At 47.0% G+C, this 143,370-nt stretch overlaps 2 protein-coding genes across 3 annotated transcripts; both read right to left on the minus strand.

The window, feature by feature from the left end:
- Nucleotides 1-11,054: 11,054 nt before the first annotated feature.
- GNAT1 (G protein subunit alpha transducin 1) lies at nt 11,055-23,447 on the minus strand. Its single transcript, XM_003762257.2, has 9 exons — nt 23,245-23,447; nt 19,133-19,175; nt 18,759-18,900; nt 17,996-18,153; nt 16,615-16,743; nt 15,670-15,799; nt 15,004-15,157; nt 13,783-13,977; nt 11,055-13,363 (listed from the first exon to the last, which is right to left on the minus strand). The coding sequence occupies exons 1-8, from the start codon at nt 23,348-23,350 to the stop codon at nt 13,787-13,789; spliced, it is 1,053 nt and encodes a 350-aa protein (XP_003762305.1). The 5' UTR covers nt 23,351-23,447; the 3' UTR covers nt 11,055-13,363; nt 13,783-13,786.
- Nucleotides 23,448-32,655: 9,208 nt separating this feature from the next.
- Nucleotides 32,656-96,790, minus strand: SEMA3F (semaphorin 3F). 2 transcript variants are annotated; one of them, XM_012543519.3, is made up of 19 exons: nt 96,690-96,790; nt 89,518-89,678; nt 47,996-48,156; nt 47,473-47,535; nt 46,715-46,834; nt 45,603-45,698; nt 43,146-43,239; nt 41,137-41,256; nt 40,885-41,024; nt 40,588-40,702; nt 40,414-40,483; nt 40,169-40,313; nt 39,584-39,806; nt 37,865-37,953; nt 37,447-37,488; nt 36,349-36,506; nt 36,045-36,112; nt 35,144-35,277; nt 32,656-34,676 (listed from the first exon to the last, which is right to left on the minus strand). In XM_012543519.3, the coding sequence occupies exons 2-19, from the start codon at nt 89,627-89,629 to the stop codon at nt 34,242-34,244; spliced, it is 2,385 nt and encodes a 794-aa protein (XP_012398973.2). In that variant the 5' UTR covers nt 89,630-89,678; nt 96,690-96,790; the 3' UTR covers nt 32,656-34,241. The 2 variants fall into 2 exon arrangements, with proteins under 2 accessions (XP_012398973.2, XP_003762304.2); XM_003762256.4 differs by lacking the exon at nt 45,603-45,698 and having other exon boundaries at nt 96,690-96,769.
- Between the last annotated feature and the right edge of the window lie 46,580 nt (nt 96,791-143,370).

The following is a 143,370-nucleotide window of genomic DNA, read 5'->3' on the forward strand; positions in this document are numbered from 1 at the left end:
GCAGCGTGAAATAATAAGGAACTGGGAAGGGAGAAGGGGGGTAATCTAGGAGGTCAGGAAGAACTGGATTCAAATATTGCTTAGACTTACTGGTTATATAACCCAGAGCAAGACACTATCTACTCTGTGTCTCCATTGCTTGGTTTATAAAATAAAGGGGTTGAACTCATTTGCCTCAAAGTCAAAATAGTTTTTTAATCTCAAGCCCCCTTCACATTCTTAAAAATCAAATGGATTCTATCTACTGACATTTATCAATTAACATTTTATTAAAAATTATTTAATTCATTTAAAACAACAAAAATAAATTCATTACATGTTAACATAAATAACATAACATTGAAAATATGCATATTTTGAAAAAACTGCAAGAAAAGTGGCATTGTTTTACAATTTTTTTTCAAATATCTTTAAAGTCTAGCTTAATAGAGGACAACCGTATTCTCATATCTGCTTCTGTATTCAATCTGTTAGGTCTGGTTATTTTAAAGGGGAAAATTCTCTGACTTTTCTACAGAATTTTAACCCATGATTATTTTGAAGTGTGTAAAAAAAAAATCTACCTTCACACAAAGATGTAGTTAGAAAAGGGAATTTTATAGCAAGCAAATAGTCTTAATATTCTATGAAAATAGTCCTTGGACTCTATTTTTATAATAAATACAATAATAAATAAAAAAGTGAAAGAATAAATAATAGGGGTCCTCAAACCATGCTTTGAAAACCACCAGTAGAGTAGATGGAAGAAAGGACAAGGACCAGAAAATGAATATAAAAGGCATGCAAGAAGACTGTCAGTAGTGTTAAAGTTCAGAATGAGCTGGGGGTGATTAGCAAGAAAAATTAAGGACAAGCTAACCACTGAAGAAAAAGATGAGGGCCAAAGAAAGGAGAAGACCTCACCTCAGAGCAGATGGGATGATGATAACTGGTGACCAAAAGAAGGTAGAAGAGATCAATTTTTATTGACTTCTATTTTGCTTAAGGAGAATGACCTTGGACTAGAAAGGATAGAACAGAAGGAGTTCAGAGGGATTTAAAGCCTGATATAAAAGAGGAGATGGTAATAGAGCCCTTAGCTACTCTGAATAAATTCAAATCATCTGGCCCACATGACCTACACTCTTTTTTTTTCTTTTCTTTATTTCTTATTATAGTTTTTTATTTACAAGATATATGCATGGGTAATTTTTCAGCATTGACAATTGAAAACCTTTTGTTCCAACTTTTCCCCTCCTTCCTCCAACCCTCTTTCCCAGATGGCAGGTTGACCAATACATGTTAAATACAACATATGTATATATGTCCATACAATTATTTTGCTGCACAAGAAGAATCGGACTTTGAAATAATGTACAATTAGCCTGTAAAAGAAATAAAAAATGCAAGTGGACAAAAACAGAGGGATTGGAAATTCTATGTAGTGGTTCACACTCATTTCCCAGAATTCTTTCACTGGGTGTATCTAGTTCTATTCATTACTGCTCTATTGGAACAGATTTGGTTCATCTCATTGGTGAAGAGGCCACGTCCATCAGAACTGATCATCATATAGTATTGTTGTTGAAGTGTATAATGATCTCCTGGTCCTGCTCATTTCACTCAGCATGAGTTCACGTATGTCTCTCCAGGCCTTTCTGAAATCATCCTGCTGGTCATTTCTTACAGAACAATATTTCATAACATTCATATACCACAATTTATTCAGCCATTCTCCAATTGATGGGCATCCATTCATTTTCCAATTTCCAGGCAATGCGAAAAGGGCTGCCACTATTTGTTTTTTTTTTTAATTTTAAAAACATTCCTATCAAAATACACAGTAAGCACAATTGTGAAAAAACATTTGTAAGTTATTGTGATGAAGGTCTTGTTTCTCACATATGTAGAGGATTGAGTACATTTATAAAATGCATAGAAATAAGAGCCATTCCTCAATTGATAGTCAAAGGATATGAATAAGCAGTTTTCAGGTGAAATAATCAAAACTATAGTTATATGAGAAAATTCTCTAAATAGCTAGTATTTAGAGAAATATAAATTAAAACAACTCAGATACCACCTACATCTAACAGTTTGGCTAACATGAGAGAAAAGGAAAATGGCAAATGTTGGAGGGGAAGTGGGAAAATTGAAACATTAATACCTTGCCAGTGGAATTGTGACCTGATTTAATCATTCTATAGAGCAATTTGAAGCTATGCCCCAAAGGCTAGAAAATCCCCTCATACCCTATGACCCAGCAACAATATTCTACCAAGTTTGTATCTAGAACTACATGTTCACAAATATTTATAACCACTGTATTTGTGGTGGCAAAGAAAGGGAAATTGAGGGGATGCCCATCAATTGGCAAATGGCTGAACAAGTTATAGTATATGATTGTGATGGAACACTATTATACTAAAAGAAATGATGAATAGAAAAAACCAAGAAGCACATGAACTGATGCAAAATGAAATGAGTAGAACCAGAAGAACATAGTACACAGTAAAAATAATACTTTACAATGGTCAACTGTGAATGACTTAGCTATTCTCAGCAATATAATAATCTAATATAATACAATTCCAAAGGACTTATGATGAAAGATGCTATTCACATGCAAAGAAAAAATGGATAGAATCATACTTTTAAAAAAACTTTATTTTTCTTGTTTGTATTTTTTGGCTAGTGTTTTTTTCATAACATGAATAATTTGGAGTTTTTCAAGACTCTACATATATAACCTATATCAAATTACTTGCCTTCTCAATGAGAGAAATGAGGGGGAATGTGGAAGTAAAATTTTTTTCAAAAGAATGTTAAAATTGTTTTTACATGTAATTGGGAAAAATTAAATATTAAGTGAATAAAATTTTAAAATAAATAAAACATCCCTATTTTTTTTCTAGGTTGGTAGTGTAGGAAGGGACCAATCACCAGTTCAGACCTATTCTGATTAGTTTTGACCTGCTCTGTTTCTAACCTGGGCCAATTTACCCCCAGTCAACTCTCCCAGGGGTTCACCATATTAATACCAAATTTTGCTTATAGTACAGTTTGTAATTTCCAAACTCAAGAAATCCACCAGCTTCAACTTCCCTGACAGCATGAATCAGGGCATAAATTGGCCTCCTGATTCTGCTCACTCCACTCTGAATCAGTTCATACAAGTCTTCTTAGGTTTCTCTGAACCCATTCCTTTCATCATTTCTTTTAGCATAGCAGTATTCCATTACATTGCTATGGCATAATTTGTGAGTACTCTCTTAGTTTCTAGTTCCTTGCTATGATACAAAGAGCTGCTCCAAAAGATTTTCATCTTATATATATCCTATAATATATATAGGATCTTTTCTTTTTCTTTGATCTTTTTGGGGTATAATCCTAGGAGTGAGTTAAAGGTTTTGCACAGCAACTTTTGGGGGATAGTTCCAAGTTGCTTTCCAGAATGGCTGGACCAGTTCACAGCTTCACCAACAGTATATCAAGTATTCATTTTTGTGACGCTTTTTCAAGATACATCAGGTTCCTTTTTTGTCAACTTTGCTAATCTGAAGGGTATGAAGTAGAACTTCAGTCTTGTTTCAATTATTAGTGATTTAAAGCATTTTTTTCATATGGTTATAAATAGCTTAGATTCCCCCCTTAAAATGCCTATTAATATCCTTTGACCATTTTACCAATTGGGGGATGATACTTATAAATTGAACTAGTTTCTTATATATCTTGGAGATGAGACCTTTATCAGAAAAACTTGTGGCAAAGATTTTTTTCCAATTAAATATTTTCCTTCTAATCTTAGCTGCCCTGGATTTGTCTGGGCAATTTGTTTTGATTTTTATGTAATCAAAATTTTATCTTCTGGGATCCTCTATATCTCTTGATTGGTCATGACCTCTCCTTAGATCTGAAAGATAATTTTTTCTTCACTCCTTTTATTTGGTTATGATGTGACCTTTTATATCTAGGTCATATATCTATTTGGAGCTATTCTTGCTATTGGGCCTGTTTCGATGAGTTTGGAAGCCTATGAAGCACAGGAGCAGTTCTACAGTACTGGAGAAAAGAGAATGCCCTGATTTTTTAAAAATAGGAAGATAGACTCTCCAGTGACCTTGGCTGTGATCCCTGGGAGAATTCTAGAAGGGATTATTGAAGAGATGAAAGGGAGCAACAAACCAGGAGGGCTTCAGCAGAAAAAGTCCTACCTATCAGATGAACCCCATTTTCTCTGTTATCACCAGTACTAGATTGATAGATCAGGTGAATTTATAGATGAAATTTAGCAAGATATTAGCCAAGTGTTTGATAAACATTTGAAGATGGGAAGATGAGAACTAGATGATGGTATAATTAGACATTATAGAATAGATATAGAATAGAATAGCTTAATAGCTTAATGTCTATTCCATAACAACTTGAAAGAAGGTCTTCAGTAGAGTACACAAGGAATCAGTCTTTATCTTGGGCTATTATCATTTCTTTTCAGTTGTTTATATGAAGATATAAATGTTATACGTTAAAATTTTTCACATGATAGGAGTCTAATGAGGTTTAAACAACATAGTAGATTATCATCTTGTGTCTTCTCCTCGTTCTCTTCCTCCTTCACCATCGCCTTTCTTCTCCTCCTCCCTCCTACTCCTCATCCTCCAACTCTCTTCTCCTTCTTATTTCTTTTCTTTCTTTCCTTCCTTCCCTCCTTCCTTCCTTCCCTCCTCCCTCCTTCCCTCCTCCCTCCTTCCCTCCCTCTCCTCCTCCTCCTCCTCCTCCTCCTCCTCCTTCTTCTTCTTCTTCTGTCATTGAGCTTCCTTGATTCTCTGAGCCTTCTACTGCACTCCTGATGAACTCAAGCAAAGTTTATAGCTTGGATGACTAGGAAGATGGTGGTACTCTTAATGGTGCTAGGCAAGTTAAGAAAAGGGGAAGGTTTGTATGGAGCAGGGAGACAATAAGTTCAGTTTTGGACAAATTGAATTTAAGAGGCAAATGGACACCCATTTCAAGATGTCTGGTAATCAGCTGGAGATGTGAGACTGGACATTAAAATTGTAGGTAGAATCATAAGCATAAAGATGATCATCAGTCTATAGGAATTAATGAGATATACAAATCATAGTAGTGTAGAAGGAGAAGAAAGGAAGAAGTAGCCAGAACCCTGAGGGATACAATTCATAGTTACAGTCTAGATGAAGATCCATCAAAAGAGATTGAGAAACAGCAATTGACAGGTAACAGAAAAGAAAAGAAAAGGGCAGTGTCATGAAAAAAGGACTACAGTAATATTTCCCCAAAAAGCATTCTTTATGTTCTAATTAGATTAATATGAAGAATGCAAGGATGATTCAACATAGGGAAAACTATTAATATAATTAATCATATTAAAACAAAAGATTGTATTATTAAAGACAGAAAAAGACTTTGAAAAAGCACAATACATATTATGCTACCAAAAAAGCCCTCCATGTTGCAAGGCAAAAAAACCCACCTTTTTAAATATTAAAAATTATATAGAAAACCAAAAGCTAGATTTTATATCAGGGAGCAACACTAAAAGATCTTAATAAGTACAGGAGCAAAGCAAGGGCTCCCTTTTCCCTGTCATTTGTCTTAGTTCTAGAAGTGCTAGTGATGGTAGTAAGTGAAAAGTGAAAACTTAAAGGCATAAAACTAGTCAGAGTTTGGGTTAATTGCCTAAAGTCACACAGCTAGGACATAACTAACCCAGAATTCAAACTCAGCTTTTCCCGACTCCCACTCTAGCAGTCCATCCACTTTGCCACTTAGATATTCAATGTTTTTTCTAGGGAAAAGAAGACTTGCTTTATAGTTGTCCTATATACTCAAGCGATCATGAGGAGGGGTGGGATACTCAGCCCATGGTGCCGGATCTGGCTTCCTGGAGACTTACAACTGGCTGGCCCCTCTGGGCTTATCTTCTTGCTTTAAAAGTAATTTAGTTTAACAGCACCCCCTCGATTTATAGGAAACAGCCTGAGAGAGTAGAAGGCATATGAGTAAGTCGCACAGCTACTGGAGACAGAACAGAAATTAGAATCCAGGGGTGCTTTCTATACAAAGCCACTTAAACAAGTTGTTTGGGGGCTTTTGTGAGGAGGAAAGAAGAATAGCTCTTTCTTGCCTGGAAAAAGGCTTTCCTCAATGTCCCTGACTTGCAATTATTCAGATTCATGAGAGCCTCGATGGAAGGAGCAGCAGGAGGGTTCAAAACACTTTTGCCATTCTTTCCTCCTCCTCCCCCCTGTTTTAGCATTAATTCCAGCATTAATGATGGTAAATACTATTAATGGTAATGACTTTTGGCTTAAGTAGGTCAGAAAGCCCAGCTTGGATCTAGGGTCAGATGGAATCAGAGAGGCTGCCACTGCTTGCTTCCTAGAGTCACAGTAGAGAGGTGAGGGAGGAAGAGGCCTAACCTTGACCTCAACCCCACCTTCCCCCCTCTTCTATCTTTTCTGACCATTCTTCACTTCTTAACTCAGTTCCCAGAAGTCCCTGTTCCTCACCTCCCAGAACACAGTCAGACACTCCTCCCCAGCCTGGTCCCCACTGAGCTCCTTCCTTCTCAGAGCATTAGAATTCCTGACATTCTCCCACCCCACCTCCCCTAAAAAAATGTAAAAGAACTTTCCATGTTTTTCTTCCTTCCTCCCTCTCCCTCTTCCTCTCCCTTTCTCTGTCTCTCTTTCTGCCTCTTTATCTCTCTGTTTCTGTCTCTGTGTCTCTGTCTCTGTCTCCCTCTCCCTGTTTCTCTCTGCATCTCTCCCTCTCTCTCTTTTTCCCTCTCCCTCTCCTTCTTTTTCCATCTCCTTGTCTGTCTGTCTTCGTCTCTTTCTCTGTCTCCTTCTTTCTCTCTATCTGTCTCTCTGCTTGCCTGCCTTCCTGTCTGTCTATCTGTCAATATCTCTGTCTCTCTGTCTCTGTTTCCCTCTCTTTCCATCTGTCTGTCTTTCCCTCTCTTTCTCTCTTCTGCTCTTTCTCCCTCTCTCTTTCTTCCTCTCCCTGTCTTTCACCCTGTCTGTCTTTGTCTCTCTCTGTCTCCCTCTTTCTCTCTGTCTATCTCTCTCCCTGCCTGTTTCTCTGTCTGTTTCTCTATCTCTGTCTCTGTCTGTCTGTCTATCTATCTCTGTCTCTGTCTCCCTCTCCCTCTCTGTCTGTCTGTCTCTTCCTCTTTTCCTTCTGCCCCCACTTTTTTTCTCTCTGTTTATCTGTCTTTCTCTCCTCAATGAGCCCTGAGCCTGTAGCTCACAAGAAGCAAAGCTGATCTGTCACATGGGGAAGGAACCAATGGTGCCCTTTTCTCTCTTTTCTCTCTCCCCTCCCTTCACCAGAGGCCATAGCTGGGAGGGAGGGCCCTTCATTGGGAGTTAGCAAGGTCAGGGCCTTGCCAAGGTTCTGCTTAATCTCTCTCATCAGCCTAGAGGCTCCTGGGCCCCTGGGGCTTCCGCTGGCAGGCTCCGGAGCCACCTGGAGTGTGGGAGTGTGTGTACATCTATGAGGGTGACCTTGAGGTCTGGCCTGGAGGAGCAGAGGGGGTCCTGCTCCAAGGGGCCAAGCCGGGCTAGGAGGGGATTGATACACTCAGGCCCCTGGGAGGACAGTCTTCTCAACATCTAGGGGCTCAAAATCTAACTTCTCCATGTCCTCCTCCTCCCTTCCATCACCCACTAAGGAGCCTCACTTGACCCTCTGATGCACCCCCTTTGATCCCAAAGACCAGAGCCCACAGGCTCCCCGGCTGTGAATCTGAAGTTACTATTAGTAACTTCATTAGTGCTTAATTACATGGTGAGGACGCGGGAAGAGATGAGTGGGAAGCTGCTTTGTGTTTGTGACTCAGGCTGGTCTTGGAGATCAGGGTTCCAGGCCCTATCCCCCAACCCTAGGGAAATCATTTACCACATCCATAACAGCATTTAACCTGCAGGATCCAACCGAACCTCTGTTTGGATGGAAAGCTCTTCCCGTTCTCCCCAGCCCAGGAGCACATTACTCCCTTTACCTCTGGACCAGCCACATTGGCCCATGTGCTGGGTTCCCCAGGGTTCCATCTTCAGACTCCTTCTTTTGAACTGATGGTCCCCCATGCTTGGCAAATTCTCCCTCTTGACCTTAAATTCTCTTCTGTGGCTCCCTTCAAGATTCAGCACAAGGCCTCCAGGCTCAGGGCTTGCTGATGGCCTCTCCTCTGGGACTACTTCTCATTTGAGTGTAAAGACTTTCTATGAATCCAGTTATTGACATGTTGTCTTTACCATTATAATGTAAGCTCCTTGAGGGCAGGAACTGTTTTTTTCCCTTTGTATCCCCATTGCTTAGCTCAGAGCCAGGAATGTGGGAAATACTCGATGATATTTTTTGATTGTTTGTATGTACTGATTTTTGTATATTGACTCCTCATTCGGTTAGAATGTGTGCTCCTTGAAAGCAAGAATTATTCTTATTTTTCTTTATATTTCTGAACTCAGAACAATTCCTGGCATGTGATATGTGCTTAATAAACCCTCTTGATTGATTTCTTTTATCATGAGTGATTTGGAACAATATCCCATAGTCTTAATAGTGGATGATTTTCCTTTGGGGAATTGTTTTGTTCAAGGGGAAGCTTTGGAGTCAGGAGAACCTTAGTTCAAATCTAGCTTCAGATACTTGGCACTAACTCTGTGTTACAGATACTGTGGCACTAACCTGGACAAGTCATTTAACCCTGGTTACCTTAAAGGAAAAAAATGAAAGAGAACTGTTTGTTTATACCTTTGAGCCATGATAGCATGACTTTTGGCTTTGTACATTTGTGTTTTGGTGGGACTTTTGAGGGATTATGATTTTATCTATGTAGGGAATTCCTGGTAAGGAAAATCCCTCCTCCTCCTCTGCAGTTTAGCAAGTATCCTGAAACTAAGATACTTTTAGTCATGTGGGGCACTGAGAAATTAAATGACCCATCCAGAGTCACACTTAGTGATGTGACAAGAGTGGGAGTGGATATCAGGTCTTCCAGACTGGGAGAGTAGCTCTCTGTCCTTTGTTTATTCCACATCTGCCTCTTGGTGGCTTGGATATCAGACTCTTAGGCCTGATATTTTGTGCAAAGAATCTCTGCTCCCTTTATTCTAGTTGAATTGATTTTTGTTCTTACAAAGTCATTTTAATTTCATGTAATTTTGAAATGATCTATTTGTCTTTTATGATTATTTCTATTTCTACTGGAAACTGAATAGAAGCCCAACAATTAGAGAATGGCTGAATAAGTTATGGTGTATGAATGTTATGGAATATTATTGTTCTGTATGATTATTTCTATTCCTCCTTTGATTAAAAGCTCTTCCTTTCTCCATAGTTGAAAAAATTATCTCTGTTGGTTCTCCCTTTTTTTAACCACATCTGTAGAATAGAAATGCTACTTATATGACCTACTTCACAGGATTGTGAGGAGAGCATCTTATAAGGCATAAAGGGCTATGGAACTACAATGATTTAATATCATTAATGATGCTAATTAACAGGAAAGGGGAGACCTTGAATGACCTAGGCAGCTGGCCCATTGATGGACTTTATAAGAGATGGATGTGACCTGCTCCTCAAAGAACCCCACATCCCATCAGCCCAAACCAAGCTTCTTTCTCCAGACTTCCTTATCTCCTTTGAGGGTACCACCATCTTTTCAATCACCTAGGTTTGAAGTCTTAGAGGCTTTCTCCCTTCTTCCTCTTCTCATTTTCACCTCACCCCATGTCTCATCAGTTGCCAAATCTCGTCCATTATACCCTTGGAATCAGCTCTCACATTCTTTCCCTTCTCTCCATTCACAAGCCTCTCACCTACATTTTTTTTCCAGGAACTCTCCTCAGACCCCCTCTCCTCATCTTCAATTATCCTCTGCACCACTGGCCTCAAGCTCAAATAGAAACAGAGGCCACTTATTCACATCTACGGATTCCTATGGGATGTATTAGTTTTCAAATGTGACATTATCTATATTTTTATTTATTTTGTTAAATGTTTATTGTTGTTCAGTCATTTCAGTCATGTCCAAGACCCCATTTGGGGTTTTCCTGATAAAGATACTGGAGTGGTTTGCCATTTTTTTCTCCAGCTCATTTTATAGATGGGGAAACTGAGGCAAACCATGACTTGCCCACAAAGCTAATAAGTGTATTTCATAATTACATTTTAATCCAACTCCTTGCCCTCTGGAATGTTGCAGGAGAGCTGCTTGTTTGCCTCTGCTCTATGAGGTTGCCAGAATAATCTTCCTATAGCACCAGTCTCGCCATGGCACCTCTACCTTCATCTACCTCCACCTACCCCTCATGGCTCAATACCTCCTCGTTGCCTCTAGAATAAAATAGAGACCCCAGGGTAAGGCCCTTCATAGCCTCCTGCCTATCTCTCTACTTTTCTTCTCCCTCCTCGCTCCCCTCCATATTCCAGCCAAATTGGCAAATTGGTCACTCCCCAGCCTTGCCTTCGAAAGACCAGTGGGCCATTCTTCCTGACCTCCACCTTTTGGAATTCCTAAGCTGCCTTTATGTTTAGACTAGCTGCCACTAGCAGTCGTTCCTAATTCACTGAATCATTAGGATTCCCCTTCCCTTTCTTTCTTTACCCTCCCCATTATTGATATTTCATCATGCTTCTCAAAATTCTCTGGTATTTATCTTTTTACACTGTTGTATCAGCCCATAGGATGCAAGATCCTTGAGTATAGCATACTTTCCCCCTTCCTTCTTGAGTCCCGGTGCTAAGCAAAGTGCTTGTGGATAGTAGGCACTTAATAAAATGACTTTTGGATTAGATTGAAATCTCAGAGCCGACTTGAGGGGGTCACCGAATCCAACCATCACATAACGTAGGACCTCGCCCCCTCTTACAGGTCCCCAACAACCTCTGCCAGTGATACTCATGACTTCCCATGTCACTCATTCTGTCTTTGGGCAGCTGGGGTTCACAACAGGTAATTGTGTCTGGCCTCCTCTGGCCCCAGTCTCTTCCTTACCCAGTCAGGAACCCACCCTTTTTCAGAGAGCAAGCCAGGTGCCAGATAGACTATTTATTGTTGATTGCTGAGAAGGAATGGTTTAGTCTCTGCTTCCATCTTATTTGGGTTTCTAACTGTAGATTCCTCTACCTGTTTCCCCACCCTACAAGAGGTGCTCTGTGTAGGGAGCTCCCCTCGACATCTCCTGTTTCTTAGGTCTGCTGAGCTGGGCTCAATACAAACCTGGGGATGGACTGACAGGGGACTGAAGGGACAGTAGAGGAGCTGGGGTTCCAGTCTTGCAGCACTAGATTTGGGTTTTCCAGGATAAAGATTAGTCTAGAAGGAGAGGGGACAGCTGTGAGACTGGGAGATTAGTTACTTAGGCTCTATTGGAGTAGGGAACTCACTTCCCTCCTTTCTCTACTCTAGTAGCAGAACGTCCTAACACTTAATGTGTGTGGAACTCGAGGCTCTTGTTCCCAGATCTGAATGGATCGATGGAAAGCCAGTACTCTGCCCCAGCCCGCCCCTCAGGGCCCAGCGGCCATTGGCCAGGCCTTCTATCACAGGGCTTTGGTCCCAGGGATTGTCAACACTAACCCATCCTCCTACTCCTTTTCTGGTCCTTCACCCCTGCACTGGCGCCTATCTGATGTCCCCATGATAGCTCTACTGGAACAAGCTGAACTCCTGAGGGGGCCTTGAAGTGAGGGCTTTGAGGGGGTAGAGGCCAGTTGGGAAGAACAGGGGGGTCCTAAAAAGGAAAGTAGCTCCGACTCAGTAGCTGCACCTATCCCTCTTGGGAACTCTCTTGACCACTTTAACTGAACCCTAAAGAGTGGTCCAGAAAGGAGGGATCCCCTTAAACTTCTTATTTCTGACTCCCATGCCCCTGAAGTAGAGACAGAAAGCGGGGTTTAGTTTGAACTAGAGAGTCCCAAAGATCTCATGCCTCCTCCCCCAGGATGCCCTTCTTTCAGGAGCTGGGGGATGAAGCCTTTCTAAGTTAGTTTGTGTTTGGGTTACCGGAAATTCCCTGGTGAGTGAAGGCTTTGGAGCTGGTCAATGCCCCCTGCCAGGCCTGGGCATACCAGGTGCTAGTTCTCTCACATGGAGGTGACAGAGTGGGGTGGGAAAGGGGTGGGGCAGCTTATGTTCCTTTGGGAGGCTGGGGAGAGGAAGCTGAGTGCCCTCCCCTTCAGAGTTGGCCCTAGGTGGAGGCCAGATTTGAAGGGCTATTGGTCCTAAGGGGAGGGTGGCACAGTCATGGCCTTGGGGATCCTGGAGGGAAAGAACCAGTTTTCCTCACCCTCTCCCTTCCCCCAGCACAAGGGTCTTTCTCTTAACCTGTAGGGTAGAGGCTGTGGACAAAGTTGAGTCACTCTGCTTCATTCCAACCAGCAGCCTGGCTAGGGCCGGCCTATGTGGGGCTCAGGGGACTGTGAGAGCAGAGCCGTGAAGGGCAGGGCTGGGGGGGAGGGAAACCAGCATATCCTCCCCCCAATCTTGTCCCTGGGCTGGCTGGCTTGAGGGAGACTCAGCTGGGAGCCTGAGTTATGCTGTGTGACTGGGAGAAAGGAAAGGTGGGGCTTGGGTCTGAGGAGGCAGTTAGAGGTAGTTCCCTAGAGCTGGGAGTTTGGGGGGGGGGGAGAAGGGCCTTGATGGGCCTTTTCTGGGGTCTAAAGCCCTTGGACAGTGGCTATAGGAACTTGTCTGCCTTAATGGACCAGTTGACTGCAGGAGGGGCTCCCCAGTCCCTCAATCCCATTTCAGCTCTTATTTCTCACTATTCTTTGAATGACACTATCCGCCTCCTGAAAGGCTGTCCTTAGGGAGACCTAGCTCCAGAATAATCTAGAAGCCTGGTACCTGGTCGAACTGGAGAAGACTTGGGGACTGAAAGATGGAGCCCCTGGGGTTCCCAATCCTTGGGGAATAAATGAGAGGGATGGAAAAGAAAATGGGAGGAAAATAAGACATCAAGTCAGAGGGTTACCTATGGGGCAGAGCAGACTTGGGGTCAGGAGAACTGGAATTGAATCCTGCCTCATATGTACTAGCTGGGTGACTCCTGCAAGTCTCTTGAATTCGGTTTCTTCGAATGTAAAATGCAGATGATCATAAATTCGCTACCTACTCCCACCTACCCCCAGAGCTGGTGTGAGCAAAGTGCTTTATGCAACTCAGACTGAAATCTTAGAGCTATGGACATGGGAAGTGCGGATTCCTAGACAGCCTAGCTGAGACCACAATTCTGGCTTATCTATAGCTCCCCTAGCACAGTGCTCTGCACACAGTAGGCTCTCTGTGCACAATCCTGATGGAATGAATGGATGAAGGAGCGCTGCAGGACACTTCCAAAGGCGAGGCAGTCTGGGGAGGGAAAAAGGGAGAGTCAGGAGTGAGTGTGTGTGTGTATGTATGTGTGTGTGTGTGTGTGTGTGTGTGTGTGTGTGCACCCGCCTATTGGGGGAAATCTCCTGGCCCTGGGGTCCCATGATGGGGCTGGCCCTGGAAAGGGAGACACATGGGACCCAGGGAGCTGAGGGACGGAGTGGTCTGAGAGGGAGAATGAGGTCGAAGTCTGCGCCCTAGTCCGAGGTCAGTATCCAGGGCAGGATCACGATGCAGGGGTGTGATCGAAGTCTGGATGGGGAAGGTGGGCGGGGGCGGGGCTTGTTGGGGAGGAGGAAGGGCAGATTGGGTCCAAGGTGGCCCCTGTGAAGAGCTGGGGGGGAGGGGGCTCAGGCAGGGGAGGGACATGAGGCCCCGGACGGGGCCAGCGTCCTCACCGGCTCAGAAGAGACCGCAGTCCTTCAGGTTCTCCTTGATGATGATGTCAGTGACGGCATCGAAGACAAATTTGACGTTCTGGGTATCTGTGGCGCACGTCATGTGCGAGTAGATCTCCTTCACATCCCGCCGCATGTTCAGCTCCAGGAACTGTATCTTAATGTAGTTCCCTGCATCGTCGTAGGTGTTGGGGCCTGCGGGGATCCAGAAAGGGAAAGGGCCGGGCCTGCGGACTCTGACCGGGCTCAGCTTCTGGGCCCTCTCCTCGGGCCCCCTAGCACCCTGCCCCTGCCGGGCCTACCCGACTGGGCTTTAGTCCCAAAAAAGTTGGGGCGGGGGAGGGAGTGCGAGGAAGGTGCCCGGCATGAGGAGGCAGAGTCGGGATGGAGGATGCGCAAGGGCAATGCAATATCGGGGGTGGGGGAGTAGGGGTCGGAGGCAGTAGCCAGGATAGGATAGGGATAAAGAGTTCGTAATGGAGGATAGTGTATGTGTGAGTGTGTGTGTCTGTGTGTCTGTGTGTGTGTGTGTCTGTGTGTGTGAGTGTGTCTGTGAGTGTGTCTGTGTGTGTGGGTGTGTCTGTGTGAGAGTGTGTGTGTATCTGTGTGTGTGTCTGTGTGTGTGTGAGTGTCTGTGTGTGTGTGTGTATCTGTGTGTGTGTGTGTGTCTGTGAGTGTGAGTGTCTGTGTGTGTGTGTGTGTGTTGAAGGGGTCAAAGACTGGCCCCGGAGAGGAGTAGGACTTGAAATGGTGCATGAATGCTGTGGAGTGAGGGAAAGGGTCAGAAACAGAGAGTAAGGGAAAAAACTTGTGTCTGGGATGGAGGTGAGAGTGTTTGGGTGAGGGATGGTTAAAGTCTGGGAGAAGGATGGGTTCAAGGCGGAGGTTAAGAACTGGGAAGGAGGATCTCCGTTCAAAAACGGAAATGGGAAGTCCCAGGGCAGGTTCAGGAATCTGTAGGAGGCTTCCCCAAAGAGCCCCATTGCCCCTAGAGAACACCTAGAGAGATGACTACAACCTGGTGGGATTTTGGTGGGGACGGGCTGCCACCCAGTGGTCATTGTCGGGACACAAGCTCCTGGAAGGGAGGAGGGAGGAGAGAGGGATCCCGGCAGATTGCGTAAGTTAGGAGCTCTGCCATGTCCCGGCTGCCCCGGCAGGGATAACGAGGCTAAGGGTTTGGCAACTGGGCAGGGCCAATGCAGGCTAGCCCGCTCTCACCGTCATAGTCAGGAAAGCAGATGTTGAGGGGGGCCTTCTTAATCTTCTCTGTGAAAACGTCCTTTTTGTTAAGGAACAAGACAATGGAGGTCGTGGCAAAGTAACGGTGGTTACAGATGCTGTTGAACAGGTGGAGACTCTCGTGCATCCGGTTCTGGGGGCGGGAGCGGAGAGAAAGCAGAGCCATAACTAGGAATTTTGGAGCCGACAGGAAGAGGGAAAACCCTAAATCCTTGTGAAGGAAGAGAGCTGGGAACCCTGGCCATTGTGGGTGGGTGGGGATGCAGCTTTCCTTTTTCTAAGCAGGAGAAATGTCAAGATGTGCCCCATGAAAGCCATGCCGTGGGTTTCCAGGACAATTGTGCTGGGAGATAGGGGGGTCCATGCTCCAGAGTCTGGGCTACCCCCTAAGCTTGCCTGATGCACAATCTCTGATTATCAGAGAGAGGGCATCAGAGGAAGTGGCCATTAGGAGAATAGTTGTAGGTCCTGGAAGGACTTCGTGGCAAAGGGCCAAAGGTGAGGGACGATGAAAGACCACAAGGTGCAGGGATAGAACAACAGGGAAGAACACCCGGATACTAACCATTGACTGGACCCCCAAATCTTCCCCAAGGTTCCCCCCCTTAGGCTAGGGGCTTCTTTAAGATCAGAACTTATACCCACCACTTCATCATCTTCCACCAACACCATGTCATAGGCGCTGAGAGCCGCAATGAAGATGATGCAGGTGACACCTTCGAAGCAGTGGATCCATTTTTTCCTCTCTGAGCGTTGGCCACCCACATCAAACATTCTGCCAGAGAATAGAGCACCTCCTGGGACACCACCCCAAATCTCCTGACCCTAGACCCCCTCCATCCTCATCAGAGAAGGAAGGGATCTGACCCACCCCCTTTGGGGAAAAAAAAACAAACTAAATATTTAGTGAACTCCAATTTTGTTTAAGAAATCTCAGCCTGGGACAGCTAGGTGATGCAGTGGATAGAGCATTGCAAAGGGCTGAAACTCTGAATAGGTACACTGGAATCAGACAACTGAGCACTTAAGGTTAATTACTGATTGGACAATACTCTACTGCTTGGGAAATGGCCCTTCTCACTATTCTGTGCTGGCTCTATCTTTTGCTGTTTACAGATAATTGTAGGAGGGATTAGGGGGTGGAGTAAGACAAACCAGGGTCACTTTGGAGGAGAATGAAGAGAAGGGAGGTTGGTGATGAGCCTGGTGGAGGTTTGTCTGTCTCCTTTACTTCCCTCCCTAAAGACCAAGGACTTTTGCTAATCCTGACTCTGGCTGATCCTGAGGTCAACAGGGAGCTTCACAGAGCACCAGCCCTAAAGTCAGGAGGGCCTGAGTTCAAACCTGACTTCAGATACTTAACACTTCCTAGCTGTGTGAATTGTCTCAACAAAAAAAAAATAAATAAATAAAATAAAATTAAAAAATTAAAGAAAGGAGAATGAAGGATTAGAGAGTGGGATGATCTTAGAGAGGGTTGGAGAACTCAGGAAGGGAGGTGGTGGAAGTTCAATGAAGAGAGGAAGGGCTCAGGAAAGGAACAGGGCCTCAGGAAGGGGGATGGAGGCTCAGTGAGTTTGGCCTCCTTACCTGAAGTGGAGGTCCTTGAAGGAGAACTGGGTCTCAATGATACCTGTTGTCTTGACTCGGGACCTCAGCACGTCCTGCTCTGTGGGCACGTAACCAGGGGTCACCAGCCGCTCCAGGTCTGAGAGGTAGCTGACCAAAGGGTACAACCAGATGGGGTTGTGAGGGAATCTTAGAAACAAGTCTGGGAAATATTCTTGACTCTGCTGGAGACTCAGAGGAAACTTCAGGGAAACAGCTGGGTAGAGGGATAGGGAGTAGGAACTGGGCCTGTGATTTTACTGGTATTTGGAACTCCCTGGTGAGCAATGTATGGGTGGTATATGGGTAAACATATACCCTCTGAACAAGGAAGACCCGAGTTCATATCCCTGAGGAAGTGCCTCCACATACAGGGAGGGAGGAAAGATGGTCAGGGTGATGTTCCTTCCTGGGGCCCTTTCCCAGCAGGTATTGAAATGGCCCTCTCCCCCACCTACTCACCTAGATCCCTTCCCCTATTTTCTCAAGTCTCCCCTCCCTACAGCTCTGACCCAGTCAGTCTTCTGCTTGGAAGCTTCAGGTGGTTTCCCATTTGCCATTTTTCCATTTGCTCAGTGTGGCTCACACTCACCCTGCTCTTTATTTCCAGCACCTTTTCTGGTGCCTTTCCCTCTGCTTCCCTTTGCCTCCCCTACCTTCTTTCAAGACCCATTCTCAGGTGTCATTTCCCCCTGAAATCTTTTCTAACCACCCCCCTAAAAGTGAAAGGGATTTCCCACTAGCTTGCTCTACCCAGCTCTCTCTTTTTCTGCTTTCTCTCTTAGCTATTTACATACACCTTGTATTCCTTTGTTTGACTGTCTCTGTCTCCCTGTCTGTCTGTCTGTCTCCCTGTCTCTCTGTCTCCATGTATGTGTCTGTGTGTCTGTTTCTTCATCTGTCTCTCTGTTACTCTCCAACTGTCTGTCTCTCTTCTCTCTCTCTGTCTCTTTCATCGTCTCTATCTGTCTGTCTGCCTGTCACCTGTCTGTCTTTCTATGTCTTTTTCTCTCCATTTGTCTCTTTTTCTGTCTCTCTCTCCACCTGTCTGCCTTTTTCTGTCTCTATCTCTTTATGCTTCTTTGTTTCTGTCTCTGTTTCTGTCTCTCTCTCTCTCTGTCTCTGTCTCTGTTTCTGTCTGTCTCTCTCTCTGTCTCTGTCTCTCTCCCTGTCTATCTCCAAGATATAACTGGGTCAGTGAAATGTAATCTTAGAGGGCCGGCACTAGCAGTGGACATTGAATTGATTTGAGGCAGCAGCTAGACCTTGAGGCCTTGGGTTCCAGACCTGTGACAGCCTTCTGTCTGGGGGAGCCCTAGCTTCTGTGCCTCTCATCTGATCCCTGGGGTGCCTGGGAACTCACTATCCCGCAGAGTCATTTAGCTGGTATTCAGAGGCTCGGTCAAAGCAGGCTTGGATGCCCGAGTCCTTCCACAGTCGTTGAATGATGTCGGACATCTCCTTGGGCATTGTGCCCTCCTCGATAGTGTCTGCCATATGCATTAGCTTCCTTGCATCATCCTGGGGGGTAATTAAAGTCATGGTCAGTACACTCTGGGGTGGAGGTGGGGGAAGACAGGAAAGGAGAGAATGAAAATCAAAGTATAGGGATGATAGAGCCAGGGGCAAGGATTAGAGGTGGGACAGGGAGTTTATAATAGAAACCCACTCCCTGACATATAGACTTCACTTGCTTATCTGATTTATGGTCCTATCAATACTCTTCCAAAACTCCTGATCCATCTGGGTGACCAGATCAGAGGTCTCTGCATCTTCACAAGAGATTTAACACCCATCCTGCCATAATCATCCCCAATGATCCAGATCCTACTTATCTGACCAAGTTTCTTTGCTGGACATCTTTTTGAGTACTCAGGGCTCAGGATTCCCCCCATATTGGTAAAGTAAAAAGAATACTAAACTTGGGTGTGGAACTGGATGTATCCGCTCTCTCTAGACCTCAGTTTCCCCTCTGGAAAATGGAGGGCTGGTCTCAATGACCCCTATGGTCCCTTCTAAACCCGAAATTATGATTCTACTAGTTAAATTCAAGACTTCCAGTCTGTGAACCTCCACTAATAACTCTATCTTGCCCATACCCTATGCCTGCTAATCCTGAGCCTTACTTGTCTGGCTGAGTCTCCGTACTGGATGTTGAGGGTTGTCATGGCTCGGACAATGGCCAGAATGGACTGTAGGGTGTTGCCATAAATGATGGCAATAAACTCTAGGCACTCCTCCAGGGAGTAACCATCTTGATGGATAATTCTGGGGACAGCCAAGAAAGAGTAAGATCAGCAACAGGTTGGAGTCATCCTTGGTATGGAGGTGGGGAGGGACAGGACATCGGGACGGGGTTCTGGTTGTTGCTGGAGGTAGTTGTGGGAATGGGATGGGGTATATGTGTCTGTGCAGACAGAACTGGAACACGTGGAGTCTTCCATTGTACCATCCAGGAGGGTAGGGAGGAGAAGGAAAGTATATAAAAAGAAACACTCACTTCATCTGCTTAACGATGGTGCTTTTTCCAGATTCACCAGCCCCTAGAGACAGAAATACAAATGTACTGTGAACCTGAGGGCATGCCCTCTCTGAGGACTGTGCTACCTGTATTGGATTCAAAGCCCCTCGAGCTAAGTCTCCGACTTAAAAGGACCACACTGGGAACCCCTCTTTGCAGAGGTTCCAAACATGGTAGCCATGTGAGGACCCTCTGTCCACTGGACCCTCTGTCCAGTGCCCTCCTTATCTCTACCTTCACCTATCCCCTACTTCTAAACTCAATAATAAACCTCTTTTATCAATCTAAAAATAAATAAATAAATAAAAAATACCTGTATTGGGTAATATCCCCAGTGCCCACACTCGGTGCTACTTGAGTGAATAAAGGCCTATGAATAAACTAATGGGCTGAATGGAGTTAAAAACACAATTAGAAAAAGAATGGTAAATGCTAGACCTTGAGACAAGAGCTGTTCCTTAAGCCAGTTGAGCCATCTCCAAGAGACCCATGGTAGGGCTGAGGAACTCAAGGAGTATTCCTTCTCCAAGGGAAGGCTATCCAGGGCACCATCCATCCTTCTAGCCTCCCTCTAAGGAATAATAGGACCTGGTGCTCCCCAATTCACCCCAATGGGTCAGGGCACGTAAGGTGGGATGTCTGAGCAAGGATCACCCTGAGAGGCTAAGAAGGAATTAACTTCTTTCTGGGTTGGGCCTTGGGATCCATGTAGATTGAATAAAGGGGGGCAGGAAGAGGAGGAAAGCAGGAATTAGAGAAAGAAAAAAAGAAAGAGACAGAAAGAGAGAGAGAAAGAGGGAGGGAGAGAGGAAAGGAAGGAAGGAAGAAAGAAAGATGGAAGGAAGAAGAAAAAGAAAGGAAGAAAACAGCAAAGAAAGAAAAGAGGAAACAAGGAAAAAAGAAATATAACTAGATAGAGCATTTATTAAACTCTTGGTATATGTCAGATAGGATACTAACCCTAGAGGATAGAAATACAAGCAAAAAATGTAGTCTCTATCTTTACTTTAAAATTTTTTAAATCTTTATTTTTAGAGGCAATCATGGTTAAGTGACTTGCCCAGGATCACACAACTAGTATATAACTGAAGCTGAATTTGAACTCAAGTCCTCTCCAACTTCAATGCTGATACTCTATTCACTGTGACCCCTAGCTGCCCCTGCCCTTATATTTTAATGGAATATTTTTTGGAAGGGCCTGGGATGGGAGAGGGGAATTGGGAAAAAGTTAATGGGATCAGGGATCAGGGATCAGGGATCTATCCCTGAATTTCCCCTTTGCCCCACAGAGTATTTTCTGCTATGGCCCTAGGGAAACACTGAGATTCCCCATTATTCACCTAGAGAGAGGCAGGTGAGTAATTCAGTAGCTAACCCGTTGGACTTGGAATCAGGAAGAACTAAGTTACAATCTTAACTCATACTCATACTAGCTTTGTGACCCTGAGCAAATCACCTAACCTCTGCTTTAATATTCTCATCTGTCAAATGGGGATAAGAAAAGCACCCACCTCCCAGTGTTGCTGTGAGGATAAATGAGATTATAATTGTAAAACACTTACCTGAGTTTCTGGCACATAGTAAGTGCTACATAAATTCTAGCTGTGATGATGATTAAAATCACTTTGCAAATCTTAATAATATTGTTGTTATTGTTATTAATCCAAAATTCTATTGTACTAGACAGGAAAATTTTGGACAACCTCATTCAATTCCCATCTGTGGGTATTCCATCCAGCAGAGTGATGTCCTTGTGGTGTTGAGAGGACCTTGGGTTCTCAGGGGAAGGAAAGCTCTAGCACTTTCTACCAGAGTGGAAGGGACCACTAGGTGACAGACAGAGCTTGCTATACCAGACAAACCCTGCTAAGAAGGGAGAGGCTGATATGAGCAGGCTGGCCACTAAGTGATGAATTCTCTGGCCCTGGTGACCCATGAAACAATATAATAAACATGCTCTGGGAATGTGTGTGTGTGTGAGCCAACCCTTTGTAACTTAATACCCACCGAGTTTTAAATGTCCTTGGGGAGTTGGGCTAGTTGGAGAGTCCTCAAGGGACCACAGTGAAACGAAGATCTGAGACTCCTAGGAGCTTAGGGCTGGAAGCGACCCTAAAGGTCTCCTTATGTTACTGAATTTGAGTGAAGGGAAGTGACTGCCTCAAGGTCACATGAAGATCAGGGAAGGGATCCCAAATCCAATTCTCTTCCCAATCCAGTAAGTCAATTCTTCTCTAAGATCTTGGCTACTTCTAGTGTGAACTAGATTTATTGTTTATTTTTTCAGTCATCCAACTATCTCATTTGGAGTTTTCTTGGCAAAGATACCGGAATGATTTGCCATTTTCTTCTCCAGATCATTTTCCAGATGAGGAAACTGAGGCAAACAGGGTTAAGTGACTTGCCCAGGACCACACAGCCAGTCTGAAGCCAGAGTTGAACTTGGGAAGATGAGAAAGAACTGAGATGAAGCCCAGCACTCTCTATCCACTGTACCACCTACCTGTCCTGGATTACATAGATGGGATTTGCATAGAGTGAACTGATTTTTATTCTTATTACAAAAGTATTCTTCACTCTACAAAAGGATTCTCCCAGAGCTCCTTCTTTTACAGTGATATCCCAATATCACTTAGTTACTTATTAATAAGTATTTAGTTACTTATTTATAAATGCATTTAGTTACTTATTTATAAACATAGAAGACCAGAGAACTGTCAGATTTTAAGACTTAGCTTTGTTACTCACTGTGTGACCTCTTGTAGTTCAGTTAATCTCTCTGTGCCTCTCTAGCTGCTTATGTAAAATTAAGAAGTTCGACTGGAAGGCCTTTAAAATGTCTTTTGGCTCTGCTATGCTATGATTTTTGGGATTTCCTCACCTGTAAAATGGAGATAATAATCCCTGCCCTGAGTCCCACCTTGGGTAGAAATGAGCCCCAATGGAACAGCCATCTGAACATGCTTTGTAAACTGAAATGTCCCATACAGGCATGGTAGCTTGGTATTGCTGAATGATAAGCCTGATTTATATTGAGGTCCGAAGCTAGAAAGCACCTTAGTATTGTAGTATTTTTCCTATATGTTGTCTCTAAATCCTGGGCTTTTTTTTTTCTGGCTTGGGAACCTAGGAGATGTGATTTATCTCTAAATTATTTGAGTGGTTGACTGACTTTCCCATGGTCACATAGCTGGGAAATATGAGAGGTGAAATCTGAATCCCATTATTCCCATCGCCAACCAAGTCTAGCACATTCACCACAAACTCCTGTCCCCTTCCATTTTCCATATGCTAAAGACTTAATCCATGTTTGTTGATTTAAATTAAGTTGAACAAAAATGGGAGTCTTAAAACACAGAAGGGCTCTTAGAGGTGATCTAGGCTGACCCTTCTCACTGTGCTATGAGGTCAAAGAGAGAAAGGGAGACCATTCCAGTCTGTTAGTGATGGAATTAGCACTTGAACCCAGGTCTCCTTAAATTATATACATTTTCAGGAGCTTGGAGACAGCCTCAAGAAGCCCCTGGACCTTTCAGCAACCCCAGAGAAAACATCCAATTTTTGGGAGAAGAGCCAAGAATGATAGGGGCCATCAGATTAAAGGGGTATCTCTGCTTTCTCCATCTAGTCATTTGTTGATTTAGTCAGTGAACATTTGGGGTTGCCTGTTCCATCCATAATTTTAAGGCTGAATTAGTCTACATTCACCAGATAGTATAAAGAGTAATTATTTTCTTTGCAAAATGCCCTCAGGCTGGAGGGAATGTAATTATCTGCTTTAGAAAAGCTTTTCTGCTTAGGGGCTATTATTCATTTTCCAAAAGGTTTTTTCACTTTCCAGAAAGAGTCTTCAGAACTCCCATGTACAATATTGTACCTAAGATTCAGTGGTCACCATGCTGTGTGGGTGTTCACCAATCATATAAAAGGAAGGGACCTCTGTAACTCCTGCCCAGTCTGTCAAGAAGGGGACAGCATCCCTTGGCCCAGATTTCCTTTCTTTGCAATGGAATTGACTCATTTCTTCTCTATCAATTCCTGCCCATTCCCACCTCACCAGGTCTGTGGAAGATCCCTGCCCCTTCATTTACCCAGCAGAAGCAGCTTCACTGTCCGAGCATCTTTCTCAGCATCTTCCTTCAGTTTCTTTTCCAATTCCCTTGAATGTTTCTCCTCAGCACTGGCTCCAGCCCCCATCTTCCTGGCAGGGCTGGAGGGTGAGTGAAGGGTGGAAGGTGTGGACCAAACTCTTCAAGAGATGGGGACCTACAAACCTCGGGCTTGGCCCGAGGCCCCTGGCCCTCTTCCCTGAAACCCTCTCAGTCTTCAGAAGTTTGAGGACAGAGTGTTGGGGCCCTTCTACACCGCCTTCCTGCTGGGGACTGCTTAGCAGGATTTAGGGGCAAAGGGGCTGCCTGGGAACCAATCAGGGCCAAGGACAGGTGAATCCGGCTCAGGAGAGCCCTTGTTCCCCTCCTCCCCCAGACATAATCAGGCAATGCCCCTGTCCCCAATCCCTTACAAGCTGACTCTGTGCTTTCCCCCTTCCCTCCAATCTGGGGCATCTTCCTTCTCAATCCTGGAGAGAGAAGAAGCTTTCCCCACTGACAGAGGGATTGTCTTTTCCCATGCATATCCTGAGCCTTTAGCATACTGCTTTATACATAGTAGCGCTTAATAAGTGCTTTCCCTCCTTCATTTGTTAGGAGAAGCCAGAAATATTCTTGATCCTGGAGATTAGCTCCAGTTCCCTTTTTGGACCTCCCTGGAACCTTGTGGACAAAGGAACAAGGAAAAGCAATGCTTGAACTATGGTCCCTCCCCCCATCAACAACAGAACTCAAACTCAGAGACATCGAGGTTATGAGAAGGCCCTGGGAGGAGTCTGTACCCCCTACCCTACATCTTCTCTTCCCTGTAGTGTTGGCAGACAGAGCCTTCCCCATTGCTCCAAGATGATGGACTTGGACCCCTTGCTCTTGGTCTCATTCCTGGGAATGAAGAGAAATGATTGGGGTTTGAGCCCCAGGACAACAGATCCTGGGATGCCTTGGGTATAGGGGTAGGAGAGGAACACCTATGACAGAATGGCCACAATTGAGAATGCAGTGATTATTTATTGGCCTAGGAATATGTGATTGGGTATGAGAGCTGTGGGGGCATCTATAATGTCATTGTATATATGGCTAGATTTTGGCGTGTGCACATGTATTTGAATCTTCAGATATGCATGTCTCTGTGTGTGTATTTATATGATTCACTAGTTCTAGAGTTTGTTAGGGTTGGGTAGGAAGGAGAGAACAGGTATTTGGAAAGAACCTACTGTGTGTCAGGCAGTGTTAATGCTTTATAAATATCATCTCATGAGGTAGCTAGTTGGTGTAGTAGATAGAGCCCCAGCCCTGAAATCAGGAGCACCTGAGCTCAAATCTGACCTCAGACACATAACACTTCCTAGCTGTGTGGCCCTGGGCAAGTCACTGAACCCTAGTTGCCTCAGCAATACATACATACATACATATATACACATATATATCATCTCATTTGATCCTCATAGCAACATGGGAGATAGGTGCTACAAATATCCATTTTTCAAATTGAGAATACAGTAACTTGTCCAGGTCACATGGCTACTAAGTATCTCATTTGAACTCATATCTTCTTTTTATATAGAATAGTTGTTTTTCCCCAAATACCTGCAAAGATAGTTTTCAGCATTCACTCTTGCAAAACCTTGTGTTCCAAATTTTTCTCCCTCCCTCCCCTAGACTGCAAGTAATCCAATATAGGTTAAATATCTGCAATTCTTCTAAACATATTTTCACATTTATCATGATGCTCAAGAAAAATCAGATCAAAAAGGAAACAAATTAGAGGAGAGAAAAAGCAAGCAAATAACCACCAACACAAAAAGGTGAAAATACTATGTTATGATCCACATTCAGTCCCCACAGTTGTCTCTGGTTGCCTGAATCACTTTATTGTTGCAAAGAGCCAAGTCCATCACAGTTGATCATCCCATAATCTTCTTGTTGCCATGTACAATGTTCTCTTGGTCCTACTCACTTCATTCAGCATCAATTCACGAAAGTCTCTCCAGGCTTTTTTGAAATTATCCTGCTGATCATTTCTTATAGAACAATAATATTTAATAACATTCATAAACCATATCTTATTCAGCCATTCTCCAACTGATGGGCATCCATTCAGTTTCCAGTTTCTGACCATTACACAAAGGGCTGCCACAAACAGTTTTGCACATGTGGGTCTTTCCCCCTTTTTTATGATCTCTTTGGGATACAGACCTAGTAGGAATCTTCTTGACTCCAGGATCCACTGCACCACCTAGCTGACCCTCAGGTCAGCTATTCCAACCTGATTATTTTACAGAGCAGTAAACTGAGTCCCAGGGAGAGGAAATGCAGAACCACTAATGGACTCCTAACCTAGCGCTCTTTTTACTGTACCAAGGAAAAATTCAACAAACATTTTCTGAGCATCTTCTCTATAGGTTCCCTGGTCTAGGCATTGTAGGGGAATACAAAATGGATAAGATTCCAGATCTGCCTTCAGGAAATTGGAGTAAGTGGGAGGTGGCTGAGCATCGTTAGACCTGAGTCCTGCCCTTTGGGAGCCCACACACAACCTGGAGAATAGAACCTGGAAAGAATAGTCCAAATGCCATCTTCAGGAAGTTCCAATCTTGGGGGGAGAAAAATGTTACACAGAGAGAAATATTTCCATTGGTAGTTTCATGATCCTCAGGGATGGGCAGACTTTTAGCTAATCCAAACTGAGGCCCCCCTGGGCCTTCTTATTCTGGGAAATTTCCATCTATGTTGTCCCCAGAATATCAAGGATCCACACAGTAAGTAGGAGGCTTCCTCTGGTTCTTTTAATATCTTGAGGGCTCAGCAGTTGGGCAGTCCATCTGGAGTCTCTCAATCTTGATACATGGCTTTTTCCCAGAACACAAGTCTTCGGTATTTTCTTCAACCAACACTTCTCTAATTCAATTTTTCCCAACACAGCAAACATTTGACACATGTCTGCTTCGTGCAGAACACCATGTTAGGTGCGGGGGAGATCTGGAATTGAGCTCAGATATGATCCCTACTCTCAGCGAGCCTACAGTTTAATAGCAGGATATGATAAGTACACAAATGTAATACTTTGATGGACACTGATGAATGTGACCTCCTCACTGTGAATATTCCCACCAATGGGGCAGACTGAAACATTCTTACCCTCTCATCCTGGGGACTCTTGTCTACGTCCTCCCATTGAGGAAGGAGCAGAACCCTTCTCCAGTTCTTTTGATGTTGTGTGAACACCAATGGAATTGGCCATTGGTTCACAACCAGACCCTCTTCTTTCCTGGTCACGTCTCTCTAGGGACATTATGCTTGGCAATAAACAAATCTCTGACATTATAGTGTGGCCAGCCACTCTGTCTAAAGGCGGCATGGCCCTTCCCTTTGCCTTTTGATGTGTTGGATTCCCCCCCAGATGAAGACATCCTAAGATTTTTGGAAGCCATAAAACACGATCATTTTGGCAGTAGTAACCAGGGGGTCATTGAAGGTCCCAGCATTTTCCTAAATGGGATCTCGCCCCATCTCCTGCAGCTCAAGATAAGATTATAGGCTCACGTGCTTTAGAGCTAATGTCCAATTCCCTAGTTTTAAGGACAGAAGGGAAGTGACTGGTGTAAGGTCACGTTGGAAATAATTGGCAAGGCTGGGACTCCAATGTGGATCCTCTGACTATATAAATCCATGTCCTGTTGTCATGACAGCAGGCTGACTTTCTTCCAATCCTTTTTCTGTCACCGACATTGCCATGAAGCGTGACCTTGAGCGAGATCCTTCTGCTCTCCCAGACTCAGTTTCACCATCTGTAAAATGAGAAGTTTGTGCTCATTCTTTAAGAGATGATGTTAGGCTAATTTCCCATCATCACCTACATGGACTTGCAATCTTGCCACTAGAGGGCACCAAGTGCTCAGAGACAAAGTGTTCTAGGAGGCCCCAGTTCAGGTGGAGAGTCACTACTACCCTAACAAAGTCGGCCATAAACGGAAATTTTGGAAAATTGAATCTTGCCTTTTTTCTGATACTCATTGGTGAGATGCCCTTGTTTTCTTATTCTTCTCCCTTTCCCGTCATGCTTCCAGAGGGCTTTTCCCCCCATGTCTCGTTGGCTCATCCCAATAGCCAGGCATTTATAATTAAGAAATCTGAGACTCTGAAGGGTTTATCATCTACAGCTAGAAAAGACAGAAGACATCTAGCCTAACCTTCTCATTTTACAAATAAGGAAACTTAAGTCTCAGAGAAAAGTTATTTATCCAAGGTCACAAGTACCAAATAGAAGGATTGGGATTGGGCCTTTTGACTTTAAATTCTGGGTTCTTTCCGTCGTTCTCTGCAAGCTAGAGTTTCTAGGGTGGCAGAGAGGGCTTCCTGATTCTGTCCTTCCATCATCACTTCCAGCCCCTGCCCCACCCTCGCTCAGGTACATTGGGGATAAGTTTAGCTGGTACCACTCAGGAAAGTAATGTTAAGCTGGCTCTGACTAGAGCTTCATCATGGGTGGGGGACTGGAGCTTGGATGACAGCCTGGCAATGCCCATGAGCTCCCCCCCCCCCAGCACAATCCAAGGGAGGAAGAACACCAAGGCTCACTCTAAAACCTTTCCCCTTCAGTCACTCTCAGTAAATACTGTCTCTTCCCACCATGGCTTCCAAATATGTGCTCGGACTCTTCCTTGGGCTAGATCACTCTGTGTGCCTCAGTTTTCCTATCTGTAAAATGAGTAAGTTGGACTAGATGGTATTTAAAGAGCCAAGAACCAGGGTTCAAATCCCACCCTTAATGTCTGCTGCCTGAGCAAATCCCTCAATACTCCCTAACCTCAGTTTCCTTATCTTTAAAGTAAAGGAGTTAGAGTAGGTAGAGTAAGTTCCAATTCTCCAGTCCAGGCAGAGGTTCGGGCTGAGTCCCTTCTGTCTATATCAATGATCGGGATTCTAGTCTGACTTGACTACCAAAAAGAACTGGACACTAAAAAGAAGTTTTGAGTCTTCTTCCAAACTTCTTTAGGGAAGAAAGTTACCTTACATCGAGGCACGGTCTGAGAGCATCTTTGTCTGCTGAAAGTCTGTCCAGCCTCCAGAGAGCGGTTTCACGGCCTTCCATGCAGGGCCTTCCCTGATCTCCCTCCCGCTCACTGCCTTTCCCGTCAGACCTCACATAGCACTGGAGGCAAAAGCTTTAAACGCTCCTCCCCTTTTTATTTTTGGACCAGACTAGTGATTCAATGTAGGGGGCTCCTGGTGATAAACTTCTTGGCAATTTGGAGTCTCGGAGAGCTGCCTATGGCCCCTGTCTAGGGCAACCACAATCAGTGGGAACAAAGGGAAGACCTGAACCCAGCTTTTCCTTAGCCCAAAGACAGCTCTCTATCCACTATGCAAAGGAGTGTCCCTTCACTCCCTTTATTCCGTACGCTTGGATGTTGTCAGGATCTGGGTATAGCACTCATTATTTGTGTGGAAGGAAAGCTGGATTCACGTTCCAATATTGTCTCTGGGGACGTCATTTTCCACATCTGGGCTTCAGTTTCCATTTTGAAATAAGATTGGACTAAATCCAACTTAAGATTTCAAATCCCATGATATCTCCACCCCCTTTCCTAGATTACAAACTCTACCAGGTCAGAGATTATTCTACATTTCTCTGAAATTTGTTACTCTCTGTGCTTAGCACAGGACAGCATACAGTAGGGACTTAATAGAGGTTCACTTAATTAAAGTCTGGACTAATTTACACACACACATACACACACACACACACACACACACACACACACACACACACTCACACACCACCACCACCACCGCTGCCCTGATGCTGACTTCTTTCCTATGACCTGGTCATCCAAAACATTGCCTGGGAAGTGTCCTCAGCACCGGCTTCTCCTTGCCTCAGTATCCAAAGAGTTCCTCCTGCCACTTCCATGGCATCAGTGATGGCCCTCTGCCTGAGGTGTCCCACTTCTCTGCTAGACTGACACTGAAATATTTAGCTTCTCTGCCCCTCTTCGGGCCAGGGGTGGGGGTGGGAGCAAGTTAATGACTTACTGTAATGCATCAGTGTACCAGGGTGGGGTGGGTGGGTGGGTGAGAGATGGGGGGGGGGGGGGGGGGGGGGGGGGGGGGGGGGGGGGGGGGGGGGGGCAAAGAGAGACAGAGACAGAGAGTCAGAGAAAGAGAGAAAAGGAAGGAAGAAGGGAGGGAGAGATAGAGAGATAATAACGCACAGAGAGACAGAGATACATAGAAACAGAGAGGACAGAGAAAGACACAGAGAGAAACAGAGACAGAGAAAGTCACAGAAACAGAAAGAGACACAGGCAGACAGAGAGATAAAGACAGAGAGACAAACATAGAGACAGAACAGAGAAGCAGAGAAACCTAAAGACAGACACAGAAACAGAGAGAGACAGAGACAGAAAGAAACAGACAGGCAGAAAGAGGGACAGAGATAAAGACACACAGAGAGACAAAGAGACAGACACAGAACAGAGTAACAGAGGCAGAAAACCATGCAAAGAGACAGAGATGGACAGAAACAGAGACAGAAAGAGACAGGCACAGGCAGACAGACAGATAAAGACACAAAGAGACAGAGAGACACAGAGAGCCAGAGAGAACAGAGACAAAGATAGACACAGGCAGAGACAGAGAGAGAGAGACAGAGAGAGAGAGAGAGAGAGAGACAGAGAGAACATGCTGTCTTATGAAGGAGCCCCATAGGGACTTCTCCCAAGAACCAAAGCCAGGGAGAGTGAAAGTTCAGAATAAGGAGCTCAGAACCTGGTGTCAGCACACCTCGATTTTGCATGTTGGCTCTGAACATCCCAAGTGTGACGCGGGTATTTTGCTTCTTCCCTAAACTTTCCCTCTTCTGCTCATCTGATAAAGCTGATGAAAACAATTGCCCTACCCAGCCCCAGAGGGATCTGCCAGGTGAAACATTTTGTGAAGCTGAATCTGCCAAGCAGGAAAGCAGCCAGGTTAGGGGAGGGAGACCGGAGTTCAAATTCTCCTGCCCCTTCTGGCTGTGATCCCAGGAGAATCAGGTCACTTAAACCTCTCGGTGCTTTAGATATCTCTCTTAAGATGACTGATCAGATCTTCCTTCACGACATGACCCATGTGGAAGTATGTTTAATATGATTATACATGTACCAATCTATATCAGATTGCTTGCTATCTTGGGGAGGTGGGAAGGGAGAAAATTAGGGAGAAAAATTTTGGAACTCAAAATCTTATAAAAGTGAATGTGTGTGTGTGTGGGGGGGGGGGGGCAGCTAGTTAGTGTAATGATTAGAGCGCCAGCCCTGAAGTCAGAGGGACCTGAGTTCAAATGTGATCTCAGACATTTAACACTTCCTGATTGTATGACCCTGGGCAAGTCACTTCACCCCAATTACCTCAGCAAAAAAATAAAAAGTGAAATGTTGAAAACGCTTTATATGTAATTGGAAAAAATATTATTAAGTGTATATGGGAGGAAGAAATATACACATCTATAAGATCACTAAAAAAAAAAAAAAAATGATCAGAGGAGTAAGGACTGACCAGCATTGGTAGGAGGTCCCTACCACAATAAAACCAGAGGCCCAGCCCTTAATCCTCTGCATTGTCCCCTATTGCATCTGCCATGTGAGGGTGCCATTTGTGTGGCTAAATAGACTGCTGTCCCAGTCTAAACCGACATGGGCAATGGCAAGTGGGATAAAGGATTTTTTTTAACCCAGGTCCTTCTGGGCCTGACTTATCTGGGAAAGATACTGGGAAACAGTAGGTGCAGAGTAAAAACATCAGGAAGCAAGTTTCATGATACAGTGGAAATAGTATTGAATTAAGGGTCAGAGAACCCGGGTTCAAGTGCCAGCATTGCCACATACCAGTTGTTCAATTTTGGGCAAAATAGGAGCACTGCTTTCTAGGTTCAGAGGCAAAATTGTGCTGGACAAGGATCCTTTCTGCAGCCTTCATTTTGGTTTGATCATTTGTTCAGAATGCCGGGTGCTGGAAGCAGAAAGGAAAACAAGCAGCGCCTACCCTCAAGGAGCTTACACTTTGGGACGAATGAGCATCCAGGTTTGATTCGGAAGATTTCTAAGGAAGCAACCCATTGCACCATGGGACAGATCTAACCACTAGGAAATTTTTTTTTTTTTTTTAACTGAAATCTACATTTGCCACTTGAACCCAGCTCCAGATTCTGTTCTCTGGGGCTGAGCAGAATAACTCTAATTCTTTTTCATATAAGGCAATCTTGCCACACAGCTAACCTGACCCCTTTAAATCTTATTTTCTTCAGGCTAAAGTATTCCCTTAACTTAAGGGTGGTCGGTCTCCCTGGGTCTCGGTGCCCTCAACTATAAAAGTGGAGTTCCTGCCAGCTTTGAATTCTACTTTCCTAAATGTGAGTTTTAAAATCCTGAGGGAGATGGAGGAGCAAGTTACTTGAGTGGGAGGCCTGACCCTGGATTCCCTTCTAAAGGCCCACAGAAGACCCTTTCACCCCAAGGTTGAGGCCTGATTGCTGGAGAAATGCCACCAGGGAGTCCCAGGGACTGGGTGGAGGAGGCTGAAAATATCACTTTGGACTTAGAATGGACAAGTCCTTCCTCAGACAATTTAACCCAATTCCATATAAGGAAAAAAGAGCTATGAGTTTCATCGCAGTGGGATGGGCGCCCTTGAATTCTACAGCACTGGAGGTCCTTAAGTGGACACTGGATGACCACTCATCGGGGTGGGGGCTGCAGAGGGAGATAGCGGACAGTCTGAGGATTGAACTCTGGAAGGCTCCTCAAGAGTCCTGTAGAAACATTTATTAATCATAAAGCAGGTTCAGGGGACTGGGATAAGCACTGGAATATCAAGACAAACATGAAGCCAAATTGCAGGCCAGATCTTCATTTGACAGATGGAGAAAGGGAGGCCCAGAGATTTTATCCACTTGCTCAGTCACACAGGTTCTAAGGAGCAGAATAGAGTTCTATTTGTCCAATTCTCAAATGTAGCCATCACCTACATCCCGCCTCCTAACCCTACTACTTTGGTACAGGTAAAATTGGGGCAGCTAGGGAGCACAGACTGCTGGGTCTCCAAGCAGGAAGATCCCTCTTCCCAAATTTAGATCTGGCACCAGATATGGCAAGTATCTTTGCCAAGAAATCCCCCAAAATGGGGTTAGGAAGTCTCCGACATGATTGAAAAATGACCAAAGTCACAAGTTAAATAAGAATTTCTAGGCCTGAGCCAATGAAGGAACATTTTATAACAAGGAAAGTAGAACTCAGAGAGTAAGGGGCTTGTGCCGCAGGGTGGGAGCTCACCCACAGGGATATATTCATACATGTATGATCAGAGAAATGTGTAGCCATTACCCCTGTTCCCGCCAAGGAACACTACAGAGTCTAGAATCAGAACCAGTGTTTATTAGCGCGATCCCATCCACAGGAACTTCCCTTGACCCCGTGGCTCAGGCCCCTTGTCTCCCATCTCCCTCCCTCCCCACAGTCTCCCTGTACAACTATTTACAGCCCCAGGGTGGCCCCCACGGGAGGGGAGAAGGGGTTCTGATCTTCCATCCCATTCGTCTGGAGCTGCCCCCCCCCCACCATGGCCACCCCCTTTGGGGCTGGGCTTCCCAGGAGAGAAGTATTCTTGTAGGGCAGGGAGATGGGGAAAGGCTGTGGCTGACAAATGCTGGCCCCAGCTAGTAACTGGATTCTCCAAGGCCCCCGATGGAAGGAGTCCAGGGGAGATGGTGGGCACCTGGGAGAGGGCCTGGCATGGACTGCCCCTCCTTTCTCCTTCCCCCAATAAATAGAGAATAAATATCCTAAAATGCCCACTCTGCACCTTCCCACCAGCCCCTCTGCAAGATCCAGTCCTGGGCTCACTGGGGCCGGCCCTCTGGCTCCCAAGTGTAAGAAGGGGCTCTTCCCAGCATGGCCCAGGACCTCAGCCAGAGTGGGAGGCACAAGGGCAAGCAGACTCTGAAAACGCTCCCAGCTGCTCTCCTCTGCTCACTGCTCCCACGTCCCTTCTCTGCATACAGTCCAGTCCTATGGCTTCCTCCTTTACCTCACCCTGGTCCCCTGCTTTCCTCTCCTGCCTAGAGGTGCTCCTCCAGTTTCCTCTCAGACCATGGGTCCCTTGTCCCTGCTTAGCCCAGACCCTGGACTCCCCATTCCAGCCCCAGCCCACAATGCCCACGCCGTATTGGCCAACCATCAGAGACCAGCCCCCTACCCTGACCCAGTCCATCCCTCCCTGTCCGTCCAGTCCTCCACCAGTCCCCAAAGTGGTTTGGCCCCTGCCTACCTGCCCAAGCCTGCTCTGCCCTGCCCTGCACGTGCTTATTCTGTGCCTGCTCCCATGAAACCTGTGCCCCAACCTGAGCTGGGGGAAGAGAGACGGACTCTCCATCCTCAGAAGTTTGGTCTCCCCAGTCCCACCACCCCTGTCCCGAGACGCGCGGCGGGCATCCGTCGGCCAGGGGCAGCTCTGGTCCTGGCCGTGGCTGGACCTTCCCCAAGCTTTTGGATCTTCTCATAGCAGACCGGCCCAGGGGATGTTCGTCGGCTGGGGAGTCCACCACCTTGGGTCCTAGCCCAGGCTTGCTCCCTTCTTTCAGACCAGGGCACCCAGTCCTTGTCCGAGGTCCTGACCCCACTGCCACAAGGAAGGACCAGGAAGGGGATGGTCCTGGGTTTCGGATCCCAAGGGTCTATGTAGGACTTACCAATAAATACTGATAAAAGGGATGTGGTGTGTGTGTGTGTGTGTGTGTATGTGTGTGTGTGTGTGTGTGTTGTGTGTGTGTCTCTTTGTATATATATATAATATATATAGATATTTATATATATATCTTTTTATATTAAAATGGGAGAGGGGGTAATGGCCTGGGGATGGGGGATGGTGGGAAAATAGAGATGTGATGAGATAGTTTATGGCCCCCCAAGGTTTCAGGGGACGGGGCAGCAGCAATGGTGGTTTCATGTGTCCGGCTGGTGATTACGACGGTTTCGAGGCTTTTTCTGGTCCGGGAGCTCAGGGGTCTTGAGCCCCCCAGGGGCCTCTTTGTGGCTTGGGGGCGCATGGCGCCAGTATCCCTGACAGTACTGGTTGATGAGTCCCATTTCGGGCTGGGCCAGGAGCTGAGCCAGCTCCTGGTAGGGGGGTGTAGGGGACCTGAGGCCGGCTGTGGCAGGGTCAGCCCCAGGGGGCTGCAGGGCAGCCACAGCAGCGCCCGCCGGGAAGAGCACAGCATGAACAGCTTCTCGGCTGAGGACGTGCAGCTGGACACGAGTGACCACGTGCTTGAAGTTGTTCTCAGTGGCGGTACAAGTGTAGAGGCCGGCATCGCTCAGCTGAAGGGCCCGCAGCAGCAGGCCGGGCTCGGTCCGCAGCATGCGCTCCTCTGCTCGAAGCTGGAGAAACCCAGAGCAAGATCCTCAGGGAAACGGCCAGTGCTGCGTCCTCCTTCCCGGGGGTCCCACCCTGACCTCGCCTTCCTTCTCTTTCCCCTTTTCTGAGGATTCTCACCTGCCCCTGGCCCTACAGTCCACCCTAGCTCAGGATCAGCTTTCCCTAAAAGGCTACAGAACAGCTTTGAGGGGAGATCTTAAAAGCCAGAGCCTTAACTTTAAGGAAGATTCCTCATCTCCATCTTACATATTCAGAAAAATTGCCCGGGAATCCTTGGCTGGTCAACGCCAAGTTGAAACCCAGCTCGCTGGTTCAGAGTTGGGCAGCGCCTTAGAGAACAGCTGCTCTAAACTCTTCTTGATACTGGGGCAGGAGGGAGGGGCCCCAGCTGGGATTCCAAGACCAGGCTCTTTCCAGAGCCCCCTCTGGCTTCTGGGAGCACTTCTGGGGAGGGAACCCCCTGGCTTACCTCCTTTCTCCGGTCATTGGCATCTCTTTGGAAAAGCCACTTGATGGTGGCCTGCGGGGATCGGGGCTGACACTCCAGGAAGGCAGCACTGCCCTCAACCCCGTACTGCACTGATTCCACGGTGTTCTTATTGACTAGGGGGAAGAGCAGCCAGGTCATTTCAGAATGCAGACTTACTTAAGACTCCACCCTATGCAAGCTTTCCATGTGTTTCTGCATCACTTTCTCCTGTCATTGAGAGCTTCCACAGGATATACCAAAAGAGGTGACCCTTTTTTCTGATATCAGGGCCCTCTATAATCCCATACCCCTTCTAGTCAGTCTCGTCACAGGAAGCCCTCTTCTTCCTTCTGCTCCCGTCACACCAGACTGTTCTCTTCCATCCAAAACCCGTTCTTCTGTCTCAGTACCTTTGCTCAAGCTGCTTCCTATTCCCGTAATGACTTCTTGTCCACTTCCTCACCTGCTGAATTCCTAACCACCCTTTAGAAGCTGATTCAAACACCATTTTCTCCGGAAGCCTGCCTTGACTCCTGGCCCCTTCCCTGACTGTGGAATATTGTGCAAGGATGTGACATATTCAAAGGAAGTTAGAGCAGAAAGGACATTATAACTCGTTTTGGCCAAGTGTCTTATTTTATAGAAGATGCTGAGGTTCAAGTCTTTGTGACTTTGCGACTGGCTTGCTCCAAGTTAGTTTTTATTTCTTTAAATCAATAAAGCTCATAGGAATTATACAGAAAGGAGTCAGTATCAAATAATAATAGCCTGCTATGACTTCCCAAAGACTTAAAATCATTATACTTGATAGTACATAGAAGTTGGTTGACTAGAATTAAGGTTTTTTTTGTGTGTGTATACAAATACAAAAACTTTACATATATATATATGCCATACTTACCATTGGAATTGAAACCTCTGCACTGACGAATGGGGTTGCCATGGCGGATGTCTTGGCGGCGGCTCCGTCTAAGAGAAGAAAGGAAAGACTGACTGAAAAGAGTCACCTCCACTCCACCCTTCCCCATCCTTCCTAGCGTCCCTCTGACCCAGGTTGTTTAAGGGCTCCCCTCAACTCAGGGCCTCTGTTTCTTTTATAGACCAACCCAGGGGCTCCCTAAGGACAAGGGTGTGGGCAGCGGGGGTTCCTACTCAGACTAGGCTGGTGTCTCCCCATCCCTTCCCCTTCCCCTTCTGCCTCTTACCTTTTGGAGGAAGCCGAATACCGGGAGCAGAATTTGCCATCCCAGGCGCAGTAGGGGTCCCTGGCAAGGCAGCAGTCGGCACAGGCGGCCCCGTAGGTGTGGCAACGATGCAGGCCCAGGTGGGTTACGCCCACGGCAGAAGCCACATACAGTTGTTGCTGGGAAGGCACCAAGGGCTGGGTCAGAGTTCTGATCCCACCTATGTCCCTCAGCAGGTTAAGGACCTCTATCTGTGGACGGACCCCTGATCTCTTGGAGTTGGGAAAACCTGAGTTCAAAGTCTCAAACGCTTCCTAGCTGGGAAAGTCACTTAAACCAGTTTGTCTCATTTCCTCAACTGCAAAATGGGAATAATAACCTCCCAAGGTTGTTGTGAGTGAAAATGTCAGCTCTTTCTCCTCCTAAATGCTATTATTTGGCCAGGACTATGGAAGAACCCTTCCTATGTTCAGTTTTCCTTTAATAATCCCATCTGCATACTACAAAAAGTCATAGGACTTTTTATAGACAGGGAAATCGAGGTCAAGGTAGAAGTGGAGCATCTGTGTGACCTTGAACAACTCAAAGACCTGTTTCCTCACTTGTTGCAGTCCACAGTTTTTAAGGTTCAGACCTCAGTACCCATCCGGTCTCAAACTCTGCTGCCTCAAGTTTCCTCCATTGTTAATGAACGGGTGGAAGGATGCAAAGTCCCCCAAGGTCCCTGGCTCTAAGCCCATGATCCTATTATTCTTTTCCAGACCTAATTCCTAGGAGCTCATGACTTGCCAAAAAGCCCCCAGAGAGTACACTCACTAAGGAGTATTTCCCCAACTCAAACTCCCATCCTCCTATACTCAGGGGTAGTGTCTTTTAAAAGCTTTGGAGAAAAGAGTCTTGGGAAATTCCAAAAAGATGAGTCTTTGAAAGGAGGGAAGGGGGATGAAGATGGCAAGAGAGGAACTTCCCCTCTTGGAGGAAACTCTTGAGACCTCTGCGCTTTACAGAGGACAGGTTCAGGGGGACGGACTCCTGGCTCTGGGATTCTTCCCTGCTCTATCCTGCCTAGTGCTGGAGTGGGGACGAGAGGTAAACCCAGAGAGCTGAGCAGGGACTCACCCGCTTGGAGGAGATGGTCATTGTTTTAATCGGAGCTGGAACCTGGAAAGAAAGGTCAAGGGAGGTGGGTAAGAGGAATGGGGACTTCTCTGAATCTCTGAAAACTATTCCCAGTCCCCCAATCTCTTCCCTCTCTCCCTCAGTAATGGTCCCCTTTTCCCGTCACTGTACGGGAGTACAAGCGACTCCCTTGTACACGTCACCGGGATGTTGGGTAGGGCCACCGCTGAGCAGACTCAGGGGTCCATGCTAGGATTCTTTGGTTAGGGTTAGATTTAGGGGTCAGGGCTTGGGAATGGATAGTTTAGGATGACTGGGTTGAGATCATGAATCCCTAAGTCAGGGCAGGCAAAGAAATGAGGTCCCTGGTTTAGGGAAGGGGCTGGTAGGGGAGGTCTTGGAGCAGGGGGGTTTCCACCTTGAAAACTTCAACCTCCTCCAGCATCAGCTCCTCTGTCTCCATGTCATCCTTGGGCAGCACGATAACTTTCTGCACAGTGCCTCGGTCTGGAATGAGGCGAAGGGCCCTTTAGCAGTGAGGGATGGAGTGGGGGAGGGGCGGGGGGGGCCTAAGGAGGGGAAGGGGTCCCTGACCTCTATTCCACATTCTAGTCTGGGGGGTCTGATCATGCACCAGCCTGGGAAGTGAGAACTCAGGGTTTGGGAAACAGAAAGGCAGAGGGAGCCTTCCACCCTGTGGTCCCCGGGCACTGGAGGGGGAAACCAAGGAGGCAGTGGAGCTGCTGGACTCGTTCCCAGCTTTGGACCAAAGGTAGCCCCCAAAGGCAGCAGAACCCAGATCCAGAATGAAGTCACGCCACCAGCCTGCTCCTAGAAGCCACATACATCGCCCGTCACCCAATGCAAGACGTGCATGTGTACCCACAGATATATGCGCACACACACACACCATACATACATTTACATACATATATAAATGTACACACATATTTTTATATATGCACATATATACATGCACACACTCACACATATACACACACATATATACATGTTTATATACATACATATATTTATACACACACTTATCTTTATATACACATGCATATATATATATATTCACATATACACATATATTTATATATGCACATACATACTTTATTTTCACACATATACACACTTATTTTATATATACATACACACCTATTATATAGACACACACACACATTTATATACACGCCTATACACACAACACACACACACACTTGCACATATTTATATCCACACACACACATATATGGGAAGAGATGCACTGGACAGAGTCCTAGACCTGCAATTAGGAAGACCTGAATTCAAATCTAATCAGACCCGGGTCAGCCATTTCACTCTGCCTGCCTCAGTTTCCCCAGCTTTAAAACGGGCACTCAGCTCCCACGTTGTTGGGGTGGTTATGGGGGCCCAGCCCGGCGCCTGGCCCTGTGCACTCTTCCATAAATGATGATTCCCTTCTCTTCCCCTACTCCTGAGCATGAGCTGAGTGCACGACTGGGCATTAGCTGGGGGACTTTGGTCGATGACCCAGGGGCATCACAATCTCCGCGTTTATGATCACGTGCCCTCTGAGTCTCAGTTCCCTCACCTGTATAATGGGGGTGACGACCTTCCAGAGCGTTACTGAGAGCTCTGCAAACTCTCCAGGACTGGGGGACCCCCCCGCAGGGGCTCTCACTGATGTGTAGGATTCGGGGGCATGTGAGTGTGTGGGTTTGTGGGTGTTTGTGGCCCCGCCCACCACTGGCTGGCGCCGGGCCCCTTTGCCAAGCAGACACACAGCTGCTCCACAGGGGAGTCTGCCAGAACTGGGGGTGCCCACTCCCTGTCCCAGCTGCTGGGGGGAAGGGCGCTCCAGAGCCTGGTTCAGGAATCACTGGGGGGGGGGGACTTTCCCCTTCTGCTTCAAACACTTGTGGGAAGACAAAAGAGAGCTGTCCCTCCCCCATGGGTGCCCCCATCCCCTGTGGACTCCTATTTCCCACCTCAAAAGTTGAGAAGGGAACGCAGCGGCAGCAGGCCCCTCCTCGGGGGGCAGAGCTCGGAGGAGAGATTCCCCCCATCCCCCCACCCCTTCCCCAGGCGGCCCAGTGTGTCGGAGGGTGCTGGTGGGTGTGGCGGTGGGTACCTGTGCCCAGGAAAAGCACCTCATAGCGCCCGTCGGCCGCATCCACCTGGTCCACGGCGATGGTGGTGAAGCGGTAGCGGGCGTTGGTCCTGACCACCAGAGGCCGCCGCTGCAGGGGGTACACCGCGTTGAACATCAGCGGGTGGGTGCGCATGAAGTTAATGACCTCGTCCGGGTAGTCCTTGGTTGATTTCATGGATGGCGTGAAGGTGCCCCCTGGACACTGGAGTAGCCAGACACAGGGCCAGTTAAGAGGGCAGGGCGTCCTGGGCCCTGCCCCCCCCCCAGCCCTGTAACCCCCCCGGGGGTCCCCAAGGGTATCAGCAAAGAGATTCCTCCCTGGGATCTGCACAATCCTTGGGCCCGCTATCAAGGTTCTGGACAATCCTCGGGCTGCTATCAGGGTTCTGGACAATCCTCAGGCCCACTATCAGGGTTCTGGACGTGGGGCCAGATTCCCAAGCAGGGGATCCGGGAGTGGGATCCAAGACAGGAACCCCCCCACTTGTGGGAGTGGGCACGGGGGTGAGGAGGTGCCCAGTTCTGAGCTAGCAAGGGCCCACGTGCACCACACACACAACTCACAGTGCCAGGGCGAGGATAGGGCATCTTGCCCGTAAAAGGCATCCACTGGTAGTTGGGCCCCTCCTTGTGGGCAAAGGGTCCGTTGAAGACCATGCGGATATCGGCCATGGAGTACACGCAGACTGCAGAGCCTCTGAACACGGAGCTGGAGGAGGGAGAGGTGGGGCTGGTGGGGGGCTCCTCCCCGGATCACCTCACCCCAGAGAACCCCCCGAGCCCCGAGCCCCGGCTGCTGCATCCCTCACCCTGATGATGTGAAGACGGCATAGATGACGGGGTTTTTCACGTCCTGGGTTTGCTGCACAAACACATCCTCTGTGCAGGAAAAAACAAGGGTCAGGGAGGTGACTCCCAGGGCCCCCTTGGAGCGGGCCAGGCCATTGGGGAGCCCCCTTCCCACCCCCTGCACGGGCACTCACGAAGCTCGTCAAAGTGGGTCTCGATGCCATCGGGGCCAGGGACAGAGCAGATGAGCCGCGCCTTCAGGAAGGTGCTCCATTTATTTACCAAGCAGCAGTGACCCCCATCATCGTTCTGCGGGCACAAACCGCCCCCTGCTGTGAGACTCCCCTCCCAGAGTCAGTCCCGACTTCCTGGCGGCGACCCCCCCCAGCCTCCAAACCCCCCGGAGTTAGCCCAGAGAGATGGGGGGTCTGCACCCCCGAAGAGCCCACCCACGACGTAAAGGGGCTTCGAGGCTCCCTGCGGTGCCCTACCAGGCAGATGCGGCCGATGCGGGCATAGACAGCCGGGCTCTGGGGGGCCTCCGTGGACTTTTCTCGGAAGAAGAAGTAGAGCTTGTCGTCATTCCGCTCGGCGCTGTCCGGGATGAGCTGCGCGTGCACGAACGAAGGATCTGAGACAGTGAGAGGGGCCGGTCAATCTGAGGCAGCCAGGCAGGATCCTGCGCTCGCCCACGGACCGCAGCCCCCACCCCTCGTCCTCCTGGGCCCCCGGGGCCTTCTCACCATTGAGCCAGCGAGAGTTATACTGGTCTGTCCTCATGGCCGTCTGTTTGCCCAGGGTCCGGAAGATGGCTGCGTCTGTGCCCATGAAATCTATGTACACGCCGGCATATAATTCTTCATCTGCAGAGAAAGGGGCCTTTGTAGGGTACTCGTGTCCAGGCCCCCTGGAGAGCCAGTCGGGGAGCCCTTTGCTCCCGACACCCTGAGCTTTAGTCTGCCAGGCTTCTTCCTGCCCCTGTCTGCAAGTCCCAAACTGCTCCGACACCCAGTGCCTCCTCAGGGCTTGTGGGCTCGGGGCGCTGAGCTCCCAGAGAAGGCACAGGACCATGGGACTCTCCTCCTCCCTTGTCCCAATCACAAGGACACTTATTTGAGGCATTTATTTCATCCAGGGCCGCTGAGGCTCCCAGAGAAGACCCAGGACCTTGGGACTCCACGTGAAGGGACTTCAGAAATCTGTTTGAGGTCCAGGGAGGCAGGGACCCCAGCCTCCTTCCTCGTCCCAATCACAAGGACACTTATTTGGAGCATTTATTTCATCCGGGGCCAGCTCCAGCCATGCTGATCTATATCTGGCCACTGGACCCAGATGGCTCTGGAGGGGAAGGTGAGGAGTCCTCCCTCCCTTCAGCCTGATTCGTTTGCACATCACGGGCCACCCTCCCTGATGTCCAAGAACGAAGGCCGGACAACATCATCTGTGACCATGCTGTGCACCCCTCCCTAGGAGAAGGCAAACCCTTTGAGGACAGGGACCCCTTTGCTTTCGCCTGTGTGCTCTGCCTGCTTAACTTGGCTCCCCGTAGACATTTAATAAATGCTTGCTGAATGAACAAATCGGCCGATTAGTTCCTGGTACTGCCTGGCAGGGGACACCTCCCAGGCTGCCCAGGGGGAGGCTCCGGGAAGGGGGCAGCTGCCCTCGCCCTGGGCTTTCTCAGGCTTCTCCTATGGGCACTGGGCCTAACAGCTGTTCCCAAATGAATAAAGCCTGGCAGGATATAGCCTGGGAGCCGATGCCAACCTGAGAGGGGGTGGTCATGGCAGGCTGGACTGGATGGGGGTGCTCAGACAGACAACACCGTGAGGGAGGTCATTTAGCAGTCGCTCAGGGAGCTTACTGACGTAAAGCACCTACTTTGCTGGTATATGAAGCATCTACTATGTGCTAGATACTTTGCTGAGTGCTAGAGATTCAAAGAAGGGCAACTCACACTTTAATAAGAGAGAACTTGCAAACAATCACGTACTAAGGAAACAGAGGCAGGAGAAACTACAGACAAAGATCAGAGAGAAGTCGCTAGGCTTTAAGGGGGATCAGGAGAGGCTTCCCGGACATAGTGGGGTTCTAGCCTGGAAACTATTCCCCATTCCAAGCATCTCAAACCATAGGAAATCGTGGAATTTAGAGCCAGAAGGGGTCTCACGGGTCATGTGAGCCAGTCCTCTTATTTTACAGATAAATTCCATTTCAGAGGGGAACTGACTTGCTCAAAATCAGAGAGCCAGTACGAAACAGGATCTGAACCTCGGGCACAGGAGCCCAGACGGAGAGCATGAAAGGAACTTTGGAGTCATAGGGTCAAAGAATTGGGGCTAGAAGGGATTTCAGAAGTCACCTTATGGATTAAAAAAACCCCAAAATAAACCTGAAGTGAGGTTAAGTAGTCACTTAACCTCTGTCTATGACTTGAACTCAGGACCTCAGACTCCTGATCCAGAACTCCTTCCACTGTACTGACTGGAGAGGATGCTACACAGCAGCTGCCCCCCACGCTGCCTACCTCAATCATCAGACATCAGACTGTCGTTCGAAGCTCCTTCCAACGGAACTTTTGCATACAGCTCCTCTGCTTCTCCCTCAGCCTCTCCTGCTTTAGAACCCAGCTCAGGGTTCCTTTGAAACCCTCCCCAACTTTCTGATTTCAGAGGAAAACAGCATAGGCTAGGGGGGATCTGGGAACTCGCTGGGACCTGGGCCCCTTTCCTTGGGAGGAGAGGACACTCACTGATCAGGGCAGAGACGCTGTCCACTTTGGGATCATAAGGACATTTGCCTTTTCCCGATTCCAGTTTCTCCGGCTCTAAGTAGAATATATAATCCTGCCAGGGAGAGATGGGGATTCAGGCGGTTAAGAGAATGGGAAGATATTCCACACACACACACACCCACTGCCCCTCCATCAAATGCCTCATTAGAAGATGGAACCATAAGAAAGGATGGTAATTCCTGACAAAGCTCTGAAAGTATTATTATCCCCATTTTACAGATGAGGAAAACTGAGGCCCAGAGAAAAGTGTCTTGCCCAAGATGATCTAGTGCCATAGCCTGGGCATGAATCAGGTCCTCAGGCTACAAGTTCACAGCTCTCTTCGATGCCCATGGGAGAGATGCCTGACTAGAGCCAACAGCCAGTCCTCAAGCCAGAATGGATCTTACCCTCTGTGCCCACCGCCCACCGCCCCCAGTACTGAAAGGCTGGCTGTCAAGGGAAGGTCCATAGTAAGGACGAGGTGGAAATTGGCCCAGCCAGGGTGAGAGCGACTTTGGGAAGTGGATCCCTGGGTTCCAGGCCCAGAGAAAGGCGTTGAGAGGCAACTTTTGGGGGGACCCTACTGGTGAGGTTCAGGAAAGTCCCAGCAGGACAAAGGCAGAACCTGGGAGAACGGGGGTGAGGAGGGGACCCAGGTCTATTCCCAGGCCTCCTCCTCAGCCCCCTCTTTCCACAAACCCTCGGGGGCCCAGAAAAGGCAGACAAAGAACAGCATCACTGAGACCAGACAGTGAGGAGGGCAGACCTGCCCCAGAAAGATTCGCTAGAGAAGAAGCGGCGTCGGGGTTTTCCCGTTCCGGCTGGTCCCGAGCTTCCCTGCGGGCTGGCCTGAGCTTTCCCTAGTGAGCCCCGGTCTCAGGGCCCCCAAATGGCCAAACCCCCAAAGGCCCACGTGGTGGGAGGGCAGCCCTACCCATCGGTTCTCGTCTGTCCAAGGCCGGGGGCGGGAGGCCCTAGCTAGGCTGTCTCTGAGAAACTCCAGCCTGGCTGATCCCTGCCTGTGAGGAAGGCTCTAGGCCGGAGGGCTCCCGGCCCCTCATCTCCCCTCCTTCCAGCCCTTCCACGCCATCTGCGCTGGCTCACGTTAGTCACAGACCAGCCACAGACTGGCCACAGACCGGCGCAGGCCGGGAGGAGAAGCCCAAAGGCCGGCCCCGAGCCGCAGCCCAGCCCTGGTCGCTACAGCCTCAGAACCCTGGGATTGCCCCAGGACGGGGGTGGGGGTGGGAGCCCCGGTAAGACCAGGCAGACCAGGGGGGAAGTGCCACAGAACCAGCCTGGCAGGGGCGGGAGTGGGGTGCACATGGTGGGCAGGGGAGGAAGGGGGAGGGGGAGGCTGCGGCAACAGAGGAGCGGAGGTGCAGGAGCGGAGAGCAGCGCCATGGATGGTGATGGGAAAACACACGAGTGGCCCGCCCAGACCCCCGCACGCACGTACAACAGCCGGGCCCGGCCCTCCACACATCGCACACCACGCCGTCGGCACGCCCACACAGGCCCACACCGCACACGGACCACCACGCTCTCACCTGCGCCCGGCACACCCAGGGCTCTCAGCAACCCGAGCCGCTCTGGGGGGCCTGGGGCGCGCGTCCCGGTCACCCTGAGGTAGAGAGTGTGTGGGTGTGTATGTGTGTGAGTGAGTGTGAGTGTGTCTGTGTGTGTATCTGTGTGTGAGTGTGTGTCTGTGTGAGTGTGTCTGTGTGAGTGTGGATGAGTGTGTGTGTGTGTCTGTGTGAGTGTGTGTGAATGAGTGTGAGTGTGTGTGGGTGTGAGTGTATGAGTATGTGTCTATGTCTGTGTGAGTGTGTATGAGAGTGTGAATGAGTGTGAGTGTGTCTGTGTGTGAATGTGAGTGTGAATGAGTGTGAGTGTGTCTGTGTGTGAGTATGAGTGTGTATGTGAGTGTTTGTGTGTGTGCATGAGTGAGTGAGGGTGAGTGTGTCTGTGTGTGCGTGAGTGTGTGAGTGTGAGTGTGTGTCTGGCTGCCTTCATGTTGTGAGGCACGAGCTTTGGGGAAGGTATGCTGTGGGTGCAGCCTGCAGTGAGCTCCATGGGGGCTCCCAGTTGATGTAGGAGTGAGCCTGTTCGCCTCTGCTCAGGCCTTGGCAGAATAGGGGGTCTCCACGGGTTCTTGCCCCCCAGGTGGAGCCTTGGAGGGGCCCTGGGACAGGCGGGTCAGGAAGGCCGGGGATGAGGTCGGCTGGGACTCCCGTGCTCCAGGTAGGACGGCCTGGCTAAGGGGTGAGAGGGCCCCACTGTGTGTGGAGGGAGAGGGAAGATGGGAGAAAGGGACAGGAGGAAGACGTCCAGGGTCCCCTCCACTGCTGAGCACTCCAGCGGGGCTCTCCACAGCCCTGGGGGAAGGGAGTCAGGAGGCTGGGGCCGGGGAGGCTGAGGCCTGGGTCCCACCTGGTGCTGGGCGGCCACAGTTGGGCTGACAGCGGCGGCATCCGTGGCTCTGCTGCCCCGGCCTCTGGCCTGAAGGGTGTGTGTCAGCTCCACGGCCTGAGGAGAAGGACAGAGTCGGGTTAGCCCCGGGGGCCACCCACGGGGCAGGGAGGGAGCAGCAGGAGCCCGGACACAAGCTCTCTCCCAAACACACTGGCCCAAGCTCGCTCCTCCGCACTCAGCGGCTTGGCGCACGCGCACTCCACGCAGCCCCCGAGCCTTCTCCACGCGCGCTGGTCCAGCATCCATCCACCAGCCTCACACGGTCCCACACAGGGGCCCCCCTGAGAGCACACGTCTGCCCCAGGAGACCCCACGGGGGGCACACACATGTCGCCGCGGGCCCACCCAAAGCCCAGATGGAGATGAGAGAAAGCAGAAGCAGGAGGGGAGGAGAGACAAAATGGCAGGTGATGGGAGAAGGGAGGAGGCATCCCAGGGTTCCCTCCCCCCAAAACCCCCCTCATATACTGACATGAGAACTGATGAGCTCATCTGCATCCAAAGTAAGTGCTTGTTTTAGAGAAATGTCTTTATCCATCCCCCCAACACGGGGGGTGAGGTAGCTCACACAGGGAAACTGAGGCACGGCCAGTCGGATCCCCTCCTTCCAGCCAGCTGGAGGCAGTGGCAAAGGAGAAAACCCAGAACCTACCATTCACTGCCCACGGCTCCTGACCCCTTTTTTACTGTTGATCTGTCTGTCTCAGGGGCTACTGAGCCCCTCTCTTCCAAGGTCTGAGGCGAAGCCACCTGGCCCCTGGGCTGGCCCAGAACCGGCTTGTAACAGTCCCTAGAATCTGGCCCCCCAAAGAGCTCCCTGACAGTCACGGAGGAGGAGGAGGTGCTGCCCACCCCTCACCCAGGTCAGGAGCACCCAGAGACAAACCCAAGATGGATCACAAGGGCAGAGCTAGGCTAGGATTCACGAGGTCCACTTGGGAGAGTGGGAGTGGGGAGAAAGGATCAAGGAAAAGAGATTCAGGGGGTCTAAGTTTTTTGGGTCAGTATTCAAAAGGTCAAGGGCCAAGAATCAGGAGTCAGAGGCTGGGGGTTCAGACCCTGGGCTGTACCTGTGCTTTGCGCCCTCGATTGACATAAGTACACACGGGGTTGTAGGCACCTGTCCCACACACATACAGATGTGTCCGATTCCAGGGCTGGATGAGCCGAATGAAGTTCCCACATTCCCCCTGATCAAAGAGAGAAGAGCGAGAGAAACCTGTAAATCCCCCCCTCCCTGCTCCTCTTTCCTAGCTCCTCCCTGCTTACTCCTAGAACGTTAGGGCTGGAACTGCTCTCAGAAATCTAGTCTATATTCTCATTTTACAGAAGGGGAAACTGAGTCCCAGAGAGGCGAAAGGGACTACTCAAAGAGTAGTGAAGAACAAACAGTAGTGGAGCCAGGACTCCTAGCTGGATCCACTGGCTTTGGGGCCGTTTGATGAACTGGGGCCAAAAGGAGGTAGAGAAGTGGGTCCTGGGAGGGGGAGGGAAGAAGGGAGCCCCAGAGGGTCATAGCTGCCTCCTGCCCCTGGGTCTATGGGGGGAGCGTCAGTTCTGAAGGCTCTGGCTCAGAAGCAGTTCTTGAGGGTTCCTTGCTTTCAAAACTAGCTTCAGGTATCAGATATTAAATGAATGACTAGTTGGGGGATTTGGAAGATGGAGCAAGATGGAGCCTTGGGCTCTGTCTTGGGCTGTGTTGTTGGGGATGGAAGGATATGAAGTTAGGAGGCTGGGAGTTTGGAGGCTGAGATTCAGGGGCTTCCCGTCTCAGGGTGATGATTGGGGACCCATGCCCCCTGCCCCCCCCCATCACCTTGATACTTACATTGCTGTTCTTCCCCGAGAGCACACACTCCTCGATCCTCTGAGGGGAGGCCGCCCAGTGGATCTGCCGGTGAGAGGGGAGAGCAAACATCAGAGCAGGATTCTAAAACTCTCATCCACCCCAGCCCCAATTCAGAGACCCCCGACTGACCCTTCAAGTGTTAACACTTGTAAGGTAGCAGGAGTCTGGGGACAGGGGTTGGATCAGGAATATAGGAAATCTCCCTCTCTGCCTCACACACACATACTCACTCACACACACTCAGGTTGATGGCGTTATGTTGGTATCAATCCCAGCTATACACTATATATATTTATATACACACAGCTATACATTACCCAGTTGTCTGTCTGTCCTGCACATGGCACCTGTAACTCTCTCAGGCTAAAAGTACTTGAGGGCAGAGGGATGTGGGGGGGCCGGTGTGTGCTTTCCAGGTATTATTTGGGGGTAGAAGGCTTGTCCCGGGTAGTCCAGAGGCTGTCTCCCCCTCTCCTGTCCCCGCCCCCGACCCTGCTCTTACGATGAGGGGCTCTCTGTTGATGTCATGGAGATCCAAGGACAGGATGTAATCCTTGCTGCCCACATACATCCGGTCGTGGTCTTCATCCTTTAGCAGGATCCGATAATCTGTTGTGTTCAGCAGGAAGTTGAAGAAATGAGCAGTGCCCGTAGCCTTCAGTTCTGTAAGATACAGGACAGGGAAGGGGCCAGTCTTTAGGAGAGGGGCAAAAAAATGGAGATGGAAGCACAGGACTGTCCAACCCTGCCTCTCCAAGCCCCAAGCTGGGCTATTCCTGCCCCTAAACCCACCAAGAACCAAATCCCCTCTCTCTTTCCACCTGATTCCTGGCGAGATTGGCAAGAGCAGGGGGCTGGGAGGCTCTATGCCCCATCCTCCCCATGGACATCCTCCACGCAGGGACGCCAAGGGGCCTTCGAGCCCCAAGGACACAGAAGGCATTTCATCAATGTGTAGTTGAATTCACAGTTGTAATTAGAAATCTTAGGTTGTGGCTGTTAGTGAATCATATCAATCACGTCCAACTCTCCCCGACCCTTTTGGGGTTTTTTTTTTTTTTTTTTTTTTTTTTTTTTTTTTTAATAGCCTTTAATTTACAGGATATATACATGGGTAACTTTACAGCATTAACAATTGCCAAACCTCTTGTTCCAATTTTTCACCTCTTACCCCCCCCCACCCTAAATGGCAGGATGACCAGTAGATGTTAAATATATTAAAATATAACTTAGATACACAATAAGTATACATGACCAAAACATTATTTTGCTGTACAAAAAGAATCAGACTCTGAATTATTGTACAATTAGCTTGTGAAGGAAATCAAAGATGCAGGTGTGCATAAATATAGGGACTGGGAATTCAATGTAATGGTTTTTAGTCATCTCCCAGAGTTCTTTTTCTGGGCATAGCTGGTTCAGTTCATTACTGCTCCATTAGAAATGATTTGGTTGATCTTGTTGCTGAGGATGGCCTGATCCATCAGGACTAGTCATCATCTAGTATTGTTGTTGAAGTATATAATGATCTCCTGGTCCTGCTCATTTCACTCAGCATCAGTTCGTGTAAGTCTCTCCAGGCCTTTCTGAAATCATCCTGTTGGTCATTTCTTACAGAACAGTAATATTCCATAATTTTCATATACCACAATTTATTCAGCCATTCTCCAACTGATGGACATCCATTCAGTTTCCAGTTTCTAGCCACTACAAAAGGGCTGCCACAAACATTCGTGCACATACAGGTCCCTTTCCTTCTTTATAATCTCTTTGGGATATAATCCCAGTAGTAACACTGCTGGATCAAAGGGTATGCACAGTTTGATAACTTTTTGAGCATAGTTCCAAACTACTCTCTCCAAAATGGTTGGATTCGTTCACAACTCCACCAACAATGAATCAATGTCCCAGTTTTCCCACATCCCCTCAACAATCATCATTATTTTTCCTGTCATCTTAGCCAATCTGACAGGTGTGTAGTGGTATCTTAGAGTTGTCTTAATTTGCATTTCTCTGATTAATAATGACTTGGAGCATCTTTTCATATGACTAGAAATAGTTTCAATTTCTTCATCTGAGAATTGTCTGTTCATATCCTTTGACCATTTTTCAATTGGAGAATGGCTTGATTTTTTATAAATTAGAGTTAATTCTCTATATATTTTGGAAATGAGGCCTTTATCAGAACCTTTGACTGTAAAAATATTTTCCCAGTTTATTGCTTCCCTTCTAATCTTGTCTGCATTAGTTTTGTTTGTACAAAAACTTTTCAGTTTGGTATAATCGAAATTTTCTATTTTGTGATCAGTAATGATCTCTAGTTCTGCTTTGGTCATAAAAACCTTCCCCTTCCACAGGTCTGAGAGGTAAACTATCCTATGTTCCTCTAATTTATTAATAATTTCATTCTTTATGCCTAGGTCATGAACCCATTTTGACCTTATCTTGGTATACGGCGTTAAGTATGGATCAATGCCTAGTTTCTGCCATATTAGTTTCCAATTTTCCCAGCAATTTTTATCAAACAGTAAGTTCTTATCCCTTTTGGGGTTTTCTTGACAAAGATACTACAGTGATTGCTGTTTCCCTCTCCAGCTCATTTTTACAAATGAGGAAATTGAGACTGAGGAGTGAGTGACTTGACCAAAGTCACACAGAGAGCAAATGTCTGAGGCTGGATTTAAACTCATGAAAAGGAATCTCCCTGATTCCAAGCCTAGTCAGTACTCTAACCACTGCCCCCATCTAGCTTCCCCAGGAATCTTGGGACAAATTTGTTTGGGTGGTGACAGAGGGAACAATTCCCCAAAGAGTCCAGCCCGTGCTTCTTCAAGAGTTGGAGAATGCAAGCAGGCCTTGAGGAAGACATCATCACCATCACCATCATCACCATCATCCTCATCAATCAGAATGGGGATCATAGTTGTCATTAGATAACATTTCATGTTATCTCATTCAATCCTTGCAACAATTATTATCATTAAAAACGATTATTTTCCCAACTTTATAGATGAGAAAATTGAGGCTGACAAAGAATTATGGTCACTTGCCCACAGTTAGTAAATGTTTGAGAAAGGATTCAAACTCAGTGCTTTCTGATTCCAAGTCTATCACTATCCACTAAGCTACCTAGCTGCCAGTTAAACCATGGATACATTCATGGGTAGGAAAGGGGTGGGTGGCTGGTCCCATGTTCCTCCTCCCCTAGCTTCTACTGACATGGACTCTGTTCTCTTGACCTCCTTTGTCTTCAGAGAAGAATGCCTTTCCCTTCCATTCCTCTCTTATAGGGGATTGGACCAAGAGGCTCTAGGTGAGGGGCTTGGAGTCTCCAGACCAGCTGGGATGAAGGGCATCCCTCCCCTTAGATGTCAGTACATGGGACCAAAGCCTCAATTGTCCCATTCTAGTTACACTTTTGGTTCCTCTGAGAAAACTAGAGTCTAAGGTCCAGGGTACCAGAGTCCTCTCCAGTCTTAGGGCCCAAGGAAACCCATGACCCTTATAACAGGATTCAGACATCAGTGCTTTTGGTGATAGGGAGAGAACAATTTGACCTTTCCTCCATTTTTGAGGTCCAGCCATCCCCAGGAGCTCCCCAAGATCACTCTCAAGAAGCCCCTTCTTCCTATTCTTTCTCAGGATAGGGATTCAGGGCTCCCAGGGCCCAATCAACCCCCCCTCTTTCTTGCCCATCATCCTCAGCTGGGAGGAGCCCAGGCTCAGAAACTGCAGCCTCCCCTAGGACATAGGCGTAAGGGAGGCTGTGGCGCCGGGGCTGGCGGGAGAGAAGGAAGTTGGACTGGGCAGGGCCACACCTCCCAGCCAAATCCTTGATTCATCAACCTTCTCACTGAGCCAGCACCCCAACAACCAGCTCCTGGAAATTCAGGATAAAAGGGCTGAGGGTCCCCACCCTGGCCTCACAGCTGCATCAAAGGTCTTTATGGGCATTCAGGGGTTAAAGATCAGGTAGCCCCACGCCTACTGCCCCATCTCACATGTACTACAAGTCAGAGAACCTCAAGATTTAGAACTGAAAAGGATCTTGGAGATCATTTAGTCCAGTCTCCTCTTTTTACAGATGAAAAAAACTAAGGCTCAGGGAGATGAAATAAATCGCGTGCCCAGGGCTACATACACCTACCCACATACAGTATAAGGAGAGGGTAAGATGGACCTGGGAGGGGATCGCAGCTGAGGAAAAATCCGGGAATCCTGACCCATCTGTCTACTTTTACATGAGATCTCTCTGGATCCAGAACAGCCTTCGATAGCCCCAGAGGCCATCAGGAATTGGGGAAAAGCACAAATAATGCCTGAGAGTGGAGAGAGCTTTCTGCAGAGAAAACAGCTGGGGAAAGAGCACTGGACCTCTGCTTGGGGCTCTCGCCTCCAGGGTCTGCCCATCTGCTCCGCCAGGGCTATGGGCATCAATCAGGATTGTGAAGTAACCAAAAGTTGAACCCAGCAGAGTCAGGGTATAGTGGAAAAGAAGCATCTTCCTGCCCCTTTAGGAACTGGTACACTCACCAGCTGCCCCACGCTGGCCAAGGAGCCTAGCAAGATCTAAGGCTCCCACATACTTAGTTTACCCCACTCTCAATTAGTCACTCCATAAGCAATTATTAAGCACTTACTATATACTAAGACAAAACTTCTTAAACTATGGGTCAGGACTCCATCCGGCATCAGTAACTGAAAATGGGGGTAATGAAAAATTTGGCAACAGTAAAAGCGAATCAAATACACCTCCAAGATTTAATTCTTTATGCAAAAATAAGCTCAGTCATCTCATTAGTATGCAAATTTGCTCTAGTCCTTAATTTAATGTATAAATTTATACATACCAAAGAAATGTCTTTAAATAAATTTTCTTTATGCTTTATTATCAGTAAATGTTTGCCCTGTATACCTATTTTATATATCTACATACAGGAGGTCATGTAAAAATTTTTCAGGTGAAAAGAGTGAGTGGAAAAAGTGGAAGAAGTCTTATGTTATGGCACTGTGAAAAACATGGCACATACAAAAAGAGGCAAAATGTCACAATCCTGACACTGATGCCTTACAATCTAATGGAAACGATAACGAGCAAATAAATATGTACAAATAAGCCCTGAGCAGCTTGTTCTTTCCAGGTGTCCTTGGATGGCACGGAGTGCCAACAGGTCTCTCTCCTTCCCTCCTCTCCCTGAGTCTCTGCCACACCTAGAATAGCTGGCACCCCACGGCCGCTTTTACCGGCTGGCTCGCTTCAGTCCTCCCCCCCCCATGCTGCCAGACCTGTTTCAACAACTGGGGAGCTGACGGCACCCCAAGGACCACCTCCCCCCCCCATCCCGGAGTCTGGTCTAACAACTCCAACCAGTTCTTCTCCCAGACAGATGCCCAAGTGCAAGGCCCCCAAGGCAGGGGAACTACCCTTTTCTCAGCCTGCCCCCCGAGCTGGGGCTTGTTCCCAAGTCCTTCTCCTTACCCAGGGCTGAGCACTAAGGAAGAACTCTGGCCCAGGTTGGCCAAGAAGAAAGGGCGGAGGCCTCAGCTCAGTTCTGGAATCGGCATCACCTCCAAGCTGGGAGCTGAGAAGGCTTGAAGCTCTGTGAGAGCTCTGTGGGCATGACCTCATTTAAGACTCACCTAATCCTGTGAGACAGGCACTGAGGACATTGTTAAGTGTTGTTATCCCCCTTTTACAGGAAACTGAGGCTCGGAGCTTAAGTGACTAGTCTGGGCTCCTGCAACTGCTAAAGAGCCAAAGTCAGCGCTCTACCTAGCTTTGCCTTCTGCTCGCTACAACCCTCCCCCCCCTCCAGTGCCCTCCTGATGCAGTGGAAGTCAGAAGTTCTGACTCTGAATTCCCATGATGCTCCTTACCACCAGGCATTTAAGGCTCCCCAAAATATTTTTAGAGGCAGCTAGAGTCCTATATATCTAGAGTGAGGAAGCCCTGAGATCCATTTCTACCTTAGACACGAAGCAAATCACTCAGCCTCAGTTTTCCCCATCTGCAAAATAAGACAACAGGACCCAGCTCATAGGGCTGTTGCTAAGATCAAACGGCATTTATCGGCAAACCTTAAAGCGTGCTACAAATGTCAGCTCCACTTTTAGTCTAACTTCACTCACCTCTCCCGATCTGATCATTCATATTTCAGGCAAGACAGATGGGTTCCCTGCGACTTTATCCTCTCCCCTCCTGCTGCAACAAACTCCCTCTACTTCTTTTCAAGGGTGGCCTGGCTCAGATGTCACTTGTCCCTTCTCTGATGCTTCCAGTCAACATAGTGCCTTCTCCCACCTCGCATTCTGCATCTCCCATATTCCCATCATTCCCTACCTTGTGTCACTCACCAGAAGCGATGTCACCCCCACCCTCCAAAAGCAGCCAGTTCCATAAGGATGGGGGACTGGGTATCCACACTGTTAGGCAAAGGACTTTGTCAGCAGATTAATTAACTCTGTGACCTAAAGCAAGTTACATCTTTGGCTCTCAGTTTCCCTGTCTGTAAAAAAAAGTTCTCTAGAGGTCCCTCCAACTGCTGTTCTTATGATTTTGTGACGATACCAGGAAAGGGCAATGCTTAACGCCCAGAAAATCCAGGCGCTAGCGAGGCATGTCCAGGACAATGGAACAGAAACTAACTGGCATTTGTTAAAATGACTACTCTGCACCAGGCAGTGCAGAAACACAAAGAAAAAAATGAAATAAATCCCTGCAATCCTGCATTTGACTCTTGCTGGATGTGTGACTCTGGGCAAACCATTTTACTTGCTCAATTTTAATTTCCTCATCTGTAACATGGGAGTAACAGGAACACCTGCCTATGTGGAGTGCTTTCCAAACTTTAAAACTAAAAAGAACCACTGTGTGTGAGAGAGACACACAGAGAAAGAGAGAGAGAGAGAGAGAGAGAGAGAGAGAGAGAGAGAGAGAAACAGAGACAGAAACAGAGAAAGGGAGAGACAGAGACTGAGAGAAACAAAGAAACAGAGAAAGAGACAGAGAGAGACAGAGACAGAGACAGAGACTGAGAGAAAGAGAGAAACAGAGAGAGACTGAGAGAGACAGAGAGAAAGAGAGAAACAGAGAGAGGCTGAGAGAGACAGAGACAGAGAGACAGAGACTGAGACAGAGACAGAGAGAGACAGAAAGAGACAGAGAGACAGAGACTGAGAGAGAGAGAGGTGTGTGTGTATGTGTAAGTGAATAATATTCCAAACATCTTGGTGGAATTTTAAGCTTTTGATGGCTTGAATTCCACTAAGATTTTTTTTTTTACTATTTCACATATATATGCATATATAATACATATACTCATGTGTAAGTATATTATATATAATTATCTGTCATAATTACCCATTAGTAATTTCATAATACAATATAGTATTATAATTATTATAGTATAATACAATATAGTATATTCATAAATACATATATACATACAGGAAAAAACAAAATGGATAGCAAATAATTTAGGGCAAGTAGTCAGGAGTATTAGCAGCCTGCGGGGATCAGAAAAGGCTTCTCGGCAGAAAGAGTAATCATGGGCACCCTTCTGAGCATGGATAAGTGTCCCAAGTAAAGCCTTGTTTGACCGAGACCACTGGCATAGATGTAGCAGAAACAAAGACGGCCTGAGTCAAGAGCATTGTGTTCTCAATCTAGCTCTGCTCTGGACACATTGTGTGATTCTAGAAAAGTCGATCTCTATCACTGCATCTCAGCTTCCTTTTCTGGAAAATAAGAACAATAATACTTGCTCTAATTGCTGACTCATAAAGTGAGTTCTTTGGAAACTACATCTTGTTCCAGAGAACTCCACAGCCCAGGAAAGACAGGAGGATGGAGAAGGAAGTAAGGGAAGGCCCCCAAAGGGGTCTACATGGACTGTCAAGGACCTATTCTTGCTCTTTGTCCCATGGCAACCCTCTCCAAGTAGACTACTAAGACTTCCCCCTTGGTGTTGGTTCCCCGAGGCCTCAGGGGTTCCACTTTGGGGAAGGGGACAACATCATTCAATCCTTCCCCATCCCCTGACCCGTTCCCCCTCAGAGACCTTAGAAAGAAAAGCACAATGAAGGTCATAAATATTCGAGGGCTAAATGAGGTCAAAGCCAGATGGGAGCCAGGAATCCTACAGATGTCCAGTTGGGAACACAGCACACATGTAACCATAGTGACATGTGCATGCACACAGGTATGTCTCTTGGTCAAGGGAGATCCAAACCTGAGGGATGTGACCCTGGCCTTCCTCTCTGGCCAACGTGCCAGGTTGGGGTTTCAGAGGGTGAGCTCATTGATACTTGTTGATCCAGGAGCTATAAGCACTTATCTGTGGTGGAAAGAGTGATGGATTCAGATTCGAGTTTGAATCTAGATTCTGTGTGACCCTGGCCAAGCCCAGGAATCTCCTGAGGCTCAGTTTCCGTCCCTGTTTGTATTAGATGGCTCGTGACATTCCCAAATACTCGAAATGCCACAGAACCTGAGACAACGGTGTCTACCCTAATCCTTTGGCAGCCACCTCACTTTGTAGATGGGGATCTAGACCAAGTCCATGAAGGTAATCCTGGACAGCGAGGCCCAAAGGCCCCAAAACTTCTTCTTAAGCCCATGGGTCAGTGGCCCATCTCAGCTGCGTGGGGCAGGATTCTGGTGGGCTCAGAAACCTGGCTAAACAAGGCAGATTCGACCCTGGCTACCAACTTCAGCCTCTGGGGTTGGGCTTTGGAGTATTTGTTTAAAGGAATGAGGAGCCCCTGAGCTCCCGGAGCAGAGTAGGTCCTGTCTTTTCTCTCTTCATATCCCATGCCATCATTCCCCACTGCCCAAGGTCACCCTTCCTTGCCAGGCAGCTGTCCCTTGGGCTGGCCAGTATCCTGCCCAAGCCTTCTCCACCCCCATTCTCTCTGCTGATATCAAGGGGATCCTGAGGATAAGGACCCTGGGAGGTGGGCAGACTCTTCCTGGGAGCCAGCTCAGAAGAACCAGTTTTCAAGGTCATTTACCCAAACTATTACGGAACCTGTTCCCCCTGGCATCCAGAAGTCCCAGAGATAAAGATGAGTGGGGAAGAAGAGTTGACTCAGTTTCCCTCACCCTTGGAGTCTATATCTCTCTTTGAAAAGGCCAGCAGCCAAAAGCTACAAGGTCATGGAGGGTAGGCTAAGGCAGGGGAATGGACAAAATGACCTGGATCTGGGAAAGGGATCAAAGATAGTCTTCCCCAATTGAGGCCCTCTCCCCTGCCCAGCCAGTCGGTGCCTCTGAAGTCCCAGCCAGTCACCTGTTGGTCAGCTGGACCAAGCTTCTCCCGGGACCAAGCTCTTACCCACTCCCACCCTCCCTCATGACCCCTCCCTAGTCAAGTTTGTGGTGACAAGAAACTAAATAGCCAGAAATGGGGAAGCGGCCAGAGGAAGCCAGACTTGCCAGCTGGAGGTCACCCAGGAGGCGGGAAAGCCAGCCCAGGCTAGACTATTTATAGATGGGATGGGAGAAGGTCTCCCTCCCACCCCCCCCATGATACCTCCCTGCCCAAGCCTGCAGAGCTTGGAGCTGTTGCTGGGATTGGGGTTTGCTGGGAGATTGGGCTAGTAAGGGACATGTCATAGATGGGAACTTGCATCTGAGAACACAAACAGGATGGACAGACAGGTGGAGGGATACAGAGACACATGGATGGATAAACAGGTGGGAGATACAGGACAGACGGGTGGACAGACAAATGGAAGAATGCAGAGACAGACGGATGGACGTACAGGTGGATAGGATGACAGATGGAAGGATACAGAGACAGACAGAAAGACAGATGGAATGATATAGAAACAGACTGATAAACAGACAGATGGAAGGATACCAAGACAGACAGACAGATGGAGAGATAGATGGACAGACAGAAGGAGAGATACAGAGATAGATGAGGGAGAGATAAATGGAAGGATATAGACAGATGAAAGGATAAATGGACAGGCAGGAAGCTGGAGGGATAGATAGGTGGAAGGCTAGACAGATAGATGGAAGAAAGAATAAAAATTCAGATGGACAGACGAAAGGATAGAGAGACAGATGAACAGACAGACAGATGGTAGTAATACAGAGACGGATGGATAGATGGATACAGAGACAGATAGATAAATACAAAAACAGATGGACAGACAGGCAGATGGAGGAATAGACAGATGGATGGCTAGACAGACAAATGAAGGGATACAGAAACAGATGGAAGTATAGGTGGACAGACAGACACACAGACAGATGGAGGAATATAGAGACACAGATAGATGGACAGACAAGACAGAGCCACAATAGCAGTCAGAAAGAATCTCAGAACTCATCTAGTCCAATGCAAATGAGGGAACTGAGGTCCTGGGGCTTAAGTGATTTGGATAATCACATAACAAATGTCAGCAGTAAGACTTGAATCCAGGTTCCCTGATTCCACAGTAGTATTCTTCTCAGGGCTCTGTGTTACTTCCTTCCTGATTCAAATCTTCAACTTCCCTCAAATGAGTTTAACAGCTTCCTAATTGGCCACCCTGGCTCATGTCTCACCCCTCTCTAATCCATCCTTTATACAGTCATCAAAATGATATCAAAGTACAAATCTGATTATGTTGCTCTCTCACTCAAGAAGGCTCAGTAGCTCCCTATTGCCTCTGGGATAAAATGTAAACCCTTCTGTTTGCCATTTAAGACAAATCTATTTTTATAGACTGATTTCATATGACTCCCTATTGTGCACTTTATGTCCTGGCCAAACCAGTCCACTTGCTATCCCTTGTCTATAACTTAGCACTTTGACTCTGAACCTCTGACAGAAGCCCAAAATCTCCCTCCTCATCTCCATTTCTCAAAATTCTTGGCATTCTGTAAGGCTTAAACACTACCTCCTGTACAAGGCTTTTCCTGTAAGTCTTTCCACCTCCAAAGCTACTTTATCTTTGCTATTCCCCCCAACGGAATATAATTTCCTTTTTTTAAAGCTGTTTATTTTCAAAACGTATGCATGGATAATTTTTCAACATTGATCTTTGCAAAACCCTGTATTCCAAATTTCCCTCCTTCCCCTGACCCATTCCCCTAGATGGCAAGTATCCAATATATGCTAAAAATATATGTTAAATCCAATATATGTATACATATTTATACAATTATCTTGTTGCAGAAGAAAAATTTTAAAAAACAAAAACAAAAAATCAAAAAAAAATGCAAAAGAAAACAAAATTCAAGCAAACAACAAAAAGAGTGAGAATGCTATTGTGATCCACACTCAGTTCCCATACTCTTCTCTCTGGGTGTAGATGGTTCTCCCTATCACAAACAAGACCAACACCAAACAAGAACTGGCCTGAATCATCTCATTGCAGAGGATGGCCAGGTCCATCAGAATTGATCATCATATAGTATTGTTGTTGAAGTATATAATGATCCTCCTCATTTCCCTCAGCATCAGTTCATATAAGTCTCTCCAGGCCTTTCTGAAATCATCCTGCTGGTCGTTTCTTACAGAACAATAATATTTCATATACCATAATTTATTCAGCCATTCTCCAATTGATGGACATCCATTCATTTTCCAGCTTCTAGCCACTACAAAGAGACCTGCCACAAACATTCTTGCACATTTGGGTCCCTTTCCCTTCTTTAAAATCTTTTTGGGGTATAAGCCCAGGAGTAACATTGCTGGATCAAAGGGTATGCACAGTTTTATAACCCTTTGGGCATGGTTCCCAATTGCTCTCCAGAATGGTTGGATCAGCTCACAATCCCACCAACAGTGTATTAGTGTCCTAGTTTTCCCACATCCCCTCCAACAAAGAATATAAGTTTCTTGAGGACAGGGATGACTGTTTTTTCACTTAAGAAATGTTTGTTGAATTGAACTGAATTAATAGAGTCACAGCCAAGACAGGTGAAATCATAGGTAAATCACACACATTTTCTCCTTTCTCTGTCTCTCTGTATCTTTCTCTGTATGTCTCTGTCTCTCTTCCCCAACCCTATCCCTTCCTCCTCTCCTTTCCTCCCTCCCTTATCTGTCTGTCTATCTTCCTCTTTCCCTCCTCTCCCCTTTCCTCATTATTTTCATCCTAAGGCCAATAGCTGGAATCCAGGTGACTCCTGACCCCCTCAGGTCTTTGGAATATAGGACCCTGTAGGCATCTGGAGTCATGAGACCACATCCAATGAGAGCCATCCTACCTACTGTACTCACGGGGATCCCACCAGGCCCTTTACACTCACTGGTGTCTTCTCCTGCTCCTGTTGCTCAGACAGAAAAATTGAGGCCCAGGAAGAGCAAAGCTGACCACGAGCCCCCCAGGAAGCCCAGATGAATAACATAGGCATCCACTCTCATGCCTGCCCTCTCTCTTCCAACTGCTCCCTCACCCCAAGTGGCCATGTGTCTGCCCAACTAAGCCAGCATCAGTTCCCATCTGCTATTCGGTGAAGCTGAAGCCAGCCTCTCCTCTCCCTCTGTACCCGCACCCTAGGCCTCAGGGCCCTATATTATTAGAATTTTCGACATTTCACTGGACTGGGGTACAACGGGTCCTGCCATTAACTGCCTGATTGTTTTTAAAATCGAGCCACCTGGGAATTGTGAACTTATGGAATCTTTTTGGAGAGAATCTATCAGCACACAGTAAAAGTTACAAAAATAACCATGCTCCTTGACCTAGTAACGCTATTGTTGGGACTATTCCCTGCAAGAGTATTTGGAAACCAAAAGAGCCCCCCTTTTCAGACCAGCATCACATGTAAATGCAAAAATAAAAATAAAAACAAATGGGAAATGAGCAGCCTGAGCATCTCAAAATAGAGAAATGGCTCAGTAAGCAATGGCCCAGGAGTGGAGTGTAACACCATATCTAACCAGGACTAAGACTACATAGGCATCTGGAAAGAGCTTTATGAAATAATGCAAGGGGGGGGCAGGAAGAAAGGAGTTCACCCCAACTGGGCCCTAGGACAGGAAGAGTGAATAGGAACAAACGGGACAAAGAATCCAGAGGGAGACGGGAAGTAGCGTTATGATAATTGATATGTTTAAATGAGCTGAAATGTAAATAGTTACTGAGCAAGTCTGGTGGTTGGTATCGATGTCCAACTGTTAAAGTATCAAAGAAAACTTTAAACAGCCTATTAAATAGAAGCCCAACCAACTGTTTGGGTCTCTGGCTGGCAGCTGGGAGGGGTCCCAGCTTCTCGGGGGCACTTCCTGCCCATTCCTGGGGGCCTCCCTGCATCGTCCTCTTAGGAGTCAGAGGGGTCCCTGCGGGCAAATGGGGCCGGCTAGGGGTTCCCAGGGAAAGCCAGGGAGAAATGGAGAAATCCAAAGCCTTTCTCCAGAAGCGGTTGTGAAGCACTGAGCCAGCAGCCACTTGCAAGCTCACAATGGGATTCCCCACGCCTTCAGCCTGATACAACAGACAGGATGGGCAGGGGTAATTAGATCCATTTTTACCAAAGCCCCAGAAGGAAGGGATGTGTTCAAGGTAGCTCAGCAAAGCTGGGACTAGGTGCAAGGTCTCCTGAGCCAAAGTCTTCTCTCCCCCCTGGCCCCTCCACATAAATGGCAGCCTCCATCCTGTCCACCCTGCCTGTACAAGCCCCAGTGGAGGAAGCTGAGTGCAGTGGGGACGTCAGGAGAGGGTGACTCAGTGGGATGGGAGCCCCTCGTCCCCCTGCCTGTGATCTCAGTAGGTATGTCACAGGATATGATTCCATGGATCGCAGTAGAAGCCCTTTCCCCAGGGGGCTGCTTTCCCATGCTTAAGAGTCTGGACTGTTTAGGGGTGAATTTGATCCAGGTTATACATATCTCCTCCAGGGAGCCTGGGGAAGCCAGGGCAGATCCAAAGGCTTTGTTTACGGTTCCCGGCTCCTGACAAGATGCCGGTGACATTTCTCAGGCCTCTGAACCCCTTTTTCCTCCCACCCCACCCCTGGAATGTTGCTGACCTGGTATCCTGGGGCTAGGGCAGGCAGGCAGAGGCCAAAGGTAGGAAGGAAGACGGAGACCTCTGGGCCTAAGTGGACAGCACTGCTTATTTTTCCCCAAACTGGAACCTTGGCAGGGGGGCCTACAAGCCCAGGTACTAATTCAATCTCTTCTGATTTGGGACAGCCCCTCCACAATTAAGAAAAGGCCCCAAACAATCACCACTAATAAGGGCAAGTCCTATTTCAATTACAAAGTACTTTCCTCACAATTTCATGGGGCCGGGAGCGCAGTCTTTTTATGACCATTTTAGAAGTGAGAAAATTGAGTCCAAGAGGTAATGACATGTCTACCATCACACAGTTAAGTGTCACTTTCACCACTGAGTCCATGAGTCCAAACCTCTCTCTACTATCACGGATTTTCCAGGCACAGAACCTGATGATGATGACGACGATGATGATGATGATGATGAATGATGCTGGGGAAGGAGGGGGCAGGAAAGATGACTCCTTAAAGCAGCCCTCAGGGACCAGGAGGAAGTAGGGAGAGGCTTACTGCTGTTGACTCAGCCCTGCCCTCCCCCAGTATGATTGCCGTTGCACGTCCCCCTCTCCTACAGGCTCAGGGACACCGGACTGCATCATGATGGGGCACAAGAGGAGAGGGGATGTCTACTGGATCAGACCTTCCCTAAAGTGGGCCAGGGTAAGCGTTCAACCTCCAGGACTCAGGCTGCTTCTCCCCAGGGCCAGTCTCACTGGAATACTATAGAGTCCATGGCTGGAAATAACCCTTTAATCTCTTGAAATGAAGTTGTGAACTGAGGAAGAGAAGACTCCTTCAGAATCATGGAACTGCAGAGTTGGAAAGACCTGCAAAGGTCCATTGTCCACCATATCCACCTGGAAATAGAAATATGTCCCTCCCCCAACATCTTTTCTTGACCACTTCCCAGTGATGGGGAGCTCGATACTTTGTGAGGCAGCCCTAGAATCTTATAACTCTGGGCTGCCAAGGGTCCTAGATATCATGTGGTTCAATTCCTCCTTTAATAGATTGGGAAACTGAGGCCCAGAAAGGAAAAGTGGGGTCAGTCTAGTAAAGTGAAAAGCATTTGGATTCAAAAAACTCGATTTCAAATACTAGCTTAGCTATTCACTAACAACGTAATCAGGAGCCAGCCCCCTAATTATAATATGAAGAATTTCTGTTGTTGAGTCATTTCTCTGTTGTGTCTGATTCTCTGTAACTCCATTTGGAGTTTTCTTTCAGAGATACTTGCAGTGCTTTGCCATTTCTTTCTCCAGCTCATTTTATAGATGAGAAAACTGAGGCAAACATAATTAAGTGACTTGCCTGGGATCATATAGTCAGTAAGTGTCTGAGGCCTCCAACCCCGGTGCCCCGCATTAGCTGAGACTTTCTTAATTTTTAATGTGTCATTAGCCCCTCACACATACACTTTGGCAATAGGCTAAAGCCTCTGGACCCCTTAGGAATAGCTAGATGGCTCAGTATGAATAAACACTAGACTTGGAATCAGGAAGACCTGGTCTCAGATGCTTACTAACTGTATGATCCTGGGCACATCACTTAACCATACTTTCCTCGGTTTTCCTCATCTGTAGAATGGGAATAATAACATGACTTATCTCTACCCAGGGTTGCTATGAAGATAAAATAGTTGTCAAATACTTAGCAGGGTGCCAGGTAGTATATAAATGTTAGCTATTATTATTATTATTTATTATTCTCTTCAAAATAATGCACGAAATAAAATATATAGGTTTCAAAAAGAAACAAAGTTCGAAATGTTTTCACAATATTAGATTTACAGACCTTAGGTTAACCAGATGGCATCTAATGTTCTTTCCAAGCTCCCAACTCTCTAGAATTTTGAACCTTCCCTGGGCCTCAGTTTCTCTATCTATATATAAGGTCACTTCCAACTCTAAATCCTCTCTTGCCATAACTGACCCAAGGTCATAGGGCAATCCAGACCTCTGTCCACAGCCGGGTGATGAAAGCAATTTTTAAACAAAATTGAAAGTGAAAACTTGTGTGACTTTTAAAGGTAACAAACAGAAAAGAGACGGGCAGTGAGGATCTAGCCCTGGGCCTGGGTCTGGCCGTCAAGGCCGCGGGAGGCCAGGGGAATCTTCGTCATCAATGGAAGGAAAGGTTCATTTCCACTCATCTGTGCAACACCTTTTCCGGCCCGGAAACTTTTTTTCTTCTTTATGAATGGTACCTGCCAAACAACCTTCTCCACCCATCCTCAGCCAACTCAGTCTGGCAGAAGCACCAGCTTGGGTGAGCTTCTTCCTCTCAGACAAGCCTTTGTCCTCTCCCCCTACCAACCAAGTCAGGTCCAAACTTCTGCAGACAGTATCAGGGATGTCCTGAACAAGGACCCAAGAGATCGGGGCCACTGCCTAGCTGGGTGACTCTTTTTTCCTCTTTCTGAGCTTCAGGTTGCTCCTGAAAAATCAGGATAATAATAAGCATTTGAAAATGACTCAGTGGCAATGATTTCTCCGTTGTCAATAAGGATTTTTAAGATTTACAAAGTAGTTTTTCTTCCCTGTGAAACAAGTAGTGCAAAGATAATCCCTATTTTTACCAAGCAGGACACATGTATAGAGAAGGAAAACAGCTTCCAGAATCACACAGCCAGTTTTGACATCAAGTTTCCTTACTCCAAGAGTAGGACACTGTCCACCTCTCCTTCCGGTCACCCTGCCCCCAATTTCTTACCCCACAACATCCATTATGAGGAAAGGGCTTTATAAATACTGATGAAAACAAGCTCTCATTTCCGTAGTACTCTGACATTTTGCAGAGTTTTCCTCACAATAGCTCTTGATAATTATCTTTATTACAGTTGAGGAAACAGGCTTACAGACTAAGTGCCTTGCCCAGAGTCATATAGCTAAACATTATAGCAGAAGCTTAATTTCAGTCTCCAGGCCCCAAGTCTAAAAACATTCTTTTCACTGCCCCATGAAAGTTATAATTGTTGTTGCCTGGGACCATCACAGGAGAGATGTGACTCCCACACAGGAGAGTGTAGATGTGAGGGTGAGTGAGAGCAAATGTTTGAGGTACAGGCTCTGACTACTACTGCTGGGGCTGAAAAGGGAGAAAGAATTGTGTGATGATCAACTGTGATAAACTTAGCTCTCCTCGACAATGCAATGATAAAAGACAAGTCCAAAAGACTCATAATGGGAAATGCCATCCACATCCAGAGAAAAAACCATCGAGTTCAATGCAGATCGAAGCAAACTATTTCCACTTTTTTGGTATTTTTTTCTTTCTTGTTATTTTTCCCTCCCCCCGCTCCAATTCTTCCTTCACAATATGACTAAAGACCCATAATGGGAAATGCCATCCACATCCAGAGAGAGAACTGTGGAGTTCAGATGCAGATCAAAGCAAACTATTTTCACTTTTTTGGTGTTTTTTCTTTCTTGTGGTTTTTCCCTTTCTTTTTTGCTTGATTCTTATTTCACAGCATAACTAATGTGGAAATATGTTTAACATGACTGTACACGTATAACCTTTATCAGATTGCTTGCCATCTCAGGGAGGGGTGAAGGAAAAAATATGAAATTCAAAATCTTTTAAAAGTGAATGTGGAAAGTTATCTTTACATGTAAGTGGAAAAAAAATCAAATACTATTAAAAAGGGAGGAGGAGAAATATACACCAGGAGGCTGAGGCAGTATGGGACAGTTTCCTAGAAGAGGTGGCACTGAACAGGGCCTTGAATGAGAGGCAGAGAGCCCGAGGGTATTCCAGTTGGCTGTGACCATGATAAATAAAGGTAGAAAAGTCAGAATGAACCTGGTCTTGTAGGGGAAAGAAAGGAGACAGACAGGTATAGGGGAAAGAATAGTTGATAGTATTGGAAGGCTTAGATTCAATTTTCCATTAGCCCTGTGGGTACCCCCTCTGGATCTCATTCAGTTCAGCTCTAAATTCTGATCCTATGGTTCTGGCCTGATTGGAGCAAGGGGGCGGGGGGGGGGGGGGGGGGGGGGGGGGGGGGGGGGGGGGGGGGAGGGGGAGGGTACATGTCTAGGAAGGGCAAGTGGATGGAGCTTGGTCTGCTCAGCTACATCTTGGAGTTTGGGTTTGGATCTTGCCACCATATGTGAGGGAAAATGCCGAAAAGTTGGACCTTGTTCAGGAAGGCAACCTGGATGTTGAGGGAATGGGGCTTGATGATTTTAAGAGCTAGTTAGGGCATGGTAGCCGGTTTCAAACACATGAAGGGTGCTATCATGTGGGAATTGGAGGGATTAGACTCACTGATTTAGTTTGGCCTCAGAGGGCAGAGTCGGGGTCAATAGATGGAGGCCGAGGAGAGGAATATTTCAACTCCACCTAAGTAAAAACTTCCTAATCATCTGAGCTGTCCTAGAATGGAATTGGCTGCCTTTGGAGGCAGCCTGGAAGCTTCCAAGCGCCCACAGGAGGACCATTTGTAAAGGATTTTGCAGGGGGGTTCCCAGCTTCTGCGATTCCACGAGGGATCCGAATAGTCAATTAAGTTTCAATCGGGCATTCTGGGATGGATGAGAGATGGGAACAATAGAGGTGGAAAGGTTGGTTATGAATCTAGAAGGTGATTTTTGCCGGTGCCTTGGTTTCCTCGTTGGTGGAATGGGGACCACAGTTCCCAAAGCCAAGGCTTGTGAGAAGAGACAATGGGATAGATGGCAGATGTCAGAGAGAAAGGATGTGCTCCTACCTACCCACCCATCCCATAACAAAGGCTGCCCTCAAGGCCAGGCAGGGGCCCAGTGATACAGCCCCAGTCCCTCCCTCTGCTGCTTCTTTGCAGGATAGAAGGGTGGAAGCCTCCTGGGGAGAGGACAGAGAAGGAGCTCGGAAACCACAGGGAAGAAGGAGCAGAGGTGGGCGGCCCCACCCCCTCACTTAGAGGGCCACAAAAGCCCTGGAGAAGCTGCCTGGCCCTGATGGACAGCAGTCACTCCCCCTCAGCCTTGAGGCTGACAGGCCTTAAGCATGATAGACAGGCCCTTGAAGCCCACACACTGACCCCTGACCCTCTCCCCAAAGTCTCACTCTCTCTAATCTCCAGACCAGAGAGAAGGGATTTGGAGAGGGAGGGAGAAGGACTTGGCTATGTATGACCTCTGCCCCCAGTAGCTGAGGAGGGGGTGGATTTGTATGTGACAGACATGGAAGCAGGTGTAGAGATGAGGAAGGGAAGAAGAAGTAAGTTTCTACCACAGACTAGGAAACTAGGCCTGAGTGGTATCATCCACATAACTGGGAAGAGATCTCTGAAACCTCAAATCTCAGACCTGAGACAGGGTCAATCTATTACAGCCAGAAAGAACCAAGGAGATGATAGCCACCATGCCCCTCCCATTTTAGAGATGGGAAAACTGAGGCCCAGAGAAGGAAAGGCACTAGCCCATGTCACACAGAAAGTTGAGTGTGTTGGAGCTGGGACGAGGGACCAGGTGTACTGAGGCTTGGCCGGCCCCATGCCACATCTGTCTGCTCAGAGTCTCAAAGCTCCATCTGAGGAACTGTCGGGAACTCCTCCGCTGGGGCTGACCTGGCCCAGTTCCGCTCCAAGGGCCTGGGAACTGTCTCTGCAGGCTCCCTGATCCTCCTACCTTTGTCAGGATCCTTGGGGGGAGAATTTTGGCACTGCTGAGTCCCCATTCCCTACTACCCTAAGGAGCCAACAGCTCATTAGGGTCTGAGGCCCCTAACAAGGCACCGCCTCCAGCAGGAAGGAGCCTGGGATGAACCCCCATCACCCCCACTGGCCTCCTGCCTAATCCCTTTTTAATGAGCTCCACAGCCCGGAAGGTCCCTGCCCCCCTGACCAAAGCCTGGCAGCACCGAACCCCTTTCCCTACCAGAGGCCGGCACCTTTTTGAATGGGGAGGAGGGGGAAAATAGATGCTTCCCTACTCTGCACCTTTTTCCTGACTACTCAGGCCAGGTGAGAGCAAGGCTGAGGTCAAGGGGCAGAATCAGGTTCTATGTATCTATCAATCACCCTACTCTGCAGAGAAGACATGTTCCCTCACTAAGCCCTGGCCATGGGAACGAACTCAGGTACCCCCCTACCCCTGAGGGTTGTAAGGAAAGTTTAGAGACAAACCACAGATCATCACCCCACAGGGAGACTCTGGGAAATTCTTCCCCTAGAAATTAAACTGGGGCTCAAAACAGAGGCAGGCTCAGGGAGGCCCCTGACAACTCCCTATAGTATGTATCCTCAGAGAGGGACCGTGAAGGGTAGCCTAGGCTCTGTATATTCAGGAAACAGTACATCTTAGAAGACAATCTTTCCTTCCTTCCCATCTCCTTCCTCCCCCACCCCGAAAACCCCCACTTTACCTGCAACTATCCTTCAAATGTCCCATTAGAAGTAGGATCTTTTCTGAAAGGATGAAGGGCCTGCTGATCTTAGAGGCAAGGCCGATGGAGCAGGTAAGCCCCCTATGGGAAATGGAGTTCCTGACCCCACCCAGCTATTGCCATTAGCCCTAGATTAGCTAGAATGCTAAAGGCAGCAGACTAGGCAATATCTCCATATCTGGAGAACAGCGACAACCTAAATCTCAAATGAGATTAAATCAAACTAGATACTTGTAAAGTGCTTAGCACCTAGTAAGTGCTTAATAAATGCTTGTTTCCTTCTTCTTCCCCTTATATAAACACCCTCTGCTATTTCTAGTGCAGGGCAGGGAGAAGGACCCCTGCCCCGACTCTTTACTCTTTCCCAGACTGCTCCTTCTCTGTCCCCATCAGACTAAGAAGCCCAGGGCTCTCCCTTCCCTACTCTTCCTCTCACATGCACTTCATGGAACGGAGCTTCTGACCACCACATCCCCACTGAAGGGATGGAGTAAAGAGACCCAGGTTCCTGTATGTCATGCCCAAGCACACATTTACTAAATGAGAATAAACATCTGCCCAAAGGCAGTTTGGAGTCTGGACAGACAGCAAGAGTTGGATTCTAGTACCAACCTGGGCACTAGTTTACTACATGACTTATGCTGATCTCTTTAATCCTCTGGGATTAAATTAAACTGAACCAATATTCATTACATACTATGTGCAAGGCATAATTATAGATCCTGAATACAAAGAAAAAAATCAAACAAATGCCTGCCTTCATGGGGCTTAAATTCTACTGGGGAATGGTGAGGGAAGTTCACACACACACACACACACCCCAAAGTAACTTTAAAAAAGAAACTTTCCTTTTGTGGTGGCAAAGAATTGGAAATTAAAGGGAAGCCCATCAATTAGGGAATGGCTGAACAAGGTATGGCATATGATTGTAATGGAATCTTATCATGCTGTAAGACATGGTGAGCAGAATGGTTTCAGAAAAAACTGGGAAGACTTACATGAACTGATGCAGAGTGAAATGAGCAGAACAACAGAACATTATAAATAGTAACAGCAACACTGTCTCATGAATGGTGAATGACTTAGCTATTCTTTGTGATGACAATACATTGTAAACAATAACAGCTACAGTGTGTGATCAACAGTCAATGATTCAGCTATTCTCAGTGATAATGATACATTGTAAACAATAACAGCAACAGTGTATGATGAAAGGTGAATGACTTAGAGATTCTCAGTGATAAAGATACATTGTAAACAATAATAGCAACAGTATCTGATGAACAGTGAATGACTTAGCTAATCTCAGCCACAACAATGATACAAGACAATTCCTCAATGCTATCCACCTCCAGAGAAAAAACTGATAGGAGGGTGAATGCAGACTGAAGGATACTATTTTTATCTTTCTTGCCTTTTTTTTTTTTCCTTTTCGGAGGACTGTGTTTTCTTTTCTAACATGGCTAATATGGAAATTTTTACATGACTGCAGTGTATAATCTATATCCAAGTGTTTGCTTTCTCAAGGAGGAGGGAGGAAAGGAATTTGGAACTCAAAATCTTAAAAAAAAAAAAAAAAAAAACCAAACCCAAATGTTAAAAAATGTTTTAATATGTAACAAAAGGGGGGCTGTTCTAACAAGTAGGATGGTGTGTGAAAGCTAGTTTCTCAACTGTGTCTTGAAAGAAGCAAGGGATTCCGTGGGCCGTGGAAAGAGCGAGTGCATTCCAGATGTGAAGGACCACCTATGCAGATTCATGCAAACATTAGTGAGAGATGCTAGAACATCCCTTATGGGGAACAGCTAGTAGGCTAGACTGACTAGAAGAGGGAATCTATGAAGAGGTATAATATGAAATAGGACTGGAGAGGTGGCTGGGAACCCAATTATGGAGGACTTTAAATACCAAACTGAGGGATTTATATTGGATTTCAGAGGTAATGGGGAGCCACTGAAGTCAGGTAGGGAAGGTAAAACATCCTTCTTTTAGCAATATCAGTTTAACAGATATATGGATTTAAGAGTGCAGGGGAAAGCCAGGAGACTTCCCAGGAGATATTTGTAATGGTCCAGGCAAGAGGCGATAAACATCCGAATTAGGGTACAGACTATGTGGGTGGAGGAAAGGGGAGGGAATACAGGAGAGGCTATGAAAGCCTCAGCTTCCTCCTCGGTGAAATGAGGGACTAGGTGACTTCTCCCAGATGACTTTCTGTAGAAGAGAAGGGGGAAGGGGAGGGGCCTGAGCAGAACTTCCCAGAAAGCACCAAAGCTCTCCCCAGAGCCCATCCTCCTCTGCCTGACCCTGGCTGGCTCCAGACAGCCCTGTACCTCAGGAAAACTGCCTTCCTGCAGTGCTTTGGAAGATCCCTCTGCCCTTCTCCATCCTCTCCTTCCTGTTCCCCCCTCCCCCAATCTCCTAGTTCCATGGGTGTTTTTAGTGCCAGAAATGTTGTGTTTCCTGATTGCCTATATAACCTCTGGGCTCTGTCAGGAGGGCAGAGGGATTTGAGAGTGAGGATGAAGATGGAGGTTACAAAAAGGTTCCCCCTGTGTCTACTCTTCTTTCTCCATCCTTTAGAATTTCAGCCTCTTAGCTGTATAACTAGGCTTAAACTCAGTGCCTCAGTTTCCTCTTTTGTAAAATGAAGGAGCTGGAGTCAATGGCCCCTAAAATCTTCTTTCAGCCCTTGGATTCTCTGACTCTCCTCACACCTCATGCTTCTACTCTTCCCCCTCAAGCCCTACCTACCCCCCAAAGCTTCCAAGTCTAGACTGGCCTTCCTTTGGAGCTGGGGAAGGAAACATTTGCTGACCTGGGAGGCAGGCTTCCTGGGTTCTAGTTCTCCTGCCAGCCAATAGGCCCTTTGAGCTTTCTGAGCCGGAGGGGAGAACACCGAGGTTAGAGAGGGGACATTAGTCATGCTCTCCTGAGGAGCTGTGCCATCTGTCTTCTTATACCCCAGAATGGCATGTTAGACCTTGATAAGGGGAGACTCATTAAGCAAGAAGAATCAATTGGATAGGGGGAGGTGGAGGGGGGGTCAGGCAGGTACCTCCAGTCTTCCTGGGGCCATCAAAGTCAATTACAAGGGCTCCCAACCAATTATCACCACTAGAGGCCCCAAGCACAGGCCACTTAATTAACATGTAAATGAGCCTGTGTGTTGTTTATATTCAAATATCCCAGTTAGGCTGTTCTCCTTAGCCCAGTAGGCCAAGTTAGGTTGGAAGAGAACCTCCAGAGGGAACCAAGGTCAGTCCAGATGCCCATTTGGTAGTGTTGGAGACAAAATGTCCCTGCCTGGATTAGGCACTGGTGATAACCTGGGGTGATGGGGAGGGGGATGTAGAGCAGGGCAGGGAGCAGAGGCAGCAAAGATCAGAGAGACCAACCCCATGACCTAATTCGTGCCAGACTGAGCCTTGACCTTGGCTCCAGGCTGAGTTCTAATTCCCCAGCTGTGTCACAAGCCCATAGAGCCAATCATTGGATTATGGAGCAAGAGTGTGCGGATGGTCCAGTGTAACCTAGCACCATGGCCGGGGATCGCATCTTACAGTTCTACTCTGGGGAGGGGACGGATCATCAAGGGCACTGATTCTGCAGTCAGGTCCCAGCCAGTTGTTCACAGAAGGTAGAGGCAGGATAGTAGCAGAAAGAGGCCCAGGTTGTGGAAGAGGACCAGAGGTTAGAAGGCACTAGGCTAATCCCAGCTTCTGGCCCTGGGAGGGTCTGGCCATGGTTGGAGATAACTGAAAGGCCAATGAGAAGGAAGGAAGAGAGGGGGATGCAGGATGGGACTAGACTGAGCTAGACAGATGGGGGAAATTGGCTATGGAGAATCATCTCTTGGCAAAGGGGATGTGACTGCCCAGCCCCCTCAGCCCCTGTAAACATCCAGGATGTTCCATAAACACTCTGCAGAAACACAGCTGGAGAGGATAAACCTACCACCCAGGAGATGCTGCCTGCCTCCTGAAGGAGGGGGGCACAGGTGATGGGGAGGGGGTAGCTGCACTGGGCCCCAGTGCCCAGCTCCAACAAGATGAACTAGACATTTCTGAGCTAGACCTCCCCTTTCCCAGAGATGGCACCAGATTTGCTTCCTGTTGAACTGGATTTTGGCCCTAACAGTGTTGGGACTCCTCCCTACACACATTAAATGTTCAAACATTGGCTGAAGTGCCTTAGAGAAGGCTTACTTTAGCCAAATCGCTTTTATTCTTGGGGCCTCAGTTTTCTCAGCTGTAAAACGAGGGGATTGAACTAAATGAATCAAAGTTTCTTCTAGCCCTGGCAACCCGTAATTCTATGAAACGGTGGCTTGTCCAAAAGGGGCTCATAGGTGACCCTTACCCTGTTGGGATGGGAGGGAGCAGGCCAGCATCAAGGCCTCCCAGATATTTAACCTCTGGGTTCTGTCAGGAGCCATGCCCCTTTGGGAAGGATTCAACTATTTACTTATTTACTTATTAGGCACTTTTGTATAGGTTCCTATGCCCAGATGGGAGGCATTCAAAGACAGAAAAGGAAGGGTATGGCAGGTGCCCATAAAATCCTCATACAAAGTCTGGCATGATGGGTAGAAGTAAAAGATAAATCTAAATGAAGTCACTGGAATATCTGAGAAGAGCTAGTGGGGGGCCAGGGCTTAAAGAGTTGTGAGAACAAGGGTACTAGCCCTGAAGTTAGGAGGACTTGAGTTCAAATGTGACCTCAAATCACTTAACACTTCCTAGCTGTGTGACCCTGGGCAAGTCACTTAAACCCAAATCTCTCAGCAAAAAAAAAAAAAAAAAAGTTGTGAGAGCAGACTTCCAGAGTTGTGAGAACAGACTTCCTGGAGAAGGTGGCCTAGACTGGGCCTTGAGGACAAAAAATTGAGGATTTTTAAGGGAGAGAGGACACAGAAGAAAGAGTCCTTGCTACTGTTCAGCTATGTCCTTCTCTTTGTGAACCCACTGAGTTTGTTTGTTTTTAGCAAAGATAATGGAATTATAGAGAAGGAACACTGGGAAATGAATGTGGACTACTTGCATTTTTGTTTTCCTTCCCAGGTTATTTTTACCTTCTGAATCCAATTTTTTCTTATGTAACAAAGGAATTGTACGGCTGTACACACATATATTGTATCTAAGATATACTTTAACATGTTTAATGTATATGAGACTGCCTGCCATCTAGGGAAGGGGGTGGAGGGAAGGGAAAAGTTGCAACAGAAGTGAGTGCAAGGGATAATGTTGTAAAAATTACCCATGCATATGTTCTGTCAATAAAAAGGTATTATAATAATAATAATAAGATAATGGAGGGATTTGCCATATCCTCTAACTCATTTTACAGATGAGGAAAATGAGGCAAAAAAAGGTCTTGGTTTAGACAAAACATAGTACATGAAGGGCAGATAAGTCTAGATAGGAATACCAAAGCCAGATTACAGAGGGCCCTAAAATCAGAAATTGAGGTGTTTTTTTTTTTTTTTTCCCCAGTTGAAATTGGAAGTCGTTGACAGCTTTTGAACAGGTGAATGACACAGTAATAAGAAGATCTCACATGTCTATGGAGCTGTAGGCCCGGTAAAGTGCTTTACATTCCACATCTAATAACCTTTACATATTTCATATAATAATGCTGGGAGGGAAGTGCTATGGCAACCTCCACTTTACAGATGAGGAAACAGGGTTCAGAGGAGTTAAGTGATTTGTTTGAGCCACGAAGCTAATTGCTGGTAGAGCTGGGATTAGAACTCAAGTCTTTGTCTCTCCAGATTCAGCACCCCTCCCCAATAAACCACAAGCCTCTGGGAGTAGGTGTGCATTGGGAAGATGATCAAGGCCGTGGAGAAAGGCTGGAGGCAGAAAAAGAGCAGCTAGCCATGGGGGATGCGGGGCTGCTCCATCATCTCCCACCTGCCCCTCCCAAAAGCTATCCAGATCATAGACTGCCTCAAGCTTTGCTGTTTGTTCCATCCCAAAAGAGACAAAACTGATACTCAGGAATTCACCCTCTCTGGGCTGACCCGATCACTCCCACAGTGCTCACTGCTCCCTGTAACCCAGGACAACGGGTCTAGGCTGGCCAGGGTGCCCGCAGTCAACGACCTTTGGCCTTTCCAGTAGAGCAGGTGAGGGGGCGGGGAAGGACCCCCTTCCGGCCTCCTTGCTGACCCATTGCCTCTGCCTCCCACGGTCTCCCCTGACCTTTCCAGATCACTGGAGATGGCATCAAACCTGTCTCCACCAGCCTGGGCCAGCCCAGACAGGACTTGTTGGCCAAAGGCTTCAAATACAGCACATGTATGGCTACATGGGCACGTGGGCTCATTTTTAAAACACGTTTCAGTTGAACATCCTCATGTTTGCACATATACCCACACCTCCCAGAAAGAAGGATTATAAATGTGCATACATGGACCCAGGATGGGGGGGTGGAGTGGGAAGGGACAAGCCTTGGGGTCAGAAAACCTCTGGTCTGGACTCAGTCCTGATTCAGTATTTGGGAAAGTTTCTCTTCCATTAAGTGCCTCAGTTTACCCACAAAAATGAATGGAGGGGCCCTGTCTTGCTCCAACCCCAAAATGGTGGCAGGAGACAAGGAGGGGAAGAGATAAAATACGGAGAGAACAACAGACACAGAAAAACAGGGGGGTGGAAATTAAGGATGGAAAGAGAGGGAGGGAGCTGGAGAAAGAAAACAGGGTGAGTGGCAGGAGGATCAGAGCACAAAAGTACCAAAGGAAAAACAGCGAGTTGGGGAAAAGAGCGTTGAGGGGCCAGTGGTTCAGGCATGTGAGTTATGCATGTGAGTTGCTCTGAGCAGAGGTTAAGGTACACTTTGGGCTTGTCTGTGCCCATTTGTCTCCATGATCCCTAAGGCTTCAGCAGACCAAACAGGGACACCCAGCCCTCAGCTGGGTTCACGGGCCATCATGGCCACCCAAGCAACCGATGGCCCTTCAACTCAGAGTTTGACTTTGGGGGACTGAAAGGAGCTTAGCTTCTGGCCCCATGAGTTTGAGTATCAATGAGCAGGTAAGATCTGCACACACATGTGGATAGGTGTACATGTATGTGTGGAAACGTGGGTGTACATGCACACTCCTGGATTCACTGGCATGACTTCTGTTTGTGTTTATGGAGCCCTTTAATGCATACAGAGTAGCAGGTGGCCCTTCAGAGGTAGAGGATGGGGCTCTCGTGGGGGCCCATCTGTACCCAATCACCCCACTCTCCCTGGCACTAACCCCATGCCTCCCCCACATCCAGAGTCTTTATCAAAAAATTTGGAAGAATTATTGGGAAGGAGGGGAGAAGGGAAGAATTCCTGAGCTGTTTCTGAGGCTGAATTTAGAGAGTTTTTTTTCCCTTCCACCCCCTGCCTGTCCCTGGGGAAGGAGAGAAAGAAAAAATCATTGCCTGGAACTTGGCAGGCTGGAGGGGGAAGAGTTCTGGCCTGGAATCAGGAGATTTGAATTTGGGTCTGTGATCTGCCTTCTTCACCACCAATTGTGTAGTGGCAAGTCCCTCCCCCCCCCACCCCGTGTGCCTCAGTTTCCACTTCCACAAACTGGAGCTAATAGCCCCCACCTTTCCCAAGTCATGGGAATATGGTCAGCAGGTCAGCACGGATGGGGTGGTTGGTTATGAGACAGGATTTCATAGATAGGAAAACTGGACCCACAACAGACAACCGGTACCTGGTGAGAGACAGAATAGAACTGGCTCCCAGGGGAAGTGGAGACCCTCTGTTCCTCGAGGTTACTTAGCTTTTCTCCCCCGTGTCCCCCTCCCTGCAAACAAACATTCCAGGTCTGCCCGGAAACCCCTCGCCCCTTCCTCCCTGGCTCCTGGTGGGTCTCTGCACAAACCACAACAAACTTTCCATGGCTCATTTACACCCATAAATCACCCTCACTCATCAGTGGGGGGGGGGTAGCAGGGAGGCAGATAGAAGAATCTCTTCTCCTTCCCCAACTCCCACCCCCAGTTCTGTCCAGGCTTTCCTTGTCTCTGAGTGGAAAGGGGACTTCTGGCTGAAATGGGAGGTAGGGCCCAGCCCCCTGCATTGTGGTTACTCATTAACTCCTTCTTGGGTATCATTTCCAAAAGGCCCAAAGGGGTCTGGCTCGGTTGGCTCCTTCCAGGAGGGAGAAAACAGCCAGAACCGAAGCCTTTGGATGCTCCACTTGGGCCTGGCCTTTTGGAGACTGGACTGCCAGATTTTCCACTTAGGGCTCCTCCCAGAACATGAGTCTCTCCCAGCCCCAGCTCCATTCACTTCAAACACTGATTAAATACTCCTACTGTGTGCAAGGCAAGGGGGAGAGGGGGAGGGAGGGACCTCGAGACTCTCTCACAATCTCACGATCACAATTACAATCCAATAAATGGAAGAATTTATCAGCAGAAGAAAGTTAGACTGTACTGGGAAAGGATGTTAGGAAGACAGCATGAGGGAATGGGGGTGGGGAAGAGGGTCAAGAATGTGAGTTTTGTCCCTCACTGGGGGGATTTGGGCATCTCTGCTGCCCACTCACGTCTCAAAATGGGGGGTTTAACGTCCAGGGCCCCTTCCAAGCTCCGAGGATCCCAAAGCATTCGGCCAAAATGGCACAAATGGCAAACCGGGGGCAGAGCCAGGGCTATGGCTGCCTCCTAGGTTGGGTCCAATAGCCCAGGCTGCCTTCCCCACGTGAGTGAGCCTTCCTGATGATGGGAGTAGCAGGAACAGGAAGCCCGGGCTGGGGGAGGGGAGAAGGGGGAAGGAAGAAGTCTAGGCAGGGGGTATGAAGAGGAAAAACATTGATCACAGGCTGACAGGACTGTTGGCCCCACCTTGGAAGCTGCTTTGGGAACAAGGGGCCGGGCCGATTTAGAGCTTACTCAACCACGGGCTGGGGCAGGGAATGTGATGCTCCAGGACAGGCCTCCTGTGTCACTAATCTAGCCAGAAGACCCGACCTCAAATCCCAATCCAGCAAATTTGCTGAACTTGGATCCAGTTTGGGGTAATTACTATTTAGGGAATATTTTACCTCAATGGACCTCAGTTTCCTCATCTGTAAAATGATAGGTTTATCCTAGATGACCTAAAAGGTCCAGCTCTAAATCTGAGTCTCGTCCAAAGCAATCCCAATAGAGTTTGGACAGAAAATGCCATCTGCATCCAGAAAAAGAGCCGAGGAGACTGAACGTAAATCAAAATATGCTCTGTTCACTTCTTTCTTCTGTTTCTTTTTTTTTTATCTCTCCCCTGATTTTTCCCTTTTGCTCTGATTTTTCTCTCCCAACATGATTCATAAAATAATGTGTATTAAAATAAATAAATTTATTAGAAAAAATAAATCTGAGCCTTAGCCACTGACTCACTCACTCTTTGATGATGGGAGAGTCACTTCCTTTCCAAGGCCTCAGCTTCCTTCTCTGTAAAATGGAGTAATAATAACTTCTAAGTCATTTCCCAGAGGCTCTTTGAGGGATGAAATGAGATCTAGGATTGGGAAAACATTTGAGGAAGGAAAAATCGGACCAGATGAGTGTGAGAAATAGTTCTAAGCTCTCAGGTCCTCCTGGGATGGGGACCCAGGCTTCCTGCCTTCCAGTCTTCCCCTGCCTGGGGCATTCAGACTTTGTTCCAGCCTCAGAGGGTGGCGTGCTCCATCTGCTATTCTGCTTTGGGGGACAACAGGCCATAAATAATTCTGGAAAAAGATTCAAATACCAGGCATATAATCCCCCGACTCCCAACGCTGCCAGTACTTTGCTGCCAAAGGGTTTGAGTTCTCTCCCCTCCCTGAACCGCTCTGGGTCCAGCCTTCTTGATCTGGACCCCAGAGAGAGACATCGACCTTTCCTAGATCACACAGCAACTAAGAGCTGGGAATCAAGCCAAGGAGCCCCAGCCCAAACACTCTCCAGCCCTGTCATACTAGGCCAGCTTCAGCTAGGGACGGGCCAGCAGTCTCCACTGGGAGTCTTTATTGATACTATCTCCGTAACTTGGAGGACCTCCCCACCCATTCCCCACTTGGTCCTTTTGGGCCCAAAGGGAAATGCTCAGTAGATGGAGAATATATGTAATTTGGAGTTAGAAAACCCAGATTCAAATCCTGTCTCTCTCCCCTGCTAGCTGTGTAATCTTAATTAAGCAAATCTCTTCCTTCCCTGAGGTCCAGGTTTCCCTGCTGTAAAAAAGAGAGCCAAACTAGACAAGATTCCTTGAAGCTCTAAATCATACGAACTGAAGCGTCTGCCTTCCCTAATTACACCAACGGAGGAAGCTCTCTGAGACTCAGGAGGCCAAACCACTTGGGTCACTTTTAGCCCAGACACCAGCCAGGGAGCTCCCTCCACCAAGGGCCAGGTCCCCTTAAGCTCAGCATCCTTTCCTCTCTTTCTTCCAAGGCCTCGGCAAAAGACTGGGACTCAAGGAAGCCCTTCCAAGTCCAGGAGGGCTCTGTTCTGGGATGATCTCACTCAAGCCCAGCCCTCCTTTCTCCCCAGAACTACTAACCATCTTTCACTTTCTCAGGGAGGACCAGAGAAACCGAAACCATCCCTGCAAGGGAAACTCCCCACCTGTCAGAATGCAGGTCTGCAGGCCAAATCCTGCATCCATAAGGTTGGCAGCATTTAGGCAAGATAAATGGAAGCCTTTCTCTGGATTTATCAAGGGCCTCCTGGTCATTTCTGAGTTTGCCGGGCCAATTCTAGGGCCATTTACAAAGCAAAGATGGGTTAAAAAACAAACAAACCAGGAATACTTGGGTTCAAGTCTGAGCTAGACAAACAGGCTGCATGGGGACCCCAACAAATCAGTTAATCTCTCAGCACTCTAGGTAACTCTCCAAAACAATGTGCTGACCTGCAAGGGAGGAGGGAATTTCCTCACTCGGGAGTCGCCCTAAGTCAGTGAAATCATAGGACAGGTCCCTCCCCTTTGTTGAAACAAGTGAGGTAGAGAGGACAATCATGCTTATTTAATGGATCAGGAAGGGGAATTGCAGGAAAGCAGTGACTGGTCTAAGCTCCTACCGTGTGACCGATTCTGTGCCAGGAGCTGGGAATGAAACAGTCCCTGTCTTCAAGGAGTTTATACTTTAGAGAGTACCCACGTGCCCACATAGAAGGCACAGATCAGGATGTGGACGTGGGCTCTGCACCTCCCAGGATTGCACAGCTTGTGGACGGCAGAGCCAAGTTTCATTTGGGTTCAGAGCACACGGGAAAGAGGGGGGCAGAAAGGAAGAGCCCTGGGACTTTGGCTGGAGATGGGCTTTCTGGCAAGGCTGGACGCCTGGCTGCCATTTTAGCTGGGGGATCTCTGTCCTTCACTTGCCCCTCTGGAGAATGGAGAGGCCTCGCCCGGCTCCTCCCTTTGCTCTGTAAGGCCTGGTCTCTCTGTTCTGGCCGGCCAGAGGCCAGAGGCCACAGCTTCCCCTCCTACGTGGACTGGAGTCCTGGGGAGGGGGAGGAGGAAAGGGGGCACAAGGCCAGGGAAAGACTCATTGGACCATGTGGGCTGTGCCGCTGGGCCTAAATTGGAGCCTTCTGGCATCAGAGTTCAGAGCCTCCTGGAAAAGGTTTCTTCCTATTTCTAAGAAATATGTAGCAAGGCTCTCTCATCTTCTTAGAGGCTCCAGGCCAAGAGGCCAGGATGCTGCCCCCCCCCTCCACTCCTGAAGGCTTTGTAGGCAGGAACAAAGAGGGGGGAGTAGGGGGAGGGAAGGGAGATTGGATTCCATTCTCTCTCCAGGGCTTGGGGTGGGAAGCCTTGGATTTCCAAATGCACACCTCCTCAAGCCCAGAAAAAGGGGACAAAGCAACTGGATCTCAGCCCCACTTCAACATTTCTGGAAGGAAGACGAGGCAAACTCTTGCTTTTGCTCCACTGAGGGCTCCTATCTGACCTACAGGAAGCCGAGCTTTGGTGGAAAAGGACATGACTTATGAGCCCAGAGGCTGGGCAGGAGATGACCTTCCTCCAGGAGCCCATGCTGCAGGGGAGGAGGATTAGAAAGTTTTCAGAAACACTGGTGATCTAGGAAAATGGAGGGAAATGGGGGAACAGGAAGAAGAGCTGAATCTTAGGGGGCACTGCCCCGCAAAGAGGCTTAGGGGAGCCAAGCCCATTTCTAAAGAGATACGATATGGCCAAGCCTGTCCACCCTCCCTCCCTTCAGACACCAGAATTACAAAAATATAGGATTTAGAGCAGAAAAGAACTTTAGAGACCAAAAGAGCTACTTCCTTTGTATGACACAAGAAAAAATGACACACAAAGCTAATGACTTGACCAAGATCACCTAGGCAGTAAGGAATAATAGAGTCTAGAATTGAATCCAGATAGTGACCCCAGAGACAAGGTCTTTTGTTGTTCTGTCTTCCTTAACTGCCTTGGGCTGAGAGGGCTGGTGACCCCAAGTCAGAGACTCAGGCTTCAAACATAAAACAGGGTCCCTCAGGCTCCCAGGGAGCTGAATTCTGAGGGGGGGAAGAGGGCAGCCCTGCTGGTAGAGAAGCACAGGTGGAGGCTTTAGGGGCTCTCTAAGCATCGAGGCTCGATGAAGGAAGCCAATATAAAAATCTCATCTCAGCGGTTTTCCTTTAAATTCTTTATGATTACTAAGAGCCTGGGAGGGCCAAGAAACATGATTTACTTAGTGAGTATGCACTAGTGACTCTGGATGCCAATGAAAACCCGCTGGATGGGGGGAGGGGGGCCAAGGGGGAGCAGCCTCCCCGTTCCCCGGCAAAGCCAGATCCGCTGAGGTCCCAAGGTTAACCCTCACCAGAACCTTCCAGTCTCGGAACCACGGTGAGGTTCTCCTGAGTCCTCCCCTTGGCTCTGCCCCTGATTCTTGGGAGATCCGCAGGACCTGCTCTGAGCTGAGGGAGGAGCCCCATCCCCTCCTTGGAGAGGACTTCCCCATACTTCTCATTATAACTTAGTCCCCAGGCTTGCCTCCCAGACCAAGGGAGGGGACAGAGCGTCTTTCATTTGATGAGGAAACTGAATCCCTCGGAGGGAGAGGTCAGCCTCAGATGGTCCTGGGTTCAAATCCCATCTCTATCATTAACCGGAGTGACTGTGGGCAAATCATTTGATCTCTATGGATCTCAATTTCCTTATCTATAAATGAGAAGGGGGTCTCTAAGGTCCCTTCCAGCTTCAAATATAAGTACTGTGATTACCATTTCCCATCCTCCCAAGGCAAATCCAGGCTACATTCTGTTGAAGGCAAGGGAAGCTGGTTCTCACCCAAGGCTATAGAGAGAGATATGGGATCCGTACTTAGATTACCCTCTCCTCCAAGCAATGGGGAAGCCCAAGTGAGGAAAACGGTGCCAGGGAAGGAAGGCTAGATCCCTCTAGTCTGATGGGTCAGGATTTGAACTGAGGTCTCCAAAGTCCAAATTCTCTGATATCTTCGAGATCCACCTCACTGCCAGCATGAAAACTAATGGTTCCCCTCCTAAAGCTCTTTGGCTTTGCAAAGGGAAGCCCACATAACAACCCAGGGAGGGAAGAAGTAAGTGGGGAAACACCTTCCCCATCCCCTGAACCACTTCTTGGAATACCACTGAGTCAGGAACTGAGGTTCACGGGGAGGAGAACAAGCTTCTCCTGCTCCCCTATCCCTGAAGGAAGAGGCTGTCGACCCAATACTATTGGTTAAAACCACTCATTGTGCCTCTAGAGGGGCTCCCGAGGGTGGCCAAACTCCCCACTTAACTCATTTCTAAACCATTAGCCTAATGGCAGTGAAGAGCCATTAACTCAATCCTTAACATAAAACACTGTTCCACTGAAGACCTCTCCTTCCCCCACAAGAGCTAGCTAAACCAGGGCCCCCAAGCCGGAGGCTATAGCTGCTGCCTTTCCTCCAGGTCACCTCCCCCCAGACTGGGGGCTCATGGCCGGGGCAGAGTTCAGAATCATGGGCTTTCAGGTCTTCTACTTCTAACCTGCCCTTCCAGCTCCTATCCCCATAATCCTGTCCCTTTATTACTTTTGTAGACCTAGACAAGTCCCTTAAACTTTTTCAGCCTCAATTATAATTACCTGTAAAATGGGGATAGGAATATTTTCACCTACTTCACAAAATAAAAGAAATCATGTATGTAAATAGCTTGGGCAATTTAGGCTTTATAAATGTCAGCTATTAGGGATGGGGTGGGAGAGAGAAAAGAGACTGTCCCTAAATCCAGCAGGAGCAGGGGCTGAAAGAACGTGGTATTTTTATCTTGGAATCAAATAAAAATAGTTGCCTTCTTGTTTAGGGCTGGAGAGGAGGCTGGCCTGGTGGAGGCTTAGGCCCAAGCACACAGCCCCCCCCCCCCCCCCCCCCCGGCGCCCCTCCCTGCCCTTTCCTTGGGAAATTTGATGGGAAGGAAGGCAGCAGAGCCAGGAATCAACTCTCGGAAACATCTCTTCCCCTCCAAACTGAGAGCCCGCAGGCAAAACTCAACTCTTATGTCCAGGAACCACCCAGCCATGGGGAGACTCGAGATTCAGCCTCCCTCCGGGCACCACAGGGGTCCTGACAGATGGGGCCTGCTGGAGGGATGCAGCCTTTCCCCTCTCAATTGGCTCTCCCTTACTGCTCCCATCTCTCCCCATATGGATCTGCCCCCGGCCAGTCAGCAGAAGCTGAGCAGGTTCAGAGGTGCCCCTTATTCATCATAATCCTTCAGGGTCCTTTTCCAGTGTCAGGGTGGGCAGCCTCTCCACTTCCAGAATTGTGGTGGCAGAAAAATTCTCTCCAAACTAAATAATAAGAGTTTTTATCTCTTTAACAACGGGGGTATGCAAAAGGGGCAGTTAGCCAACAGAATACACAGATTTGCCAGTCCTAGACTGGGGACACTTACTAGGGGTGTGAGCCTGGGAAAGTCACAGAATACTGTTAGTCTCCATTTTTTCCTCTGTCAAATGAGCTGGGGAAAGACATCGCAAACCATTCCAAGTATCTTTACCAAGAAAATCTCAATATGGGGTCATGAAGAGTCAAACAAGACTAAGAAATGACTGATCAACAACCGTGCAAAAAGAAAAAATGCTTTCATCAACATTTTGGAAGGAGGGGGTACAAGAAGTATCATATCCACTTTACAGATGAAGAAACTGAGACCCAATGAGATGCCAGGATTTGAATCTGGTCCCAATCCAGCACCCTTTTTGGCTGGGTATGGGATATTTTTTTCGGCTTCAGAGTTTCCTGGCGGGGAATCCAGCCTCCTGTGCATATTTGTTTTCTAGCTGTCTCTCCCATTACATTGTGAGCTCCTCAAGGCCTGCTATCTACTAACCAGTATCCCTTTGTATACCCAAGTGCTCAGTACAGTGCCTGGCAATAGTAGGCACTTCATAAATAGACTGTCTACAGGGTCCACTTTAACTCAACAAATACGTATTAAGTACTTATTGTTTTGAAGAGCCCATCACTAGAGCAGGTTTCATTCCCAGCCCTGTTATGATTCTCCTAAGGGAAAGTGGGAGATGACTTCCTGTATCCTCAAGTGCCTCAGTTTCCCCATGTGACAAGCAGTTCCCTAGATTCTACCCCAACCCCATCAACAGACCTCAGGAGACCTCCTCCCTGCCACAACACAATTGTGAGTTCACAGCAGGGACAAGGGGTGTGGGGGTTTACCTTCCTGGAGGAGGGTAAACATTTACAAGGGCAGAACAATGGAGACGTGGGGCCTTCACACCTCCCCTGCTGCTTAATGGGCAGGTCCCAAAGATTGAAGCTGAGGCTGGGATGGCTCCCAGCTAAGTTAAGTGCAGGGGTGGTGGCAGCTTTTAAAATCCCCATTTAGTGTCTCAACCACAAGGAATTTTAAATGCTCCAACCCCTCAGTTATCAGAGCATGTGAAGGAGGGAGAGAGGGAGGGAGGGAGGGAGGGAAGGACAAGGGCTTCAGGGGCAATACCCATAAAGAGTGCCAGACAAGTTGTCCTGGAGTTCCTGATTTGCCCAGACAGTTACTAGTTCTGGGAAACCACCAGCAAGACTTTCAACCTTTGCAGGTTCCCCAAAACTTACTAGATGAGGGATTCTGGACAAATCAGTTAAATTTCTCTCAGTCCCAAATTCTTCATCTGTAAAAGGAGGATCATTCCTTCAGTAAGTAAGAATCCGGGTTAACTAGTTAGATGATTCAGTGAATAGAGCACCACTCCTGGAGTCAGGAAAGCGTGAGTTTAAATGCAACCTCAACCACGTACTAGCTGTATGACCCTAGGCAAGTCACTTAATCCTGTTGCCTCAGTTTCCTCATCTGGAAAAATAAGCTGGAGAAAGAAATGGCAAAGTGCTCCAGGATCTTTGCCAAGAAAACCCCAAATGGGGTCTCAAAGAGTGAAACAGGAATCGAACAACAATGAGTAAAAGTGAGAATCAAGTCAGATAAGTTATATAAAACTACATGGACCTTCAAAACTGAAAATGAAGTAAAGAAAAACTGCTGGAGAATGGCTACCCAAATGCTGGTACATGTATGAGAAAAGATAAACATAAATAACCCAGAGAAGCAACAGAAGATTTATATGAATTGATACAAGGTGACATAAGCAGAACCAGTAAAAGCAACACATACAACAAGGGCAACATGCAAAAGGAAAGGAACAATATAACTGAAACTGAAGGTTGCAAAACGATTTTGATCAAGCTTGATCCCCCCAAAATTCATTTACCACCTCCTCTTCATTGCTGAGGTAGGGGACTATGGAAACAATGAACAGTAAACAGGGTGTCCCAAAAGTCTTAATGGAGTTTTAAGCTGCAATAGCCTAATTATCCATTACTCTCCTTCACATTACTAGCAAGGTTCAATAGCTTAAAACTGCATTAAAACTTCTGGAACATCATATATATATATATATATATATATATATATATATATATATATATATATATATACTTGAAAGATGTGGTGAGTAGGTTAACTATCAATTGTTTCTCTTTGTCTCTGCCTCTGTCCCTCCCTCTCTCATATTCTTTTTTTTTTTTTATGCTGAGGCAATTGGGATTAAGTGACTTGCCCAGGGTCACACAGCTAGGAAGTGTTACGTGCCTGAGGTTATATTTGAACTCGGGTCCTCCTGACTTCAGGGCTGGTGCTCTATCCACTGCACCAATTAGTTGCCCCTTCTCTCTCTCTCATTCTTAAGGAGTGGAGAAGAGGGTATCTTAGGAAATGAAAGTGATGAAAAACACAAGATATCAGTAATTTTTAACAAACTTTGAAGTGCTATTTAAAGCCAGCTATTATTGACATTATTTTTATTCTAGTCCATCTGCCCCCTCTCCTCTCTAATCTCATAGCTATCATGGAGTTAGTTCAGCCCTCATTTCTTCTCTCTTTTCACCTATGAGAGCCTCTGACCCAGCCTATCTGACTCCAGTCTTTCCTCTCTCCAATTCATTCTCCAATTCATGGACAGAGCAATCTTCTTATCATTGGTTATAATCAGGGTATTGAAAACTGAAAGGAACCTTGGATCATATATTCTCACCTCCTAGTGGGGGTTCTATCCCTAGTCATTTCGGACTACAGAACTCTTCCCATCAAGACTCAGTTCAGGAGTCACCTTTCCTACATGAAGTCCTAAAACACACACACACACACACACACACACACACACACACACACACCCATAAAAGGAATCTCTCCTTCTCTTGGGAAACCGCTCACTCTTCCTGGACCTCTCCTCCCTTTGGCATCCAGCTCAATCTCAGAACACATTAAAGTGACTACTGAACAACAAGCAAACACAGTGCTCAGGCCTGAGGATGCAGACCAAAAAACAAGACCATCCCTGACCTCCAGAGGCTGGCATTTCATGGAGGAAATGTATCTAAAGGGCTAATAAATACAAATACAAACACACACACATTATCAACACCAATTACTTTCAGGGCAAGAGACAGTTGTTTGAGGGAAAGGGATTAGCAAAGGGCCCAAGTAGGAGCTGAAATTTGAAGAAAATTAGAAAATATTTCTAAGAGGTGGAGATGAGGAGAGAGCACATTCCAGACATAAGGGATGGCCTCCCTAAAGTCTCCTAGACAGAGACAGAACATACTGAATAAAGAACAGTCAGTGGGCCAGTGGCGGCGGACCTCGGGAGTGTGGGAAGCAGAGTAACGGGACATAAATCTGGAGCCATACTGAAAAGGGCTTTAAATGACAAACAGAGAAGTTTTCCTTTGATCCCAGAGGCATCAGTGATGGTCAACTCCTATCAGAATTATTCTTGCACATAGTCTTCACAATGGAGAATAAGCTTCTTCAGAGAAAGACTCTACTGGATCTACCTTTATATTATCCCAATATTGTTTGGGGACTTGCACATACTGTAACAAATGCTCATTAAATTAAACTGAATTTTTAAAAAAATGTTAAAATTATGTATATGCAATTGGTGAATACTTAATGAAATAAATAAATATTAGGTTTTAAAAAAAACAATAAGTTAAACTGGGAAAGAAGGCACACTAAAAGAACTGAGATTGGAGAAATGATTTGCAAAGATTTTTAAATTCTGATCAAAATGCAGTTCTCTCTCCACTTCCCTCCCTGCTGCCTAAATAGCAATAACTCTTTGTTCACCCACTTCTAGAGAATCCCTACATTTCAAAGTTAGGAAGGACTGTCAGAAGCCATCTAATAAGACCCAATTCTATTTTGCAGGTGGAGAAACTGAAACCCATTGTATTCTATTCACTAATAATTCTTTTCTTTCCTCTTATGCGCTGCCTTTCCCCTCAGACCAAGTTGCTTCTTGAGGGTAAGGGGGAGGGGAGGGTGTCCAGACTCTTAGCTCACTGAGGGGAAGAGTGCTTTATATTTTATCTTCCTAGTTTCTCCCACAAATTAAAGGCTCCATCAGGGTGGGAGTAAATCTCCATTCTTTTTTCCCTGTTTTTTTTCCCCCTGGCACAGAAGGCCCTAGCCAGGTTCCTCCCCCCCCCCCCCAAATGGGGAGGAAAAGTTGCTTCTGTTCAATCTCAGTCCAGGTTCCTGCCTTTGTTTTTTATCTACCCCCCCCAACACTGATCTGCTACCTCCTTATCAGGGCCAGACTGGGTCGGCCCCTTACTCCATCATCTCCTGCCATGGAGAGTCCGGCCAGAGATGGACAGGGGTTCAGAGCTCAGAGCCAATCCCTCTCACTTCCATATCAGCTCCCCGGTTCCCACCCCAGACTCAATTCCCCAGCATTCGCTGACCACAGAAGGATGTGTCTGGGTGTTCCTGGAGATGCCCATTCCTGTCAGGAAACAACACATTTCTGAGCAAATCAAACAGAACCAACCAGAGCAGCCTCTGAGATTATCTTGTCCAAATCTCTCATTTTCCTGAGGTCTACCATTACCCGCCTGTCTAATTGCATAAAAAAATCAGCAGAGCCGGGCACTTGGGCTGACGTGACCTCATCCCAGGCCCAATCCTTTTGTAAAATGTCATTCTCCTTTGCAAGGAACTCAGGAGATCAAGGTTCCAGGGTATTATTTTGATGGGTAGCCAAGTTCTAAAGGCCTTAGATTTCCTGGATATGGGAGCATCGCTGTCCTTAACTTCCTGTTAGAGGGCAGCAAAAGACATGGGTTCAAGGAATCCTCCCATCTTTTCCTCCCACCCAGGTCTGGCAGTAGGCCTGCCTCGGATCTTTCTGATTAAAGCCAGGGGAGTGACTTCCTTTCCCTTAGGTCTGCCTTAGTACCTGCCCTGTCCCTATTTCCAGATGAAGTATCCCTGAACTTTTAGGCTCCAAGGCACTGCCAGATTTCTGAGTTCAACCCTTGACCTGTGTCCCTGAGATGTGGATAAAAATTCCCATTTACAATATTTTGCTATTTCTAGAACAAATTTCCAACAACCAGCTTGCAAGGCTGGTATGATCACTTTCCCCATCCCTACTCTCCATTTTACAGATGAGGAAACTGAGGCACAAAGATGAAGGTCTTGCTCCTAATTGCATGGCTTGTCAAGTTTTCTGCTTCTAAATACAGGGCTCTTCCCACCAGACCCTCCAGAAACACACAGGCCATTCTTTCCTCCACCAACACTGGCTGAGGAGCATTTCGTAGTTCAGGCACCAGCCCAGGACACTTAAGCATGGCTGTGAAGGGGCAGGAAGGAGGAGAGTGAAGGGTCGCCCAGGGCTAAAAACTGGCTATATAGGCAGGAGGCAGGAGGAAGAGAGGGGGCGGCCACATCTCTCCTATTTATTAATCAGCTGCTGTGTAAAAGTGGGGCCGAGGAGGCCGGGAGGAGGTGTCAGCAGAATAAATCTCTCACCTTTTGGGGCCTGGGCTGGCCATTGAGGAGGCGGGGGAGTTGAGGGGATTTCACAGTCCTAAGCGATTAACTCTTCCTCCTCCCATTTCTCAAACCCACAGCTCAGCAGTTTCCTTGGCTCCTGGACCCTGCCCCCCACCTACCCCTGCTGAGCCCCACCAGAGGGAAAGAGACTCCACACAAAAGTTATCGAGGCAGAAAAGCTGATTAAAGACAACTCACTTCCCTGATCTGTTGGCAATACCAGCTCAAGGGGAGCCTGGAAATGGTGCTGACCACGGAGGACTCAGCCCGAGCCCCCCAGGAATCTCCGTCCCTGCAAATAAAGGACTTGCCCTGAGGTCCATGGCTCACTGGTCCAGCTAGGCCCCTGTCTCTGGGCCCCTCAGTTAGAGTGACCACATCTTTCCCAGCTCTGGGACTCTCAGGTCCATAGATACCAAGTGCATCCAAGTGTCCCTGGTAAGGGAAAAAATGCCCTGACATCTGCATCTCTTAGAAAGTCTTTAACAAAGCCAGCCTGTGTGAGCACACACCCACCCCACTGGTTTTCATGGACCATGATTCCCTCCAGGACCTGGTGGGTGGGAATCCAATCCCCTCCCACCCCTCTAAGAGGGTCCCCCGATCTCGCCAGCTCACCTTTGACCTCTGCCCTCTCCCTGCCATGGCCCTTAAATCTTAATCATACCCCTAGCCATGAGCACAATCATGGAATCAGAGAAACCCAAGAGAGAAACTACAGAGAGGAGGGAAAGCGACCCAGCCCCCCGTTCCTGGTCCGGTTCGTCCCACTGTACCAGCACCTCTCGGCATTGCTTCTCTGAGCCTCCCCAAGCCAGACCGTGAGCTCCCGGAGGCCCAGCTCCGCCTGCCCCATCCCCTACAATGAACTGAAGCAACTGGAGGGCTCTGCTCGTGCCCATTGAAGGACTCCCTGACCACTGTCCCACACCACCCTCCAGCAAGGACAAATGAGAGACCCGATGGACAGAGAGGAAGATCAAGTGAGGTAAGCCTGGTCACCACGATCCTGATCCCCCAAACCGTTAGCCCATTGTGTCCGAAGACCCAGGAAAGGCATTCTTCTCCCACCTGGCTCTCAGGGAGCCCAGACTGACCCTGTCACCACTTAATCCTCCATGTCCAAGAGTGGGGACAGTGCCATGGGAAATCCCAAGCCTCCACACCACTGGCAGGGAAGTGAAAAGTCACTCCTTCCTGCCTGCTTCCGGGTCTGCCTCGCCAAGGCCCATACACATAAAGGGGAAGCCTGGGATTCTAGTCCTAAAGTGGCCAGTGCACAAGGAAGGACGACGAGAACCATCTCTTACCTTTGAAGGAGAGCTGGACCCTGGGGGTGGCAAAGAGGTAGTCCTTGGTGAGGGCAGCAGGCCAGGCCCCAGTCAGCAGGGAGGCCCAGAAGAGGAGGACAGCGGCGGGCATGATGGGGTGGATCCGAGGGTGAGGGAGGCAAATGTGGCCCTCGGGATACCTGGAGACAGAATCTGGGTCAGGATGGACGGACAGCTCCCGCCCGAGAGACAAATGGGGTTCTACCCCCATGACCACCACCACCACGGGACCAAAAGGATAATCCCAATGGTTTTACTGGGGAAAGCCCCAACCAATAGGGCTGTCTTAATCTGTCCCCTCTGGACAAAAGCTCCTTGTGAATATCCCCGGTACTCCCCAACTTGTTTACCCATCCTCACCCCAGTAAACCTAGTCTGGGGCAAATGATCTAGGGTCTGAGTCTCTCCAGAAGGCCCCCACTTCTCCCTATCTTTCCCACCTCGAAATAAAAGGAGGGTCTGGCCCTTTGTGAGAGAAGCCCAAACCATTCTTATCAAACCAAAGGAATCAGGAGGGTCCCCCTCCCCCACCCTTGACAAAAGGGGCTGTTCCCCTTCCAGCCAGGAAAGAAAAGGAAGAGAGATGGGGCCATTCTCGGCCACCTCAGCCAAGCATCTCCTCCCAACTCAAAAAACCTGGATTTGATTATTGGAGGGAGTCGGGGAGGAGATGGAGAGGAGGGAGGAAGGGAGAGAGACAAGCAGTAGCTGGGGGCGGGGGGAGGCACAGAGAGAGACAGACTGACAAAGATACCCAGTGAAATAGAAGAAGGGGAGAAAGGGGAGCAGAAGAAGTCAGAGCCCAAGAACCGGGGAATCGTCTCCAGCTGCAGCAAGAGAAATGCAGATCAGAGGCAAAGGAGAACTTCCAGGCTAGGTCGGACTCTCTAGGCACAGGGAGGAAGAAGGTGGGCTGAAGGAGCAAGGGCCAACGGACGGGCTCCCACTTGCCATCGAGCACCTGCTCTTTTCCCAGAGCCATACCAGCCAGTGGCCCAGCACAGCTTTCTCCCCGGCTCATCTCCCCCACTCCCCAAACCAGCCCCACTTCAAATCTGTGTTTTTCAAATATTGTCTCCCCAGCAGGCTGGCTGTTTGGGGAACACCGCCCACACCAGGTGTCCAAGCAGACTGCTTCCTAACCAGACTGTGCCGATTGGCAGAGGCACTCGTGCCAACTCCCTCCCCCTGTGGGGAGGGGGCACTTGGCATGGAAAGCCAGCCCAGGACTAGAGCCTGCTCAGCCCCACGTTCTCCTGGCAGGACTCCAGGGATTAGACCCTGACCCTCAGGGTGACTGCAAGGAAACCTATGAAGAGAATTTACAGCCCGGAAGGCAATTTGTGCCCCTCACATTATAGATGGGGAAACTGAGACCCAGAAAGCTGGGTCAAATAGATAAGAAACAGCAGGGATGGGGGATTTGAACTCAGATTTTCAGATTCTACATAAGATGAGCTCTCTTCACTACCCTACCCTTTTTGCCCAGCTATTAAATGAATGAGGCCTCAGGAAGGCAGCTCCCTGCATCTGTGTCTGTTTTTAATCTTCATTCAGATGAAGGGGTCATCCACTGAATTGCTGAGTAACCAGCTAGGACCAGGAGGGTAGGGTGGAGCACCAGTGGGCATGCCCAATGCTGGTAGGACCTCCAACAACTTGGATCACACATGTGTGCCTGCCTTCCCAGCCAGCACCCAGTGCCGGGTCTACCTCTTGCCAGGGAAACTTAATTCAGGATTAGGTTGCCAAAGTGCCTGTTCAGGATTGTGTGACCTCAACTAAGTCCTTTTCCTTCTTCCAGCCTTAATTACCTTGTCTCATAAAACAAGGGGCTTAATAATCTGGCTTCCACTCCTCCCCTTCATCCAGCTTCGGTAATGAAGTTTCTGACAAAGTGTGTCACTGAAACAGAGTCTTTTAATTAATTAAATTAATGAGATGTGAGGCATTCTACAAATGCCCCAATTCTGGTTAAGAAAACAAACAAGAGGGGTTAGGCTAAATGATCATTAAAAGCTCTTTATTCTGTTGCAAGGCCACTTACTGGCATTGGGGTTTGAAAACTCTGCCACTCACCAGCTCTGGGCAACTCTGGGCAAATCACTTCTCTTGGAGCCTCGGTTTCCTTCTTTGTAAAAATAGAGGATGGATAAAATTGAAATCTTAAAGATCATCTATTTCAAGCTAGAAGGGGCCTTGTGTTGGCCATTCAGGTAAACCCTCTCATTTTACAAATAAAGAAACCAGGCCCCCTAAAGCTTAAATCTGTATGCAAGCCCCAAATTGTCAAAGTACATGACTCTCCCCTGAGTTAAAGACCTGTCCTATGGAGTACTTCCTTGTAGCAGAGGGAAGGAAAGAAGGAACAACAGGAACCCTGAACCTTGGGCTCCTGCCTCTTAGATACAAAAGATTCAGAGCATTATAGCTGGAAGAAAACTCTGAAACTTAAGTCCTTGTTTTTACAGGTGGAGAAACTGAGGCCCAGAGACAGAGCAGAATTGGCTTAAATTCAGGCATTGAGTTGACAGAGTTGGGAATGCTCAAACTCCCTAAAAATATTCCTAAAAACGACCCCTGGCTTATCAAACTTCCTCTTCCCTGTTCTCTGGGACACTCCTCCCCACAAAAATATATGCAGGGAAACAAGATCTCGGTTCACCATGGATCTATTTGCTGAAGCAGGTACTTCAAGCCTTTCCAGAGCTGGGTGGATGAGAGACTGCCCAGCAGAAATCAAGCAGACAAATATCAGATTGGAACTGAGGTGGCTCACTGGCTCCCTAACTGGCCACGGAGCCATCTTATACCTCAGTTTCCTTGACTGTAATCTTCCTTTCAGCAGGGATGGAAAGGGTTACGATATACAGAAATTTTTAGAAAGATCAGAGTAGAAGAGGTGAAGACTTGGGAAACAGAGAGCTCCACCACCCTTCTCCTAACCCCCACCCCACCCCTCAAAACACATACTTCTAAGCAGCTCTGTCCCTTTAAGCAGGGTGGAGGGAGGTGGGATGGGGCCACCCGTTCCAGAGCAGGGATTCTGTGTGTTTCTTTAACCTGTCAAATTGAGACAAGTTGATGAAGCTGCATTTTATCCTGGGGCTGAAGCCAGGGGCCCTCAGCAATCCTGACAGGGACACCCCTACTCCCCCACCCAGTGCACTGAACAGGCTGCCTGCCCAGCCCCCACCAGCCTGGGTGGAGATAGGAGAGAGAGAGAGAGAGAAAGAGAGAGAGAGAGAGAGAGAGAGAGAGAGAGAGAGAGAGAGAGAGAGAGAGAGAGAACGAGGAGAAGAAGGGAAAGAGGAAGAAGGAGGCATTGTCTGCTGTCCCTCTTCCTCGCCTGCCGTTTATCTCCTATCTCCATCTCTACCTCCTTGAACCAGACCAGGCCCAGACCCATGCCTGCCCCTGCTCCAAGGCCTCCCCCTTTCCCGCTGGACCCGTTAGGTTTCCCCAAAACCAATCCAGTTGGGTGGGCTGGGGCCAAGGATGCTCTCTCTGCTCCTGCCGCCACCGCCTGGGAGCCCGCCTGAGCCCGCTAGCTAGAGAGTGAGCCAGCGAGCGGGTGAGGGAAGGAGGGAGGGGAGGGAAGGGAAGGAGGCAGCAAACAAAGAAAAAGAGAACTGAAGAGCTGGGGGAGAGGGGGCAGAGGGGAAAGGGGGGCTAAGCCCAGGAGGAGGAGATGGAATATAACTAGGCACACACAGGGGCCAAGGACGGGACTCAACAGGACGGGCTGGCCCAGCCGGTTCCTGGAGCAGCCACTGCTGCCCCCGCCTTCTCAGGTGTGTGTTGGGGAGGGGGGGGGCAACAAGGTTAATGGGAGGAAAGGCCCAGTTTTACCAGGGCACTGCCATCCTAGGAAATGCCCCATCCAGCTTGAGAAGGTTCTCTGAGCAGATCGATCAGCAGAAACTCAGAAAATCAGGAACCACCACTGGGTGCCAGCCTGTCCTTTCACCCCACCTCACCAGACCTCATTGGTGATAACCCAGTGTTGATGGACTAGAAGCCTAAGACAACCCCTGGAGAAGTTATCTGGCTGAGACAGAGGACAGAAGCAAAGGACAAAATCCAAGCATTTCTAACCTCATACCCCTTCTTCCCCAACCAGTACCAAGAATCTTGATGGGTATCCAGGATTCTCCGAAGAGGCATTGCCCAGCTACACAGGGAATTCTCCCCATTTCTCACTCCCCATCTCCTGTTCTGCTCTCAACTCCTCCTACCTCTACCTTACCCACTCCCTCCTTCTCCAGAATCTGCAGCCTAGAATTCATACCTGAAATCCCAACTCCCTGCACTCACCCACTCCACACAGGTCCCCCTAAACCTGGACAGGACCCTCTCCCACAGCTCTGCTTTAGTCTGGCAAAGGCCCTCCTCAGCCTCCTCACTCTAGGGACGCATTCCAACATCTGCAAGGAGCCTTGCAGGAATCGGAGCCTTGGAGTACTAGGGAAGAAGCAATCTCATGTGCCTTCCTGTTCTCCCATCCCTCCACAGAATATACCTTCCCAGCAATGGCAATGGAACCTCAGAATTGCCTTCAGTCTCCCTCTATGCTCCCCTAAACTGATAGCAGCATCCCCAAGCTAAATGGCTGGACATTAAGAACCCTATTGCCTCCCTATTTGTCACGGGGAGAGTTTCCCACCAGCTTAGGGTCTTCTTCATTAACCCCTTCCTCAAACTCTGAAAACTGACCAAAAAAACTAAGTCTCCCCATCTGCTCAGTGAGCCACTTCCAGCTTCTTCAAACCTCAGTTTTCCTATCTGTAACATGGGAAGAAATAGCCACTATTTCTTTAGGCTAGCCTTGGATTATGCCAGAGGATAATTTCTATACTTGTAGCTAACTTCTATTATTGAAGGTTTAGCATCTTTCTCAAATCCCCCTCTTCCTTACCCCCAAAACCCCTCCACAATCAAATCCTTCAATCTAATCTGCCCTGGCCCCACCCAGAAAAGAAATCAGTGTGGTATAGCAGAAAAGAGTTGGTTTTGATCAGAATACTTGGGGTATAGGCAAATCGGTGCATCTTTTTTTTTCTTAACCTCAGTTTCCTTAAATCTATAAAATGGAGACTTTAGACTAGATGAGCTCAAAGTCCCTTTCAGTTCTCAATTCTATGAGAGAACCACTGCTCAGACCAGCCTCACATTTCAGAGTTGGAAGGGACCTCAGAGATTAGCCAATTCTACTCGCTTTGGGCTCTTTCCCCCTCTCCCAGGCCCAAGGCCATCTCTGGCCCTTCCAAGTTTTTGGGGTCTTCCAGAGATGGGTCTGGAGGTCCAGCATGTCTGAGTCTCTTCAGTTTCACCTACCCCTCTTCTGACCACCATTTCTCCCTCTGCATGTGGGCATGATGTAGGCAGGCAGGATGGAGATGGAGTTATGAAGGAGTTAATTGGCCAGCAGTGAAGCTATTTGAAGAATTAAGTGTTATTTACCCAGCCGGCCTGCTCCTTCTCCAGCCCTCCCCCATTCTTTCCTCTCCCTGACTGATAGAACCAGGGTCTATTGAGCTGTCTGTCTGTCTCTCTTTGCTCCTTCACTCCCTCTTTTCATCTTCCTTAATCAGACTGTGGACCCTGACTTTCTTAGGAGTCCCAGACAGGATATTTTCCTCTTCCCATTTCACAGACTGGGCCTCAAGCTGATAGCTTGAACAAGCAAGCAAGGGCTCCTGGGTCATCTTCCCAGAGATTCCACCATCACCACTTCACTCCTTAATCAGCTTCTTCCCTGAAGGTCTGGATTGTGAGAGTCCCATTCCCTCCATGTCTGGATTCCTTCCCCTCTCCCATTGATAGAAATAGCCCTGGTCTCCCCAGCCCTGGGGTCTCCCACTAATTATACAGTCACAGAAATAACAAACAGGCAGATGTGGGAGCAAAATTGGCAGAGATGTTCAGGAAGTCTGCTGGGGGTAGAGTGTAGAAGGGATTCTCCCATCATTCCCACCTCCCCCCACCAATGTATACACACACACACACACACACACACACACACACACACACACACACACACACATCATAGTGCCTAGTTCCCCCTCCTTTCTAAATTAAATCGGGGGTGTGTGTGAGAGAGGAAATGGAGACAAGATGTTTTAGAGCTCTCTCTCCCCCCCCCCCCCCCCCCCCACTACCATCTTTTTCTGATGCTCAAACTAGGTCCCTTTTCTTTCTCCAGTCAGGGAAAAGAGAAAGGGATTGCTTAGGGAGGTCCCAAGGAACTGGGCCAAAAACCCTGGTAAGTTTCACCCAATATCTCTCTTCTTCCATCATCATCAAATTCTGCAACACTTTTTTTCTGCCCAGGTCTTCCTCATCTACCCCCCTTTCCCACTACCTAGTAAAAGCCCTAGTCAGTTTCATCCAATGTCCCCACTTTCCATGGTCACCAATTTCCCCAATACTTTTTCTACCCACATCTCTCCCACACATCCACCGTTCCCACTACCACCACATTTCACAAGAGGAAACTGAGGCACAAAGTTGATGAGTTCCCCAGGAAGATACTGGGGATGTAGGGGAGATAGTGGGGAGTGGGAAAAGAGATTTCACCAATAGGGAAGTGGAGGTCTACACTGGGGGAAAATATTCCGCCCCTTGGGGTTCCTTTCTCTCCAAGCACAGGGCTAGCCTGGGTGGGGGAGGGGCTGTTAGAACCCATAGCCCCCAAGATCCAGGGTAGAAAAGTTGCTGCTTCGGCACCCAATCACGCAGAGACTAAGACGCTTCTGCACTCCCCACCCCCAGCCTCAAAGTCCACGACTGAGGTCCTCAAGGAGTTAACGATTCCTCTACTCTGGTTTAAATGAGGGGCGGTTCACGTCACGCCCCCCTCAAAAGGCCCACCTGGTCGAGCCCTTCTCAGTTCACTGAGTGTTGGGCGCGCGGGGTCTGTCCCAGTCAGTTCTTCCGTCTGAGCCCCGCACTCTAGCCTTTAGTCCTACCCCCCCAAGCAGGAGTCCTGGCCCAGTACTTTCCCCGACGCAAGCCCAGAAGGGGGTTGGGGGACAGACTCAAAGGACTTCTGCAGAGTTGGAGCGGGGAGGGGGCGCAATTAGCGGCCCCCCCAGTCCTGCCCACTTGGGGCGCCTGCGAGAGCCTCCCCCGTTTCTGGCCCCACTCACCTTTCCCGAGGCGCAGGCGGCGGCGACGGCGGCGGCTCCCGGGCTCGGTGTCCGGCCCTCTCAGCCCAGCCAGGGCTCCCCACCAGCCCCCCCAGCCGAGCCCCCCCGCCCTCCCCCCAGCAAGGCCCCGCCCCCGCACCTAGAGGCCCCCCCGGGCCATGCCCGCTAGGCGCCCAAGTGCTCCGGCCCGCTTCGCTCCGGGCTGGTTTCAGTGGCTGCCCCAAGAATCCATGCGGGGCGCGGGGCACTGGCTAGGGGCGCGGGGCAGAGTCAGGGACAGCGGCACGAGGCGGGCCGGCCACGGGAGCCGCCTCCCCCGGGACGGGCTGACTGCGCCCCCTGGACCGCGCGCCTGGGGCGCATTCCACCTGGGCGCGGGCGGGCGGGCGGCTGGAGCCCCAGGCGGGGCGCTGGCGGGCCACCGGGGCTAGGGCTGGGGCCGGAGCTGGGGCTGAAGTCGGAATCGGAGACGGGGCCGGGCCGGGAGCGGGCCGGGGCTAGGGCTGGGGCCGGCCGCGACGCTTTCCTGCCTGGGCTGCCTGGCTGCCTAGCTGCCTGGCGAAAAGCGAGCGCACTGAGCCCGGCTCTCGGCGCGCAGGCAATTGGCCTCTCAATGCGGGAATTTGCATAGCCCGGCCCAGCCCGGCCCCACCTCCCGGGGCGGGGAGCCACCCGGCCCGGCCCGGCCCCGGCCCCGCGCTCCCCGCCCCCTCTTCCACCGCCCTCTCCACCTGTCCGGCCCGGCCCAGCGCCCCGCGCACCCACCGCCGAGCTGCTCAGGGGGCCGTCGCCACAAAGGCGCCGGGTGAGGGAGGGGCGGAGTCGTGCCCTCCCCCGGGTCTGCATCGGGGGAGGGGAGCCCAGGCCTTTTTTTTTTTAATTAAACACACACACACACACACACACACACACACACACACCCCTCAGCTTTTTAAATATATTTTAAACCACGCAAGCCCCCTGCCCGCCACCCCCGAGCTAGGGGCCTGGCCCCAGCCCGAAACGGGGTGGCGTCCCCTCCTCCCCTCTATCCCAACCAAGCCCCCCAGCCCCGCGACCGCTTTTGTTCGGCGATAATCATCCCTTAATCTCTCCCTTCGGCTTTGTCTCCCTTATTTATATACTTGAGTCTAGTGTTTATCCAGGGTCTAAACTCCCCCGAGGAGGGTGCGGGAGGGAGGAGGGGGAGGAGCAGCGGGCTGCAAGGGGAGGGGAAGAGGTGAAAAGCTGAGGGCTAGGTGTGAGAGAGGGGGGGAAAGGCGAGAAGGGGAGGAGGGAAAGAGGGAAGGAGGGAAAGAGAGAAGGGGGGAGGAGGTGAGCCGGAGGCGGAGGGGGGAAGGGGAGAGAGAAGAGAGGGAGAGAAAGGAAGATTGGAAGCAGAAAGAATGGGGAGGGAAAGAAGAGAAGGAGATGGAAGAGACGAGAAAGGATGAGAAGAGACGAGATGAGGGAAGGAAGATGAGCAAAGACAAGAGGGGAGGAGAAGGAACGGGGAGAGCTGTCGCTACCCCCTTGTCCCCCACCCACCTTCCTGAGGAGGGATTGGATGTATCCTTGGGGGGGGGGGGGAAGTAGCCTCCTTTTCCCTGGTTTATTCCCTCAACCCTAGTGGTTAGCAATGGGGAAGAGTAGGAGTGGAAGGCTGAGGGCTTTGAACCAATGCCTCCAGGGGCTGGAGGGAGGAGGATGTCCCTTGGGCTTTGGCCTCGGCCTGGAGCAGCCGGATCGAGCCTGCCTGAGGGCTCTGGTGTTCAGTAGATGGCAGTGTTCGCCCTGCTTCCTGGCAGACCCTGGGGTGGGGGGGTGGGGGGGAGACAAGCAATCCGGGACAGGCCAGAGGGGAATCCGGGTCTGGACTGCTCTAAGGAAGGGACTAGCTGGAGGCTCCCCTGTGGCCTTGCGCCAAACCCAAAGAGATTTCTAAGCCCCTTCTCTGATGAGCCCTTTCCTGGCTTTGAGTTCTAGGTTCAGATTTTTCTTTTTGGCCACCTTGAGAATTGTTGTTCTTGGAGATCTCAGTTAACCCATCTGTTAAACAGATCCATGATCTTTGGCTAGTTTCTCCGGCAGAGTCCAGGAGGAAGGGGAAAGGGGTTCTGAAGTAGAGTGAGATCGTGTGTCCGATCTCCTCTAGGGAGAGAAGGAAAGTGAGAGCAGCAGGATTGGCAAGACTCTTATGTTATTATAACCCCAAACTAGGCGGGACTCTGGCCCCTCCTATTCAGAGCACAAAGGCCCAACCCCCCCCCCTCCCCTTCAGCCCCAACTCCTTGGCTCCAACCCCCAGATCCCACCAAAGGGAAACTGGTTTTCTTGTTCAACTCCTCCAAGAGTGAAGCGGGGATTGCTGAACTGCCCCAAAGTAAACAGCAGAATCACCTCTCCCTACTTTATTTACACTTTAGAGGTTGTAGAGGGTGTTTCAAGGAGGTTCAGGGTTTCTCATTCATCTTTTTTGGTGCCCACCTGTCACTCAATTCTTATCGGAGGTTCCAAAAATCCAGAGTATGGGCAGCAGCCACACCCCAGTAAACCTTTGGGGAAGACTGGCTAAATTAGGCTGAGGGTAACCAAAGGGATGGTTAGTTAGGGGAATGTCTACCCCAAGTTTGTGAAGACTTCCCCTGGCAAAACAGGAGGATGAGAACAATTCATTCCAAGTGCCTTGAAGGCAGCTGGGGACCTCTTAGAGCTTATTCAGACACCAAAGATGCCCAAGTCATATACTGCATCACGGACATTGATTGGCATTTTGCCCATGGAAATAAATGACTCTGGAAGAGAGAATGGGGCTGATGACTGTGGCATTCTGCCTCCCTTAAATCCAATTCACTGGAAAGTCAAGACATTGTCCTCTTTGAAAATGGATAGACAACAGGAGACGATGAGATGGTCCATCTAGCCCTGAGGCTTTGTTGTTCATGACCTAAGGACTCATTGATTCCCCATCCCAGAAGCTGAAGTAAAGAGTTGCATCTCAGTAATTAGCTCAGAGCCCCAGATACTAGCCCTAAGCAAGAATTTGTCTAGCCATGGACCCCTATCCAGCCCATGACTGAGACTGTGCCTCAGATCAACTACGTTGAGTTCCTTAGATCCTATGGAACAGGACCACCTCATCCCTTGGAAGCTTGGTTTGGGGATGAGCTGTGGGAGGAAGATAGGAATATTGAATACCAGCCAATTAGAATGACTGATCTTTTGCTCTGGGTCTGGTAATCTGATCTCAAACAAATAATTTCTGCTCCCTTGTGCCAATCTCAAGGTCACAATGGCACAGGGGCAGTTCTGCCCATAGAAACCTAGTATGAAGGGACAGGTCATCCATCAATCCATCACACCTAAGGTATTCAGGGGATATCCCCCCTTGGGACCCTCTCCAGCTTGAGGCCCTTTAAAGTGGTAGAAGAAAACTCTGACAACTTATCCCATGACATAACAATGAGCAAGGATAGCCAAGCCATTTTTGACAAAGGACAGATCACCATCACCACCACCATCTGCACCATTATTCCCCATTGCCTTCATCATCACTGTTCCCTTCATTGCCACCATTCTCTGTGCTTCGTTTCTCCCACTTACAAAATGGAGTCATAGTAACACCCATCTCATCTTTTCATTGAGGGAGGATGTAAGGGCTCAGGAAACCCCTAAAGGAAGCCAAAGGATCAGAGTGTGACCTAGATGTTCAAGACTCAAATAGATCTCTGATCTCATCAATATGGTAGCTCCTGGCAGGGCCAAGTATACAAATCATAGCCCAGCCTTGCCTGTTCAACCTATAAGTTCACTCCAGGAGTTAGTATTAATCTTCTTCCTTTTCAACTATCCCATCTGTTCCCTACCCTTCTCCGGGTCCTTATGAGCTTTAACCTAGATTATTACAACAGTCTCCTAATGGGGCTTCTCCCTTCCAGTCTCTTCACTTTCCAGTTCATCTTCCACTCAGCTAACAAAATAATCCGTGAGTAGCCACATTACTTCTCTGCACAGGAAGTTTCAATGGTTCCCTGTTGCTTCTGGAATAAAGTACAAACTCCTTTGTTGGGCATTTAAAAGCCTTAATTTCTTCTGCTTACATCTGCAGACTTATTCCATATTAGTCTCCCTCATTGTTTAATTGCATACAACTCTTCATGGTCTCATTTGGGTTTTTTTCTTGGCAGAGATACTGGAGTGGTCTGTCATTTTCTTCTTCAGCTCATTTTACAAATGAGGAAACTAAGGCAAACAAGATTAAGTGACTTGCCTAGGATCACACAGCTATTAAGTATCTGAGGTTGATTTGAACTGAGGAGGAAATCTTGACTCCAAGCTTGGTGCTCTATGCACTATGGTGCCACCTGGCTGAACTCCTCTTGTAATACCAGCAAAACTGACCTATTTGGTTTGCTTAGTTTAATATTCCCCATATGACACGGCTCATTTTTTTCCCTCTGAACCTTTACCTTTGTACTGGCTACCCCTTTCTGTACCTAGAATGCTCCCCTTCCTCTCTTAAGATCTTTGGATTATATAAAGGCTCAACTCAAATGGACTCTTCTCCAGGGGCTAGGACTTTGCCGCATAAGGCTGCCTTCTAACTACTTTGTATGTATCTTGTGTGTGCTTGTTTTCACATGTATTATACCTCCCACTAAAATGTAATCTCTCTGAGGGCAGGAGATAGTTTTGCTTTTTTCTTAATGTCCTCAGTGCTAGGTACAATCTTCAGACTGTTTCAGCCCCAGCAAATTCAGCAGACAGCAATCAGTCCCCCCCAGTAGATACAATCACCTCAGATCTGACATGTCTTCCTGGAATAGGTGAGTGGCAGCTGGAAGCTTGGGACATTATGAGGATTAAGGACACCAAGCTCTATTCTCTGTGAGATTGTCAGGGCCTGTTTTCCTGCTCTATGGGGCTGAAAGGATAATACAGCTGTAATGAAGGCTAGACCACCCCCAACCCCAGCCCCAGCCTGGCTCTGGGGATTCCCATTGATTTTTTTTTTCTTCATGGCTTCAGATGTGTAAATGATGGTGGAATGGACAGCCTCCTTCGCTCTGGTTCCACCTCTCCTTCCCTGCCCCCTTCCTTTCTGGCCTTCCAGCCTCTCTCTCTTTTTTTCTGGCAGCTGTGAAGTTCAGAGTCATGGAAATGCCACAGGGACCCCAAGACCCTGACTAATGATCCCCCTCCCACTTCAGAGTCCTCCAAAGCCCTGAGGAGAGGTTGTAGAAAAGTAGAAAAGGGGTCACATCAGAGCTTCTGCCCCGACTGCTCCCCCAACTGTCCCCTCCACACACAACAGGGATGAGGAGATCTGATTTCCCCATCTGAGTGGGTGGCAGCTTCTCCAACAGACAGGACCAGAGACACCCCCCCAAATGACTACTAGCCCATCTATCTAGCTTAGGGTGTTCCAGGCCCCACCTGTACTTTCTTGCCACACAAGGAGTCCTCTTGCACTTAAGCCATGAGGTTCATAAAGGGTGGAAAACCCAGGTGCCGGGGATGACCAGGCTGAAGTCCAGTTCCATTACCCGTGGTCCAGCCTTCATCCGCTGAAGGTGAAAAATTGTCAACTACCTCTCAGCCGGCCTCCTAACCTCCCCCTCCCCCGTTGTTCCTAGGCTTGGGATATGAGAAAGGATTCAGCTGAAAACTCCTTTGAAATGTCCACCAAGCACACAGTGGGGCTGGGTTTTTTCCATCTCTTCCTCTGTGCTGTTATTACAGCTGGGGAGGAAATGACAGAGCCCCCATCTTTCTCTCTCTCTTTTTTAATAATGTGTGAACTTTCAAAGTCTTCAGACAGGCCTTGCTGACCTGCTGCTCCCAGCAGAAACAGGAGAGAGAACTGTACTAGACTCCCGAATTCAGAGGGGAAGGACTGTCTCCAAATTCCTGAGTCTCCTCTCCAAAATAGGAGAAATTACAAAAGCTCTGGGTTAAGTGAGCAGTCAAGGGCCAGAATAAAAGAAGAAGCTGTTGGGAGCTGGACAGCCCCTCTCAATACTAGCTTATTTACAGAGAGAAGTTGCTTTATCATGGTGAGAACCTATATTGAATCCCATTTTACATTTAGATAAACTGAGGGTTAGAGAGTTTAAATGACTCGTGCAGGATCATGCCAGTGAGTAAGGGAGACAGGATTCCAAATAGGATTGGTTTCGATTTTGGTTTTTGAGGGTTAAATTACTTCCCCGGGTCACACAGCTAATAAGTGTCAGAAGCCAGGTTTGAACCCGGTCCTTCTAACTCCAGGGTGAGTCCCCGTACTACCTAGCTACTCCCTCCATAGTGTTCTTAACCCCATGGTTGGATAGAAGGAATTTCAGCAGCTAATTCATATATAAAAGGAAGCCCAAATGTAGTATATCTACCTAATAGTCATCCAGCTCTGCTTGAAGACTCACAACAAATCAGGGAAAACTCACAATAAGTCAGCTCTAATTGTTAGGGAGTTTTTCTTGAGCCTCCTTGTAGCTTTCTTTGCTCTTCCTTCCATCCACTGGGACTCAATGAAACAAATCTAGACCCTCCTTCCAGTCCTTTAGTTACCTGAAGACAGTTATGGAGTTCCCCCTTAAATCATCTCAGATTGAACATTCATGGTTCCTCCAACTGTTCCTCCCATGGAATCAAGGTCCTTCACCATGATGGATGCCCTCCTCTGGAAGCTCCCCAGCTTTTTGGCCTCTTTCCTAAACTAAAACACCCAGAACCAAACACAATTCTCCAAACAAGATCTTTCTAATGTCATGATTCTTTCTTTCTTAAAAACTTGAAGGAGAAGAGAGAGGGCCATATATCCAGAGGAGATGAGTATACCAGGATCATTCCTTCCTAATTCCCCAAACTCTAAGCACTTTCCCCATTCCCTAATTTAGGATTTGAGATAAGAAATGGAATGAGTCTTGCCCTAGGAATTCCATCACTATCCTTTAGCTGGCTCAATTTCAGTTCCATGTGTAAAACAGAGGATTAGACTAAGGTGACTCTCTAAAATTTCCTCCAACTCTGATACTCTGTGATGTTTCCATATGGAAATGTTGTTCTTGGCGAGCCGTCCTCTTTCCATCCTCCTGTCCTCCTGCTCAGGGTGCTAAGTGTGATGTCCCAGGGAGTAGGGATGGGTGCCACCTGGCCATCTTCCCGAGCTTCGTTCTTCTGGGTTATGTCTCCAGGAAGAGTGTTTGCGGGATGGTCTATTACGGACTGCTCTCGCTCTAGACACTTCAACGTGGTAAACTTCTCAGTAAGGGTATGAGTGAAGCCAGAGAGAGTGGGAAGATCAGAAAGCCTCTGGAGCTCTGAGCTTCCCCCAGGATTATAGGATCATAGGATTTGGCACAGAATGGAACCTTAGAGATCACAAATTCCTTCAGGGTCAATCTGGAAAAGAAGTAGCAGGTCTGAGAATTAAATGGAGCTTTCTGATTCTAAATCCAGCGTTCCTACAACTTCACATGGGGAGGTGAGAGAGGAATGGTGAGGGAAAAAATCCTGGCTCTACGGAGACTAAGGAAAGGAGGTTAGCCAGCCCTCTCTCCACAGCTCAGTAAGAGAGATCCCGCTTAGCTAGGGTGGGCTAAGAAGGCTGCCTAGAAGAGAGGGGACTCAAAGAACTTCTCAGGCTTCAATAGAAAAGGGGTAAAGGTGTTCTAGGTCAGGCAATCAGCATGAGGAAAGGAAGGAAGGCTGGAATGAGTCTTGCCAGAATATTTAAGAAAAAATAAACAGACCATCCTGACTGCATTTGGGAGATTATGAAGCCTAACAGTAGAACACCATGTTGGGCCTATGTAGACTTAGTCACATTGTCAAAGTCCTTGAATACCAGACTAGGGAGTTGGAACTTCCTGCCTCAGGACCTGGGGACACTTGAAACTGCTTTCAAGCAATTCAGGGAGGAATTGAGAAATACGTAACCAAGTTCAGAGTTCCCTAATCATCTTCTCCCATCTATGCATCTTTGGACAGAGGAAGTAGCCAGACCAATATGTCCAGGCTCTGTAGAGGGAAATGAATACATGCCCACTTTATCTCTGCTTTGCCCCTGCTTACAGGTTGGGGCAAACCAGCTTACCAGGGGTCATTGGAGATTTCAGCTGTAGGCCCAGCTCAGCAGGCAGAAACAGGCCCTGGCCTGCCTAGCATTCTCCAATGCTCAGAGAGGGCTCACATTTCCCTGTTCTTCAGGTTTTTCTGTCTCACCTGCCTTTAGTTTCCCCTCCACCTTCCACATGGCAGAGCAAGCTCCACCCTTGACACCCTGAACAACCACAGATGCTAAGATCAGGAAGGGCTTGTTGGCGAGTGGAGGAAAGACAGAAAGAGAAAAAGAAAAAAGAAAGAAAGAAAGAAAAGAAAAAAGAGAAAGAAAGAAAGAGAGGAAGGAGAGAGGAAGGAAGGAAAAGGGGAAGAGGAGAAAAGAAGAAAGAAGAAGAGGAGGAGGAGAGCTATTGGAAGGGTAGGGGCAGATCCTTCATTTAGAATATTATTGTAAGGAAAGATTGGGGATGTCCCACTCTCACTCCAGTTACCCTATTGGCACCTGCTGGAGTGGACTAAGTACAGAGCCTCTAGTCAAATTATTGCCTTTTTCTTAGGGAAGAAACCCATGGAGTTGATAACTGGCTTTGAAGAGCCCCAATGAGCTTAGAATAGAGTCCTTAGAATATATGAATTATAGACTATCAAATCTAGATCTGAATTAGACATAGAATGTCAAAGCTAGAAGAGAGAGCAGAGAACATCGGAGCTTGAAGGGCTCAAGTTTGATGCTCTCATTATATTATTCCTTCCATAAAAGGAAGCTGATTTGCCCAAGGTTACAAAGGGAATTAATAGCCAAGTTAGAACTAGAACTCAGATCTCATTTCCCAAGTTTAATCAATCATTCAAAAAGCTTGAATTGAACTTGGAAAGAATGAAAGAATTCTCAAAGCCCTGGTAAGGAGAGACTGCATTCCAAGGATTTGGGCCAGTCAGCCAGAATTGAAGCCTTGGCTTCATGGGACAGCAAGAAAGCCAACTTGACTGGGCCATAGAGTGGGGCAAAGGGGAGTCATGTGTAATAAACTCAAGATGCCTCCTTTCCATTCTAGAGCAAGTCTAGAAAGAGCTTTATTTTTTAATGTATTTTATTTTTCCAAATACATGCAAATATAGTTTTACATTCACCTTTGCAAAACCTTATATTCCATATTATTCTCCCTCACTCCCACTATTCCCCCTCCCCAAGACAACAAGCAATCCATATAGATTAAACATGTGTAATTCGTCTAAACATATTTAAATATATAAACATCATACTGCACAAGAAAAATCAGACCAAAGGGGGGGAAAAACAGGAGAGGAAAAAACAAATAAACAACAAAAAAGTGAAAATACTCTTCAATCTAAATGCAGTCTCCATAATCCTCTCTCTGGATGCAAATGGCACTTTCCATTCCAAGTCTATTGGAATTGCCTTGAATCACCTCATTGTTGAAAAGACCCAAGTCTGTCACAGTTGATCATCTCATAATGTTATTGTTACCATGTACAGTGTTCTCTTGGTTCTGCTCACTTCACTCAGCATCAGTTCACATAAGTCCAGATTTTTCTGAAATCAATCTGCTCATCATTTCTTATAGATCTTATATTCATATATCACAACTTTTTCAGCCATGCCCTGGGAAGGTCTTTGAATGCCAAACAGGTGTTTGCGCTTGATCCTAGAGACAATGATAGGGACCCATTAGAGGGAGTTTATTGAGTAAAGGAGTAAATTGTCAAATCAATGCTTTAGCAATATCACTTTGACAGTTGCATGTGGAGTGGAATGGAGAGGACAGAGGCTTTGAGCCAGGGATCCTCAAACTACAGCCCGTGGGCCAGATGCGGCAGCTGAGGACGATTATCCCTCTCACTCAGGGCTATGAAGTTTCTTTATTTATGAAATTTTTGTTTTTACTATAGTCCGGCCCTCCAACAGTATGAGGACAGTGAACTGGCCCCCTATTTAAAAAGTTTGAGGACCCCTGCAGTTTAGACCGTTCCTGTAATAGTCCCTGTAAGAGAGGTACTGAGATTCTGAACCAAGATGGTAGTCATATGAGTAGAGTGAAGGGGACCTAGGCATATGGGAGGAGAATGGGTAGGGTTTAGTAACTGATTGCAAATAAAAGAAAGGGAAAGTGAGGGTTCATGGGTGACTTCCAGGTTGCAACCTGAATGAATGGAAGGATGGTGTCACCTTAGAAAAGTCAGGGAAAGGAGCAGATTGGGAGAGGTGTTTGGGGACATTTCTAATCACCCCAGCATACTATCTCATTGGGAGAGGGTATGGTACCCAGGCTGCAACCTGTCATGTGACTTAGAGAGACTGGGAAATTAGGGGGTTTTGAGGGAAATGAGGGCAGATTTGAGGCAGAGAAGAGAGGGAAACCTTTCCCTTTTTCTTTGGAAAAATTGGTAGTGGGAATACTCCAAGCAGAGTTTTCAACCTTTCTCCCTTTAAGTTGGATAGAGGAGAGAGTACTAAGCCTGGAGTCAGGAAGATCCGAATGCCAGTGCGACCTGAGTGACCCAGGACAAGTCCTTTAACCCTGTTTACCTTAGTTTTCTCATCTGTAAAATGGGGATAATAATTACAGGCTGTTTGGGGACAAAATGAGATGACATTTGTAAGCTTTACTTACTTGCTATTGCTAGCTATTATTAAGAGGAAAAGGGAGAGGCTCTGCTAGATGTACAGGGCAAAACATGGGATGAGGATGGCTGATCTTTACAAGATGATTTAAGATTTAGGAAGAGCTCTCTGTTCAATATCTCTTTTGAATGTTATTATAACCCCATCGGATAGACACAATAGGCATTTTTTATCTCATTTACACAGATGAGGAAGTCATAACTCAGGGGGTTAAGTGACTTACTTGCCCATAATCACAGAACTAGTAAGTGTCAGAACCAAGATTTCTGCCTCCAAGCCTGCTTGTCAATCTTGAATGTTGATGGGGGTGGGTGGAGGGAGTGACCCTCCAGTGACCCTCAGAGCCCCTCTGTGTCTCTAGCCAGACTGGGACTTTGCTCCTGCTGGGAGGGAGGCAGGAGGCTGGGGGTGACCTGTGTTGGTTTTGCAGTGACCCGGGACAGAAATCGATGGCTGAGAACATCCTGTTTAGAGAGAAGCTAGGAGGGTTGGCCCCATATTCCTTCATTTCCACCTCTGCCCTGGTCCTGGTGGGAGGGCAGTAATAGGAGGAAGCCTGGCTCATATTATTCCTCTTCATCACCAATCCTAGATTCCAGAAATTTTCAGTCTATCTTCCCCCATGGGATGGCTTCCAGAACTTGGTCGTTAGGAGAGGTCTGGCACTAGACTTACCTCCCTAGAGGAAACAGAGACTGAGTCTTTGACTCTTGAAACATTAGTGCTGTGTTTGGCATTCAGGGCTCAAGATCAGCCTGCGGAGATGGGGGGGAAGGGCCCAGGAGGGTGGATGGTGAGAAATCTAGTCAGGCTACCTCAGGCACCAACCCCAGACAGAGGGACAAGAGGCCTTTGTCCCCAGACCAGCCAGCTGGGGAAGATGCAGCACAAATCATTATTCCAGCCAGGGAGGTGGGGGTCACGGGGTGTCAGGGTTTGGCTACACATTTGGCGGGACTGACCTTAGGCTAAGTGTTCGGAGTTTAATATCTCAGAGCAGAGTGAGGGGACCCCCCCCCAGTGGTAGGAGGGCTCTCATGTCTGACCTCCCTCATGTGGGCTTCCTAGCTGGAGTGGGAGTTAGAGGCTCCTCCTGGGGTGGAGTTGAGGAGTATGGAGACATAGTAAACCAGGTCACAGCTCATGGGTAAAGGAGGGAGAAACGTGATCCAGACTCATTCTGGAACTAGGACCAGAGCCTATTCCAGAGCCCATGGCAGAGCTCATTCTGGATCTAGATTCTGGATTAGAAGAGTTCCTTCTGGAATCAAGTCTGGGGAAGAATCCAGCACTAATTCTAGGGATAGGTAAGGGCTCAGCCTTGAATTAGGGTTAGAGCTGAGCCTAATGCTGGGGCCAGTTTCTCTGGACTTCCTTTTCTCTTTCCCTTCCTGTTGAAGTCCTGATGAATTCTCCTGAATTCCCAGGGTTTGCCTATTCCCCCTGTAGCTTTTGCTAGGCCATACATCCCTGAGGACAGTCCCTGTATTTGAAAAGAAGGGAGAAGCTGATATTAGTGAGAAGCTGTCTCATTAGATGGTAAAACTTTATAGATGGTGAGGACCATTAGCTGACAGGGGTGATTAAAGTGGTTATGGACTCTTTGTGTCACTTGACAAAGGATTGATCTCCTCCATCATCCCATGCTACAATGCCCTGGGTCTGGTGTGGCCCTCAATTCCACCAATCTTGGGGAGGGGGGAGCCTGTGAGGCTTCCAGGAACTTTCCCAAGTTCACACTCCACTACCCCTTCTCCCATCATGCTATCTCAATTCTTTTAGTTCATATGGTTTTGAAGTCTTAAGAGTGAGGATGGAAAGAGGGAAACTCCAGAAGCCCATCAGAGCTTCTGGGGGATGGGGAGAATCTGACATCTTTTAGCAGCAAATGACTGTGTTCCATGCTGAGGATCACAGATTCACTGGGATCCCATGAGAGGACTAATCAGGAAAAGAACTGGAGACCCAAACACCTAGCTTTTCCCTCTTTCTCTTTTTCCTCCCCTACCTTACCATTTCTACCTATAGGCTAAATTACAGTGTACTCAACATTTTCCTTTGAGTGAGTTCAGTGAATCTTCACATTATCCCCATGAGGCAGGCAGAACAGATAAAACCATCCCTGTCTTACCGATTGGGAAACTGAGGCTGAGAGAGGGGAGACAGTCACTTGTTAGTAAGTAACAGAAGTCAGACTGCATCCAAATTTTCTAACTCCCTATAACTTATAAGACAAAATGTAGAACTCCTCAGTCTGACATTTAAAGGCCTTTAGAGTATGGCTTCAGCCCAACCTTTCCAGGGAACTGATATGTATGTAAGTATGGAAAGGTTGGTTGAAAGAGGGGAAAGGAATGAGTACTGAAATAGCACTTACTATGTGCCAGGCACTGTGCGAAGCCCTTTACAAGTGTGATCCCATTTGTTCCTTACAATAATCCCGTCAGGTAGGTGCCGGTATCACCCTCACTCTCTAATTGGGGAAACTGGGTTTCTACTGAACTCCTGGAGATGAATCTTCCTAATTCCAGGCCTGGTGCTGTACCCACTGTTCCACCTAGCTTCCCTATCCATTCTGTGGAGGGCAATCAGTTCAGCCAACAAACATTTATTAAGCACTTAATATGGGTCAAACACTTGCTAAGTATGGAGATCCAAAGAAAGAAAAAAAAAAAAAACCACCATGGTCTTGCCCCCAAGGAGCTCCTCTTTTAATAAGTGAAACAACCGGCAAAGAAACAACTATGTATCTATAAAATAAAGACAATGTAAGAGGGAGGAATCTTAGAGCAAAGTCAGCTGAGAGTTTAGAATTCTTTCTACTCCTTTCTACCTCACTTCTGTTTGCTCCATGGGGGATGGAGGAGGGCTGCTGCTTTCTGGCACTTTGCCTCAGTTTATAATTCTGAAAAAAATGGAAATGAAGCCCCCTAGAAAGGATCCTGCTAAGAGACATTTGCCTGAAAGAAGCAGGAATATTCCATCTTCCAAGAATTGAGGGCCCAGCCCAGTCTTGACTAGATCTGGTTTGATCTAGTAAGGCAGTAGCAGAGCAGACAGGGAAAAGGAGACATGGACCCTTCTTTCAAGTTCCACCTCCTGGATCTTTCCAGTCCCTAATGACCTCAACTTTTTTTGAAGCTCCATTCAGCAATATGAGCCTGAAGCAAAGAGGACCTGGGGCTGTTCTCCCTCTGTGTCCCCCCAAACCCAGAAGGCTGTCTCCTCTCCCTCCCTTTCTGCCCCCTCTCCCCAGCCCATAGAGAGAACTGGCCAAGGGGATCCCTGCCACAGCCCGCTGTCTGACCGCGGCCCACTGAGGCATGCTGACCATCCGGATAGCACTTTAGAGTATTAATAACTAATAACCATGCTTAGGCAGAAGACTAAAAATACCCCGGACAGCCCTTTTGAGCCACCGCAGCCGCTCAGGCTCCGCTCAGATAAGCCTCTTTATTAATATTAAGTCCCATCAACAGTGGCTAATAACACTAAGAGCTTCAAGGGCTACCCTGGCTAAACAAGGCCTGTGCTTGCAACCTGCTCACTCATCACCTGCTTGGCACCTCACGGGCACCGCTCAGCATGAAAGCAGGAGCATCAAGGGGAGAGGATTCGGGAGGGAGGATCGCCAGTGCTGAGGGACATGGGAGAGGGGGCAGGCTACTCAATAACCTCGCTCTGCTTAGAGTGAGAAGGGCTCTATTTCAAAAGACAAGCCAGGATATTTATTATTCACAAAACTAGCTAGGAAGAAGTGGCACGGTTTAATGTACAGAGCACTGGATTTGGAATCAAGAAGTGCTAGGTTCAAATCTCCCTTTGGCATTTCTCAGATGTCTGGCCAAGCTAAGTGTCTGTGTGCCTCAGCCAGCCCCCTATAATTTATGTACTAAGTCATGGGGAGGTTGGGGATTCCTTCCTGTGGAATTACTTCACAAGGAACTTAAAATCCTCATTTCATATATGAGGAAACTACGGCACAGGGAAGTTACTAATTTGTCTAAAGTCACAGAGAAAGAAGTGTCAGTGGTAGGATTTGAATTTAGCCCCTATTTCTCAGAGCACTGCTTTATTCATCTCCTACTCATCAAATTAGCAAAGAGGACATAAAATGGAAATGATTAGTGCTGGAGGGATTATGGAGAGACAGGCACAGTATATATGTATATATACACATATATACAATATATATGTATATATAGCTTTAAGTGAAGCTATGAATTGATTCAATCACTCTGGAAAACAATGCTAAGAAAGTGACTAAAGGGGCAGCTAGATGGTACAGTACAGTACAGTACAGATAGACCACCCTGGAGTCAAGAGGGCCTGAGTTCAAATATGGCCTCAGACACAATACTTCCTAGCTGTGTGACCTTGGGCAAATCCCTAGCCATACTATGGAGGGTTCTAAATTGACTGGCTATCAGTTCAGCCAACAGACATTTATAAAGCACTTAATATGAGCCAAGCACCTTGCTAAGGATGGGGAGATCCAAAGAAAGAAACCCAATTGCCTCACAAAAAAAAAAAAAAAAAAAAAAAAACTGAGCAAACCAACAAAAAACACAAAGAAAGTAACTAAAATGCTCATGTCCTCTGACAGAGATACTTTGTGCTAGGTATATGTTCCAAGGATATCAAGGAAAGGTCCACACATGCCAAAATATTTATAGCAGCATTTTTTGTGGTAAGAACGGGCTAGAAACAAATCCCCACTAATTGGGGGAATGGATCAATACATATGATTCTGGGGCAAGTAATTGGTGTAGTGGATAGAGCACCAGCCCTGAAGTCAGGAGGACCTGAGTTCAACTCTAACCTCAGACACTTAACACTTCCTAGCTATGTGACCCTGGGCAAGTCGCTTAACTCCAATTGCCTCGGCAAAAAAAAAATAAAAATAAACTATGATTGCCCAATGCAAAGAAATATAGCATGAAATGGAAATAGATTCAGAGTAACACAGGACAATTTATATGAACTGATACAGAATAAAGTATGCAGAACCAGAAAACCAATATACATAATGACTAAAATAATTCTCTGTATCAACTAATTATAAATGTAACAGCAACACAATCAAAGCTAAAGCTAGGAAATTTTGTTGATGAAGCTCAGTCCCGGGAAGACATAAGAAAACAAGCCTCCCTTCTTTGCAGAGGTGGAGGATTACTGCTGTGGAATGTCACATACACTGCAGGAATCATTTGATGCATCAGTAAATTTTGCTGGACGGCTTTCTTCTTCTTTCCCAACTTTTAATTCTTTGTTAAAAAGAATGACTCTCTGGGTAGGGAAGAGATGAGATACATGTTCAGAATAAAGTTAATGTAAAAACAAAAGATACCTATCAACCTAGTCCAGACTTTACAACCATAAACGATACCATTCAGATAGACAAACAAAGATTTTTAGTAATCCCCATGTGACATTATAACTCTTCTTTTATAATTTGTCACAGAGAGGACAGCTAGTGCCAGAAATGGGTTTTGAATTTAGATCTTCCTAATTCCAACACGCATCTGCTTTATTATCTTGATTCCTCCCACATAGGGTTCTATTATTGTTGCTGTTTTTGACATTATTATTATTGTTTTAGTGTTGAGAATAGATCAAATAGATAGAGTGTTGGCCAGTAGCCTCAGATACTTACTTAATCTCTGTCTACCTCAGTTCCTTCTTCTGTAAAATGGGGATAATTATGGCATCTGTCTCACAAGGTAGTTGTGAGGATAGAATGAGATCATTCTAAAGTATTTAGCAGAGTGCATGGCATATAGTAGGTGCTATGTAAATGTTAGCTATTATTATTATTATTATCATAGTCAATGTGTATTTTTTTTGTTTATTCTTTCTTCACTCTATCACTTCATATATCTTCCCGTATTTCTTTGTAATCTCCAAATTTGTGACTCCTAGAAGCATAATAGTATCCCTTTAACAGGCATATACCACCTTGTCCGTGGACTCAGAAGGACTCAATTTTCCACAGAAAAAATGAATCATCCCCCCAAAAGCCCGCCTCCTCCTCCCTGCCATGAAAGTGCCAAGGAGACGAGCCCAGGTGCTGGGCCCGCTTTCAAGACTGCTGGCACCATGGTGGACTCCGGAGGGGAAACTCTGATAGGCCAGAGCCCCAGGCCTAGACTTAATTATTTTCAACGTGGAGCTAATCAGGTCATTCCTTGTGAAAAGAACGGATCTGAGATCCCAGGAAGGGGACACTGGTCGGTGATGAAGGCAAGTTTGGAGGGAATGAGGACAGATGATTCGGGAAAATGTGAAAGGAAATGGAAGTAATTAGGAGCAGGACAGGATCTTGTGGGGTAGAGAAGTGGGGGACCCATCTGTACTGATTGGTAGCCCCATTATACAGATAATAACAATAGCAGGCATTTATACAGGGCCCTGAGGTTTGCAAAACACTTCACCTAAATTATCTTAGTGCAGTTAGAAAGAGCTGCTATTATTCCAATTACAGATAAGGAGAATTCAAAGTTCCCAAAGAACTCCATGTACATGACCTCACTTTACTCTCAATACAACCTAGGTATCATTAAGTCTTACCATGTCCATTTTACAGATAAGAAAACTGAGGTTGAAGAGAAATCCTAAGTGCCTTAGGGTTTTCTAGCATTCTCTACACTCCAATTATCTCTCAAGATAAGGAAACTGAGACTCCAGAAGAGTAAATTAGGAGGCACCATGGAGTAGTACAGCCAAAAGAACTCTGGCTTAGGAATCGAGGGATTTGGGTTTATAGACCTAACTCTGGCCCCAGTAGTTCCTTTTCTTTTAGCTAAGTTTCATTTACTCTCTGGGCCTCAGTTTTCCCATCTGTAAAATAAGTTAGATTTGACCACAAGAATCATAGATTTAGGTCTGGAGGGGACTTTAGAAGAGTTAGTCCAATGAGGAAACCAAGCTGAGAAGGGGAACCTTGCCCAAGTATCTTGGGCAATAAAGGGCAGAATTATCTGTCAACATATCTTTTCTTGGTGAAAGAAATCAGAGTTAAGTGATTTATCCAGGGTCATACAGCTAGTAAATGTCTGAGTCTGGATTTGAACTCAGAACCGCCTGACTTCAGGCTCGGTGCTCCTAGCTGCCCCCTCAGCTACCATTTACCAGGCCTTGTGCTAAGTGCTGGGACTATATTAAGCAAATACTTGCACCTGGATTCTCTGGTCAAATCTTGTACCTTTTCATTATTTCCCCACAGTCTCCTATGATCTCCATGATCTATTCAGACTCCAGTTCCAAAGGTTTATATTTTAAGGACTTTCTCAGTCTTTCTGTTTGTTTGTTTTCCAGACTTGCCCAAAGTCACATAAAACATCGGGGCAGAGCTGGAACTCTACTGAGTCCAAATCAGCCACTTAATCATTAGCTTTCCTAAACATTCTGTGTGCCCAGTCCTGTATTCGGCACCTCAGGAAGGGGCAGCCAGGAGGGAGCACAAGACAGACGGGGGAAATGTAGGTGCTATTGGAGAGTTCCCAACTAAGGGAGACAGGACTCCCCCAGAGAGACTACGGGCGGGTTTTGGGTACCCCTAGGAAGGAGAGCAATGGGAAGGCAAGGACTGCTTCCTCAAGGAGGCTGGCATTGAGCTGGGTCTCATCGGGCACACTGGAGGAGGAGGCATGTTGGAGCTGGGTAAGGAACTGCATTTGGCGAGGTTTGGCTTCATTATCAAAGGGCTAAATTGTTAAAGGTAGAATGTCAGGGGAAAGTATTTTGCGGAGAAAGAAGAGGTCACAAGCATTAAACCAGAATGTAAAGGTCTTTTTCTGCAGGTTCCCCTCTAGCTTTTCTCTATCTCCCCCCAAATCCTTCTGCTTTTCATCTCAGCTTTGAGGGGGAGGCCAAAAGGATGCCACAGTGGTCCCAGGGAGGCAGTGGTTGGCAGCGATCTATCAGGGGCAGGGATGTATGAAGCCCTCCAGTCGGCTCAGCGGGGTGGCAGCCGAGAAATCTAATTGAATTGTACTAACATCATTAATCCGCAGGGCCCCAGAGGAGGGAGGCATCTAAATTGGCATCAGGATACATGCCGAATCACTCCTGCCGTTTAAGTGGTTACAGCCTTCTCTCGTTACAAATGAGGGCATTCTGGCTGGGGGCCAGGACGCCTGAGTTCTGCTCCTCGCTGGGCCTCTAGATCGCTGGGCCGCTTTGTGTCATGAGCCTACCCTCTCTGCACCTCTGGATTCTCTGTGCTTTGCTGAGAGGGGGATGGGGAGCCTAGGAGGACTGGGGTGGAGGGAGGAAGGAAGGGGGGAGGCACAAGGTAGAGCTCGAGGTTGGTTTGGGTTTTGTTGATGGGGATTTTATTTCCAAATAACTCTGGGGAGTGCTGGGCAAAGCACTGTGGTTTGGTCAGAGGGGTTCAACTTGAGGAACTTGGCTGCCCTTAACAATAACCCCATTGAATGAGTTCAGGAGGCTCTGGGGGACCCTGACCCCAGTATGGGCAGAAACCTGGTCTCTGGCTCCTGAATGAACTCTTCCGGAGTATCTCCCTGCCTTTTCCCTTATTAGAAGACTTCACAAAACACTTTACTTACGTTATCTCCCTTCGTCTATCAACAACTCTGTAAGATAGGTGCTATTATTATTCCTGTTTTACAGATGGGGAAACTGAGTCACAGATAGGTCTTGATTTAGGGCTACACAGCTAGTAAATGTCTAAGGTTAGATTTGAATTCACATCTTTCTGACCCCAATGCATCTCTTAGCTGCCCATCTCTATACTCTTCATTCCCATGCTTAGGGAGGAGAATACAGAGCCCTGTGTAGAGACTTAGCAAGACTTAGGGAGGTACAGCCACTTTGGGCAATGGTACACGACCATCTCTACCCTTTATCCCCCCAGGCTCCAGGGGAGCCCTGTCCTAGCTTAGTGAGGAGAATGTTTTCTTCAGGAAAGAGGGCACAACAATGAGGTGGAGAACTCAGCAGGATGTGCGCTCTCTGCTATGAGAGGTAATATCAGAAACCTAATGACCAATGGCCAGATTACAGAGAAGATTCCTTTTCAAACAAAGATTCAGAATAGATGTACTCCTCTATAAGCCTTTCTCTTTGAGCTGGTAGTATAATTCTGTCAAAAGAATGCTGAAGTTTGGAGTCCAGGGACCTGGATTCAAATTTCAGCTCTATTATCTCAGTTGAGTGACCTTGGGCAAGGGATTCCATTGCTCTGGGTCTCACTTTATTCATCTGTGAAATGATGGTTTGGGGGTAGACTAGGAGACCTCTTGGTTCCCTTCCAACTTTAAATTCTGTGATCCAGTGATTCTGCATCCACACCCTTGGCTACATTTCCCTCCAAAGTTGCTTTGTTCTTGGCAGCAAAAAAGGTGTTCTCCCCCCCACCCTCACCCCCACCCCCACCCATCTTTCTGTTTTGGCCCTGGAAGGGATAGGGCTGGTCCTATGCCATATTTCCCCAAACTTCTCCGGGTGCCCATATGGGAGCCACATTCCAGTGTCTGGGTGAGAGCCTCAGGGGAACGAGGGACCCCATTCTCCTAATCTAGCTCTCAGCCTCTCATTCAGGTCAGGCTCAAAGTCCAACATCCAAAGATCAGGGTTCTGAGCTTTGGTTCTGGCCAAGTTCTTTCTATCCCCAAAGCCCACAGGGCAGAGACCCCACCCTCCCTCATCTTTTGAGTGACTGGTTGTTTAGTCTTGAATACGAGGGCAAGCTCTAACAGGGCCTTTATTTCCCAGGAGGAAGGGAGAAAGAACAGGGAGATCAAGGGATAAAGGAAGTGAAGGAAAGGAGGAGACTAGAATGGTTTCATATCTACAGATCAGAAATGCCTTCATGAGACTCCAAGGGTCATCTCACCCATCCTCCTACCTCCATGAGTTAAACCTCCCAAACATGTCAGTACTAGTGGGGTCGAAGAGACATTCCTGTCCCTAAAAGCTCTCTTAGCAGAGCAAAAAGAGCATTGGACAGAGTGTGGAAACCTGGGCTTGTGTCCCAGCTCTGCCACTGACTATGTGATCTTTCCCCTTCTAGACCTTAAAAATGCAAAATGAGAGCTTTGAACTCATTATTCTCTAAAGGCCCTTTTAGTTTCTGGGTTTCTGATTCCCCAGCCAATGGAATCCAGTGTTTCCCCTTAATATACAGATAGGAAACTTAAGATCCAAGCATATGACTGGAGTCATACAGTGAGGAGGTAGCGGATTGGGGGATTTGAGTCCAGGTGTCCTGAATTGTAACCTAGGCATCTTTCTATGATACTATGATACCTTTCTCTATGAGGACCAAGACAGATCTCTAAAAGCTTCTGAATAATGGTGGTCTTTCAATGGAATCTTCATGTTATACTTTGTAAATTCCCTTCATCAACCCACCCACCCCCTCTCTCTTCTGACCTTGGAAGAAACTGAGGTCCAGAATAAGAACTAGCCCCACTCCAGGGCAGGGTTGGGGTGGGGTTGGAGGACAAGGGACCCAGAAGGGAGCAGCTCAGCCAGCCAGTTCTGAACCCCAATATCTCCATACCTGTTCCAGAAGAAGGTTGCCTATATTCCTTCCAGTCTCAGGAACATATTCCTCATCTCAGTCAGGTGAGCTCAAGGTAGAACCATTCCTTCTGCTCTATTCTAGCATTCCCCATTATAAGAATTTGTGTCCCAGCAGGTTTGGGAGCAGGAGACTCAGGCTTCCATTCTGGCTCAGCTGGTGACTATCTATGGGAAGACACTTTTCTTCACCTCCTTTCCTCAGAATAAAGAGTTTTAGGGTTAGAATAACCTCAGAGGCTACCCAATAGCAACTTGTCTCTGATCAAGAATCCCCCCCAGAACTTGTTGGGACTGTTGTAGGGGATGATTCTTCCTCAAATATAGGCTGGACCAGGTGACCTCGGACACTGAGAATCTGAGGTCCCTCACAAGTGTTCATCCACTCTCTACTTGAAAACCTCCAATATACATATATATATATATATAATATATATGTAGGAATATATATATATATGTTCCTTGTGATTTCCAACTATTGGTCATAAAACTTTTCTTCATCAAACATCTGTTAAACATCTATCGTGTGTGGATCATGCTCAAGGAGGGAAGACATACCAGACTCAGTCCTATATAGTCTGGTTGTAGGTGGGGGAGCAAAACACAAATATTCATAGCAATAATATACAATATTACTTCTCAGGAAAATGAAAAGCTTAAACTAGATGTTCTCTAAGGTAACATCCAAGTCCAAATCCCATAGTCCTTTTGTCTGTATGACATAGCTTATGGGGAAGTTCGCCCAATTCGAGGCAGGTAGGAAAACTGCGTCTCAACTTACCCACGTGCTTTCCTCCTCTTTCTCAAAGATGCCATAGACAGTGAAAGCATCGTCTGTCTTGCCAGGAACACTTTCTTCCTTCTTATTGACTAGATTTGTCCCTATTTCCATTTGTGGCAGAGAGTTGGGCCACCTCTGCAAAGAAGGGGATGAAAGGCATTTTCTCAGCTTTTCTCCAAGGCCAATTTTAGTCATTGTAATAGTATAGCCTTAATTATGTCAGCTTTGAGATTCTTTCCATTACAAGATTATAATATTATATATAGACCCTTTCCTAAGTCTGCTTACTTTGCTCTCTATCCACTTATATATTCTTCTTCCGGTGCCTCTCAGAATTCCTCCTATCATTGTATCTGACTGGATGATAATAACTCATTGCATCCATGTGTCCTTTCTGGGTATCATACTGGTACTAGCCTTTAGAGAGCTCCATAGTCTGACTAATCTGCCTTTTGAACTTTTCGTTATCTTCATGTACTTATATTCCAGGAAAACTGGACTTCTTTATTTCTTTTTTTTCCACTGAGGCAATTGGGGCTGAGTGACTTGTCCAAGGTCACACAGCTAGGATGTGTTAAGTGTCTGAGTCAAATTTGAACTGCTGACTTCAAGGCTGGTGCGCTATCCACTGCGCCACCTAGCTGCCCCATGGACTTCTTTCCATAGCCTGTTCTGCTTTTGTCCTATCTTAATCCTTAGGATGTGATAGCAGCCCACAGCTCCATTAGTTGCATCATCCTACTCTTTATTCAAAATTCAGGTGCTAGCTCCTCCCCAAAGCCTTGTCTGATCCCTCAGCAGATATTTCTGACTATAAATATGAATTCATATTCCAAACCTCTTCCCTCTTTGCTGGTCTCTTTCAGGAGAACCGAGAAGACAGATGTCCAACCAAAGAATTCATCTCAAAGGCACCTCCAAGGGGTAGGAATAACAGGCCTTGCAAGGAGCCTAAGTGGGTCAGTTTAGATGTGGGGACAGGTGAAGGAGAACTATAGAGTTGGAACTCCTGTGCTAAATCCTAGCTTCTTCCTTTGGCCAAGAAGATGGACATCTACATTGCCACGGGGTAGGGATAGAGCACCAGAAGACCTGAATTCAAATTTGCCCTTAGACATTTACTAGCTGTGTGACCCTAAGCAAGTCACTTAACCACTATTTGCCTTATTTACCTCAACTATAAAATGGGGCTAATAGTAACAAACACCTACCTCCCAGGGCTGTTTTGAGGATCAAATAAGATAATGGTAGGAACGATAATAAATGCTTGTTTTCTTCCTTGTCTTAATTCTTTTATTCTGACTATGAGATCGATCTTAAGCCTGCTCCTGACTTCCCCTTAGTTTGTTAACTGCACCACTATCTCAGTCATTAAAGCTCCAAATCTTTGATTCTTCCCTGTGCAGAGGCCTTCACATCTGGTCAAGTCATTGGCCAAATTTTGTCCTTTCTACTCTCACAACATCTGGCATCCCTCTCCTTCCCCCTCTTTCCCATGCTTTACCATCCTAATTCAGAACTGATTACCTCTTTGGCTTGGATTCTTTTATTCTATTTATTTAAATTTTTTATTGCTATTTTTGTTTTTATGTCACCTTCATTTCAAAACACTGAATAAGATAATCCATAAAGTGCTTAGCATATCATATCATAGGCACTTAATAAACTTGTTTCCTCTCTCTTCTGCTAAATACATTCCTCCTTCCTCTCCTACTGAACTAGCTATTCTTGTAACAAAAAATTTTAAAAAGAAAGGAAAAAAAACTCACTTCAGCAAAAATAGCCAACATATCAAGCAAGTTTTACAATGTGTGCAATGTTCCACACCCACAGTTCCCCACCTCTGCCGAGAAGAGAATGAAGGGCACTTTCTCAACTTCCTTCCAAAGCCAGCTTTAGTCACTGAATTATATATCTTTCAATTATGTCAGCTTCTAGGTTCTTTCCATTATGTGATGTAATCGATATGTATGGATCCCTTTCCTGATTCCGCTCACGTCTCTCTGTATCCACTCATAAAAGTCTTTTAATGCTTCTCAGAATTCTTTCTATTCATTGTTTCAGATTGGATGTTAATATATCTCTGCATCCACATGCTTTTCTAGTTACTATGCTTTTTTGCCTGATGCTGACCTTTAGAAAGCTCCATGGTCTGACTACCTACCTTTTGAAGCATTCCCTGGTCCTCATGTACTTATGTTCCAGGCAAACTGAACTGCTTTTCATGGTTCAGTTCTACTTTTGCCCTATCTTAATTCTTAAGATAGACTAGCACACACCTCATCCCCTCAACCCCGGCCCTGCTACATCAGTTGCCACCATCCTATTCTTTATTCAAAACCCAGGTGCCATCTCTTTCTTGAAGCCTTATTTAATCTCTCAGCATAAAATATGTTCTCTTTCCTCAGTCTTTCTTAGAATATCCTGCTTTGCTTCTTTGTCCCCACTATCGTGAATTGTTTATGTAAATTCCAATTACCCCTTAATAGATTGTAATATCCCAGAAGATAAGTACAACTAGTCAATCTTTTTATTTCCAAAGGGGCACAAAGCTTGGGTATATCAGGTTCTTTTTCCCCAAAAAAAGTATTTTATTTTTCCAAATACATGCAAAGATAGTTTTCAACATTCAGCTTTGCAAAACCTTGTGTTGTAAAATTTTCTCCCTTTCTTTCCTCTCTTCCCTCCCCAAAAGTGTGAGCAATCTGATATAGTTAAACATGGGCAATTCTTCTAAACATATGTCCATATTTATCATGCTACACAAGAAAAATCAGTTCAAAGGGAAAAAAATCACAGGGGGGGGGGGGAAGCAAACAAACAACAACCAAAAAAAGTGAAAATATAATACTTTGATCCACATTTAGTATCCTTAGTTCTCTCTCTGGATCCAAATCTATTGGAATTGTCTTGAATCATCTCACTATTGAAAAGAGCCAACTCCATCACAATTGATCATCATATAATCTTGTTGTTACTATGCACAATGTTCTCTTGGTTCTGCTCATTTCACTCAGTATCCATTCATGCAAGTCTTTCCAGACTTTCTGAAATCAGCCTGCTCATCATTTCTTATAGAACAATAATATTCCACTGCATTCATATGTCAGCTTATTCAGCCATTCCCCAACTGATGAGCATCCCCTCAAATTTCCTTATCTCAGGGATGCTACAAACATTTTTAACTAACCGCCCCCCCAAAAAGGTGAAAATACTATGATTTGATTCACATTCAGTCTCTGTAATTCTCTCTCTGGATGTAGATAGTATTTCCCAACCAAAATTTATTGGAACTGACACATTAGGGTCATAATGGATGTGTGTTGAATTGACAGGCAATTGTTGAATGGCTATTGGGGTAGGACACAGGATGTATAGTCAGGATGTCCTGTGTTCCAATCCTGCCTCTAATACCTACTACCTGTGTGGTCCTGGGCAAGGCCCTCAACCTTTCTCAACTTCATTTTCTTCATCTGAAAAGCGGTGGTAATATTAGCCCCTGCTTCATAGGGTAGCTGTGAGGATTTAATGTATATTCAAAAAGCTTTGTAAGTCCTATACAAATATGATCACCATTCAGAACTGGAAGGAATCTTAGGGGGCCAGTCCAGTCCCCTTATTTTAGAAATTAGGAAAGTCAGGGTCAAAGTCACATAGATAGATGGTCTGTGGCTAAGTTAAGCACTTGAATTCTTTCTTCCCTATACTAAGCTAAATCCCAAAGGTCTCCCAGCCCATCTCCCTGTCATCACTCTGCCTCTACTTTTCTCCCTTTCTAGTACTTAGCTCAATGATGGTCAAGCCATGACAGCCTTATCCTTTATTAGCAGGACTCAGGACAGTCTAGCTCTTTCCCATATTTCTCTTTCCCCATCTGTCTGTTAAACAAACAGTGGGTATCCTGATAAATGGAGATAATCCCGTGGGCCCAGGGGTTCCCCCATAACATCAGGAAGGAGGAGGGGAAAAGAAGGCTGGGCCCAGAAGTTGCTGTGGCCTCAGGGAGAAAATCTCCCTATCGGGTCCATCCCTCCCTTTTCCCAAGCAGAAAAATGCTTCCCTTCAGGGTAAGATTGGGCTGGGCTGGGTTAGAATGGAGGGGGGGGGGGGGGGGGGGGGGGGGGGGGGGGGGGGGGGGGGGGGGGGGGGGGGGGGGGGGGGAAGAGGAGAGTTGGCAGGAGGAAGGAAGGAGGGGTAGAGGTGGGAAGGGTGGAATCTTGAACTGAAGGGTGGAGGAGAGAGCCAGCGGGATAATGTCCAAAGAAAGGGTACATCTGCCCCCCTTCTCCCATCTCCTCCTGGAGCCTCCCTTTCCCTTCTTGAATTTCCCTCCCCTTTTCTGAGTTTTCATTTTTCCCAGAGAGTTTTCAACCTCTCAATGAATGTGAGTCCCAATCTATCACAAAGTCCTTATCACCTAACTGAGCCCCTCATCACCTCAATGAACTTCCTAGACCTTTAATGAACATCCAACCTCAATCTTCATTAAGTCCATGTTCTGGCCCTCGAACCCTTCCTGAATGCCTATGCCCACTGAACTCCTTCCTACCCACCCTTCCACCCCCATCAAAACCTGCTCTCTGCTCAAAAGCCCTAAGAGAAGAATCTGATGAAGGAATTCACACTGAGGCGTTAATGTGTTATCTCTCCCAAGGGTGTATGCACTTTAACAGCTGGGAAGGCCTTACCCTACAGGAGCTGTAGTCTGATGGGGGAGTCTCAGGCAAAGACTCACCCAGAGAGAAAGAGAGAGGGTGGAAGAGATGTCAGCTGCCTGTCAGATCCCAGGCACTCCCTTGGCCCTGGACAGCTTTGGGGGAGGAGTGGCCTTTCTGGTAAATGTCATGGACCCATGGACCCATAGGCTAAGGGAGACTAGGAGCTACCCTGTCTCCCCCCCCCCCCCCTCCCGCAAAGGGTGGGTGGTCCATGGCCACCCATTTGGCAGGGAGGCTGTTCATGCTGATGAACTGGCCGGAGGGAGGGGATGACTGGACTGAGGTGGGGATGTTGGGTAGTGTAGGGTTTTTTCGGCCTCTGCTCAACTGCTGCTCAGATCTTGGCTGAAGCTGCTTCTCGCATCTTAGAATAATAAACCAACATTAAGAAGGCATTTGTCACTGAGGAAAGGAGGCAGCCGGGGCCCAGATGTCATAAACATGTGTGAGGGGCCAAGCCTGATGGGGAGGAATTTAAAGGGGCAGGGGAACCAGTTAAAGTGAGGGGGTGAAGGAAAGAAGGCAGGGAAGGGAGGAGGGGATGAAGAGGAAAGGATGGGCAGTTCTTTGCTTTTCTTCCCGCAAAGGGTGGGTGGTCCAGTGGTTAAGGAGCTGAGGAACACTGCTTCTGCTCAGCCTCACTGTTTTACCCATCCTTCCCCATCCCCCCAGTCTGCCTTGTTCTCCCCAACTGCACAATGGGGACATCTGGTTCTTGGGTTGGAAGGGAAAGGAAAGTCTGGCTTGCTTCTTCAGAAACACATGTCTTTCTTCTCTGGGGGTGGCGGGCAAGCAGGGCCATGGGCTTCTTTTGATAACTTTATTGATAGTCAATAAGGGACTCCAGACCCCCCTTCCACAGCCCTCGGGCCACCAACAATAATCCCCCTCCCCTGGAGTCTTTAGATGCCAGTTTTAGGATTTAGGATTGGTAAGAACCTTAGAGAAAAGCCCTGAGCTCTGGCATAAAGAGGACCTAGGGGTTTCTTAGACAGGATTTAAGTCCTCCCTCTAACACTTACTACCTATGTGATCCAAGGGCACTGCTTTGAGTGTCAGTTTCCTGATTCTTGGCATCCATGTTCTTCCAAAGTTTTATGTTGTTCATTTGGAGCTGACTCTCCTTGACCCTATTCCAGGGTTTGTTTGTTGTTGTTTTTGAAAGGTACTAGAGTGTTTTGCCATTTCCTTCTCCAACTCATTTTACAGACGAGGAAACTGAGTCAGACAGGATTAAGTGTCTTGCCCAGTGTCACCCAGCTAGTGTCTGAGGCCAGTTTTTAATTGACAGACATGAGTCTTCTTGACTTCAGACCTAATATTTGATGCACTGAACCACCAAAGTATTACAAATTCAAGTTCTCTGAGCTTCCGATCTAGCCCAACTTTGCTTATTTTTCAGGTGAGGAATCTGAGGATCAGATGAGGGAACAGATTTCTTCCATGTCACACAAGTGTAAAGTAGCAGAGGTAATTAAGGGGAGACTTGATTTACATAAACAATTATTATATAAAGGAGAATGTAATGGAGCAAAAGGGAGTTGCAAAAGGTTTGGGGGGAATCTGAGGAGGGAAAAGGCACTTTGGGATGGTCATAAAGAACATCATGGAGGAAGCAGCATCTGAGTAGGTAGAGAAGCTAGGTTAGTTCATTCCTGGTCTGGGAAACAGTGTGAACAAAGACAGGAAGATTGAGACTGAAGAGAGAACAGCGTCTTGGGAGATGTTATCAGTACAGTTCAGGTGAAATGGTCAAGGATAAGAAGGGTCTAATGTGGATCATCTCACCCAACTATACAGGTCTTAGAGGAAGTCTGGAAACCCACTAGCCTTCAGACAGAAGAAGAGAAAACTTCAGGAAGAGGGGGAGGAAGAAAAGGCTAACAAATATCATGGATTTGAGGAAGCTACAATAAAAAAGGAAGACATAGCTGGGAGTGGAAGGTGGGGAGAAATGGGAAGAACAATGGACCCTTGGGGGTTGCTGGAGTTGGGAATAGGGAGAAGCCAGCTCAGGAGAGAATAGCACACATACATATTCCCCATTCCAGCCCAAATGGCCCTCTAACTTTCCCTAAATATGGCATCAATCTCCCACTTTCAGGCCTTTTCGTAGTCTGTCTTCCCATGGCTCAGTGCCCTGCTTCTTCATCTCTCCCTATGAGAATCCTACAAATTCTTCCAAGTTCCTCTTACATGAAGCCCTTTGACCCCACCACAAGTCCATAAATTACTTTGTATACATATTTATTTACTTATATCTGAGCAAATTATTTCCCTGGATACAATGTCAGCTACTGGAAGTCAGGGACTGGTTTTATTTTTTCTTTGACTCTGTAACCCAACTCCTAGCTGTGACATATTAAATGCTTGTCCATTGATTGGATTAGAACAGGACTTCTTGTTGTGGTATATGAAGGCAATGGAATATTATTGTTCTATAAGAAATGATGAGCAGGCTGATTACAGAAAGGCCTGGAAAGACTTACATGAACTGATGCTGAGTGAAGCGAGCAGAACCAAGAAAACATTGTGCACAGTAACAACAAGGTTATGTGATGATCAACTGTCATGGAGTTGGCTCTTCTCAACAATGAGGTGAACAATGAGAGGAATCTGCTAATTCCAATAGACTTTTTTTTTGCTTTGGGGATTTATTTTTTTATTATTATAGCTTTTTATTTACAAGATATACGCATGGGTAATTTTTCAGCATTTTCCAATAGACTTGTGATGGAAAGTGCCATCACATCCAGAGAGAGAACAATGAAGACTGAAAGTATGTAGTATTTTAACCTTCTTATTGTTTTTTATTGGCTTGCTTGTTTTTTTTCTTGTGTTTTTTCTCTTTTGATCTGATTTTTTTTTTTTGCTTATCAAGATGAATATGGAAATATGTTTAGAAGAACTGCACATGTTTAACCTATACCAAATTGCTTGCTGTCTTGGGGAAGGGAGTGGGAGGAGGAGAGGGAGAAAAAATTGGAACACAAAGTTTTGCAAAGATGAATGTCGAAAACTATCTTTGCAAGTATTTGGAAAAAGAAAATATTATTTTAAAAAAAGAAGGGGGAAAAACACTTACATGAACTGATGCTGAATGAAATGAGTAGAACCAGGAGAATATTGTACACAGTGACAAGATTATGTGATAATCAACTGTGATGGACTTAGCTCTTCTCAACAATATGGTAATTCAAGTTAATTCCAATAGACTTGGGATGGAAAATTTCAATCGCATACAGAAAGAAAACTGGAGAGTAAATGTGGATGAAGTATAGTATTTTCACCTTTTTGTTTATTTGTTTTCTTTCCTGTGAGTTCCCCTCCTCCCTTTGGTCTGATTTTTCTTGCACAACATGACAAATACGGAAATATATTTTAAAAGATTGTACATATTTAACCAATATCAGATTGCTTGCTATCTTGAGGAGGGGAGGAGAAAGAAAAAATCAGAACATAAATTCTTTAGTCTTTTTTTTTGAAGGGATTATAGTTGTTTTCTTCTGAAAATCTTTTATTGACATTCAAAATTTTTAGAATAATAGCCTTTTTAAAATACATGCAAAGATTGTTTGTAAAAGCTTGTGTTCCAAAATTTTCTTCCTCCTTTCCCCCCTCCCCTTCCCCTAGATAGCAAATAATTTCATATAGGTTAAACATGTGCAGTTCTTCTAAACATATTTCTATTGATGTTCTTTTTTAAAAATCCATCACAGTCAATTCCCAGTGACTACCTCAACCCAATCCTCCCTTATGGGGTAGTTAAGCAAAGCAAACCCACGTATGCTAGCTATGTATGAACATATCTCTCTGCACTTATTACAATCTACTACCTCTGTATAGAAGATGTTTCACTGTCAGTCCTATGCATTGATTATAGTTCTAAAGTCTTCCCTCATTGTTTCCCTTTATATTACTGTGGTCATTATGTAAATAATTCTCCTGGTTCTTCTCATTTCACTAGACATCACTTCATAGAAGTGTTCTCAGGTTTCTTTGAATGCTTCCTATTTGTCAATTCTTGTGTTGCAATCATATTCTATTAGATCTCTATCTCTGTTCAACTCTTCCCCCTAATCAATGGGCATCTGCTTTCATTCCAGTTCTTTTTGAGTACAAAAAAAAATTCTTGGCCTGGCACAATCTGGCTGTAACTTACATTTACAGACTTATTTGAAAGTGATTCCCCTTCACAAACTCAACATTACAGAGGAATTGGATGGCTGGAGCTGTTCCCAGATCTGATCCTACATTCTCCCAACTCTATGTATTCTCAAAGACCTCCCCCATCTCCACCTCCTGGCTTTCCTGGCTCCCTTCAAGTCCTAATTAAAATCCTATCTTATACAAGAAGCCTTTTCCAATGCCTCTTAATTCTAGTGTGTTCTCTTTTATTTTTTATTTTTTTGGTTTATTCTATAGTTTATTTGATTATATTTATTTGTTTGTTGTCGTTTCTTCCTCCACCCCACCCCCTTCCCCATTCGATTGTAAGCTCCTTGAGGTCTAGGACTCTTTTTGTATACCCAGCACTTAAACAGTACGTAATAGGTGCTTAATAAATGTATATCAACTGCCTGACTCACTATATGTGGAATGGATTTTCTCTTCTCCACTTTTTGGAATCCTCTTTTTTTAAGGCCTAATTCAGGAGTCAAAGCCTTTGATCAATCAATGTATATTTGCTTAGTTGTTTTGTATTAAGACTGGGGATACAAAGAAAGGCAAAAAACAAACAAACAAAAAAAAAAAAAAACCAAATAGTTCCTGCTCTCAGGGAGCTTACTTTATTATGAGGGAGACAATATATACTTAAATAAATTTATACAAGATATATACAAAATTGTTGTTCAGTAATGTCTGACTCTTGGAAATCCTTTGAACCATAGCACATCAATACTGACTATAGGATTTTCTTCCCAGATACTAAAGAGGTTTACCTTTTTATCTCTAGGAGATTAAGGCAGAGATTATACAGTTAATGAGTGATTCTCCTTTGCTCCTGGTACTTTCTTCTGTGTCCTAGTTATGTTTGGGCCAGCCCTCTCTCCACTCTCCCATTGAATTATAAACTCTTTAAAGACAGGGCCTGTGTTGTTTTTATTTTTATATTTTCAGCATTTTGCACATAGTAGGTACTTTGTTGCATTGAATCATGGGAGGGTAGAGGTGGGCTGGATCTCTGCTGGCCCTCTATTCTAAATTGTAAATAAGCTGATTCCCATTCAGGGAAGCCATTTGTCTATCCCTGAGCCAAGTCAGTGTGACTGTTCCCAGGGATCAGACAAGCTTGGAATGTCCAGGGCCTTGATGTTGAAGAGGAAAGTCTCCAAGCCCTATCTGTATACACTTCTGAGAATATAGATTCAGCCCTAGAGACACACTGCCCAGCCCATCCATGTGACTTGGCTGTGAAAAATATGTCCAACCCTATCTCTGTTCTTCCCCTATGACTCCAAGCTGAAGGTCACATTTCAGAGGAAGTAGCCAAGAAGGGCTTTCCTAAGGATCTCTGTTTAGTGCCTAAGGGATACCTCAGTTCAGAGCAAAGAACATGGACTGAGGAAGGCTCTGGCCTGAGTTCTTCCTCCTCCCTCAATTTCAATTCAACAAACATCTCTTTAATAACAGCTCCAGTATCTGCTGGGATTGGAACATGCAACAAGTATATAATAGAGCAAAAGGAATGTTGGATTTGCTATCATGAAACCTGGGACCCAGTTGTTCCACTTGCTAGCTGGGTGACCAAAGGAAAGTCCATCAGTCTCCCTAAACTTCAGTTTCTTCATCTATTAAAAGAGGATAATAAGGGGGTAGCTAGGTGGTGCGGTGGATAGAGTACCAACCCTGAAGTGAGGAGGATCTGAGTTCAAATCTGATCTCAGACATTTAATACTTCCTGGCTATGTGACCCTGGGTAAGTCACTTAACCCCAATTGCCTCAGCAAAAAATAAAATAAAAAAAAAAAAGGATAATAATGTGCATATTACTTCAAGGGCAGCTAAGTGGTACAGTGGATAGAATACTAGGTCTGGAATCCAGAAAACTCCTCTTTATAAGTTCAAATCCAGATCAGACACTTATTAGCCATGTGATCCTGGGCCAGTCACATCACTCTGGTTGTCTCAGTTTCCTCATCTGTAAAATGAGCTGGAAAAGGAAATGGAAATCCACTCCAATATTTGCCAAGAAAACTCTAAATGGAGTCATGAAAAACCAGACATAACTGAAATGATTGCACAACACTAGTATTTACCTCAAAGGGTTACTGAGTCTGGAAAAGGAGATATTTAAACTAGATACTCTCTAAAGATACTTTCAATTCTCAATCTTCTGATCCTATGATGTGTCTGCATTTCAATTCTTTCATCTGTAAAATGAGGATAATAAAAGAGAACATGAAGACTGTAAAGAACTAAGCAAATGTTATAAACAAAGGATTAATTGTGTGAATCTTGTTTCTTCAATTAGTGATTTCCTTAAGGGCACGAGCCAGGTCTTCTCCAGTTATCTTCATCACTACTAACAACACCATCACCATCACTACCATCCATCAGCACCAGCACCACCACCATAAACACCAGCACCACCTTCATTATCAACTGGAGAGCCATCTTAGTACAGTGAGAGAAACACTGGATTTGGAAATAGAGTAGCTGGGTTCAAAGCCAGATATTGTTATTAATATCCATGTAATCGAAGATATATCCTGTCATTTCTGGCTTCAGTTTACAAATCTGTTAAATGAAGGGGTTTGGGGAGAGGAATAAGAAATGCTTCATGCAGAAAATAAGCATAAATACTATTAACATAGTACTTACTATGTGCCAGGTTCTATGTTAAGCACTTTACAATTATTTCACTTGGTCTTCACAACAATCCTGCAAAATAGGCGCTTATTATTATTATTATTATCTCCATTTTACAGATCAGGAAACTGATGCAGAGAGAAATTAAGTTGCTTGGGGTTACACAGATAAAATCATATTTGGACCCAGGCTTTCCTGATGTAGATCTAAATGCAAATACCAAAAGATGGGGCATTGTCATGTGTGAGGAACAGAGAGGATCCCAGTTTGACTGGATTGCAAGATATAGGAGGGTAGTAATGTCCAATAAGATTGGAATCATAGGTTGGGCTTGTGAAGAGATTTAAAAGCTCCAAAGAGCTTCACTATTTTTTCCTAGAGAGGAAAGGAAGTCACTGGAGTTTATTGAGTAGAGGAATCAGAGCATTGATACTTGGGAAAATTACTTTTAGTAGCAATGAATAGGATGGACTGAAGTGATGAGTCTTGAGACAAGAAGACTAATTAGGAGGAAGGTCTCAGGCTGACCTAGCAGTGTCAAATCAAGTCAATAAGCATTTAGTCTGACTGAATGGTACATAGTTAGTGCTTAATAAATGTGTGTTGATTGATTGATTGATTAACTTGAGACCTTTTATCAGAAGGGGCCATCTTCAGTACTGAGAGGTCAGAAAGGGCTTGGTAATTAAAAAAAAAAAAAAAAAAAAAAAAAAAAAAAGGATTCCAGTTTTCTTGGATCCTCTTCAGAAAGGGGGAACTCCCGCCTTCTCTTGGCTCCCTTCTCTGTGCCCCAGGCTGGGCTCTGCAGGGTGGGGTAAGGGGGGCTGCTGACTCATTGCTTGGCCTGCTCTTTCACAGAATAGCCCTGGGGGAATAAGGGAGAGGAGGATATAAACTGTGCCTGCCTCTGTCTCCCTAGGGCGCAGGTGTTAGGGAACTAGTCATTTGCCCACTTGACCTCCTCTCTGAGGCACCATCCCCACCCCACCTGAACCTATGGAACAAGGCCGAGGAATGGGGAAAGAACAAAACTACCGAATAAAAATATTATCAGAGTTAGAGGGCCCTCAAAGTCTATCTAGTTCAACCTATACCTGGTGACTGAGAACTGACTGCAAGGGATTATATAACCTTCATTTGAAGAATTAGAAAAGAATATGTTCCTTCCTAAAGTAGCTGGGAAGGCACTTTTGGACAGCTCTAGGAAGTTAGGAAATTTTGTTAAGCCTAACTTAGATCTAAATTTGTCTCTCAAATTCCAGTTTCTACCTTCTTGGACCAGGCAGGATATCTTATGTTTTTTCCATATGACAACCCATCAAATAGCTTGAAGGTGGCTCAGCCCTCATGTCCCTCTAAATTTTCTCTTCTTCAGGCTAGGGATCCCCAGTTCCTTCAACAAGTATTTAACAAGCATGATCTCCAGATTTTTCATTCTTCTGTTCATACTCGGGATGTTCTCCAACTAAAAATGTGGTACCCAAGACATAGAGTAGGACTCTGGGTGTGGTTTGACCAGGGCAGAGTACATGAAGGGCTATCATCTCTCTCATTCTGGGCAAAGAAATAGGAGTTCTTTGACATTTTGGTAACATCTTCCACTCAGTTTCCTCATCTGAAGCTTCAACCTCAGTCTAACTCTACTACCTGGCGGATCAAATTGGCAGATTGATGTGGAAAAGAGAGGACTCAAGCTCTTTAAAACCAGGGGCCATTTTGGTTTTGGCTTTGCCTTTTTAGCATCTAGCACATTGTTGTTGAGTCATTTTTCAGTCCTGTCTGTCTGTGACCCCTTTTGCAGTTTTCTTATCAAAGAAAATGGAGTGGTTTACTATTTCCTTTTCCAGATCAATTTACAAATGAGGAAACTGAGGCACACATCATTAAGTGATTTGCTCAGCCAGTATGTATTTGAACTCACATTTGAACTCAGGTGTTTTGACTCCAGGCTGGGCACTCTTTTCACTATACCATCTAGCTGTCCCAATCTGGCATACAGTAAGTACTTAAAAACTGGCTCTTGAATGAAAAGTCAGATAGAAGGAATGGAGCTCCTTATGAAAAAGAGGGGAGGAGGTAGCCTTTTTCTGTCCTCTCCAGATTGACCGATTATCAAGGAACATTCAATATCCTATCTTCTCTGGGCTCAGAAGCCAGATGTCCAGGCTTCAGGCATCAAGTACCAGTGGTTCCTTCTCCTATTCCCTCCAGAGAAGATTGTCTTTAGGCTTCTATATCTCCACTTTCAGTAGGACATTGTTGTGACTGAAACCGAATCCCAGCACCTCTTCTATTTTCTCCCTTATACCTTAGCTAACCAGGAATGCCTTCTTTGTTGATGAGGAAAACTGAGATCAGAGAGCGGAAAGGATTAACTGCTGAAAGTCATACAGTGAGTCACTGGTTCTCTTGAATCCCAACCTATAGTTAGAGTCCAGGAATGGTGTGGAAATCATATTGTTTCTTCACTTTTCTTTCCTTCCCCTCTATCTTCCTTCCCCGCAAAAGATATCTTAGTAGGATATAAACTACTGGCTCTTCCGTTAAGCAAGTGTCTAGGTCTCATTTTCCCCATCTCTATAATGGGGCTGCCTTAAAGGTAGAGGGTTTTGCAATGACCACTGATTTTGGAGTCAGAAGAACAAGGTTTAGGACCCACTTACTAGCTAGCTGTGTTGCTTTGAAGAAATCCATTTACTTCTTGAGCCTTCATCTCCTCATCTGTAGATGCTAATTTCTTTTTGTTTTGAATTCAGTTTAATTTTATTTTGAGTTTTGAATTCTCTCTCCCTACTTACCCTCTCCTACCTATTGAGAAGGCAAGAAAAACAAAACTAATAACAAATATGTATAGTCAGGTAAAAAAGAAAAATTCCTTCTTTGACCATGTCCAAAAAACCCTAAAATCCCAAAAGAAAAAAAAACATGCTTCGGACTACTCTAAATCTATTGGTTCTCTATCTGGAGGTGGATAGAATGTCTCATCATCAATGCTTTGGAATTGTGATGGATCATTGTGTTGATCAGAGTTCCTAAGTCTTTCAAAGCTAATTATGGTTATAATATTATTGTTATTGTATGAAAGGCTCTCTGGTTCAGCTCATTCCACTCTGCATCAGTTCAAATAAGTCTTCCAGGTTTCTCTATACTCATGCCTTTATGGTGTATGTTTTGCAAGATTGAAATGTGTATAACCTATATAAAATTACTGTCTCAGAGAGAGGGGAGATGAGAGAGGGAGAAAGAATATTTGGAACTCAAAGGTTTTTTTGTTTGTTTTTAATGAATTCATGCCCTTTATCATTTCTTGTAGCACAAAAGTAATTCTATCACATTCACATATGGTAATTTGTTCCACCATAAACCTGATTTCTCTGGATTAGGGAGGTACTTCCCAGACTGAATATACTCCCTCTGCCAATTTCTCATCTGTTAAATAGGAATAATAAGATCATAGACTGATCTGGAAGGGGCCTTATAAGCCATTCATGGCTTTCTGATTATAGATGAGGGTTAAGTGACTTGTTCAAAGTATTCAGGTTAAGTGGCATTTAAACACATATCTCTGACTCCAAATCCAGCATACTGGCTGCTAAATTGTGCTACTTACTTAACAAGCTGCTGTGAGGAAAGCTCATTGTAAAATGTAAGGTGTCCTAGAAACCGAAACTGCTATTGTCAGTTCAATTCACCAACACAAACGTGTCTTGAGCACAACTACTATGTGCAGAGCCCCATTGAGATGAGACATGGTAATGAACCAAGGAAGCTCACAGTTTGGCAAGGCACAAATGAATGACTTTCTGACCAAAGCCCCTGCTTTTCACCTTTTTTCTAAGGGGAGATTGCTTCTCCTCTGCTAGAGGCCCCAAGAAAGGCAAGGAACTGGAGTTATTTTGGGTAAAGACCTCCCTTTTCCACCCCCAAGTAGGAGGTGAGGTAACCCGAGTTTCAGTCCCAGCTCTGCTACTAATTCCTTAAATAACATGGAGCAAAATCCTTTCCCCAGTCTGGATCTCAGTTTCTCCTTTTCAAAATGAGGGAGATCACACCAGATGATTTCTAGAATGATAGAACCTGTGGAGAAAGCATAAAACAGAATTTTAGAGCTGGAAGGGACTTTAGAGACCATATAACCCAACCCCCTCATTTTGCAGGAGGGTAAACTGAGATTCCCAAAAAGGAAAAGCATTGCCCAGGAGTCTCATAGGGAGTTAATGGCAGAGCTGAGACCATGGGTGTCCGTAAAACCTGGGATGGCATGTGATTATGGGTGGGATCAGAAGGTCCTTTCTAACAACAAAAGTCTTGCTCTTTGAGATTTTGCTTATTAGCTGGAGTCCAGAGTCTGCTTGCCCTGTTTGTGCTCTGGAATTCCCTTTGCATAAGAGAACTCATAACCTCTGCAGAGCTCCCCCTTGGTTTCCTGGAGCTCTCTCCGGTTTGGGGCTGATGCAGAGGCCCACCCCAAATTCTGCCTGGAAGCGCAGCTGAAACTCAACACTGGCTTGGCCTGAAATTCGAGTGAAACTGGGCCCCGGTGGCGGCAGCAGCGGTGGTGGGGAAGCTGGCTGGGTTTCCAGGCCTGGAACAGCCCCTTGGGGGTCTGTGATGAGCCCCCGCCTGTTCCCCCACCTCGCCAGGGTACTCCTGAGGCCTGGAGGCAAATGTGTTTCTGCAAACCCTAGCATGCCCTGGCAGCCTGAACACCCAGCGCCAGTCCCCAGAGAGCAGCTAGGAAGTGGGGGCTGGGCTTATGGAAGGATTGGGTGGCCCTGGCTTCAGCACCAGCCTCAGAGCAGCTTCTCTACTGAGTCTGGAAGCCCCGTGCTTGGAGGAAGATCCAGGGGTCCCAGATGCTCTACCGTGCCTCAGAAGTGGCTGTGAGAACCTGGCCAGTCTTTTGATTTCTTTTGGCCCCATTTTGGAGTGAGAATCTTCACAGTAGTTATTGAGTGATATTCTTCCCACCTTTTTTCCCACCCTTTCCCTGTCAAGAATTACAGATGGGTAAACTGAGGCAAGAAGTGGGGCACAGATACCAAAGGAGGATCTTTACAGGTCTGGACACCAGGCTCTGGAGATATACTACACACACATAAACACTGACCCCTCCCCCAGCTCCTCCATCCCATCCTATTCTCTCCAGATGTGAGACAGACTGCTTTCCTGACAGCCACTGACACCCTTCCCTTCCCTTCCTCTGCCCAGCAGCCCCTTCCCCCCACCTCTCCAACCCCATTTCTCTTTCCCTCTTTATTCCTCTTATTTCCTCCCTCACCCCAGGAGTTTGAATCGGGAGAGCTTGATTTCAATTCCTGATGCTGTGAGATCCTGGGCACCGGACATTAATTCCTACACTTTCCTGTGGGTCTTTGGAAACTGGATCAATTTTCCCACCTGCTTTGGGTCTCTGTTTTCTCACCCACAAAGTGGATGAAAACTTGGCTAACATGGACTGGAGCGTAGAGGATTATGGGGGTTTTTTCAGTCAGAGGAGGGTCTGCTGGTAGTAAGTGAAGCTGATTTGGAAGGAGCCTGGGTCGAGAAGAGTTAAAGGGCCAGTTCTGTTGTTCCAGGCTGCCTCTGGCCATGGGGCACTGTGGTGAGGAGAGGAGAGGGTTAGGACTTAGAAAACTCTAGTGGGAAGGAATCTGAGAGGGAAAGACCTACAGCACCTGCAAGCAAAATGTTCAGGACATAAGCCTACAAAATCTGTGGATGGGGGCCAGGAAATTCCTTCTCTCCCAAAGACGCCAGACTCTGAGGGTAAGCTCGAGCTCAGGCAAAGGGGCAGATCCTTGAAAGCTGTTAGAGGGCAGAGACTTCTTTGATCTGAGAGGCAACCAGATTCACACAGGACCCCAGACTGGCCATGGAGTCTCTGCAAAACCCTCAGAGAGAGAACATTATCGTAGGGGTAGTGGCTAGAAGTAGGAACCTGGGAAAAAAGAGAACTGTATCGAGCCAGAGGAGCACCAGCAGTAAATTTGGTCCAATAAGATAGGGGTTGGAAGAAATAGAGAGCCTTTGGGGCCACTGCTGTGCTGACCCCGGTGTCCTGGGCTCAGTAGCCCCATGTGGGCAGTCCATCACAATAGGGGACAGTTATGGGAGCGAATAAATTGGCTCCCAGATAGGGCAATAGTAGACAATAGCCAGGCAAGGATGGGGTGGGGGAAGGGGACAGTCATGCTGTGATGTCTGGGGCTAGGAGAGGATCCCAGTAGTGAGGACGTAGCCTGTCCATTATCCCCCATGCCCGCAACCTGGGCCAAAGCTCCATTCACCTTGTGCTAGTTACAGGTCTCTATACTTGAGTCTGCGTCACCTGGAGGAGACCATCTCGGGCCCTACAAATAGAACTGCATACATTTTGGCATCTCTACTCAGACGATCTGGAGTTTTGCTTGAGAAGAGGGGCCTATTTATTAATGCTAGACTCGGGACGGATCTCTGCTTCCTGCCAGCCCCAGTCTGTCCCTTCCATTAGAAAAGTCCCCCAGGAGAAGCTGGCCTGGGCCCGGGTCCCCGCGTAGGCAGGTGTTGGAGGCTGGCTTCCTGTCTCAGGCTCAGGCCAGCGGGAGGATCCTGGCAGCCCTTCCTCTCTCCCTTCTTCCCATCCCTCACTCCCCAGCCTGGTTCTGCTTCTGAATTTCAAAGGTCCGGCTCTGGTTTCTGAATTGTGATCCCCAAGCTGGTTGGACATTAATTATATTTTCTTAGAAATCAAAATCTCTCCCTGGCCCCCTGCAAAACGCCTGCCTCCCCTCGCTCCCAGCGTCTGTTTTCCATCAACTCAGAAACTTATCCAGACTAGAAATGGTCCCACCCGAAACCAAAGGAGAGAGCTGAGCTTTCTCCCTCCGCTTCTCTGGCTCCCCCTTCCCGCCCTGCACACGCGCATCCGCGGGCGGGCGGTGACCCCCGAGTCCCTGCACACGCCGCGGACGCTCGGGTGCCCGTGTGCGCATACGTGGTCACCCAGCCCGCGTCTCTGAAAAGTCCCCGACCAACGTCAGCAGCCGGGAAGCTCTGAGAGCAGTGGGTCAGCGTGAGCCGGAATAGCCCCCGGGCTCAGCCCCCCCAGGTCTGAGAAGGAGCCCCGCCTGGGGCCCCGTGCACCCGCAGAGCCCGGGCAGAGCCGGCGGCGCGCACACGGCCGCATTTTTGTACCCTGATTCATCCCCTCCCCTGACACGCTCGCTGGAGCATGCACACACACACACACACGCTTCCATGGCCGACGCCTCCCCCCTCACACTCACTCACACACTCACAGTCGCTGGCACGCAGGGCCCACGGCGCAGAGGGAACTCTGCCGGGAGGCCTAGCGCGTTGCCATGGGAACAGCGGGAGCTGTGGTAATGAACACCAGATCTGGGATTACCGATCTCCCGGCTTCCATCCCTCCCTCCCTTTCTCATTCCCCTCCATCCCCCTCCCGCTCCCCTCAGCCACCAAAGATGCTTCTCCCGAGCCCAGACTTTGCCCAACAAGGGCTCCTGGCTCCATCCCGGGCACGGGACCGTCTCAGGGGGCTATGGGAAAGAGCGCCCAGACCTGGGCCTGGGCCACCTCAACTGCCCCCCGGGGCTCCCGGCCCCAGAGAGCCCCTCATCTCTTCCTAAACACAACTGCTTGTTCCCAAGGGGCAGGAGGGCGGAAGGGGGCCCGAGGGGGACTGGGGTCCTTGCTAACCTTCTCTGCAGCCATGGACAAGTTCTACCTCCCTTCCAGGGTCCATTGTCCCTTTCTGTCAAATGAGGTTATCTCAAAGGTCCCTTTATCTAGCTGTCATCTTATTTCCTAAGCTTCTTCTCATTTCGAACATTCTAAATTTTATGTTCTAATATATCTCCCAGTTCTAACATTCTATGTTCTAAGGTGTCTCCTAACTCTAATATTCTATATTCTGAGATGTCCTCTAGTTCTGACATTTTGTGTTCTAAGGTATCTCCTAGCTCTGACATTCTATATTCTAAGGTAACTTCTAGCTCCGACACTATGTTCTAGAGTATCCCCTGTGTTTTAAGGTCCATTCTAACTCTAATATTCTGTGTTCTAAGGTGTCTCCCAGCTGACATCTGTTCTGTGTTTGAAGATCTCTGCCAATTCTATGAAGACTGGGCAACAGAGGGTCCTGTACATGGCTGGATATGGGAACATGTTGGATGATTTGATCTGGTCACAGAAGTGGGGTTGAGCAGTGTCTTTCCTGAATGATCTTGTGAATTATGCTGTTCAAAGTTTTAAGATATCTGCCCATAATTGAATTGACTTTCAATATTATATATAAGCTACCTATGTTGGGCCTTTAGTTTTTGGACATTAGCTATGGCAAAGTATTGTTGACTCGGACCAGTGACAAGGTCATGATGTTAATTAAGATAAAGATGGGTTTCAGTCCTTGTCCAGTGAATGCTTGTCCAGTGAGCTTCCTTTGGTGCCAGACTGAGCCCTTGTCCTGATCACAACTTGAATCCTATACCTGCCCCAAATTTGAATTCTAATGTTGGGTCAAGGCTGAACCCTGAGCTCTGACCCATGATAAAGGGTCCTGGCCATGGACTGGGCCTGGCCCAACACAAGCTTCAGACTGACCCTTAAACTTGGATGCAGATTAAGCCCCGATCCTGAACACAGACCCCAATCTAATCTATATCAGACACTGAGGTCTAACTCTAGAAATGGATTGAGCTCAGAGTTGAAGCACAAACCAAGCTTTGAGCTCAGAGAAGCTATTTTCATTACAGTGAGGGACTGACCTATAGTTATATGCATCTGGCATGTGTGTGTGTGAGGGGGTGTCAGAATATTGGATCAAACAAACTGGTGGGTTCACCTCAATAGACTTCTTGGAGAAGATGAGTTCTGGACTCAGTGTGAAGTGACCCTCTATTGGAAATGAAGATGAGGGCTATTCCAAGTGTAAGGAATAGCATCAGCACGGTTCCCTGCATCTCTGAGCACCTTCTGGATTCCCTCTGTCCCAGAAAATCTCTTTGCTGAGTCCTTGGACAGGGAAGCCCGTGGCATTCAGAGAGAGCTGAGAGCTGCAGAACCTCACTGACCACATATTCAGGCCTGCAAGCATCTTCCCTAGAGTCCAAGGCACACTGCTGACCTCAGCTTTCTAAACCATGAAGTAATATTTGTGAGTCATCACTAGAAAATGGGGAGAAGCTGAGTCACAGAGAGAGGCTTCCACCAGTGAAGAACAAATGACCCCTAGGGAACTGGAGCTTGACCTGAAGGCTCCAGGAAAAAACCCTGTCCTGAACCTAGCTAGGAAGGGGGTGAGGGGAGGGGGGGGCAAGAAGGAAGTCTAAGCAAAGACAAGTCAGATCAGGACAGTGTGAAAGGAAATTCCAGGAGAACTTGACTGTATTAATTTCAGAAGCTCAAAAGTTCATGGTGAATAGGGCATGGTACAATGGGGAGGGGATGGTATCAGATCACCATATCCACTGTGAGAAGGAAGCCAACCTCTCCAGAACAATACCTGGGTATTATATTCATACCCTCCAGGAACTCTACCCTAATCCGACCTCCTACATGTACCTGTATCACACCCCAGTCTGCACGTCCCTATTCCCTCACCAGGTTAATTGGGGGACAAGGGATACTCCCTACCCAGACCCCCAAACCATACTCTTTCACACCAATGTGTTTTTTCTCACTTGCTCCTCCAACTCATGTCAGTCCAAGTGGGATGAGGGTTCAGCCTAATTCCCAAAGGATAGTACTCAGATCCATTCAGATCCAGTCCTTTGCACAATTATCTAGCAACAGGGACAGCAGCACAATTCCCACCCAAGCCCCAGCACCCACTTCCCTGAATCCTGTTTTTCATTATGGGCTGGGAACAAAGGATTCTTGGGTTCTATTTCTAACTCTACTGTCTGTGAATAATGATGATGGTAAAAGTGATGCTAATGATTTTGATGGTGATAATATTAAAATCAATAGTGATAGTCAAGAAGAGGATTCTACTGCTTTGATGGTGATGATGATGATGGTGTTGAAAAGGCGATAAAGCCAACCAACCACATTACCTTCTCCTTTTTGTCTCTACTTAATTAACCGTATAACCTCAAGCTCTACTTAATCTCATTATTCTCCTGGAAGCACTGGTTTAATGATTGGGATCCTACCATTGTCAACTATTTGTGAAAAAATTCTGACTTGGGCTTTAAGCTTTTACTGACCATTAGACCATGAGTTCCTTCCTTTATTAGCCTGTGATCTCCTTAAAATCAGGGACTGCTTTTTAATTTTTTGGTTTGTTTTACCAGTGTTTAATGCAGTGATTGCATATACTAGGTGCTTAATAAATGCTTATTGACTAACTGATTTTGCTCAGTTTGGGGAGCTCCAGTTCTTCCTTATAAAACAGTGCAAAGGGCCTTATCTTTGGCCCTTTGGCTGCCATCTTTTACTACTTTCTGTAATTGTTGAGGCTCCCAGCCCCCTGATCTTTGTGGCTCCTCAACCCACTTGCCTTCCTGAACTCCATGATCAACTACATTCTGGTCCCCATTTACTTTCTTCCTTTCTTCTGCCCCTGCCCCAATCCCTGTATGCCCCAGGCTAACATCCATTCCCTTTCCCCTTCTGCTCTGCTACACATTCCAAAGCCTGAGAGTGGGGGTCACCTCCACAACTTGTTTACAGGCAAAGAAAATCTACAAATTAAGAAATAATATACCGGGGAAGGTTATTAGAAACATATATAAAAGGAAACTTGTCTGACCCAGACTGAATGGTGCCTGAGCTTTCTAACTAAACCTTTAGCTAACCTCCCCTCTGCCTAGTGAGGCCTTTGAGGCCCTAAGACTTCAGCATCTGGCTCCCACCTGGCTCCCATAAGAGAATGGAGCTCATCCTCCCAGAACCCTCCCGTGACAATTTGAGAATTCACTTCCCTGGGCTTTTGGTACCAAGCTCCCTGGTCCGTTCTATTATCCCAGGCTCCCTCCCTCTCATGAAATCAGGAAGCCTCCTAAAGGCATGACAGGTTGGGGGGTATTCCACCCACATGCCTGCCTAATCACAAATTCTCTAGCTTCCCATCCCAACTGAAAGAAAGACAATGAGATATAAATAGATCTCATCATCTCAAAAATAGAACACGTCACCACCCCCAAGAATATCCAGAGATAAGCGCACCCCTTCACATGGACATTTCAGTACTAGAACCTCCGTCCTAGAGGCTGAAGGGATTTTAGTACTCTTCAAGTCCAACCCCCTTCTTTTCCAAACAGTTTGGAAACTGGGGTCCAGGGGAAAGAAGTGATTGGCTGAAAGTTACCTGACTAGGAAGCAGTAGAAAAAGAATTTGAACCCAGATTCTCTCTGTATCCATTGCATGGCAACAGATCAGAGCACAAAGTTAGCCTTTAATGTAGCTTGCTGCCGTGAGACCTGGCCACTGAGAGTATGGCAGTAATTACGGGCTCTGGAAGCCAACTGTGCTCAGTCTGGGGGACCGACAACTTACCCTCTGTCGACCGTCTAGTCTGTGGCCTTCAGGGATAAGGGGGAGGCAGGACAAGGACCCAAGTTTCTCAGAGATCTTTGTGTGAATCTCTTGACCAGCTGGCACAGGAGTAAGACCCGGAGGCTAAACATTGGGCATTCTGCTGCCAACAGGAAGTGTGGCCCAGTAGGGAGAACAATAACCATGGACACAGATGAGCTAGCTTTGTGGCCTGGCTCAAACGTTTTATTAGTTATGGGACACTGGGCAAATTGTTACCCTTCCTCCTTGTTCTCATTTATAAAATAGATATTATAATAATAATGTATAATTTTCATTGCTGGAATTTAGGAAAGAAAATGCTTTGTAAATTTTAGAGTACTGTAGATATTCTTAAGGTGGTGGATCTGATTCCCACCTGACTCCTTCAGGAACTTTTATGCCCTTAAAAATCATTAAGGATCATTTGCCTCTCCCACCCCATACAGTTGGGTTTTTTTTGTTTTGTTTTGTTTTGTTTTTGTTTTATTTACAGGAGTTTTATCTCTTGATATTTACCATCTTAGAAATAAATTATATTAGTATTATTATAAAAATAGTTTTGACACCATGGACCCCCAAAAAGAGACTCTGGGATCATCAAGAACCCCTGGACCATATTGTAAGAACTATTGGAATATAGTAGAAAGAATCCTGTCTTGAGAACTAGGAAACTCATGCCATAGTCCCAGCTCTGCCCAAAATAAGCTCTGTGACCTTAGGAAAGACTAACTTCAGAGAGCACAGAGTATAACTCACAGTTAAATAAGAAGTCTATTCTATGATATGGTCCATTCAGTGGAAGAAGCCCAAAGGCCTGTGTTCAAATAGGGTCTCTAATGATTCTGACCTTGATGACTTCAGGGATAACAATTGGCCCCCCTATTTCTTGTCTATAAAACTGGGGCTTTGGACCAGGCAGCCCCTCAGGTTTCTTATGGCTCTAGATCTGTGAGCTTGTGTCAATCATCCAGCTTCTGGTAGAAGAAATTATGATGAATTCGCTATCTTTCAAAAGCTGTCCATTTCGCTATTAAATCAACCTAAAGATTAAGCAAATTTTTCTTATACCAGGGATTCTTAGCTTGAGGTTCATGGGTCCATGGGATAGATTTCAGGCTCTGTGGATGTAAATGGGGGAAAATTATATCTTATTTTCACTACCTCTGATTTCTTGTATAACCTTATATATTTTATTTGTTTAGAAATATCGTTCCAAGAAGGAGTCCCTAGTCTTCGCTAGTCAAACCAAAGGGGTTTATGGTACAAAATAGCCTAAGACCCCTGCCTTAGTTGCACAGAGCCCGAATCTGCCTCTCTGCAATCATTCCCCTTTGTTCCTACTTCTGGCTTTTGGAGACAGGCAGAACAAGTGGAATCCCTCATCTTTGTGACAGCCCCTCAGATACTGGAAGACAGCTATTACGGCCTGCCTGAGTCCCTTCCCCTCTTTTCACCTGGTATCATCATCAGCGAAATGAGAAAATGGGCCACCCCTTGGGATGCTCTTCCAGGGCCGAGGACGCTGGCTGAGAACACACCTCTCTCACCTCTTGTGAAGGTCACCTGGGAGTCAGAACAGGGCACGATCCAGGTGTAGGGGATGAGGGGGT

This window comes from Sarcophilus harrisii, chromosome 1 (assembly GCF_902635505.1).
Source record: "Sarcophilus harrisii chromosome 1, mSarHar1.11, whole genome shotgun sequence".
NCBI lineage: Eukaryota > Metazoa > Chordata > Mammalia > Dasyuromorphia > Dasyuridae > Sarcophilus > Sarcophilus harrisii.

Bases quoted from the DNA above. Each gene is read 5' to 3' on its own strand.
- GNAT1 (XM_003762257.2), bottom strand. From the start codon at position 23,350: ATGGGGGCTGGAGCCAGTGCTGAGGAGAAACATTCAAGGGAATTGGAA. The intron at 16,744-17,995 runs GTGAGTTCCCAG...CCCTTTGGTCAG, and splicing joins CTAAATGACTCTGCGGGATA to CTACCTCTCAGACCTGGAGC. The intron at 15,800-16,614 runs GTAAGGAGGCCA...ATTCTCTGGCAG, and splicing joins TTCAAGGACCTCCACTTCAG to AATGTTTGATGTGGGTGGCC.
- SEMA3F (XM_012543519.3), bottom strand. From the start codon at position 89,629: ATGCCCGCCGCTGTCCTCCTCTTCTGGGCCTCCCTGCTGACTGGGGCC. The intron at 45,699-46,714 runs GTACAGCCCAGG...CCTTCTCCTCAG, and splicing joins ATCGAGGGCGCAAAGCACAG to GCCGTGGAGCTGACACACAC. The intron at 40,484-40,587 runs GTGAGTGCCCGT...TTTCCTGCACAG, and splicing joins GACCCACTTTGACGAGCTTC to AGGATGTGTTTGTGCAGCAA.